General features: G+C 47.6%; 9 protein-coding genes and 1 pseudogene across 15 annotated transcripts in view; 4 read left to right on the top strand and 6 right to left on the bottom strand.

Annotated features, from left to right (window-relative positions):
* SERPINE1 (serpin family E member 1) overlaps positions 1–1,122 on the top strand; it is a 7,286-nt gene extending 6,164 nt beyond the window's left edge. Inside the window, exon 9 of the mRNA XM_080682732.1 lies at positions 1–1,122. This exon is cut by the window's left edge and continues 494 nt beyond it. The gene's annotated coding sequence lies outside the window, so the exon portion shown is untranslated.
* A 14,509-nt stretch (positions 1,123–15,631) lies between these two features.
* On the top strand, positions 15,632–22,605 carry AP1S1 (adaptor related protein complex 1 subunit sigma 1). Its single transcript, XM_080682733.1, has 5 exons — positions 15,632–15,747; positions 17,785–17,963; positions 18,628–18,736; positions 19,315–19,452; positions 20,698–22,605. Exons 1-5 carry the CDS (start codon positions 15,745–15,747, stop codon positions 20,743–20,745), a joined length of 477 nt encoding a protein of 158 aa, XP_080538859.1. The 5' UTR covers positions 15,632–15,744; the 3' UTR covers positions 20,746–22,605.
* Positions 22,585–29,961, bottom strand: VGF (VGF nerve growth factor inducible). Its single transcript, XM_080682731.1, has 3 exons — positions 29,924–29,961; positions 25,374–25,583; positions 22,585–24,886 (listed from the first exon to the last, which is right to left on the bottom strand). Exon 3 carries the CDS (start codon positions 24,864–24,866, stop codon positions 23,004–23,006), a length of 1,863 nt encoding a protein of 620 aa, XP_080538857.1. The 5' UTR covers positions 24,867–24,886; positions 25,374–25,583; positions 29,924–29,961; the 3' UTR covers positions 22,585–23,003.
* A 1,705-nt stretch (positions 29,962–31,666) lies between these two features.
* NAT16 (N-acetyltransferase 16 (putative)) lies at positions 31,667–38,169 on the bottom strand (the record flags this gene model as incomplete). Its single annotated transcript, XM_080677459.1, is given in 9 exon segments — positions 31,667–31,740; positions 32,055–32,207; positions 32,376–32,472; positions 32,898–33,037; positions 33,040–33,109; positions 34,030–34,149; positions 34,153–34,215; positions 34,218–34,374; positions 37,671–38,169. Coding segments are annotated over 8 exon segments (870 nt in total). The 5' UTR covers positions 34,371–34,374; positions 37,671–38,169.
* Positions 38,170–56,357: 18,188 nt separating this feature from the next.
* MOGAT3 (monoacylglycerol O-acyltransferase 3) lies at positions 56,358–61,631 on the bottom strand. Its single transcript, XM_080677458.1, has 13 exons — positions 61,543–61,631; positions 61,161–61,339; positions 60,835–61,039; positions 60,488–60,662; positions 60,211–60,392; positions 59,761–59,882; positions 59,081–59,204; positions 58,734–58,841; positions 58,578–58,648; positions 58,102–58,306; positions 57,654–57,828; positions 56,888–57,090; positions 56,358–56,805 (listed from the first exon to the last, which is right to left on the bottom strand). The coding sequence occupies exons 1-13, from the start codon at positions 61,622–61,624 to the stop codon at positions 56,651–56,653; spliced, it is 1,986 nt and encodes a 661-aa protein (XP_080533584.1). The 5' UTR covers positions 61,625–61,631; the 3' UTR covers positions 56,358–56,650.
* Positions 61,632–64,381: 2,750 nt separating this feature from the next.
* On the bottom strand, positions 64,382–74,042 carry PLOD3 (procollagen-lysine,2-oxoglutarate 5-dioxygenase 3). Of its 4 annotated transcripts, none has more exons than XM_080677906.1 (19): positions 73,479–74,042; positions 73,013–73,104; positions 72,705–72,841; positions 72,434–72,597; positions 72,178–72,290; positions 71,944–72,007; positions 71,376–71,473; positions 70,930–71,031; positions 70,666–70,791; positions 70,257–70,378; positions 69,867–69,971; positions 69,629–69,754; positions 69,197–69,338; positions 68,999–69,112; positions 68,742–68,810; positions 68,122–68,226; positions 65,473–65,619; positions 65,187–65,312; positions 64,382–64,830 (listed from the first exon to the last, which is right to left on the bottom strand). In XM_080677906.1, the coding sequence occupies exons 1-19, from the start codon at positions 73,597–73,599 to the stop codon at positions 64,675–64,677; spliced, it is 2,229 nt and encodes a 742-aa protein (XP_080534032.1). In that variant the 5' UTR covers positions 73,600–74,042; the 3' UTR covers positions 64,382–64,674. The 4 variants fall into 4 exon arrangements, with proteins under 4 accessions (XP_080534032.1, XP_080534034.1, XP_080534033.1 ...); XM_080677908.1 differs by having other exon boundaries at positions 64,383–64,830; positions 73,208–74,002; XM_080677907.1 differs by lacking the exon at positions 65,473–65,619 and having other exon boundaries at positions 64,383–64,830; positions 73,479–73,984.
* A 466-nt stretch (positions 74,043–74,508) lies between these two features.
* Positions 74,509–80,625, top strand: ZNHIT1 (zinc finger HIT-type containing 1). 2 transcript variants are annotated; one of them, XM_080679920.1, is made up of 5 exons: positions 74,509–74,610; positions 78,598–78,768; positions 79,218–79,297; positions 79,401–79,591; positions 79,687–80,625. In XM_080679920.1, the coding sequence occupies exons 1-5, from the start codon at positions 74,589–74,591 to the stop codon at positions 79,706–79,708; spliced, it is 486 nt and encodes a 161-aa protein (XP_080536046.1). In that variant the 5' UTR covers positions 74,509–74,588; the 3' UTR covers positions 79,709–80,625. The 2 variants fall into 2 exon arrangements, with proteins under 2 accessions (XP_080536046.1, XP_080536047.1); XM_080679921.1 differs by having other exon boundaries at positions 79,422–79,591; positions 79,687–79,942.
* Positions 80,626–83,092: 2,467 nt separating this feature from the next.
* On the bottom strand, positions 83,093–93,327 carry CLDN15 (claudin 15). 2 transcript variants are annotated; one of them, XM_080679919.1, is made up of 5 exons: positions 92,800–93,190; positions 89,855–90,019; positions 88,477–88,558; positions 88,278–88,394; positions 83,093–83,211 (listed from the first exon to the last, which is right to left on the bottom strand). In XM_080679919.1, exons 1-5 carry the CDS (start codon positions 93,014–93,016, stop codon positions 83,208–83,210), a joined length of 585 nt encoding a protein of 194 aa, XP_080536045.1. In that variant the 5' UTR covers positions 93,017–93,190; the 3' UTR covers positions 83,093–83,207. The 2 variants fall into 2 exon arrangements, with proteins under 2 accessions (XP_080536045.1, XP_080536044.1); XM_080679918.1 differs by lacking the exon at positions 83,093–83,211 and adding an exon at positions 87,672–88,192 and having other exon boundaries at positions 92,800–93,327.
* A 1,842-nt stretch (positions 93,328–95,169) lies between these two features.
* FIS1 (fission, mitochondrial 1) lies at positions 95,170–99,541 on the bottom strand. The gene is made up of 5 exons (XM_080679922.1): positions 99,329–99,541; positions 98,313–98,445; positions 96,347–96,423; positions 95,816–95,921; positions 95,170–95,482 (listed from the first exon to the last, which is right to left on the bottom strand). Exons 1-5 carry the CDS (start codon positions 99,371–99,373, stop codon positions 95,385–95,387), a joined length of 459 nt encoding a protein of 152 aa, XP_080536048.1. The 5' UTR covers positions 99,374–99,541; the 3' UTR covers positions 95,170–95,384.
* Positions 99,542–116,474: 16,933 nt separating this feature from the next.
* On the top strand, positions 116,475–121,864 carry LOC308252713 (large ribosomal subunit protein uL30-like; annotated as a pseudogene). Its single transcript has 3 exons — positions 116,475–116,554; positions 120,819–120,954; positions 121,240–121,864. The product of its transcript is annotated as a large ribosomal subunit protein uL30-like (transcript).
* Positions 121,865–139,663: the final 17,799 nt, after the last annotated feature.

The following is a 139,663-nucleotide window of genomic DNA, read 5'->3' as shown; positions in this document are numbered from 1 at the left end:
TGGAAGAAACAACTTTTCATTGCAAGATCCATCCTTCTCCAGCGCAGAGGTGCTGTGGAACGGCAGAGCAACTGCCTACCAGGTGCAAAGTCTCACTCTGGCCTGGCTGTCTCCCTCCCCAGAAACAGTGAGCATCTATTATTTCGGAGTGTAGGTGACTTGTTTACTTATAGAAGCAGGTTTCTGCTTTCTACAAACTTGATTTTGCAGGAATAGAGGAAGAAGGTGTGCCTGGCTCTTGGCTCCAATCTCCTAGTGGGGAGGGTAGGATGACAGAGGTATGCTTGAATATTTATCACTTTCTTGTGTGCTTGTTAGAGAGAAAGAGGACTATTTAAAAAAAAGCATATTATTTAAATTTGCTTAGAGTGTTCCTTTGTGATCTGTATGATTGCATCTCAGGAGTCTGGTCACTTAGCTGCCACACCCCTCTGGGCGGCAAGCGTGAGGGGCCCACACTGCCACCTTGTGGCTGCCTGAACCCCATCCCTCTTCTTTCTTTTCCTTTCCACTTGATGGATTAGGACCCTGCCAAGATTATCCAACTTTAGGGACCAAAAGGATGTGGTGGGTGAGAGAGACTAGAGTGAGGACAGAGAGCTTTTAAAATTTTCCAATGTATTTAGGAGCAGGAGTGCAAAGGGATGCACGACCTAGCAGGACATAACTTTCCCCAATTATAGGGTGACTCACAGCTGCATCGGTGACTCACTTCAGTGTGTCATTTCCGGCTGCTGTGTGTGAGCGGTGGACACGTGAGAAAGAGAGAGAGAAAATGAGAGGGAATGAAAGAGAGACCGTGAATTCAGGCTCAACTACCCTAGTTAGGTAATTTTCCTGAAAACCAGCTAGCTAAGGGGTATGGCATAAAGACCAATTTATTGAAGAATTGCACATAGATGTCAAATGAATGCATCCTAATAGAACCCGAATCATCCCAATGTGTTCTTCAGCGGAAAATCTTGGTCCTTTGTTGTTGTTTTCTTTTCTCATTATGCACTGGACAGTGATAGCCACAACTATACTCACAAGGAGACCCAAATGTAGGGTCCAATATTTTTGAAATTGTGTTGAATTATATGCTTTTTCACTTATGATATATAAAAAGCAAAAATGTTTTTTAAAACAATAAAATAAATAAATAAAAAGAATATTCCAAAAACAGTCCCCACCTTTATTTTCCACATCTCACACAGTACAAAATCAAAATTCTGTCAGTTCACAGCCATCTCGGGTGAAACGAATCTTTAGGAAACATACACACATGGGCCAGGCATGTGGACTTGCCACAGCAAGTCCACAGGACTGGCCTCAGGGGCTCAGCAAGAAGGCTCCAGGGACATACTGTGTAGGCATGATTCTCCTCCTGGGCATCATCCTCAAAAAGGAAAGAGGGTTCCCCCAAACACCTTCTACCAGTCAGACAGGCCTGCACACACCCACTGTCCCCCTGGGTTTCAATCTCTATTCACACCATTTCTTTCTACCACCAAATGCTCCTATCCCCTGCACCTACCCACTCCCCATTTATTAAAATCCAGACTAAGTCCATTTGCTCCAACCAGCATTTCCATGGATTCAGTCAACATCCTCACACTCCTCTTGGCATTTACTGATTTTTTTCCTTTTCCTGGAATTTAACAGTGCTTTTTATTCATGTACTAGAGGCCCGGTGCACAAAATTCGTGTACGGGGGCGGGGAGTGTCCCTCAGCCCAGCCTGCACCCTCTACAATCTGGTACCCCACCAGGATCGGGCATAAACGGGCAGTCGAACATCCCTCTCACAATCCAGGACTGCTGGCTCCCAACTGCTCACCTGCCTGCCTTCCTGATTGCCCCTAACCGCTTCTGCCTGCCAGCCTGATCACTCCCTAGCCACTCTCCTGCCAGCCTGATTGATGTCTAACTGCTCCCCTGCCATGCTGTTTGCCCCCAACTTCCGTCTTCTGCCAGCCTGGTCACCCCTAACTGCCCTCCCTTGCTGGCCTGATCACCCACAACTGCCCTCCCTTGCAGGCCTGGTCCCTCCCAACTGCTCTCCCCTGCTGGCCATCTTGTGGTGGCCATCTTGTGTCCACATGGGGGCAGGATCTTTGACCACATGGGGGCAGCCATCTTGTGTATTGGAGTGATGGTCAATCTGCATATTACTATTTTATTAGATAGGATAGAGGCCTGGTGCATGGGTGGGGGCCAGCTGGTTTGCCCTGAAGGGTGTCCCAGATCAGGGTGGGGGTTCCCTTGGGGCGTGGGGCGGCCTGGGTGAGGGGCCTGTGGTGGTTTGCAGGCCAGCCACACCCCCCGGCGACCCAAGCAGAGGCTGTTATCTGGGGTTTATTTATCTTCTACAATTGAAACTTTGTAGCCTTGAGCGGAGCCAAGCCTTCTGCTCACTCAGTGGCTGCAGCCATTTCTGTTGGGATTTATGTATCTTCTATAATTGACACTTTGCAGCCTTAAGCGGAGCCCTGGGCTGGCCAGAGTGTGCGGAAAGCTTGGCTTCCTCCATCGCCAGGGAAACCCAAGCCTCCCTCCTCCTCTCTCCATGGCCGCAGCCATCTTGGTAGGGTTAATTTGCATACTCTCCCCTGATTGGCTAGTGGGCGTGGCTTGTGGGGTATAGCAGAGTGATGGTTAATTTGCATATTGCTCTTTTATTAGATAGGATGCTCAGGTGTGCACACTACCCCCACCCCATTTACATATCAGGTTCCTTGAAAACCAAAGCTCTTTTGTTATATACATTCTTCATATCCTTTTTAAAATGGCATCTTAAAAAGTATTTTATTCTCTTCCTCTAGTATCTTGAAGACTCTTCCCAGAAGTTTCTTGTTTTTCTTTTTTAAAATCTTTATTGTTGAAAGTATTACATATGTCCCCTTCCCCCCCCAATAGTCCCCTCCAGCCCCCCCACCCACGCCCCACCACCCACCGCCTTCACCATTCTACTGTCTGCATCCATGGGTTATGCATATATGCATACAAGGTCTTTGATTGATTACCTCCCACCACCGGCCCTCCCCGCCTTCCCTCTGAGATTCTGCATTCTGCTCCATGCTTCCATGTCTCTGGATCCACTCCGTTCATCAGTTTATTTTGTTAATTAGATTCCACATATGAGTGAGATCACCAGAAGACATTAGTTTCTGATCATATATTAAAAAATAATTTTTAAACTAAAAAAATACCAAGAACTATCTGTCAAAATTGTGCACCATCCAGCTCCAGGCCCCTCAAGACAAGATTGATAGAACCAGCCCCTGGAATCCTAGATCATATCATAATAGGAAGTAATTATCATCTGGAAGGGTACTTGTCAAAACACTGCCTGATAGCCGAAACCGGTTTGGCTCAGTGGATAGAGCGTCGGCCTGCGGACTGAAAGGTCCCGGGTTCAATTCCGGTCAAGGGCATGTACCTTGGTTGCGGGCACATCCTCAGTGGAAGGTGTGCAGGAGGCAGCTGATCGATGTTTCTCTATCATCGATGTTTCTAGCTCTCTATCCCTCTCCCTTCCTCTCTGTGAAATATCAATAAAATATATTAAAACAAAACAAAAAAACACTGCCTGATAGTTAAGAGGTAAGGAGTTCTCCATCATTGGCAGTGTTCTAAGAAAGCCAGGATGACCACGTGGTAAGGATGCTTCAGCAGTCAGGGTATAAGAAGAGGTGACTTTTTTTAAGTGATAAGGAACACATGCTTGCCCTAGTGGTTTGGCTCAGTGGATAGAGCCTGCGGACTGAAGGGTCTCTGTTTTGATTCCGGTCAAGAGCACATGCCCAGGATACGGGCTTGATCCTCAGTAGAGGGCATGCCGGAAGCAGCTGATCAATGATTCTCTCATCATTGATGTTTCTATCTCTCCCTCTTCTTTCCTCTCTGAAATCAATAAAAATATACATTTTTTAAAAGAACTCATGCTTTTTGTAAGACATTCAAACAGTTCAACAGATTAAAAGAGGGACCTTAGTAAGCCCCAGTTTCTTGAGTGCTCTCTCAGAACTTTGGTAAGCATTTATAAGAATATTTAAAATATTTGTTACTTTCTCACAAATAAGATCATACCATATATATATATATACTAGAGGCCCGATGCACGAAATTCATACATGGGTAGGGTCCCTAGGCCTGGCTAGTGATCAGGGCCAATCTGTGGGGCGACTGGCAGGGCAATGTGGGGGGGAGGGCGGGCCCTGCTGGCACCCGCATTGGCTGGCCTGGAGCCTGTGGGCTGGGGTCAGCTCCTGTGTTGAGCATCTTCCCCCTGGTGGTTAGTGCACATCAGAGTGACTGGTCATTCCACCAGTCATTCCACTGTTCAGTTGATTTGCATGTTAGGCTTTTATTATATAGGATATATATAAAGCAAGTGTTCTGCAGCTTGCTTTATTTACCTAATGATACACCCTACACTATAATTCCTTAACTACTCCAGATCAACGTTTTGGTTGTTTCGTGGCTTTTTAAAATTGTTATTGTTGTTACCAACAATGCTGAGATGAACAGCCTTGCACATTTATCCCTATACACAAGTGTTTGTATATCCATAGAAACACTTCCTAGTGATGGGACTAGGTATCTTTTAAGAACCTCCAATCCTGTAATTCTGTGATTCTGGGTTTTACTAATTACAGGATTGGAGGTTCTTAAAAGATACCATTTATAGCATTTTCAAATGGTATAAAACAATCAACAGTGATCATTTGTACAATCCTGACTTTTTTCAAGCCTAAATAAGCCTTCACAACTTTCCTAAATAAGCCCACTGCCATAAGTAAAGATAAATTTTAGACCTTGAACTAAAAAGAACCTTCACATTATCATTCTCTCTAAAATTGTTAGACTTCCTTGGAGCAAATTTTTATCAAGATGCCAATCCAGAAAGGGTATTCACTCATTCACTCACTCCCCAATCATTCAACAGTACTAAAGGTCGTCTCACTGCCCTTTCCATTCCTGTTTTCCTCTCAAGGTTCATCAGGGGCATTCTTGGGTGCCTCATCATGATACACTAAGACAGTGATTTTCAACTGGTGTGCCACAAGAGTTTTTAAAACATGCAATATCTATTTAGTCAGGGGCACTGACCTCTTTTCCCTTAGACTGTCAAATAAAAAAATGACAGCAGCCAACACAACAATGGTCACCCGGTGTGAAAGAATCAAAATTATACCTAATGTTTTGGTCAGATCAACAAAAAAGATATTTTTTGGTGTGCCACAGAATTTTCGTAATTAGTTTACATGTGCCATGAGATGAAAAAGGTTGAAAACCACTGCACTAAAATATTCAAAGATGTGCTTATGTGACACCTCCTCCTAATGGATTCCTCCCTTCAGGTTCGATTTCTTCAAGTTTTCTCTTTGCCAAAAGCTGATAGAGTCAGAAAGGACCCAAAGCCCATTCAAGCCTGGGAGGAAGGTCTCTCTCCTTAGAAAACCAGTGGTGCCCAGCCAGTGTGGGTCAGTGCTTGAGCATGGACCTATGAACTAGGAGATTATGGTTCGATTTCCAGTCAGGGCACATGCCTGGTTTGTGGGCTTGATTCCCCAGGAGGGGGTGTGCAGGAGGCAGCCAATCAGTGGTCTCTCTCATCATTGATGTTTCTGTCTCTGTCTCCCTCTCCCTTCCTCTATGAAATCAATAAAAATTAAAAAGAAAACCAGTGGGAACCAGGACAAGACCCAGAGGAAAGGAGACCCAAATGGGTGGCTCACTAAAGCTACTCTCCGATTTAGAGAGAGATGCTGTTTTAACCTCAGTGAGTTTTTCATCTTTCCTTTCCTGTGTAACTGACAAGCTTTGTAGGACAAAGATATGGTTGTAGAAGTAGAGAAAACAGGCTAAAGAGGCCATTTGGATTACTTCTGTCTTAGACCATAGATGCAAAAACTACATGTGGCCTGATCCAGTTCTCAAGATACTTCTACACTGAGATTTGTGGCCAGAACTTCAGCTGGTACTAAAGTATTCCTCTTGCCTGGCCAACGTGGCTCAGTGGTTGAAGGTCGACCTATGAACCAGAGGTCACAGGTTCAAATCCCTGTCAGGGAACATGCCTGGGTTGTGGGCTCGATCCTCAGTGGGGGGGGGGGGGGCATGCTGGAGGCAACCGATCAATGATGCTCTCTCATCACTGATGCTTCTCTTTCTCCCTCTTCCTTCCTCTCTGAAATCAATTATGTGTGTGTGTGTGTATGTATACACACACACACACACACACACACACACACACACACACACACACATATATACATACACACTAGAGGCCCAGTGCATGAAATTCATGCACTGCGGGTGGGGTGGTCCTCAGACCGGCCTGCACCCTCTTGCAGTCCGGGAGCTCTTGGGGGATGTCCAACTGATGGCTTAGGCCTGCTCCCTGGCTTCTGGCGCACTGACCACCATGGGGTAGCTCCTGCATTGGGCATCTGCCATCTGGTGGTCAGTGCGTATCATAGCAACCAGTCATTCCACTGGTTGGTCAATTTGCATATTAGCCTTACATTATATAGGATATATATATATATATTCCTCTTCCTGCAGGAATAATTCCTTCCTCTTGTACAGATCTCTCTTTAAGCTTATAGGGGTAGCTGGGTCATGAAGCAACAGTCCAAGAATTCAGGGACACCAAGACCCAGATATATCTTTCACCTTCCTTACACCCTGAAAATATGACCAATTACAGGCACTGGGCTAGCTGTTGAGGAGTTACCCATCTGTAACAAATTTGCTTTAATTCTGCAGTATACATACAGTTCAAAAACTGTCCTTACATACTAAGAAGGCTCAGAAGAAAAGAGTTCTTCAGAAGGCCTCATGACAGCAAAGGGCATTTGCTCCAGAAAGTGTCCCATTTAACAATGCCCTCTGCTTTTCTCAGATGTTCTGAGGAAAACGGTAATGATGCAGCCTCACAATGCAAAGCATGCCCAGCCCTGCTTGGCTTTGTCTGGGTCCTCTCCTTGGCCATCCCGAGTCCCTCTTCCTGTCTCTGTTTCTTTAGAGATAAAAAAAACAAAAACAAAAAAAAACAAGATCTGCTTCCAGTATCATTACTGACGATTTCTTATAAATCTCACAGAGTGGATTTATCTGCCTGCCCAAGTATTGGCAATGAGTATGAAATTTGTAAATCCCTCAATGGCAGAAAATATTCTATCAAAGTGAAACTTGTCAAGAAGACACCATATATTTCCAAATCATTTTAAAAAGATGGTTCCTCAAGTACGTTTGTTTGTTGTACTGTTAGGGGCAGAAATAGAATATTGGGGACCAGCTACAATTATAATATTAATCATGCTCTGTTAACCGTGATGATTCTGTTCCGATTAGAGAAAGCACATTCTAACCTGGCTGAGAGTTGTATGCCCTGGGACATGGGACCTAACATAGGAATGCAGTCCATCCTCCTGTCCCAAGAACTGCCTATCATTATGGAAAGATTCACAGCCTGGTGGCTGAAACAACTTAGTGGAGGCACCTGCTCTTTACAACCCCCAGCCCCATTTCCTGTAACCTGGTCCCTGGGCGCCTGGAGGCACCTGCCTCTGTAAACCCCTCTAGCCCACATGACTTGTAACCTGTAATGATTATCCCATGCCTACTTTCCATACCTGTAATTCCTACTTTCCCACATAATCTTTGTCCTTCTACCCAATATAAGCAGCTGGTTTATGGGGAGAGGAGAGCAGATTTCTGTGGATGACCTCCTGCTCTCCCCTACTGCCAGTATCATTGGAGTAAATGCTCATATATGATTCAACCCCATCTCTGCTTAATTGGCTCAAGTAATATCAGGCAGCCCAGACCCTTTGGTTGTCCAGTTACAGTACTAATAGTAGCAAACACTTATTATCTATATTTATATAAGCCTAAGCGACCAGAACACCAGAACGACCAGAACAACCAGAACGACTGGTCGCTATGACATGCACTGACCACCAGGGGGCAGACGCTCAATGCAGGAGCTGCCCCCTCGTGGTCAGTACACTCTCACAGCCAACCTCCCATGGCTGGCCAACCTCCCCTGGCCCCTTCCCCCGTCCGGCAGGCCCCAGCCAGCAGCTGGAAGGCCCCGATCGACCCTGATCGCTGGCCAAGCCTAAGGACCTCACCCATGCACGAATTTCGTGCACTGGGCCTCTAGTATAAAGATAAGGAAACTAAGACAGGCAGAGGTTGAATAACTTGCTGCTGTTATTGTTACTTAGGCCCAAGCAATGGGACTTGTCTGTGCTCCTTGCCACTGCACCTTATTGGTATGCCTTCTTCATGGCATCAGTGAACACCGGTCTCTGTGAACACAGAGCAAAGCTCAGTTGAAGTCAGGAGCAAAGGTGCTGCCCTCATGCCAGTCATCAGCTTGTCCTGCATTTACACCTTTGCCTTACCAACCTGAACACCAGCATCCTGATGTAGCATTTGATCCCTAGCCACCAGATGCTGCTTTGACTCCAGTGGAAAGCTCTTCTTTGAAGCAAAGCAACTGTGGCTTCCACCAAAATCTTGCCAAGTTTGAACTCCATTCAATTTAATAAGTATTTATTTTAAAAGCTTAACTTTAAAAAAAAGAGAGAAAGAAAAAATAAACAAACAAATAAACGAATGAATGAATGCATAAGAAAAGGAAAAAGAAGAAAAGCTTAACTTTATACTGGATGCTGTGAAACACTTTTTAAAAAGTGTAAGTGATGTTTCTGACTATAAAGCACCTAAGGAGAACAGATACAAACAAGCTGAAACACTGTGCGAGTCACTGCAAAAATGATTGAAAGAAACAGGGTAGAAATGATCACTATAGGCCAGACTAGAGGGTAAAGGCTTGATTGAAACTTAAAGTATGAATAAAATGAATTTAGGTCTGTGGGGAAGGGAATGGCAGGGCATTCCAGAAAACAGTGTAAACAAAATCAGAAAGTAACAATAATAGCAAGGCAGGTTCAAGGAATACACCTGAGGATGAAATCCCGTCACCAGGTTGGTTTTCAGACTGCTGCCTTCTCCCTCTGATAACCCAACCAGCTCTCTTCCAGATAATCCCTCCTAGTCTAGTCAGGCAAGTCTAATTGACGTCCCTTGAATAGCCATACTTTTATGTTACCTGTCACGTCCCAGACGTATAGTCTGCAAGCCTAGGAAAAAGCAGTGACATTGACCACATGGGGAACCTAGAGATGGGTTGGTTTCAGGGAAAGGCAGGAGGAAGCAATTTTTTTGGGAAGTGAAGTCTGAGAGGACAATGGAATTTTCAAATGGATGATCCTATGCACATTTATTCAACAAGTATCAGGTTCCTTGCTGTGTGTCAGGCACTGTGACAGGCACAGTAGAAACAGCAAAAGAATATAGTTTATCATCTAGCAGAAAGAATAGATATTAAATATGTACTGTTAAATATGAAATTAGAATTTAGCACATTTTGGATGAGAAGTAAGATTTAAATATATAGGTTTGACAATGATCGTAATTGAAGTGCACTGTGTAGGGTACTATGAAGAAGCAAAAGATGAAAGAGATACTGCCCATAAACAACAACAATGAAAAAGAAAAAGAAAAAAAGACACTGTCCAATGAGGAGCTTATAATCCACCTGGAGACATGAGGCTGGTTCACATATTCAGCCAACGGACAACATAGCATGAGTGACACTAATGGCACTGTCATGTCCAGTGAGGGTGGAGTGGGAGCACTGGTGTGATTTGGGACCAACCCACTGCTATCCTAGAATTTGATCCTATGGCCCTCTGCTAGAGTCTTAACTACCTTCCACCGCCCCATCCCCACCTCATTCCCTCCTGGACCAAAGTCCTGGTGGGTGCACAGATTGGCCAAATCCAGTAGACATGCTGCGGGTGCAAAGAAAGCTGTGAAAGCCAATATCTGGACATTTTAAATGCTACACTGGAAGGTTGTTCTAGCTCCCATAAATTCATAAGGTGGAGATTTCTAATCTCTAGGAAGGGGGTTTAGAGCTTGGAGGTGAAAAAGAATGGCAAACATCTACCACAGAGAGTATTTTAATTGCCAGGACTGCTAGGAACATCATATGATAAGATCCCAATTGCTCAGTTTTTGTTTAAAAATGTATCAAAAAGCCAGAGATGACTGCAAATGACATCATCAGAGAACTATGAACTACTTAAAGAATGCACAAAAAATAAGTGCAGAGAGCATCACAAGAGAGAAACTCAGATCATAGACTTACAGAGATGAAAGGCTTCAGAGGATATCCGAGCCACTCTTCCAACCACTGCAGGAAGCACCTCTACAACCAGATGAGGGAAGGCATAGTATGGTGTCAGCACGGTTTGTAGGGTGACAACACAAACACCATCATCATATGGAGGAGAATCTCACCTCTCCCATTTTTCCATTTATACAAAAATAGATTTTAGCATATTTTGGGTGAGAAGTAAGATTTTTAAATTTTATTTATTAACTAGAGGCCCGGTGCATGAATTTGTGCACAGATGGGGTCCCTCGGCCTGGCCGGTGGGAGGTTGGCTAGCCGCAGGAGGTTGGCTGTGGGAGCGCACTGACCACCAATGGGCAGCTTCTGCATTGAGCGTCTGCCCCCTAATGGTCAGTGAGCATCATAGTGACTGGATGACCAGTCATTCAGTTGCTTAGGCTTTTATATATATAGATTAAATTTATTGGGATGACATTGGTTAATAACATTATATAGGTTTCAAGTGTACATTTCTATGCTTCATGATCTGTATAGTACAGAGAAGTAAGATTTAAATGTCTATATTTGACAACCAGGTATACAATCATATTTTAAGCCAACTGACAAGCACTGTGCAGGGTGCTGTAAAGAAACAAAGATGAATAAGTCACCATCCAACAAGGAGCTTATAATCCACTGCAGAGATGAGGCCAACTCACACATGCAACTACTTTGGTTCTCCTTTTTTCTTCTCTACTTAGATGAGTTATCAACTTCAGTTATTGGCCCATTACAGGTATCTCTCCAATTTGTCTCTCTCCATTTCATCCTTGTGCCTGGATTCCTCAAACTGCATCCCAGATGACCTTCCAGTCTTCCATATCTCTTTGCAAATTGCCCCCCACATTAATTAAGATTAATTTTCTTAAAACTGTTTTCACCAAGTTATTCTTTTTTTGTACGTTTTTATTTATTTTAGAGAAAGGAAGGGGAAGGGAGAGAGAAACATCGATCGATTGCCTCTCACACATGCCCCAACTGGGGACAGAACCTGCAATCTGGGCATATGCCTAGATCGGGAATGGAACCTGAGATCTCTAGGTGCATGGGGATGACGCTCAATCAACTGAGCCACACCAGCCAAAGCTCACCAAGTTATTCACTTGCTCAGAAAATCATAATAACTCCCAACTTCCCACTGCACACTGCATCAAACCTGAACTCATCTGCAGACACAAGCTGTATTGGACTCACTAACTCATAGGGTCTTTACATTCATTGTTCGCTAACAATGAAAATATCCAGTCCAATGTTTTCTAATTGGTTAAAAATACTTGAACTCTATGGTTCTACGTGAGCAAAATCCATATTTCTAACAATTATCTCAAGAATCTTATTGTTTCAGTAGGAATACCTCATTGAGACAAGGAATTCTAGGCAATGTCAGCTTTCCCAGTAATGCAGGAGTTTACATCTCTAGAGCTTCCAAACTTTCACAGGCTGCCTCGCTGTCTGCTTTTACATCCTTACCTAACTTCTCATTACTTCCTTATATACAACCTTCTCCTTTCCCCCATGAGAGAGGTTACATGTCTTTTTATTTGTTTGCTTTCTGCCCTTCTTACACACTTCCATTCCTTCTTTTCATTGCATAATGATTTACTCTTTCTAAATCGAATAACTTGCTTTATTTATATTATTCTTGACCTAAAAAACAACACCAAGATAGTTCAGCCAATGTCTATGCCATTGGCAAGCCTAAGGTATGAGCAGAGGAGAAAGGGAAATGAAAAAGAAAGGAAGAAAAAGTAGTAGAAGAAAGAATTTGGGAAAGAGAAGTAATGATAATTGCTGTTATTATCAAGTGTTTAGGGTATGCCAGATACTTTCTATACATCCTCAGAACAATTTGCAATCTCCTAGCCTCATGTTTAAAATGAGGAAACAGGGAGTTAAATTACCTGTGGCTAGTAAGGGTCAGAGACAAGATTGCATCCCAGGACGAATTAAGCCCATCCTCTTGCAACTAAAGAATATTATCTCCCTTTATCCGAGAGATGCAAATCAAAATGACAATGCGATACCATCTCACACCTGTCAGAATGGCTATCATCAACAAATCAACAAACGACAAGTGTTGGCGAGGATGCGGAGAAAAAGGAACCCTCGTGCACTGCTGGTGGGAATGCAGACTGGTGCAGCCACTGTGGAGAACAGTATGGAGTTTCCTCAAAAAACTGAAAATGGAACTCCCATTTGACCCAGTAATCCCACTCCTAGGAATATTTCCTAAGAAACTAGAAACACCAATCAGAAAGGATATATGCACCCCTATGTTCATAGCAGCACAATTTACAATAGCTAAGATTTGGAAACAGCCTAGGTGCCCGTCAGCAGATGACTGGATCAGAAAACTATGGTACATCTACACAATGGAATACTATGCTGCCATAAAAAAGAAGGAATTATTACCATTTGTAGGCACCTGGATGGAATTAAAGAACATTATGCTAAGTGAAATAAGCCAGTCAATGAAAGAAAAATAGCACATGATCTCACTCATTTGTGGATAATAAAAAACATTATAAACTGATGAACGAAAAGATAGATACAGAGGCAGTAAAGCATCAAACAGACTGTCAAATTACAGCGGGAAGGTTAGGGAGAGGTGGGGGAAATAAGAGATCAACCGAAAGACTTATATGCATGCATATAAGAGTAACCAATGGATGCAAAACATTGGGGGGTGAGGGCATGTATGGGAGTGGGGGGGATGCAATGGTAAGATATGTACACATATAATACCTTAATAAAATATATATATAAAGAATATTATCTCCTTAACAGAGAGTAAGAAAAGAAGCACATATAGTGGAGACAGACAAGACCTTATCAACAATTGCTTCAAGTGCTACTAAAAAATAATAGCACCATTAGTCACCAAAAATTATTTAGAGACAGCCATTAAGTTTTTAGCATGACAAAACTTAAAATTTTTCTCTTATATGCAAACCCCTTTACCACATGAATACACATACTGCATGGTCAATTAATATTTGACAAAGACAGTCTATTCAATAACGGTGTTGAAAAAATTGGACAGAAATTTACAGAAAAAAAAAAAGAAAGAAAGAGCACAGCCTGCGTGGTTCACTAGTTGAGTGTCAACCTATGAACCAGGAGGTCACGGTTTGATTCCTGGTCAGGGTATATGCCCAGGCTGTGGGCTCCATCCCCCACGGGGGATGTGCAGGAGGCAGCCGATCAATGAGTCTCTTTCATTATTGATGTTTTTAGCTCTCTCTCACTCTCCCTTCCTTTCCTAAATCAATAAAAATATATTTAAAAAACAAAACAAACCTTACACTATACACTTCTTACACTATACACAAGAATATGGATTAAAGACTTAAATGTTAGACTTGAAACCATGAAAATCCTAGAAGAAAACAGGCAATAAAATCTCAGATATTTCTCATCGCAATATTTTTTTCTGATGTATCGCCTAAGGCCATGGTCGGCAAACTGTGGCTCCTGAGCCACATGCAGCTCTTTGGCCCCTTGAGTGTGGCTCTTCCACAAAATACCACGGCCTGGGAGAGTCTATTTTGAAGAAGTGGTGTTAGAAGAAGTTTAAATTTAAAAAATTTGACTCTCAAAAAAAATTTCAATCGTTGTACTGTTGATATTTGGCTCTGTTGACTAATGAGTTTGTGGACCACTGGTAGGGCAAGGAAAACCGAAGAAAAATAAACAAACGAGACTATATCAAACTAAAATGTTTTTGCACAGCAAAGGAAACCATCAACAAAATGAAAAGACAATCCACTAAATGGGAGAACATGATCGCCAATAATATATCTGATAAGGGGTTGATATCCAAAATTTATAAATAATTTATAAAACTCAACACCAAAAAAAAAACCAAACTAACCAATTAAAAACTGGGCAAAGGATCTGAATAGACAATTCTCCAAAGAGGATATAGAGATGACCAACAGACATATGAAAAGATGCTCCCTGTCACTAATCATCAGAGAAATTAAAATTAAAACCAGAATGAGATATCACCTCATACCTGTCAGAATCAAACAATCAACAAACAAGTGTTGGTAAGGATGTGGAGAAAAGGGAACCCTTGTGCACTGTTGGTGGGAATGCAGATTGGTGCAGCCACTTTGGAAAGTAGTATGGAGTTACCTCAAACAATTAAAAATGGAACTACTTTGTGACCCAGTGATTTCACTTCTGAGAATATACAGGGTATCCCCCCCCAAATGTATACACACTTTAACAGCTAATGGCTCAATTTTGAAAATAAAATGTATTTTAATAAACACTTTATAGTTATTCAAATTGTGTGTATACATTTTTGGGACACCCTATATGAAGAAACCAGAAACATTAATTTGAAAGAATATATGCACCCCTATGTTATTTATAACAGTCAAGTGTCCATCAGTAGATGAGTAGATAAAAAAGCTGTGGTACATTTACCTAATGGAATACTATTCACCCATAAAAAAAGAAGGAAATCTTACCCTTTAAGACAATATGGATTTACCTGGAGAACATTATGTTCAGTGAAATAAGCCAGTCAGAGAAAGACAAGTACCATATAATTTCACTTTTATGTGGAATCTAATGAACAAAATAGAAACAGACTCATAAATAGATAACAGACGAACAGCTGTCAGAGAGGGATGGAGGGGGGTGCGGGGCAGGGTGAAAAAGATGAAGGGATTAAGCAAAAAAAAACAAAAACACAAACAAACAAAATCAAAAACACCAACTCATAGTCACAGACAACATATGGTTATTACCAGAGGAAAAGGGAGTGGGTGGAGGTAGAAGAGGTATAGGGGGGATAAATGCTGATGGAGAGAGACTTGACTTGGAATGGTGACTACAGAATACAGTACACAGGTGATGTATTATAAAAGTGTACACCTGAAACCTATATAATTTTATTAACCAATGTCACCCCAATAAATTCAATTTTAAAAGTTTTTTAAAAGTGTTAGATCTAGCAGGTTCTCAGTATATATCTATTTTGAGCTCTATACTTCTTTCTCATGTCTGCCCCCACCACCCTTTGTCTTCCAGTCTTCCTCATTCATCCCGCCCTACATCCAATTCCTACCCTCCTCCTTCTCAATTGCCCACACCCCTCCATTAGTACTCCCTAATTCCTCACAAACTCCAATGATCCTCCCATTCACCTCGCACCCCTTTTCCCGCCCTTTTTCCCAAGGTTACGAAGCTGGAGGACCTCATTGTCTTTCTCCCCCATCCTCCAAGCAGCCCACAGGACAGCCTTGTTACCATGACAACATAGCTGCTCAAAGCTGAAGTCAAAGGACCTGGTTGCCATGGCTTCCGCTTCTCCTCCTCCATCTCCGCCCCCGCTCCCCGCAGCGTTGGCGCCTGCGCGATACTCAACGTGAAGGGGCGGGGCCGGGCTTCAGCGGGAGGGGGAGGAAGAAGAGAAAGGATAAGAAAGGGAGTGGAGCTGGCACCTACGGCGGCCGGAGAGGGACTCGCCAAGACGGAGACTGCAGGATGGTAGGTTGTGCGAAGAGGGAGGGGAGGGGAGGGGGACCGAGGGCCGTGGGCTGTACCTGCGGGGGTCCTTGGGGTCCGCCCTCTGTGAGAGCCACTCTTTCTTCCTCCGGTCCTCAGAGGACCTCAATTTCCTGGACGGGTGGGCGAGCCGGCCTCGGGAGGAAGAACAGCTGGACATGGCTTTAGGTAGAAGGGGCGGAGAGAGGGCGCAATAGTGGGGCGAGAGAGGGCTGATTTAGGGGGCAGCGGGACTGTCCCGAGCCAGGGGGAGCGCGCGGGTCGCGATCCAAGGGGTCCCGACCACTGCCGCAGGGAAGTCGCCCGGGGAATAGGGGCGCGAGGGCTTGTGGGCGGAGGTAGGCAGCGGGGACACGGGTCACACTCCGTCCGGGTGCAGCCCCGAGAGGAGCGGCGGCCCGCGGGGTTAGAGCTGTGTGGGAGGGGATAGTTTCCGGGTCCCAGGAGAGGACGTCCTGCTTCGGTTGACCACTGGCTCGCCTAGAGGCTGAGTGCAGTGGGTAAAGCAAGTGGGCTCGAGGTCTTGCTCTGGGGGACCCGGGCCTTGGAACCCGGCTCCGCAGCTCTTTGCTCTCCGCCCCCCACCCCGCTCTCCTTCCGGAACCCAGGCCTTCCGTCTTCCTGCTCCCCCTCCTCCACCCCGTCTTAGACGTGTAGGGCTTCCTTGCGCTCCACCGTTGCCTTCCCACCACGCTAACGGCGCTTCCCCTTCCTCACACCAAAAAACCCCTTTGTGATCTTCTGCTTACTGAACAGTATTCAACTAGTACTGTTCCACACATCCAGGGATTCCAGCCCTGGTAATGTCCGTGGAGAGGAGAGCTGCAGGGAGAAGGCGAGAACTCCAAGCTGTGGACTGACCCCTTAGAACCGAGTAGCTGGGGCACACCGGGTGTGCACCCGGAGGGCTCTGCACTCCAACCCACTCTACCCAGCTTGAGCCCTGCTCCACACATTCCCTTGGAGAGCCACCTGGATGGCAGTGTTCTAACTGAAAAATGGAAAGGGAAATTGGTCACCTGATATCTGGGAAGGAGTGGGCATGTAACGGGAGGCATCATGAAAGGAAGAAGTGAGGAGCCCTGGCCCGGTGGCTCAGTGGGTTGGAGCATTGACCCGGTACACCGAAAGGTGACTCCAGGTCAGGGCACATATGAGAGGCAACCGGTCAATATTTCTCTCACATCGATATTTCTCTCTCTCTAAAAAACAAACAAAAAACAACAACAAAAAACACATATCCTAGGGTGAGGATTGAAAAGAGAGAAAGGGGAAAAAAGAGAGAGGAATATCAATGGCCAAATGCCTGAATGGCTGAGGGGAGATGAGGCTGGAATGAAGGATACCCCTGGGCATAGGACTGGCACGGGAAAGCAGTGTGTTAGGGACATCTTTAAGGGTGAATGGCTAGGATGGGGTGGAGAATTGAGGTAGCTTCTCCAGGGACAAAATACCTGATTTCAGTCAGTATGGTGGTGAATAGGAGCATGGAAGAAAGCAGACAGAGCCTTTGACATCAGTTATGGGCTGATTGTCACTGTGCTAGGTATTTTACTTACCTTTAGGAAATGGCTTGGAAACAGGAGGTCAGAGAAAAATAATAGTTATACCTGATGTGTTACAGTGTTTACCTTCTGCCAGGCACTGTTGCATATATCAACTCATTTAATCCCTCCTAATAACTTTGTAAGATAAGTACTTTTATTATCTATTTTACAGACCAGGAAACATAAAGTAATTGCCCAAAGCAACTTACTCAACTAGTAAAGCCAGGATTTGAATCCAAATGACAGACTCAGAATCTCTGACACTCCCCAGAAGGAAAGGCACCAGCTGGTGGGAATACCCAGAGTGGAGAGCAAGGGCTGATTATTTGAAGAAAATAGAAGCTGTGAGTGGAGAAGAGTTAGATGAGTTTGGGGCGGTATGTTTATGGAGGAAAGAAACTCAGAGAACCAAATCTCTGACCCTCAGCTCTGCCTCTCATTCCCCCATCCCTACCCCCTGCCTTTTCCCCAGATGCGATTCATGCTGCTGTTCAGCCGGCAGGGAAAACTGAGACTGCAAAAATGGTACCTGGCCACATCAGACAAGGAGAGAAAGAAGATGGTTCGGGAACTCATGCAGGTTGTTCTGGCTCGCAAGCCCAAAATGTGCAGTTTCCTGGAGTGGAGAGACCTCAAAGTTGTCTATAAGAGGTGACTCCCCACCTACTTTCAGACTTTCCTGGATCCTGCTTGATTGGGGCTTGGCAATGGGTTTAAATGGCTGAGTAATAAGCAGTCCCTAGGTCAGGGAGAACTAGGGCTAAGGACATCTCGAGGGCAGTGCTGAACTCCAGCTTTCTTTCCTTTCTACATTCACCTTAAAGAAATTCTTGTTCCCCACTTAGTTTTGCTCTAGTCTCACACCTACTTCACACACATACTTCGGTCCCAAGAGCCATATCTTGTCCATTACACATGTCCCTTGCTGTCTCAGTCATAAATGATAAATCCTGTGCCACTTTCCCAACACACACACACACACACACACACACACACACCACCACCACCACCACCACCATTTCTAGTTCCTTCTCTGAGGAGGTGAAATTAGTTGGCTCAGGTTTATGCTGAGTCAAATTGAGCAGGTCAGAGAGCAAGAGGAGGAAAGAGTTTGGTTGTTGCCTGTTGGTGAGAGGCACTAAGAGGCTGAGCGAGTTACTATTTGTATATCCTGGGGCCACCCCACCTTTGTCCCGAAGCCACACAGACCCTGGGCTTGGAATAAGGAGAAATGAGAGGTTTGAGCCCAGAGTGTCTGGGTCCTGGAACAGGCCAATAGCCCTTTCAGCTATCTCTCATGTGCCCCTCTCCTCAGATATGCCAGCCTCTACTTCTGCTGTGCCATCGAGGGCCAAGACAATGAGCTCATCACCCTGGAACTGATCCACCGATATGTGGAGCTCCTGGACAAATACTTCGGCAGCGTAAGTCACCCTCCCCTGTTTCCATACTCAGCAATCCCCTCTTCCCTCCGAACTCTGGGGTCCTTGGAATCTCTGCCCTGGGATACTTGGGAGAGGTGAAGTTGGAGCAGTGAGAATGGTAAATAATCTCCCTCTTTAGCCATGCCCCTTAATCAGTCTGGAAGAGTGGGTAGAGACCAGAATCTGCCTCTTAATCAATCCATCTAGAACTCAACTCAGACTTCTCACAAAAGGACAAAAGTCATATTCAGATTTTATCAGCAGTTCCTGATCTTGACGACTCCTTCCCTGCCCCACAGAATTTAGGGAAGGAGGCTAGCCCAGTGCTGGTGGGAACAATGTCACAGATTCTGGGGGACAAGGCAACAAAAGCCACAGTCAGGGACAAAGAGGCAAGAGAAGGAGAAGGAAACCTGATCCAGATACTAAGGCCTAGGGGTCAGGAGGACATAGACCTGGGGCAGGAACTAAGGTTGGAGGGTAGTCATGAAGAAGATGAGGAGACATACTGAGAAACGAGGTGGCGCATGTGGGGTGGGAATGCACTTCATTACTCTGCTTTTTCACCCTCTTCTCAGGTGTGCGAGCTGGACATCATCTTCAATTTTGAGAAGGCTTACTTCATCTTGGATGAGTTCTTGATGGGGGGTGATGTCCAGGACACCTCCAAGAAGAGTGTGCTAAAGGCTATTGAGCAGGCTGACCTGCTGCAGGAGGTAATGGGCCTGGGACAGTGAGGAGGAGGAAGAGTATCATGTAGAAGGTGCCCTCCCTCCCCTGGACACCCTGCCTGCCTGCCACATCTGCCCCCTTCCCACCACCACCAAAGGGCCCCCCTCCCTATGGTGTCTGGCCCCCTCACCTGTTTGGGGTGGGAAGTGGGGGTAGCAGACAGCCACCTGTGCCAATTCTCTCCTTCTGGAAAGACACAGGGTGTCTCACCGCAGGCAAATCTCCTTTGTCTCTTGCTTCTCTTGGCATATAAGGGTTGCTCAGAGAATTGGAGAAGAAACAAATGGTAGATAATGCTTTTCTTCCCTGGTGTCTCCCCCTCACCCCCTTTTTTTACATATACATACTCAAAATGAGCCTCTGATTTTCAGAAGCAAAAAGCTGTAGGGATTTGGGGGTTGGTGAACAGGTCACCTAGCTGTTGTTTCACCCTGCTATCTGGTGTCCCTGCCCTCACCCCATTACTGCTTGCCCCCTCTCTGCTGTGCCACTGCTGAGACTTGGTGCAGGAAGATGAGTCACCGGAATCTGCAGTGACAAACAAGCTGGCATGAGCTGGCTCTGAGGAAGGGGTGAGATAGGGGTGCAATAGGAGAAAGAGCAGAATTGAACCTGCCACATTACTGGTACAGATTTCCTCTCTCTCTCTCTCTCTCTCTCTCTCTCTCTCTCTCACACACACACACACACACACACACACACACACACACACACACACACACCCTGGCACATACACCCCTATTACTAGTGCTCTGCTCAGACCCCAATGACTCATCTCTCTGCGGTCTAACCAACCTGTTACTCCCCCACAACCCTGAACAAAAGGACCTAACCATTTGCCACCCCCACAGCCCTCAGAAAGTGTTTCCCATCCTCGAGTCACAACTTCACTCTCTTTCACCTCAGATACTAAGCTGGGCCCCCTGCTCACCAACTTGGTCCGTGGTTCTCTGCCGGGGGGGGGGGGGGGGGGTGGACTCAACCTGGACCCCCTCCTTGCCACAGTTGGCTCTGGGAGGTAGTCCTAGGGGGGCTGGGAAACTCCCCTGAAGGGTCCCCCGCTGTTCTGCCTTGAACTCACATTGGCTTCTCTCTCTCTCCCCCTTCCCCGTTTCTCTGTGTGCTTCCTCCATCCTTGTGATGCTGTTGTCTTGCCCATCCACCTCCCTCATTCCCTGTCTGCCTTTCCTGCTGTCTCTGCGTCACCCTCTTGTTTGTCTCTGCCTTAGGAAGATGAGTCGCCACGCAGTGTGTTGGAGGAGATGGGTCTGGCATAGCCCCTGCCCAGGCCACATGGAGATGTGGGGAGCTGGTGGAGAGGCAGGGCACAAGTGGCCCTTTTCTTGGTGGGACTCAGCTGTCCCTCCTTCTGCTGTCTCACCTTCTTTTGGAGTGAGCTGTAGGCTCAGGACCCTCAAACAGTCCCTTCCTCCACCCCCTACCTCCTGTTTCCCTTTTCCTACTGAAGGTTTTTGGAGCTGGAAGGCAGGAAAATATGACCAAGACCCAAGATGGGGGTGCTATTTGGCTTTCATTCCCTGCCTTTGAAGAACTATTACTCCAAATTTCCTTCCCTCCCCTTATAATTGTAAATATATAAATATGTCAGGTTAAAGGGAAAAGGTTTTCAGGGCTCTCTTCTCATCTCCCTGCCCCATATCCTACCTCCACCCCTCCCACCCCCTGCAGCCAGCCAGGGCAGTTTCTCTGCCTGGGAAGGGGGCATCTGTGTAGTGACTAGGTCATCCTTTCCCTTCATCTGCACCCTCCCTTCCTTCTTGGCTGCAGTAGGGCCTCTGCCCAGTGCTGGGGGAGGAACAACATAGTTAATTTTTTTCTAACCTTGCCACTTTGAGGGAGGGAGGGTTGGGGGAAGGGCAGGCTTCATAAGAGACTGGGCCCTATCTCTCCTTCACTCCATATTCCGGGTGAGGCAGAAACTAAGGGGTTGGTGGGGTGGGCAAGTGTCTGACTTTATTTCCTTTCCTCTGAAATAAAAGAAAAGCATTTCTGGACTTCGCCTGCCTGAGGCTCTGTGAAAGAAGATAGGGCTGCTGGAATCAGTTAGGAGGGGAAGGGAACACTGCATTTGACTCTTCCCCAGAAAAGGGTTGCCAGATTAGAGCCAGAAATAAAATAAAAAATACACAGTTCAATTTGTATGATAATAATTTTTGTTGTTGTTAATCCTCACCAGAGAATACCTTTCCATTGATTTTTAAAGAGAATGAGAGGGAGGGGAGAAAGAATCATTGATGTGTCTCACATTGATTGGTTGCCTCCCCAACTCAGGATTGAACCTGAGACCCTTTGGTGCACAACTGATGGTCCAACCAACTAGAGTAACACTGGCCAGGACAACGAATAATTTTTAAGGTTAAGTATATCCTATGCAAATGTATCCATTGCTTATCTGAAATGCAAATGTAACCGAGTGTCCTATATTTTACCTGACACCCCCTACCAAAAATGTATTTGCTGGCTCAATGCCTCTGCAACCAGCTAGCTCCCTGAGCTGTCTTCAGCCAGGGAGAAGAAACTTCCTCTAAGGTTTCACTCCTCTAAGGTTTCTTTGTGGGAGATTTCATTTGCCTGGTTTAGTTTTGTTTGGGAAGGAGACTCCCTAGTTCAAGGATATATTCTACCTCTTATGCTTAGGAAAGGGTTAAGAAGTGGCTAAAACCAAGATGTTTCTGTGGCTGCCAAACGTCCCCTGACCCCATATTTATTGTGAAGTGTGTAGGACCAGGGAATTTAGGGAGCAGTTAAGGGAGGTGTGTCAGTGAGTTGGAACAGGGTCTGTGGGGAGCCCCCAGCACTGCCTGTGTGGCCCTTCAGAGTCAAGAGAAGAGCCTCCTAAGTAGCCCAGAGCTGTGGCTCCTTATCTACTTTCCATCTCTGCCAGGCCCTGGGAACCCATGACTTTAACCACCATTTAGTGTTTCCAAATGGATGTGAGCCAATTCTACCCCCAAATACAGTTTTAAAAAGGGTTGGTGCCACTCAACCCTCCCTTTTAAGCTGGAGGAGATGGGTGTTGTGGCTGGCGTTTCCCTCACCGCCCCTTGGGAAGGACGCACAGACCCAAGGGGACGGGTGAATAACCGAGAACAAAGTCCTAATAAAATAGTCACTTTTATTTCTTAGCAAAACTATTTCCTCCGTGAGGGGTATTTACAAGAGAGAAGGGAAAGAAGGTAAATTCACAGCGATTTGGAGAGAGTGGAGCGGCTGTGGGAGGCCCAAAGGGCAGGAGACAGAAACAAATGGAACTGGGGAACTAGGTGGGGACAGCGGGAGGGAGCTCGCACAAACCATCCGCTCGCCTGCGCTGGCCCTGGGACAGCCATGAGTGAGTTTGGGGAGTTCGGGCTTTGGACCCAGGAAGAGGTATGACTGGCCCTCCGCGCAGTCCGCGGGCAAGGCGGGGCGGGGGCCGAGGGCGGGGCCGGGACGCATGCAAATACCCAGAGGGACAGGAGCGACACGGAGGGGGGTGACCACGCGCTGCGGTGGCGCTCGGGGGCGAGACCGGTCACGGGCGTTGGAGCAGCACGTGCTCGATGTAATTCTCCAGCTCCTCCTGCTCCTGCAGCCGGCGCTCCTCCGCCTCTGCCTCCGCCTGCGCGCGCCGTGCCTGGGCCTCCCCGCCGGGATAGTGGCGCGAAGGCGGCAGGGCATGGTGGTAGTGGCGGCGGCGCGAGGCAGCAGGAGGCTGCAGCGTCCGCGGCCGGATGTAGTTGGGAAAAGGGTGGTAGGGCCCCGGGGGAAATACCTCGTCCTCCTCCCGATCCCAAGGCGGGAGCACCTCGTTCCAATCCCGCAGCTGGTCTTCAGCGGGGGCGGGGGCGGGGGCGAGGGGCGGGGGCTGCGGGGAGCGGACGTGGGTGGGCACGGGGGCAGCCCGTGGGGGAGGCACAGGCTCGGGAGGGGCGTTCTTCTTCCGCTTCCGCTTCTCCTCAACCTCCTCGATGATGCTGACCACGTCATCCGCTGGCAGGTGGAGTTTGGTGGACAGCTCAATGAGGCTATCGATGGTCTGTGGGTCCATCTCTTCGTCGTCGTCGTCCTCCTCTCCGCCCTCCTCTGCCCCCTCGACGTCCTGCCGACGGTGGCCAGGCATCTCCTCCTGGGAGCGCTTGTCCTCAGCGGCGGCTTCCCCGTCCTCCTCCTCCTCCTCGGCGAACAGTAACGCGTTCTGCCGCGCCCTCTCCGCCTCCTCCGCCTCCGCCTCCGCTTCTGCCGCCTCCTCGTCCTCTTCCCCCACCCTCTCCTCACCGCCGCGTCTCTCCTGCTCCACCTCCTCCTCTTCCCTCTCGCTCTGTCGCTCCTTCTCCGGCTGCAGCCCCCGACCCCCCAGGTTGCGTTGCCGGGCCCCACCCTGTAGCAAATACTGGAGTAGCAGGTCCGAAGCCAGGTCCGCCAGCCGCTCTTCTTGCGCCGCGGCCTGCCGGGTGGCCTCCGCCTGCCGCCTCCCTGCCTCTACCTGAGCCAGCCCTTGCTGTAGAAGGCGCTCCCCCGCCTCGGAGCCGCTCAGGAGTGAGCTCTCCGGCCGGCGCGCCTTGGGGAAGGGGGTGCCCAGGCTTTGGTACGCCTTGGACAGGGGTGCCAATGCCTCGCCTAGGTGTGTTTTGGGGGAAGGCACTTTTTCCCCGAACTGGTGGGCTTCGGGAAAGGGGCGGCTCTCGGGTATATGAACCTGGAATTGCTGGGGAGCCGGGGGTGGCAGGGGCGCGCGCTCCGGGACGCGCGCCTGGAACTCTCCCCAGGAAGCGCGCCACACGCGCTCGGGCCCGGGGCTCTCCAGGTTGACTCGGGTCAGTGTGTGCGTGCGAGTTTCCGTCTCTGCTGCTGCGGTCTCCTGCTGGCGCTTGGCGCTGCTCGGACTGAAATCTCTCAGTTCCTGGAGCAGGGCAGCCAGCGCCTCAAGCTCCTCAGAGGGGTCGCTCGCCTCGGGACCATTCTCCTGAGTCTGAGGGCGAGGCGGGGCCGCGGGCGCATGAGTCTCTGGCGCTGGGAGGCTGTGGGTCTGGCTTTTTACAGTCTCGGTTAACAGAGCTTCTGCTGCTTCTTCCGCTGGCTTCAGTTGGGAGCTGCTTGGCACCGGGGGCGAGGCCGGGTGGTCAAGTGCCTGTAACAGCACTGCGGCCAGCGCCCGGGGATCCACACCCTGGAAAAGCTCTCCCTCGTCCTGCGGCTCTGAATTTCGAGCGGCTCGGACCTCTGGGGTGCGACCATCCTTCAGCCCGGGCACTGCGTTCCCAGCTACGGATTCTTTATGCTCAGAGCTGAGGGGAGGTGACTGTACCTCAACGCGTCCGGGGGGCGCTCCTCCCAGCCCCTTAATCAGTACAAGGAAGCAGAAGAGGGCGGAAACTGGCAACCTGAGCGATTTCATGACCAGGGGACTGCCGGAGACTGAAAAATAGGAGGGAAGGAAAGAAAGAAAGGATTTCTTTAAGAATTTTCTGCTCTCTGATTCTACATTCCTTTCCCCCACCTTTAATCAGGAAATCAGGGTTTCCCCTAACCTTACCCAGAAGAGGGACCTTTAGGCGCAAAGAAGGAAGATGTGCCGATCTCTGGAGTCGTGTAAATGGGAAAATGCCCACAACCCTCGCACCCACTGTGCCTCCTCGCCCCCTTCTCTGAGCCATCTCATTGCCCGCGCCCACATACTAAGCAGTGAGGATAAGGGGGAAATCTCTGCTCCCTCCCCACAGGACTCTCTGGATGGTGCGTGGGCGACTTCAGCAGCAAGAAAAAAGCGGCGACTCCCCACTTACCAGAGACCCTTACGGAGAGCTCCCCGGTGTGTTTTCAACACCCCCATCTGGGAGGGGAGAGAACCCTCCCTCACACCCATCGCTGCCAGGGTTGGAGGGGCAGACAGCGGAGTATTTACCAGCTGGTGTCACGACGCAGGAGGTGGAGAGGAGGGTCGAGGCGGGGTGGGGGCAGGGGAAGATCGGAACGCTTCCGCTTCGGCTCCGAGAGGTGGCTAAGATAGGACCGATGATCGAGGTCTGGCGTCCAGTGGGCTGGGTTCAGCTGGGTCCGGGCGGCTCGCTCGCTCCGGCTTCAGCACGCTGGACAGCGCCCGCGCCGCTGCCGCCTTATAAACGGGAGCGCGCAGTGTCACGTGGGATTGTCCCGCCCCATTGACGTCAATATTCATTCATGGGGAAGCGGGCGGGCGCCTAGAGGCGGGAGGATGCCCAACGATTGGAGGAAGCGGTGTCCTCCCGGCCTGCGACTGCGCACTGGGGTCCTCGGCTGGAGGGGCGTGCGCTAGTGGAGCACCGGGGAAAAGAATGAATGAATGAATGAATGAAATGTCGAGGCGGGCGGGGTTGGGGGCTATGAATGAATGAAGGAGGGACAAGGAGAAAAGGATGAATGAATGAATGGAAAGGTGGATGCAGAGACACTGCAACACAGGAGGGTGGGTTTTACCTAACAATTTGCAGCGGCGGGAGCCCGCATCGCGAAACGGATGGGGCACTCCCAGGTCTGACAGGGCACCAGTAAGAAATCCATGCTGGGGAGGGGGAGGATAAGGAATCCAAAGCGGGGCAGGTAGGGGCAGTCTCCCCATCCTCCGATCTCAGGGTCCATGGGGAACACGCCCAAGGACGGCATGAACCTGAGAAAGGAGATGTGCGAGCGCTGTACGCGGATCCGCGGTGCGGGGTGCCGGCCCTGGGCCGGGGCAGATGGGTGGATCTTGCGGTTTTGGTAATCCCACCGAAAAGGGTCCAAGTTGGAAGAGAAGGAAAAGATTGAGGATGTGTGTGGCTCTGTCGTGTCTGTACACTGTCGGTGCGTGTCTGAAGAAAAAGGTGTGTCTGTCCAGTTGACTCTGTAGCGTATGTTGGCGCCTCTGCTGTGCCCCCTTTCAGCCCACCACTCCCCATCCCCCTTCAGTTTCTTTCCCTCCTGCTCCTTCCCCCCCACCCCAAAGGACGTTTGGAGGGCAAGAGCAAATCAGGTGGGGAGGGGGTTGCGCAGGTGGGGGGCGGTGGCTCAACTCCAGCTCTCTCCATTGCTTGAAGGGAAGGTTGAAACACGTAGCGGGAGGTGGGGGTGGGCCTGCAACGTCAGAGAACGCCCCTTACTGCAACCCGACCCCTCGACCGTATCTCCGGCCAGAAGGGCTGGGGCTGGGGGCATGGACGGTTAGTGGTTCCGGGGGGTTGGGGGCGATGACGCACAGATTGCGCAAAGAGAATCTATCAGCAAGCCGGGTCCAGTGAAGGGAGACCAGCCGTGGGCGGGGGTGGAGGGGGGACGGAAATGGGGAGGGGGCAGGGGAGAGAGGAGGGAGCCAAGGGGAGCCGCCAGTGCAGGAATGAAGGGGAGGGAGGGGGGCTTCGGTGCAGGCAGAGAGCTGTGCGGAGGCGTGGGCAGTGAAAGGGGGAAGTTACAATGACACACACCAGACACACAAGAACTGCAGGCACAGGGGTACCATGGACACACACACAGGGCTCAGATTGTCAGAGCCAGTCCTCAACCCCCTCCTCATCTCTTCCTAGCACTAATCCTCCTCCTCCTCCTCCTCCTCCTCCTCCTCCTTCTCCTCCTCCTCCTCCTCCTCTTCCTCCTTCTCTCTCTCTCTCTCTCTCTCTCTCTCTCTCTCTCTCTCACACACACACACACAATCACTCACGTGTTTTCCCTCTATAGCCAACAGTGGCTTCTCGGTTCCATCAGTGGCTCCACTTTCCCAGAAGAAAGCCTACCAGCTCTGCGAGGAAAGAGGTGGGGAGGAGGAGAGAGAGGAAAGAGAGAAGACAGCAGGAGAGGGAAGAAGGAAGGAGAGAATCTAGAAAAGGTAGAAGGAACAGGCAAAAGGAAGAAAAAATACTGAAAGCCAAGGTGACTGCGGAGATGCCAAGGAAAGAAAGGAGAGGAGGGGGTAACAGACCCCACAGCAGTACTTCACCCCCACACAACAAATCTAGGATCTCCTGCTGCCCTTGTGGCCCCCCTCATTCTTCCTTTCCCTCCCCATCTCCCTCTTTTCCCCGCGTGGTTACTGAGAGCATTGGAATGGGGAGGGGGTCACATTACCTTCCCGAGGAGGATGAATCAGAGAGAGATGGTTCAGACATCTGGAGAGGGGGAGGGGAAGCCATCCAAGAGCCAGGCAAAGCGGGGGAGCCCTGGAGGAGACTGTGAGACTGATGGGGCTAAGCGACTAAGTGTGAAGGGAGATAGGCACCTAGAGAAACTCTGTTACTGTGGGCTCATGTATGTGGACATGCACCTATGCGTGTATGTACATGTGTGTATAGGTGTACAGAGATTAGTGAAATATATGGGAGGAAAGAAAAAGAAAGGGCGTTGCGGGGGCCAAGAGTGGTCGTGTTCCGATTTAAATATGTAGTCTTTTCCAGTGTATGTGGTTGTGTTTTTGCCTGTTTCCAGGTATCTGTGTGTGAATGGGTGTGGGTTCTGATCCCTTCTGCCAGTATAAATGTGTAGTTAAGAGTCTTGAGTCTGGGTATCTGCTGGGTCTGGAACGTGTGCCTGGGTTGGTGCATCGATAATGTGTGTGTGTGTGTGTGTGTGTGTGTGCGCGCGCGCGCACGCGTGTGTGTGAGTGTACACGTATGTCTTTTACAGTTCTCTGGGTCCGTCCATGTCCGTTGGTATATGTTAGAGGTTATGTGGACTTCTATGTGCTCTTTCTTGCCCCTTCCCCACGTTCACCTTTTCTCTAGATTTCTATGCCATAAAGCCTCAGAATCCAAGCCACTCGACTGCCGCCCTCAAGCGGGTCCTTGCCCCTGTTTGCAGAGTGTTCCTCCATTCTTCCCCAACTCCCCACGCCTCCCTTTCTCCACTCTAGCCCAGAAGAACGTCTCAGAAATTAACATCCCAAGAGTCTCAGCCATCTTGGGGTAAGGGAGGTAGCAATAAGGTGGGAGCCCCAGGCACCAATGGCAATAGGCTTGGTGATTCCGCAATCTGGTTCTTGATCCCTCTTATCTGGGTCTGTTTCTGCCTCTTTCCTTTCCAGTTCCCTACCTGGACCAGTTTATTCATGCACACTCTACCTCTCGAAGATGTACTGTGTTCTTCATACCTTGCTGCCTTTAGGGGTTTCTGGGAAAGAAGCTGGATTGGGGACAGGTTCCTGGGATCCGGGAAAGAGAGAGATGACAAGAAAGAAAGAAATGGAGAGAGAGCTGGGAAAGGCAAAGCTGAGATGGGGATCTGGAGGGGATGCCTGGTGTTTGCTCTGAGTTGTTTGTACAAATACATCTCTCTTTGTCTTTGTTTCTGAATCGCTCACTCTCCAGTAGGGTAAGAGAAGATGGGGTCCAGCAGAGTAATGATTCAAGCTAAAGATTTGGAAAACCAGGAGAGGGGAGCATTGGGTCTTTCCCCTGAGAAAGTTTGGGAGAGAAAAAGAGCAAGGGCTTGTCCCCTTCCCCTTTCCTCCTATGCCCCTCCCCCCATACCTCCAGGTTCCTCCTCCTCTTCCTTTCCCCCAACCGGTGACTCACCTCTGCAGGCTTTCATTGCGTCAGCCATGGGGGCGGGAGGGGGGGTGGCAGGGCGGGGGAACTTTATGAGAAGGGCAGGGGTCTCCACTTTGGAGGGAAAGAAGCTGCTGAGGCACCCCCCCAAAAAATGGCCCCATTAGAATGCATTATTGCCCTATCCTCTGCCACCCCAGTTGAGTAGGGTGGCGAGTCCTGGGAAGGGGACTGGGAGAGGGCTGGGGGCCACTGACAGGTCTGGGAATTATAAGTAATAGGAAGGGGTTGCTCACCCTAATTTTCAGTCCCCTGGTCCCATTCCCTCATACTCCCACCCACTCCTGAGTGGGGGAAGGGAGACCCAGGAAGCCGGGGGGGGGGGGGGGGGAGGGCAAAGCCGCAGAGATGAGTCACCAAGAAAGGGAGATAGAGAAAGAGACAGAGATGAGGAGAGACACAAAGAGAGACAACTACTGGAGAGACCGAGAAAGAAAAACACACACGCCATGAAGGAAGGTGATACCCACAAACTAAAAAGAAAAAGGAAATTGTTTGCTTCCATAATCCTGAGTCAGCCTCCTCCAACACCCACCTGTCACACACACACACACACACACACACACACACACACACACACACCACTATCATTCAGAGTTACATTGACATTCTGAGACACACCCATTTACACAAACACAATGTCACACCTAGCCTAGAAGACCCGTGCTGAAGATGTGGCAGGGTAATGGAGATTCGCGTTGAGAGCCTTCATTCTTCTTACGCGGGATGGTGGAAGGGAGTAAAAACTCTGAAGGTATGTGACTTCAAAAACCCAAGATGCGGATCAGGGACTCGGAGGCTACGCCTTACACACACGACGACACACACACAGTTCCCTGCCTCCCCATCCACAGCACATAGCAACATATCATGCATTGTCCTCATCAAAGACACTTGGGAGTACCTGATTCTGGGGTACACCAGCCACGATGTCCCGAACACATCTCACCCAGACACCCTCTTACTCGTACACACATGTACAGAAACGCAGACACACAAAGACGCCCATGGACACACTCACACGGACGGAAACCACCTTGCGCTGCCTCGCCCGCGTCCGCACACGTCCTGGCGCCCCCGTGTGTTACTTTTTGGGATTGCAGTCATCACCACCCCGAGGTCGGCTCCGCGGGAAGCGGCGGCTCCACCTTCTGCTTGGTGCCCACCCAGGAATGGAGAAACCAAGCGAAAGAGTCGAGAGCTGGGAGTTAGACGCCTGGATCGTAAGGCTGAGGGAGGCTGGTCCTGGATGCCAAGGGGAACTTGGAGGAAGAGCCCATAGAATTTGGACAGTAGCCTACAGCCAGGTGCAGGCGCCGGGTCTAGTCAGGGCCCCACGCCACTGCTCACCTTTCTGCTTCTTGGTTGGAGTGGGGGCAGGCAAGGGCTAGCTCCCTTCGGGGAAGTCATTGGCCCATTGCCACAGGGCTAAGATCCTAATACAGGGGAAGGTAATGGGTGTCATGGACCCCCCCCCCCCCCCGCCCCGAGAAGTAAAACAAACACAGGGTGGACTAAGAATCCGTTTATATTGCAACATAGCCTTGGTTGAAGCGACAGGGAGAGCAGCAGCAGGTCAGGCACAGGAGGCAGAGGAAGGCATTGGCAAAGCCGGAAGTGGGACAGTGTGAAGCGGCGGTGCTCCTCTGCCCACCGCCCACCTCCTGGCGCCCATGTCTTGGATCCCATCCCAGTGAACCCTGTGCTCACTGTCAATGTGTCCTTAGCAGTGGTTCATTGTCCCAACAAGTAGTTTCAAGCTATCACCCTCAAAGAATGAGGCTTTGGGCCTGGGACACCTGGCTTCTAGTCCCTGCGAGGAGGCTCCCAGCTACTGCGAGGGACTGGGGAGTCACTTTGATCTTCCTGGGTCTCTGTTTCCTTCCTCTGCAGTAGACGTGTGGATGCAGTGTAGAAGACAGTGCTGTGCAAATACAGCTGTTACTACTTGCATTTATTTATTTATTTTAAATATATTTTTTATTGATTTCAGAGAGGAAGGGAGAGGGAGAGAGAGATAGAAACATCAATGATGAGAGAGAATCATTCATTGGCTGCCTCCTGCACGGCCCCCACTGGGGATCGAGCCCACAACCCAGGCATGTGCCCTTGACTGGAATTGAACCCGAGACCCTTCAGTCCACAGGCCAATGCTCTATCCACTAAGCCAAACCGGCCAGGGCATTACTTGCATTTAAATAGAAGACTGTCAAAGTCCAAAAAGTGTAAAGGAACTAGAGAAAGGGAGGAGTGTCCAGAAATACCTGGAGGTGGGTTCCAGTCTCACTAGAAGGCAGCCTCACACTGGCTGAGGGATTTGCCCTCCACTACACCAAATTCTCCAGCCTGAACCCCCTGGTTCTGCCACTGGTTGCCGGCATTAGGATGGGGCCTGTGAAATACCAACATGGTGCAAAATTGGAGGAAACCCCAGTTAGAGGGTGCAAGCTCAAAAAGGTGCATCACCAAAGGGTAAACAGGGGTTCAAAGTAGGGGGAGCATTATAAATCTATTTCATTTACTGGGTCTCTTTCCATATTGCACACAGGGTGGGTGATAAAGAGATAATGGGGAAAAGGAGGTAAGTGTCTGGGAGGTCCAGGGAGGAGGAAGGTGGGGGTACAGAGAAAAGGGAGAGGACACTGATCTAGAGGCACAGGGCAGTGAGGGGAGAACGGGCAAGCTCTGAGGGCTTGAGGCAGCTGTGCTCCTGGAGAGGTACTGTCAGAAGGGAGAAGCCAGGAAAGACAGAGTTCACTCCCAGACTAGGACAGGAAAAAGCTCTGAAGCCTACGACGGAACAGGTTCTTTGCCCAGGAAGGGGAAAAGGTGGACAATAGCAGTGCAAGGGGCTCCACCAAACTGGGTGGCTCTGATCTGGCAGTGGGCAACGGAGAGGTAAGGGGAAGGAAAGAGGGACCAGCAGTGGGAAAGGATAGGGGGCATGGGAGGGGATGGAGCTTGCATATGAGGGCAGGGCTTTCTGAGGATCTGGGAAAGGGGGCGGCATCTTCTCCAGATAGTAGGGACTTCACCTGTGGCCTCCAGCAAGTACTGGTCCGTGTAACATTTGACCAGCTCGAGCCCCAAGCCGACCTGGCAGATATAAGCCAGCTGTGACCACAATTGGGGCGCCAGGAAGAGCTGGCACATGCCATTGATGCCTGTGATGCTTGCCATGTCACCACCTGCTTTTAACAGTGCCAGAGGCCCGGAGCACCTGAAGCACGGATGTGCTGAATTGGATCAAAAGGATGCCCTGTGGGGGACACAAGTGAGCACCGGGGCTGGCGGTGGGAGAACTGGCCAGCCGGTGGGGCCTCAGCCTCTCCGCATCTTCACTTCCACATTCACACCCACAGGCTCCCGCTTGGGACCCACAGGGGCACATATCGTGCGGTGCAGGGTGAAGTGGAATATGTGAAAGCCTGGGTCCCCTGGGGATAGCAAGGACTAACCAGGGGCAAAACCTGAATAGGAGAGGTGAGGTCAGTGTGAAGTGTCCAGGGAACTGGGGCTGTGGGCCCTTGAGTCTCTGAGAGAGGTGGAAGTGAGGCAGCAGATCAGCTGGTAGGATGGGGGAAGCGGAGCGGGGAAGATAAAGGCTCAGATGTTTGGGTTCCTGAAGGGAGACAGGATCGATGCATGGGAGGCAGGGTCACCAAAGTCTAGACTCCTGAGCTCTTCAGTCTCCAGAAGTAAGGACCGAGGGTTGGCAGCTGGGAGTCGGGAGCTGTTTGACTTCCCCTTGGCAAAAGGGTCTGGGTAAAGACTGTGAGTCCCAGGGCAGGGCTCCCACTCGGTAGAACCGGTAGAGAAAGGAAACGGGTGACTGGCTGAGCCTGGGGGAAGATGCCCAGCCCCTTTGTCCTTCTCACCTGCTTGATGTTTAGGCGGTATTTCTTCAGCTCCTGGGGGTCCCGCTGGTCGTCCCTGGAAGGCTGTGCCACCTTGACCCCTGAGCGCTGCCGCCTGACCAGCTGGGAGCAGAAGCGCTGCAGCAGGCAGGCCACGCCCTACCGCGCTCCCAGGGCGCCAGGCGCAGCCCCTCCACCAGCGCTGTCTTCTTCGCATCGATCAAGTGCACCGACTCCCCAGGCCGTTAGGGGGCCCCTTCCCTGCCTCTGCCACTTGGGCTCACAGGGCTCGCCTCTTCCCACACGCTGAGCGCTCCTTCATCATTACTCTGGGCGCCAGGCCAGACCTGGTACCTGTCCAGGGAGCTCTCCTCAGTACTTGGGTCTGATTCCAGACCTGGCAGTAACGCTCATTGCTGATTGGGCGGGCCGCTTCCACCTCTAGAGATGCGGAAGCTCCGGGTGCAAACGGGTCCCGGAGATTGCCACGCCCCGGTTACCCACCACGCCCCTTTCCTATTGGCTTCTCCCAGAGCCCATCTCTGAACTGGTTCTGCTCACTCATGTAACCAGGCTTCTTTGTGTGAGAAGTCAGTCTACTTAGGGCTCCTGGCCCCACTCTACCTGCTCCCATTCCCAGCCTACCCCCACCCCACTAGCTGCCCTCTTTTTGTGCTCCTGTCCCCAGAAACTCCTCAAATACCAAAGCTCTCACCAGTCCCTCCATTATTCTTTTTTTAAAAAATATATTTTATTGATTTCAGAGAAGAAGGAGAGGGAGAGAGATAGAAACATCAATGATGAGAGAATCATTGATCGGCCATCTCCTGTATGCCCCACATTGGGGATTGAGCCTGCAACCTGGGCATGTGCCCTGACCCTGGAATCGAACCGTGACCTCCTGGTTCATAGGTCAATGCTCAACCACTGAGCCAGCTGGGCTCCTCCACTATTCTTGAGTTCTATGTGTCCCCTACCCCACCCTCACTGGCTAGGGATCTGAATACCCTACTCTTTGATTGCAAAGCCTTCTCGGTATCTTCAGCAATCTGACAAGGGCTGAGGGAGAGAGGCTCGCTTCCTCTCCTTCCTAAGATTCAAACACCCAAACATGGCTTCACCCCTTTTCACCTAGGCATGGCTCGGTTCTCACCACTTCTCTGGTGTGCTTGGCCAGCACCACCGTGAGGTTGGGATCCTGGAGCCAGATGTGGTAGCAGCTGGGAAGATAGTCAAGGCCACCATAGATGGCCAGCACTTTCTCAAACTCCGGTTATGTGGCCACCACAAAGTCCAACTGCTCAGTCTCAGTCTCGGGCCCAGATCCTTGGCCCCCAGAGATTCCTTCTCCGCCTCCATCCCTAACCCAGACTTGGACTTAGTCCTGGCCTCCTGTGGCAGGTGTTCTGAGAGCAGCTTCACATCTGGCTCAGCCTCATTTTCAGGCTTAGGGACCTCTGAGGTGGCTACACTGCAGCCAGCTTCCAGCTTCATTAACCTGCAGAAAGAGAGAACCCAGCATTGGGGTCAGTCTGCTGTTTCCACATCTGGCCTCCTCTATACAAATAGTCCCCACAACCCCTTGCTACACAAACACTGCTCTCCTCCTCTCTCCACACAGACCTTCCTGGGAATAGAGGGCCTCCAGTTCCCCCCTCACACCAGCTCCAAGAAGTCTTAATCCTAGCCTGCTCTACCCAACCAGGATTTGTCTTAACACTCACAAACTCAGGGCCCTGTGAGCTCCCCAGAGACTAGCCCCTGACCTCCTCCATCCCCAGTCAGCCCTAGGACTCAAAGGAAAGAAGGAGGGTATAAATAATGGAGGGACACTCCTCAAGCGCCCTACCACCTCTCTATAAGAGCAACATGAGAAAAAAAATCCCATAATCTCCACTCCCTCTCCAGGACAGTTTCCAGGGAAAGCGGAGGATTCAACTCCCACCATTTTTTTTTATCATTGTTACTTATCATTCCAGGGCAAAGGGAGGGAGATGTAGACCCCAGACACACACACACACACACACACACACACACACACACACACACATTGATGCCCCAGTTCCCTCCACACCTGACACCCACATTCAAACATAAACCAAGGGTGTGAATACATGGAGAGCTCCATTAGAAAATTTCAAGCCATTCCTTCCAGGCTCAGCAAAACCACCTTTTCCTTCTTCCTTGAGTATATTCCCTCCTTAGGGAGACTTGGCTCCACTCCAGTATGAGGTGATCATTTTGAAAAGGGTTCTGTTGTGGCTCCAGCAAACCAAATGTCCACCAAGATCACCCATGTCCCTTCCCCATTTTCCTTCCCTCCAAAGATGGAATCCCTTCTCTTCTCTCTCCTCCCTTTTCCTCCTTTTAAAATTTGTTCCTATAATTTTTGCCCCATCTCCCACATAGGACTTTCCCTGTCCTTTCCATTCATCAAAGTCTCCTTTTTGGGTCAGTTCCCTGTGGATCTGGCACCTGTTTGGCTTCTGGCTTTTCTCTTTTCCCTGCCTAAAGACAGGGCCAAAAAGAGAGACCCTCCCCAAGTCATGAGGACTATTTCCAGATCTCCTTCCTCCAGACTGATCAAATCCCCCTCCTCTCTCTTTCCAGCCAATTATAATACTCTCCCCCTCACACAACCTGCATCTATTAACCAACATCCTAGGGGACAACTACTTTGTGGAGAGTAATAATGGCTTGGTTGGATTTAAAAAAAACAAAAACAACAACAAAAAAACAAACAACCACAAACAAGAACATTACCAAGGCTTGGGAGAGGCACTAAGGGGTGGTTTAGGGGTGATTTTAGCTTCCATACCATAAACAAAACTAATGTGAAGACAGAGCGCTTGCTACACAAAAAGATTCAAAACATGACCACCATCTCCCTCTTTCTTTTCAATCTGATGCTGATGCTTAAGGCTCTTCCAAGTAAGACAGTTCAGAGGCACAGGCTCAGAGGATCAGAGGCACAGGCTCAGAGGCTCTTAGAGGCCCAACTAGGGTCATTAGAGACCACCAAGTTCAAACCATTCCTTTCACATTGAGGAAATCGAGGCCCAAGACTGTAAGTTTTTTTCTGGCTTCCAGGCCAGTGAGGGAGGCAGGAAAAAAAAACATATAACTTTTTAATGTGTATGTGTGTGTGTATGTGTGATTCCAAACCTAGTCTGAAGAGCAAAGATAGGAATCACTGGGTCCTTGACTGGAATCAGAAGTCCCAAATGCTAAGGGCTGAGCTGACTCAGAATCAGACATGGGATTGTAGGAGGAACCCCACTGCTTTCCCTCCCACTGTCAGCAATTTCTAGGCCAACAACAAGCATCACACTCCTTGCATCAGGCTCTGGGGATGATGGTTAACTTGAGCAGGTTATACTGCATCTCCAGGCAACCTCACCAGCTGTCCATGGGTCCCTGGAAAATGCAAGCTGGTAGGTGAGGAGTAACATCAGCAATTCCCCCCCCCCCCTGCTCCTAAGGGGGCCAAAATGTGAGCAACTTGTAAACTGGAACACATCTAATAGATCTAAGACTTTAGGCTTTTCTTTCCCTCCCTTGCTTTCAAGATGAGACTATTTCCAATGGTGTCTCTACATCTCCGACTAGGTTGTTTGTAAGGGGAAGGGGTGGGGTAGTTCCCAGGGTCACAAGGAAGAAAGAAAGGCTTCCCAATTCATCACCCATCTTTTCTTTCAAGGCACTCCTCTATTCCTATTGCCCTTTTTGGAGACACAAAGATTCCAAAGTCCTTAAACCTTGAAGGAGGTGGGTGCTGGGAAAAAATAGGTTAGGGCTTCCAGGCCAAGCCAAAGCTGCCAGCCAGCTCTACAATCCTTGCTCCACTTTCTGATCACGTCCCACCCTCCAGTATGATACCCTCCAACCCACTCCTTGAACTTTAATTCCCAGAAAGTGTCTAGGCAGAGGCAGCCCTGTGCCTCCAGGGCACTGTGGGAAATGTAGTTCAGGCATCTCTTGGGGTAGCATTTCCCTTGCCATCCATATCCCCCACATCCTTGTATCTGTTCTTTCAATCTCATAAATATGAATGGTCAACCTGGGGAGAAGGAGATGATTGAAGTAATCATCCGGCAAGCTGGGAGCGCCCCCATCCCATTACCCCCCGCCCCGAAATACTGATGCCCTAGAAGTCCCAGCTTTTGGGAACTGGAAGAGGCAGGAGAGGGAGCAGAGAGCAGAGAGGCAGAGACAAAGAGAGGGCAGCTACACAAAGCGCCCAAAGATTCGAGGAGCGCAACGGGGGCAGAAAGGAGACAAAGGCAGACAGGACATTCGGTGGAGAGGATGGGAGAGGGGAGCGGGAGGAGGCATGGATACCGAATCACAGACATGACACCTCATGACTCAGGGCTCAGCTGACGCCAAAAAAGTTCTAGCACAGCACCCCCTACCCAGGAAGCCTATAAATAGAAAGCATCGTGACACACCCCCTTCTCCCGGTTGTGTGGTGGGGGGAGGGGTCAAGAAAGGAAAAAGCCAGAAAAGGGCTGGAAGAGAACAGAGACCTGGAGAAGAGGCGGGGGAGGAAGGATGAAGTGGGGCAGAGGCAGCGGATGAGGAAGGGGGTGCCTCAGAGGGCCTCAGCCGTGGAAGACGAGTCCCTCGGCCCCTTTCAGGAGTTGGGGTGGGGAAAGCAGACTGGAGAGAGATCACAAGGAAGCTATCTAACTTGGCAGGGGTCCGTCCCCCTAGGCAGCAGACTCTGGGGACAGGTGGGAACGAAATGGCGACGGGGTGGAGGAGGGCTGATGGGATAGCGCATCTGAGTACCTGAGTGCAGTGCGGTCTCGGTTATCTGGTCAGGGAGTGGGCGGGGCCTGGCCCTGGGGGCGCAGCGGCTTTCTTCCTTGGGGGACGGCGGCCTCTGCGGCCCCCATTCCGTGGAGGAGGCCAGTCCCCTCAAGTCTCGCGGCGCCCCTACCTCTCCGGAGCCGGGACCAGGATGCTGAGAAGCGGAGCGGGATGGCCGCGCAGAGAGCGAACGGTGCCGCGAAGGGGTCACTTCGGAGCCCCGAGGCTCAAATTCGGATGACGCGCGGGAACCGCAAGGGTCCAGACTCAGGGAGTTCGAATGCGAAAGTGGAGTCGGCGCCGCAGCTCAGTGCGGCTCGCGGGCGCCGGCGCCCAGTGGTTTGGGTTCGGGCGGTGCGCGTGGCTCCCGCGGCGACGCTCGGTTGGGCCCAGGCTGGCGACTCGGAGGGGCGGAGACCCCAGCGATGTGGGGGAAACCCGGCCCGGATTCGGAGCGGACTCGCGTCCCGCGGGCGCTGGCCCGAGCGGGGCGGGGCAGGGTGGGGTGCAGGGGAGCCGCTGTGGTCCTGGCGGCGGGCTCAGCTGGGTGGCCTAGCCCTGCAGATGGGATTAGACCCCTTGTCCTGGCGGGGGAACGGCCCTGAGATTGGGAAGGTGTGTTGGGTTTTGGTGGAGAGGGTGATGCTGGCTTAGTTATCGCCGCCTGCCCACAAAATCTCTGTGCTCGGTTCGGGAGTCCCTAGGGTCCTTCAGGCCGCCTCCTCCAGGGCCACCCCTGAACATAAGCTTTCTCCGACCTCCAGCGGTCAGGTAATAGCGGCTAGAAAAGGACTGCCCTGGGGACCGGGTCCGAGAAACTGGTAGAGGAAATTGGAAACCCGTGAAGATCGGGAAGCGAAGAGACTCCAAGAGACGGAAGAAAGCGAGTCTGAAAAGAGTGGCGCGAGGCCGAGATGGGTCAGACGGGCCGCCATTCCCCCGGGTCGCAGAGCGGCCTTGTCCCTCAGGTGTACAAGTGGGCTCAGCTCACAGCCTCTCGTTTCTCAGGGGCCGTCGGGCAGCAAGGCTCCCGCGGGGCAGCACGCAGAAGGGGAGACTTTCAGGTACATCCGTGCACACCAAGCGCATGCACAGACCTCTGCGCGCAGGCACGCGCTGGGATCTGAGCAAGCAGGGCTCCGCACCCCTTGCCACCTGGGGTGGGTAGAGGAAGGATGGGAGGAGAAGCACAGTGTGCACCTGGAATCCCAAGGGCAGCACTGTCCCTGACTCTAATAAGCCTGTGGCCCAGCCTCTTAACTCTGAGGGCTCCCTCCCCCACCATAAAGTGAGATACATACACGGGCAGTTCTACCCCCGTAAAGAGCCAGGAAATGGTGGATGTGAAAGCCCTTTAGTAGCTGTAAAGCTCTGTAGGGAGTATTACAGTCAGCTGAGAAAGGGACTCCCACTCTTGTCCTCTTTCCAGGACCTGCCCAGCTCCCATGCTCCCTGGTTCCCACCAAAGTTGATCCCTCACCCATCTCATTCCATTTTCATACTTTCCAAGATGAGGACTCCATAACCTGCTAAACTGAGCCCATTGGCTGAATGTGGTGAAATGGAGGATCGTGTTCCTTGAAATTCACCCACCACGTGGTTAAAGCGATAAGCCTCATCTCTTGAATTCTAGCTTCAGGTCAGCCAATAAAGTAACACACAAAAAACACAACCTTTTTTTTTTTTTTTAAATAGAACTCCCCTTCCCCATTTCTGATTTTTGAAACTGCTAACACAGTAGGCATCTCCCAAAGCTGCAGTCAAGGTGGATATGCTCAATCGTGGGAAAGCACCTCAAAAAAGTTAGAGGAATTGAAGGAAGTAGTCCTAGTGGAAGAAGGGAGATGCAATAACATCCTAATCCCTCCCCTTTTACCAGAAGCTTCAGCTTCTGCCATCAGAAACTCTTGGACTGGTCCAACATTGGTGTACTTCCAGTTCCCTCAATCAGGCTTGAAAGTTTCCCAAAGTTCCAATTCCCTAATATCCAAGTTATTCGGAGCAATATGTCACTGCTCACTGGCATGTCAAAAGCAGTATGGTTCTAAAATCACCATGTTCAGCCTCCTCCATCCTGACTGTCCTGGAGGATAGAGGGCAGTAGTGATAAATTGAAAGATGACTGATTAATCTCCTGGCTGCCCTTCCCAGCAAAAGAACAAGAGACATTCAGCATCCTTAAGTGCTCTGAGGATGCAAGGAGGAGGACCATCACCCTATGCTACATGCTTTGAAATCTGCTAAGGTCAATGCCAGTGGGGGATGGAAGAGTGATCAGCTAGTTGAAAGGCTTCTCAGGCCTGTACCCACTACTGGTTCTAATATGTGTGAGCCATAGAACCACTTAGCATATTTGCAAAGCACTGTGGCTTAATCCTCATAACACCATAGGATGGGTGGGATTGTTTATTCACTTTATAAATGAAGAATGTGGGTTCCATGACTTGGGCTAGGTCCCATAGCTGGCAAGGGACACTATCAGGTCTCAGACTCTATTTACTACTCACCCCTCAGAGGTCAAGTGTACCCTGTGAAAGCATGAAATCACTTTACAAACTATAAAGCACACAACAATGTCAGTACTAGAAATGCTGGAGATTTCCATCAGTCACTCTGAACTTTGTAAACACTGTCTTGTACCTTGGGCTCCTGAGTATTGGCTTTGGCCTTCATGCTGGGCTTGTTTACTTGGCCCTTTCATTTGGGAGAGCTTATTGTTTGTCTTCCCTCTGGACCAGGTGTATCTTACTGTCAACAGGGTGCTACTTTTGATCTGTGTCATTTCAGTTGGGTCCATTTTCTACTGCAGGGCCCTCCCCATTCTCCCTTTTCTTTCCCACTATTTCCCCACAATGGACCACCTTGGATCTTCTTCCCAGGTCTTCTGAACACTGCTGCCTCTTGGGATTCTAGAGACTAGGAATTCCTCCCCTAGATTAGTGAGTTTTGACTGTTCTTTCTGACCCCCCTGCTCCTAATGCTTAGTCCTCTTCCCTCCTCCTGATATAGTGACTGCCCCTCCTCTCTCTGGGCAATTGCCCAATCTACAATCTAACTTTCCAGGATATCTGCAGCTATGTATGGAACATCTGCACTTGGATGAGAGCAGTGAAATAAAAGACATAAAAGTGCTTTACAGGAACTGAGCTGGATATCTCTTATACTCTGTCATGCCAAGCTCCTTTTGCATGTAGGAAGGAGACCAAAGATCAAAGATTAAGTTATTGGCCCACAGTCACAGAGCCAGAGTACCTAAAAGCCTTATGCAGAATTAAAGCACTGAAGAATCATCTGGTATTACAGATGCCACACACTCACTGGTGACTCATGGTTTCCTCATCTGTAAAGAGGACATAGTACCTAACTTCCAGTAAAAATTGAATAAGATAATGTTTGTAAAATGCTTGGCATAGCATAGAAATTCAATTAATGGTAGATATTATGATCTAGCCAACTGGATAAGCAATTCTCAAATGTGGTGTATTACAGTTTGTACTATGGAATTCAGACATAACTGAAGACTCTATTGTTTATTATTCTTTCAGGACTGTCAAAATGCTAGGAACTTCATGAATCAGGGAACAGAAAGCTGGAAAACCACTGAGCTTGACCATAAACTTTTTTAGAACATGATTGACATCACAGTTATCTATATATTGAACTAAGTTATTTGGCACTTAGTTCAGGTATTGGCACATATAGATTCCTAATAAGTATGTTACAAATGAATGAATGAATTATTTCAATCTATTTCTGCATTTGGGGAGAGTGAGGCCAGACTGATTATCAAAGGTCACTCAATTGGGGCTAGCAGGGTTCAGATCAAGATGGCGGAGTAGGACGCTATACTACACTGTACTACCTCCTTCCATGACCAAGCCAAAATTACAACTAAATTATAGAACAACCAACCTGGATAACCATCTGAAGACTAGCAGAAGTCCTATAACTAAAGATATAAAGAAAAAGCCACATTGAGACTGGTAGAAAGGGTGGAGATGCAAAATAGGCTGTCCCCACACCCACATGTGGCAGTTAAGAATCCAGAGGAGCCCTAACTGGTTTGGCTCAGTGGATAGAGCGTTGGCCTGTGGACTGAAGGGTCCCAGGTTCGATTCCGGTCAAGGGCATGTACCTTGGTTGCGGGCACATCCCCAATAGGGTGTGTGCAGGAGGCAGCTGATCGATGTTTCTCTCTCATCAATGTTTCTAACTCTCTATCCTTCTCCCTTTCTCTCTGTAAAAACATCAATAAAATATATTTTTTTAGAAAAAGAATCCAGAAGAATATCTCAGCTTCAGAGGTTCTCTCTGATCAGTCCCACATTAGGTTCCTGAGCCCGGAACACCAATGCAAGAAGAGGAGCCCACATAATATCTGGCTGCAAAAATCAGTGGGAATTTCATCCATCCAGGTGAGAGAAGCCTGTTGGAAACTCAGGTGTTTCCTTAAAGAGGCTGCACACAGAATCTCATTTGCAGGCACTCACCCTGGGTTCCAGGAGAGAGACAGTATAAGCCAGGGTGGGAAATGTGTGTGCCAGAGACCTAGAAGGAGAAACTGATATCATACTATGCTAGAAGGCTATAGTAATGAAAACAGCATGGTACTGGCATAAAAACAGACACATAAATCAATGGAATAGAAAACAGAGCCCAGAAATAAAACCATGCCAATATGGTCAATTAATCTATGACAAAGGAGGCAAGGATATACAAAGGGTAAAGACAGTCTAGTCAATAAATGCTGTTGAACAAATACATGCAGAAAGAAATAAAATTAGACCACCTTCTTACACCATATACAAGAGTAAACCCAAAATGTATTAAGACTTAAATGTAAGACCCCAGCCCTAACCGGTTTGGCTCAGTGGATAGAGCGTCAGCCTGCAGACTCAAGGGTCCCAGGTTCGATTCTGGTCAAGGGCATGTACCTTGGTTGTGGGCATATACCCAGCGGGGAGTGTGCATCGATGTTTCTCTCATCAATGCTTCTAACTCTCTATCCCTCTCTCTTCCTCTCTGTAAAAAATCAATAAATATATTTTTTTAAAAATGTAATACCCCAAACCATAAAATTCCTAGAAGAAAACATAGACACTAAAATCTCTGCCATTGCTTTTAGTAATATTTTTTTCTGATATATTTTCTTGGGCAAGGGAAACAAAAATAAAAATAAACAAATGGGCCCTAACCAGTTTGGCTCAGTGGATAGAGCGTTGGCCTGTGGACTCAAGGGTCCCAGGTTCAATTCCGGTCAAGGGTATGTACCTTGGTTGCGGGCACATACCCAGTGGGGAGTGTGCAGAAGGCAGCTGATCGATGTTTCTCTTTCATCGATGTTTCTAACTCTCTATCCCTCTCCCTTCCTCTCTGTAAAAAATCAATAAAATATATTAAAAAAAAAAAAAAACAAATGGGACTTCCCAGCAAAGGAAACCATCAACAAAATGAAAAGTCAACCTACTGAAGAAGATATTCACCAATGATACATCCAATAAGGGCTTAATATTCAAAATTTATAAAGAACTCATACAACTCAATCCCAAAAACAAAACTAATAATCTATATTAATAAAAGGGTAATATGCTAATTAGACTGTGAGACCTTCCAGACATCCTTCCGGACAAAGCCATGGTGGCGGAGCCGAGGCAAAGGAGGTTAGGGGTGATCAGGTGAGGAGGGGAGGGCAGTTGGGGGCAATCAGGCAGGCGGCGGGACAGTTGGGGGTGAGCAGACTGGCATGGAGGGCAGTTGGGGGCAATCTGGCTGGCAATGGGAGGCAGTTGGGGTTGAGAAGGCTGGTGAGGGGGTTGTTAGGGTTGAGCAGGCTGGCAGGCAGGTGAGCGGTTAGGAGCCAGTGGTCCTGGATTGCGAGAGGGATGTCCGACTGCCCCCGAGGGATCCCAGATTGGAGAGGGTGTAGGCCAGGCTGAGGGACACCCCCCCCCTTGCGCCAATTTCTTGCACTGGGCCACTAATTCAATTATAAAATGGTCAGGGAATCTGGAAACCGAGATGGCGGTATAGGTAAACACCTAAACTGATGCCTCGCACAACAATTTCAAAACTACAACTAAGACAAAACGGACATCATCCAGAACCACAGGAAGGCTGGCTGAGTGGAAATCCTACAACTAGAAGGAAAGAGAAAAGCACACTGAGACTCAGAGGAGCTGCAGGAGGCAGAGGTACTGAGACACGCACGTGGAGAGGACTAGCAACTGAGTGCGTGGCTGGCTTTCTCAAGCAGGAGGGAGACAAAAGCTCCCGACTGCGCTGAACTCCATTCCGGGTGAGACTCTGGGGACCCAGACTCATACGGGGTGAAACTGGACTGTCAGGAAAGAGAAAAGCACACTGAGACTCAGAGGAACTGCGGAAGGCAGAGGTACAGAGGTGCATGCACGCGGAGAAGGCGGGCAACTGAGTATGAGGCTGGCTTTCTCAATCAGGAGGGAGACAAAAGCTCCTGACTGCACTGAACTCCAGTTCCAGGTGAGACTCTGGGGACCCAGACTCATTTGGGGAGAAACTGGGACTGTCTGACAGCGGGCGGAACTCGAGGGCAGCTTTCTCTCAGAGGTGCTTGCAGCGATTACCACAGGACACTGAGACACAGGGACCTTTAGGGCAGGGCTGACGGGAAACCAATGCTGTCTGCTCCACCCTGAGACTCCGCCCCATCCAAGCTGAGCACAGAGGCTTTTGCAAATCTTGTCTCATAAGGGTGTCTCCAGCACAGAAGTTCTCCCAGTGTAGACACAGCTGATCCTCACAGCCAATTGGCCTGTAGGTCAATTCCTTCCAGTGATACCAACAACAATCAAGGCTTAACTACAACAAGACTGTGAACACAGCCCACAAAGGGGTGCACCAAGAGTGTCCACCTCAGGTAACTGGGGAGGCTGAACCACTGGGCCCTATAGGACACCTAGCACACAAAGCCACTCTATCAACTCAGGGAAGCAACCAAAATGCGGAGACAAAGAAACAGATCACAAATGAAAGAAATGGAAGAAAGCAAAGGACTGGATATAGAGTTCAAAACCATGGTTATAAGGTTTTTCAAGAATTTCCTAGAAAAGGCCGATAAATTTAGCAAGACCCTCGAGGATATGAAAAGGACCAACTAGAAATTAAGCATACACTGACTGAAATAAAAAATATTATACAGAGCTCTAATAGCAGACTAGAGGATTGCAAGAATCAAGTCAAAGATTTGAATTACAAAGAAACAAAAAACACTCAACCAGAAAAACAAAAAGAAAAAAGAATCCAAAAAGTTGAAGATAGTGTAATGAGCCTCTGGGACAACTTCAAGCGTACCAACAACCGAATTATGGGGGGGGGGGGGGGGGAGGCAGAAGAAGAGAGAGAGCAAGATACTGAAAACCTATTTGAAGAAATAATGACCGAAAACTTCCCCCACCTGCTGAAAGAAATAGACTTACAAGTCCAGGAAGTGCAGAGAACCCCAAACAAAAGGAATCCAAAGAGGACCACACCAAGACACATCATAATTAAAATGCCAGGAGCAAAAGACAAAGAGAGAATCTTAAAAGCAGCTAGAAAAAAACAATTAATTACCTACAAGGGAGCACCCATACGACTGTCAGCTGATTTCTCAATAGGAACTATGCAGGCCAGACGGGAGTGGCAAGAAATATTCAAAGTGATGAATATCAAGAACCTACAACCAAGATTACTGTACGCAGCAAAACTATCATTCAGAATTGAAGGGCAGATAAAGAGCTTCACAGATAAGAAAAAGCTAAAGGAGTTCATCACCACCAAACCAGTATTATATGAAATGCTGAAAGGTATTCTTTAAGAAGAGGAAGAAGAAGAAAAAGGTAAAGATAAAAATTATGAACTACAAATACATATCTATCAACAAGTGAATCTAAAAATCAAGTGAATACAAAATCTGATGAACAGAATAAACTGGTGAATATAATAGAATCAGGGGCATAGAAAGGGAGTGGACTGACAATCCTCAGGGGGAAAGGGGTGAGGGGGGTGCGGGAAGAGACTGGACAAAAATCGTACACCTATGGATAAGGACAGTGGGTGAGGGGGTAAGGGCAGAGGATGGGGTGGGAACTGGGTGGAGGGGAGCTATGGGGGGGGGGGAAAAGAGGAACAATTGTAATAATCTGAACAATAAGGATTTATTAAATTAAAATAAATAAATAAATAAAATAAAATAAAATAAAATCGTCAGAGGACCTGAATAGACATTTCTCCAAAAAAGACATACAAATGGCCAGTAAACATATGAAAAGATGCTTAAGGTCACAGATGGCCAATAAACATATGCAAAGATGCTTAAGGTCACTAATCATCTGAGAAATGCAAATTAAGACCACAATGAGATATTACCTCATACCTATCATCAATAAATCAACAAACAAGAGTTGGTAAGGATGTGGAGAAAAGGGAATCCTTTTGCATTGTTGGTGGGACTGCCAATTTGTGTAGTTACTATAGAAAACAGTTTGGAGATTCCTCAAAAAGTTTAAATTGAACTACCTTATGACCTAGCAATTCCACTTCTGGATACATATCTGAAGAAATCCAAAACATGAATTCAAAAAGATATATACACCCCTATGTTTATTGCAACATTACTTACAATAGCCAAGATAAGAAAGCAAGTCGTATTTTATCAATAGATGAAATAAAGAAGATGTAGTAAGTATATTCAATGGAACCTAATAAAAGGGTAATATGCAAATTAACGGTCACTCTGTCACAAAGATGGCGGCACCCATAGAGTCCCACACCCCAGCCACAGAGGGAGGGAGGGCGTCTGGGCAGGCAGGGACACAAGGCAGGGCTGGAGGCATGCTCCAAGCCACCACCATGTGACTTGGAGCATGCCCCCACCCCTGTGGACACAAAGCAAGGGAGCCTCTGTGCGTGAGCTGCAGAGGAAACACCTTTTCTGACTGCTCATTGGCTAAGCTCCCTGAATGCCATCACTCACAGTGTTCTTGGTAACTTGGGTAATAAGAACCCAAGAAGTGCCAAAACCGGTTTGGCTCAGTGGATAGAGCGTCAGCCTGCGGACTGAAAGGTCCCAGGTTCGATTCCGGTCAAGGGCATGTACCTTGGTTGCGGGCACATCCCAGTAGGGGGTGTGCAGGAGGCAGCTGATCGATGTTGCTCTCTCATCGATGTTTCTAACTCTCTATCCCTCTCCCTTCCTCTCTGTAAAAAATCAATAAAATATATTTAAAAAAAAAAAGAACCCAAGAAGAATTCCCTAACCAGTTTGACTCAGAGGATAGAGCATCGGCCTGTGGACTGAAAGGTCCCAGGTTCGATTCCAGTCAAGGGCATATACCTTGGTTGTGGGCACATCCCCAGTAGGGGGTGTGCAGGAGGCAGCTGATCGATGTTTCTCTCTCATCAATGTTTCTAACGCTCTATCCTTCTCCCTTCGTCTCTGTAAAAAATCAATAAAATATATAAAAAAAAAAAATCCAAGAAGGTGATCTAAGGTTTTTCCACCACACTCCTGGAAGAAAAAAACATTTTTCCATGGTGAGCGGGCCTAACCCATCAGTAGGACATCCCCTGAGGGCTTCCAGTCTGTGAGAGGGGCAGGCTGAGCTGAGGGACCACCCCCCACCCCATGCACGAATTTCATGCACTGAGCCTCTAGTATTAGTCATAAAAAAGAATGATATCTTACCATCTGTTATAATATGGATGGATAGAGAGGATATTATACTAAATGAAATAAGTCAGATAGAAAAAAACAAATATATAATGTCACTGATATGTGAAATCTAAAGAACAAAATGAACAAACAAAACAGAAGCAGACTCATAGATACAAAGAACACACTGAGATTGTCAGATGGGAAGGGGATTAGGGGACTGGGTGAAAAAGGTGAAGGGAAGTCCTGGCCAGGTAGCTCAGTTGGTTAGAGCATTGTCCAGATACATCAAGGTTTTGGGTTCAATCCCTGGTGGTCAGGGCACATACAAGAATCAAACAACGAAGGCATAAATCAGTAGAACAACAAATCAATCTCTCTCTCTCTCTCTCTCTCTCTCTCTCTCTCTCTCTCTCTCCCGCCCTTCCTCTCTCTCCAAAATTAATAAATTAGAATTTTTTTTAAAGGTGAAGGGAGCCCGGCTGGTGTGGCTGAGTGGTTGAGCATTGACTTGTGAACCAGGAGGTCATGGCTCGATTCCCAATCAGAGCACAGGGCTGGGTTTCAGGCTTGGTCCCCAGTGGGGGGCGTGCAGGAGGTAGCTGATCAATTACTGTCTCTCATCACTGATGTTTCTATCTCTCTCTCCCTTTCCCTTTTTCTTTGAAATCAATAAAAATATATGTAAAAAATAAATAAAAGGTGAAGGAATTAAGAAGTACAAATTAGTCATTGCAAAATAGTCACAGGGATGTAAAGTACAGCATAAGGAATATAGTCAATAGTACTGTTATAATTATGTGTAGTACCAGGTGGGTCCTAGAATTATCAGGGGATTGCTTGAAAACTACGTAATTGTCTGACCACTGTGCTGCACACCTGAAACTAATATAAAATAATATTGAATGTCAACTCTAGGGAAAAAGTCACTTGGAGGTTGAATTGTGTTCCCCAAAAAGATATATTGAAGTCCTAACCCCTAGCACCTGTGAAAAGTGATCTTATTTCAAATAGGTTCTTTGCAGATATAAACCAGTTAAAATGAAGTCATACTGAATAAGAGTGGGCCCTAATCAAATATGACTGGTATCCTATAAGAAGAGGAAAATTTGGACACAGACACAGAGGGAGAATGTCATGTGACAACAGAGGCAGAAATTGTGGTGATACAGCTGTATGCCAAGCAAGGATTGATGGCCAACCCCAGGAGCTAGAAGAGGAAAAGAAAGATTTCTCCTAAAATGCCCTAGCAGATTTGGCTCAGTGGATAGAGCGCCGGCCTGAGGACTGAAGGGTCCTGGTTTCAATTCCAGGCAAGAGCATGTACCTTGGTTGCAGGCTCCGCCCCTCCGCCCCTCCCCCAGGCCTGGGCCTGGTCAGGGCACGTGCAAGGCAACCAATCGATGTGTTTCTCTCACATTGATATTTCTCTCTGTCTTTCCTTTTCTCTTCCACTCTTTCTCTGAAAATCAATGGAAAAATATCCTCAGAAGGGGATTAAAAAAAAAAAAAAAAGCATTCATAGGGAGCATGGCCCTGCTAACACCTCGATTTTGACCTCCAGAACTGTGAGATAATAAATTTTTGTGGTTTTAAGTCCCCAAGTGAGTGCTACTTTTTTATGGCAGCCCTAGGAAACTAATTTAGCACCCTTTCTTCCCATGCTGGATGCAATTCCACTTCCAGCTCTGTGAAGAAAACCCCCATTCACTTCCACCCCCAGCTGGGTACTTGATGCAGGGCCCAACCTGCAAACTATGTGGCTGATTCCCTGTACACTAGGTCTATTGGACTCACTTCATTTGTTCAGCACTCACTACACACCAGGCATCATGATCACCAAGGCACAGTCAAAATGCAAAAATGAACAAGACACACTTCCTGACCTTAATATTGGCATTTAATAACATGAGATAGAAGATACTGAACAAGCCATATGTTGGTGTAGCAAAACAATGGTTTGTATAATGTGATGGTTCATATAATGTGACTACTTAATGTAATTCTTGTGATGTGGTCATGGTTTGGAAAAGATTTTGTGGAAGAGATGGGTGAGATAATAGTGAAAGTAGCTAACTTTTATTGAGCACCCTGCCCAGGCACTGTGCTAAGTATTTTACACACTCATCTCATTTGAAGCTTAGAGAAGTCAAGTAAGTCTAACAAGGCCTACACCTATTAAGTTCTAAATACTGGAGTCGAGCTGTGACTTGATGGTAGGCATTCCAAGAATGGTGGGCAGCACTCCAGTTGGGAAGGAGAGTCAAGTTAAGGATGGATGGGAAACTGGGCTGGACTCTGTTTGTGGGATACCTCAAATGCTGTGCTGAGGAGTTTCACTTTCTAATAACGATGATTCAGTGACAGTGAGTAGGAAGAATGACATGATGAAAACTTTTAAGGAAGAGCATCTTGACAGCATGATAAGGCGTTAGATAGAAGATGAGAGGCAAGACCTCTGATCTCTGATGAATGGTCCCAGAGGGAATCCATGAGAGGGTTGGGAAGGAGGAAGCTAGAAATTGCTTAGAAGGAAAACAGAAGAGACCAGGAAATCTGAATGGGATTCTGGAAGGTGGGGAGAGAGGAAGGAGGCAAAGGTGATTCTAGCGTCTCCAGTGTGTAACCGGACAATGATAACCTCTGGTGGCAGCAGACAGTTCAGGATACAGAGCTCATTGGATATATAGATGAGATAAGATGACTTTTCAGAGCCAGAGAGATGAGCAGGTGGAAAGGACCCACAGGGGTGAGGCTTGGGAGGAAGGACCAGCAGGACTGGAGAGGAGCCCACCTCTGAGAAGTTATGGCTGGAGTCCCAAAGCACATTAGGGTTTGCATAGGTGGCCGGTGAATAGAGATGGCACAGGGCTCAAGTCCAACTCTAGCAGGATTCTCATTGTCTGGTCTGGAGCTTCCCAAACAGTTGCAGTGATATCTAACCTGTCCTAATTTCCTCTGGCCTGCTGGGTCGACTCCTTTATTCGTTCTGAGGGCTCCTCCCTTCCTCAGCCCTCTGAAGAGCTGGCCTTTCTCCTCTTTCTCCAAAAAGGCTTTCAAATATTTTCTCCCAGCTGCATTGTGGGTGAGTGGGCACCCACCCAGCAGAGAAATTCAGAGTAGAGAGTGGTGGGAAGCCAGTGGATGACACTTTTTCTTAACCTTAACACAAAGACCTTTGTGCAGCTGTCCCATGAGCGTGTATGCATCATATTCACTTCCCAAAATAACTCCGTGTGTGTAAAAACTCAAGCTGTGGTCCTAGCTGGTTTGGCTTAGTGGATAGAGCATTGGCCTGCGAACTAAAAGGTCCTAGGTTTGATTCAGGTCAAGGGCACATGCTGGGTTGTGGGCTCGATCCTCAGTGGGGGACTTGCAGGAGGCAGCCGATCCATAATTCTCTCTCATCATGGATGTTTCTATCTCTCTCTCCCTCTTCCTTCCTTTCTGAAATCAATTTAAAAACAAAATAAAGCCGAAACCGGTGTGGCTCAGTGGATAGATCGTCGGCCTGCGGACTGAAGGGTCCCGGGTTCGATTCTGGTCAAGGGCATGTACCTTGGTTGCGGGCACATACCCAGTGGGGGGCGTGCAGGAGGCAGCTGATCGATGTTTCTCTCTCATCGATGTTTCTAACTCTCTATCCCTCTCCCTTCCTCTCTGTAAAATATCAATAAAATATATTTAAAAAAAAAACAAAAAAAAACCAAAACAAAAACAAAACTCACCTGGCCGGCATGGCTCAGTGGTTGAGCGTCGACCTATGAACCAGGAGGTCACAGTTCTATTCCCAGTTGGGGCACATGCCTGGGTTGTGGGCTCGATCCCCAGTGTGGGGCATGCAGGAGGCAGCCAATCAATGATTCTCTCTCATCATTGATGTTTATATCTTTCTCCCTCTCCCTTCCTCTCTCTAAAATCAATAAAAATATATTTTTTTAAAAAAACCTCAAGCTCTGTCATATGATTTGTGCACTTGTCTGTGTTGTATTTCAATAAAAAGTAAAAACAACAACAACAACAACACAATTCAGAAGTAGGTAGCCTCATGTTACCAGGGGGAACTAAAGCTTGAAAAGATTAAATGACTTGGCCAAGGTCAGGGTCAGTAGCTGAGATTCAAAGCCAGGTCTGTGGGACTCAAATATGGGTACCCTTCCCCATCTGACCACTCAGTGGAACCTTCTCCCTGCTGCTCCCCTAATATGCTAAGATGGCACCTAGGTTTTTGTCAAGCTGCCCCTTGATATATGTACCTTCCAACTCTGTCCTATTTCTGTTTCCAATAAATGACCATTATCACAGAACCAGGGCAGCCCTGGGGCACATTTCTCACTTGAGAAGTAGGACCTGGAGGCAGGAACTGGAAGGGACAGGTCCCCTGCTCTTGGGGCCTGGGCTTGAGCTCATCCTGTTTTGAGACTTGATTACTACTAGGGAGCTCCAGCATTGGCCAGGGTCTGAGTCTGCCCCCCATCAGCCAGGCTCAGCCCAAAGGCCAAATTGACAGTTGTTTGAGGGATTTAGTTCCAATATGTGCTGGAAGCCAGTTCCAGCATGTCATAATTGCAAGAGTTTCATCAAAAGGTTGATGGAACTTGGGGACTCAACAAGGGCTGAGTCACATATGTTATCACCTGTTGGGAATGGCTAAAGGCATTTCCCCAAACCTGAAAGGGATGCATTAAATCAATTGTTTGCTGCCAGACAGCTCAGGGCATCTTAATCTACATGTTATTGCCTCCTACTGGCCAAACACCTGAACAGCCTTAGGCTATTCCCCAGTCTGACAATGCTTCTGTATGAAACCCTACCCTTTGAAGTGAATATATCCACCTTGCCTTAGGATAATTTGTGTTAATAGAAAGCAAGGGGTCCTGAGACAAGGAGAACTTAGCTCCTTCAGCTAGGCTCCTCTGACCCCCAATGCCTTTCAAAATTATCTTTCATCTCTGGACTCTTACTTAATCTACACACAGCCTTTCTCCAGATTGCTGAACCCTTCTTAATGCTGGAACAAGAGCACCGACAAATATGAGATTTAGTTGGAACCCATATGACAGCAGTCACTGGGAAATAGTTGATTGATATACAAAATGCCCTTCTGAGTGTTTCACTTGGTATCTTGGTCTAGCAAGCTGTATCCATTGTCTGGACATTGTGGTCTGGGGTCTGCACATATTGGTGGGAGTTGTATTACATGGACATGGCACTGAACTCTCAACTCTTCTCCATATGAAGCTCCAGCCTCTTAGACCAAGTCCCACCCAAGATGGATGCTTGATAAGGGAAGGCTAGAAAACCAGATGACTGGGAAAATGGGGACCAGAGGACCTTTGCCTTAGTGAGGCTAGGATCTGAGCATGAAAGCAGAGGTCACCTGGGGAAGCTCAGGAAAGACTGGGAGTCATAGCAGGGACTTCTGAATCCTAGGGCTTCCTCCTACTCTGGGCTGGCTTCCTGGGGAGGACAACACACTCAGAGGTGGATGGTGGTGGGAGAAGGCTGCCTGTGGCCTGTCACAGTGAACAGAATGCCAAGCTGGCATGATGAACAGGGAAATGGCACTGATCTCACCCAATAGATCCTGGACTGATATTAATCGAGGGGCAAACCTGTCATTGCCCAGTGTTGCCATTTCTATCTCTTGCCCCAAAAATCTTTCCACAATACTGAGCAGTAGCAACACATTCTACTTGCTATATTCTATCCCCAACACTCACATATTCGTGCCAAGTCTCTCTCCAAGAGACAGAAACCTGATCTTGATCTTCCTGTACATTTCTGGTTCGTATTGTGCTCTTTGCCCCAACCCAGATGTTTCCACATGGAGGATAATGTCCCCACCCAAGTCTTCCTCTCTCTCTAAGATCAGACCTGGTACCTTTCCTGAGAACCTTGCCCTACTGGCTTCTCAGGTACTGAGAGCACTTTGTCCTTTTTATCATATCTCTGGTTCTTGGGCAAACCACATTTCTTAACTAGGCTTCTTGGCTGCTCCTGTTCTTCTCCAGCCTCAGGCCAATCTGCTCCCCAACCTGATTTCATTGGTCTTGGATTTCAGACAGGGGCCTTATGGAGAATGAACTCCCCTCTTCCCTGCCCCAAACCCACACAAAGATCCCATTCCTCACCTACCATCCAGTCCAAGCCCAGCATGCTAGAAAGAGACACCCACGGCTCACATGGAAATCAGAAGAACAGAGGTCTTCTTGGTGGAAGGCCCAGAGTGATCTAATCCTCACACCTCCAGCTCTTGGTGGCCAGTTGGTGCTTTTGTCCCTCAGGGGAAGAACCCAGAGAAAAGCACACATGATGCTGACACTGAAGTTTGGGCTGAGGCACAAAGATACAATAAATAGGTCCTCCATTCCAAAAGGGTCAGATCAGACTACATGCCACATTTTTTCAAGCAAATGATTGAGAAGTAACTCTTGAGCCCCTTTCCTGGGACAAGAATCAGTTTGGTGCCCTGGCTGGTTTGGCTTAGTGGACAGAGCGTCAGCCTGTGGACTGAAGGGTCCTGGGTTTGATTCCAGTCAAGGGCTCAATCCCCAGTAGGGGGCATGCAGTGGGGGGCATTCTCTCTCATCATTGATGTTTCTATCTCTCTCTCCCTCTCCCTTCCTCTCTGAAATCAGTAATATATATATATATATATATATATATATATATATATATATAGTCAGTTTGGAGATGGAGAGGGAGGTTGGGGGGACTTTTATTTTATTTTTTAATCTTTATGATATTTTTCTTTATTTATTTTGATTGTTGATGCTATTACAGATGTTCCCACTTCCTCCCCTTTACTCCCCTCCATTCAGCTCACCTTCCCTCTAGCCATCAACACACTGTTGTCTATGTCTATGGGTTGTGTATATATGTTCTTTGGCTAATCCCTTCACCTACTTTCATCCAGTCTGCCCGCCCCCTCTCTCTGAGGGAGGACTTTTATTATTTATTTATTTTTAAAATTCTCACTCGAGGATATTTTCTCTATTGCTTTTTAGAGAGAGTGGGAGGGGAGGAGTGGGGGGAGAGAGAGAGAAAAAAAAAAAGAAAGAGAGAGAGAGGTGAGAGAGACATATTGATTAGTTGCCTCCCACACAAACCTGCATTGGAGCGGGGATCAAACCCACAACCCAGGTATGTGCCCTTGACTGGGAATTGAACCCAAGACCCTTCAGTGCTCAGACTGACATTCTAACCACTGAGCAACATCGGCCAGGGCTGGGGGAGGAGTTTTAGATGGCTGCAAGCCCTGCCCCTAGAGAGCAAGGCTCACTTCAACAAGATCAGTGACAAAAGGCTTCATGAGACACAAAGAGCTTGGTAAGTCCCAGCATTTGGGGGATGTACCCACTGGAGAAATCCAGTGGCCAGATTGTGGCTGACTGGACCTTCCATCCAGGATAGAAAGAAGAACAAGTGGCTGCATTGAGGCCAACCTGCACTCCAAGGGGATAGGGGCCAAGTAGGCTGAAGGCTAAAGCAGGTTTATTCCAGCCCTCTCCCCAACCCCCAAACTAGAAGAGTGAAGGAACTCCTACAGAGAAACCTATGTCGAGTGCATGGGCAGAAAACCATGGACAGATGATAAGCTAGAGAAAGTACAGAAGCTGCCAGAGGGGCCTTAAAGGGAAAACTGAAGAATCCATGAGAGTACCCAGGAGGGAAAGACTTTGAGGTTCTGGAGGCCCAGAGAATATATTATAACAGTGCAATCAACAACTTTTGGGCCCCCTTTCCCTTCTTCTGCCTCACACTTCAATCCCATGAAGATCAATAACAGCAACTAGTTCCTGGAAGGGGGAAGAAAGTGGTCAACCCCATCCCTTTCTACTCAACCTTCCCCAACTGCTACTTCTGGACAAGCAGGCAGCCCACTTGCAACCAGCCCTTGTTGGAGAGGGGAAAATTCCTACCCCTAAATGAAGATCCAAGTGTTGATTATGAACTAAACATTTCTATGTACTAACTTAAAGTGAATGTAGAACTTCTCACCTGAGAATGACCCAGTTGAGTCATGGTACTGCCCAGATTTTCATTCAGGGACAAGAGAAAATTCTTCCACTGAATGAATTTTATAGGAAAGTTAGGAGACAAATACAGTTGCATTCCAATTACATTCCAACAAGTTATTCTTGTTTAAATCATGGATACAGACACAAAGCCAGTCAACAAATAGGACTGACAAAAGTCAGACCACATAAGGACCCTTAGGCTGTTTAACTTGACCCTCTCATTTGGCTGATACCATGACTTTAAAAACGACAATGATGATGATTATAGCCAACTCTCATTGGCTCATGTGTTGCCAATCTCTGTTCTAAGCCCCTAAATCTTAATTCTTTAATCTTCACAATAATCTTATGCTTATTAAGCAAATGAGTAAATGGTGACCTAATGCTGGGCTTGCAGTAGGGCTTAATGATGGTAAAACAAATCCTTGCTTCATCTGCTATCCCAGCTCCAAGGAAACTTTAAGGATGAGGAAGAAGTACAGAGAAGCAAGCTATGTACTTAATTATCTTTCTACTACTGGGGATCATTCCACTCTTTATACTGTCAGGTACCCTTGACCAAGCTCAGCTTTTACTCATAGTATTCCACTATCCACACTATCTTCTCCACTCACCTAAATCCTGCTTACCCTTCAAAGCCTAACCCTCCTGCAGCCACCCTCCCAAACTCGGTCCAAATATCCTACAGCTCTTAGCTAAGCAGATGCCTTAAGTTACAGAGGAAGAAGGGACCCAGAAAAGGGAAGAGACTTATGCAAGGTCATGCAACAGGATTAACTCTCACTGAAAGGAGAATTTAGGGTCCTGATGCCCAATCTAAAACAGCAACTCTGTAGCACGTTAGAATGGGGGCTGATTATGCCTGGGCATGCTAACTCCCAGAGCAAGAGCATCAGCTCTGCAGGCATCCGATTCTATGAAGTAGTGATGGAAGAGAACTAGCTTTTGCTTTTTTAATTTTATTTATTTTTTAAATGTTTTTATTGATTTTAGAGGGGAAGGGAGAGGGAGAGAAACATCAATGATGAAAGAGAATCATTGATCAGCTGCCTCCTACATGTCTGCAACCGGAGCATGTGCCTTGACCAGGAATGGAGCTGTAACCTTCTGGTTCATAGGCTGACCACTGAGCACTCCGGCTGGGTGAGAACTAGCTTTTATTGGAGGACTAGACCCAGCCGTAGGTGGTGGTGGTGGTGGGGAGTGTGTGTTTCAGTGCATTGGGATTAGGAGCTCAGGAGCTGGGGGGCAGGGCAAGGCCAGGGCTACATGATGGTGAGGTGAGTAGAAGCTGGGACACCATAGCTTTCCTTGTGCTCCTCAAACAGTTGCTCCAGAGCCTTCACGTAGAGCGTGTGGTAGTGGTCAACTTCCTCGTCAGTGGGGTGGAGGCTCTGGGGCACCAGGATGGGGCTGCCCACTGCAGGGAGAGGGGAGACAGATGAGGTGAGAAGTGCCCACACAGCTGATGACAACTTTCTTCCCTGGAGATGAGGACTCACCCACAGTAGTGATGGGCACAGGGAAGGGCAGCAGGCCCCAGGAGTTGGCTGAGAAGAGACTGCGGCCCCAGAAGATGCAAGGAGCAAAGCCCAGGTACTTCTTGATGATGGACTGGCACAGATACTGCCAAGAGTCTGTGGCAAAAACCTTAATTCTGTAGACATCATTCTCCCCAAAGGAGTACACAGGCACCAGGGAGGCCCTGGAAAGGAAGGGCAATAGAGAAGAGGGGTGGTCAGGCCAGCAGCTCTTAAAGTACCCCAAGGATGGGAGCCCCAGAGAATAGCATAACCCTCCCCACACCTCATAATTCCACTTCCCAAGCCCTTTAAAGCAAATGACAATGGCTACAATGAAAAATCTGGAAGAAGGGACTCACATTTCCTGAGAAAAGATTGTGTATTGAACCTTCATATATTACCTAGTCTTTACAACCAAACCATTACAAGGCAGGTATTAACTCTTTCACAGGTAAAGAAACATGCCTAAGGTCTTGCCTTTGAGATAGTGTCAGAGAAGGTTTCCTGCCCTGCTATTTGTACTATGACCCTGGCTCTCTTGGAGTGGGAGGAAGCTTGCAAAGTGGACATAGTGCTTGGCACAGAGTAAACACATGAGCACCTTCCAGGTATAGGGCCCAGTGTAGATGCAGAACAACCTATAGGGTCCCAGGTGTGCAGAGATGGAGAGTGTGCACCCAAAGGTGCGCTGTGAAGTTCTGACCATTAAAAGCAGCCTTGGACTGGGCACCAGCACCCCTCTCACCCATGCCTCAGCGCCAGGCGTACAAAGCCTTTGCGATTCTGGAGAACGACATGATGCTCCCTTGAGAGTGCATACAGGGATTCATGGGCACCCCCAATCATGATGACCACGACCTGCCCACGCCGGGGCTGTGACAGAATATAGTCCAGGCTATGGCGGCTCACAGAACACATTCCTGCAGGCATGAGAAAGTGGGAGCAGTCACCACCTCCTCCTTGGCTCCCCAGCCCCTCAGCCTACCCATTCCTCCCAACCCCTCTACCCACCATGCCCATGTCACTGTGCCCTATAGTGTCTGTTCCAACAAGGACACCAAGGACACTTGCTCCAAAGCTATTCACTGATGTCCACTGTGACCCTGGCCAGTGTTCAGACCAGGTCCCTGAGCTAGGTGGGTGGAGGTCATCCCGGCCAGAGAGCACCTTCTCCCACTCACATGGAGGCTCACCAGTGGACATGAGGTAGTCTCGATAGAGTGGAAGGTGAAAGAGTCCATTCAGTGCAACTACTGAGCACCGAAGCCCAGGGAACTTCTGAGTGAAGCCAGTGCTCTCGGTGGAGAAATTACAGACGGTTCCGATGCACATGATCCCATGTGGATGAGAGCCAAACACATAGTTCCGGTCAGGGGGCAGCTCTACTGTTTTCACCAGCTTTGGGGTGTTGGGCAGGATGAGGGGAAGAAGGCATAGAAGTCAGGACACCAGGTAAAAAGTGTTGCCTCTCCTCATCCCAACTGATTTCAGAGATCAAGGATGGGTCAAGGGCACAGAGGGGCTACTCTTGAACATCACTCCACCCCCTGCCCCATTGCCTTAGCTTAGGCAGCTGGGGCTCAGGCTTCTGCACTACTAGGGGTGAATAGGTGGGGAAGGCAGGGGAAAGGAAGGAGGCAGAGAGCCTTTCTGGAGGGTAACCAGTCACCTTGATAGGATAATAATCGCTTAGGTGTTTCCAAATAGTCCAGTTCCTTATCCACTTAGACCGCCTTCCACCTTAGGGTAGAGAGATATGGGTGGAGGAAGCCCTGGGGGCACCCAGCTGCCATCTCTCAGTACGTGGCCCCCTTCCAGCACTCACCTCGGTTGGGTGTGTCCCAATCTAGGAAGAGCCATGCCAAGTAGAGAACAGAGAATGACCAGAGGGATGTGAAGAGGAGGGAGAAGACAAGAAGGAATGAAGAAACGCCTGTGTGAAAGATGAGTAAGTAAACATGAATTAGCCTTTGAAACTCAGGCATGTCATCCAGCTGTTCCTCTCCTCCACCCTCAGGGATCATACCCTCCCGCTATCTCCCAGCCCCACACTGGCCCTCTCCCCTTCTCTTTGCCCTTGGGCACCCAGATAAGTGGCGCTCCAGCATTTCTCCCCCAGTCCCTTCTCCCCCTGCGGACCCCAAGCACCCATGCCTCTTCCACTTCTCTCACCCATGAAAAGGAAAGTGAGCACGAATTGGTAGGCACCCACTACTTCCAGCCACTGCTTCTTCAGGGTCTTCATGGTGCAGGCGAGGGCGGCAGGAAGGTGGAGACTCCTATCCCAGGAGCTGCCCTGGGCCAGCAGGACTCCAGGACCCCAGGAAAAAAGGTGCCTGGGAAGGCTTTCTTGTCCGAGGGGCTGAGACTTTTGGATCTCCGGGATTGCGTGTGGGGTGGGGCGGTGTGTGTGTGTGTGGGGGGGGAGGGGTTGTGGACGGGGAGATGGTTGGATTCGGATGTGTCCAGGCTGTTCTCAGATTGATCTTTGAGCTTCCTGAGTCAGTAGGTCTGGGCTGGCTGCAGGGCGGGTCTGGGAGGAGCGAGGGGCTGTGGGAGGGAGGTGGGGCAACTACCGTGCGAGGAAACTGAGAAGACGCTGGAGAGCCGGAGGGCTGGGCCCCAGCAACTGGGGGGCCCAGAAGCTCAACTGAAACTGTCTGATCTGGAGTGGGGCCAAGCAGGGAGGAGGTGAGGGTGGGGCGCGCAGACCTCCCCTCTGGGCAAAAACACACAAACACCGCAAATCTGTTCCCGCCTTTAATGTCACCCCCTCCACAGTCATAGGGGGCCGGGAGGGATGGGAGGCGCCGGCGCGCCTAGGTGAGGACGAGGTGCCGGTCGGCCGGGACCCCGTAGCGCGCCTTGTGCTCTTCGAACAGCCGCGTGAGCCGCTCCACGTAGAGCGCGTGCAGCGCGTCCACCTGCGCCCGGCCAGGCCGGGGGCTCCGCTGCACTGGGATCGGGGCCCCCACTGTGGGCGGAATGCGGGGGAGAGAGGGGAGAGAGAGAGAGAGAGAGAGAGAGAGAGAGAGAGAGAGAGAGAGAGAGAGAGGGAGAGAGAGAGAGAGAGAGAGAGAGAGAGAGAGAGAGAGATCGCTGGAACTCCCTGTCTCTTTCCCTCCCGCCCCCTGCGATCGTCTGGAACAGAGGTCATGGCCCTAACAGTTGTCAAAGGCCAGCTTGAGGGTGAGGTCGGAGCGGCTGGTCAGGATCTTAGACCCCCAACCAGGGACCGTACCGTCTGGCCCGAGAAGCGCTCCGGGGACTGCGCTCCGAGGCGTGGGCGGGCCCGGGCTCACCTACGGTGTAGATGGGCCTGCGAAAGGGCAGGAGGCCCAGGCGGCCGTGGAACAGCGGCAGGGACACGCTCAGCAGCGGCTGCAGCGCTTCCTGAGCCATCCGCACCCACGAGCCTGGTGGGTTCGGGAACTGCTGGAAGAGTTCGTTCTCCCCAAAAGAGAAGACAGGTACCAGAGAGGCCCTGGGGGAGAGAGGCATGCCTGGTTCCCGGCCGGGCGCAGCGCTCCTCCTGCACGGAGCAGCGGCATGCTCCTGCGACCACCCCAGCTTCCTCACCCGTGTTCCAGCGCCAGCTTGACAAATCCCTTCTGATTCCGGATCCGCAAGCTCAGCGCTCCGGGCTTTGCCTCCAGCGCCTCCAGGGGCCCTCCCACAGCCAGGACGGCCACCTGGCCGCCCCCAGGCCTGGACAACAGATAGGCGGCGCTGGCCTTGGCTGAGGACACCAAACCTGGGTGAAGGCAAAGGCTGGGGAGAGGAGTGGCCCTGGAGCCTGGGTCCTCTAGAAGAGACGGGAGGGCACTGGGGAAAGTAGAGCTGGGACCAGGAGCCCCCAGGCGGGATGGCAGGTCAGAGGTGACAACAGGGATGTGGTTCCTGTGGTCGGGCGCCCCACTCCTCACCAGTAAGCATGCTGTAGTCCCGGAAGACAGGAAGGTGAAACCAACAGGGCAGCATGAGCAAGTGTGGGCAGAGGCCAGGGAAGAGGCGGGAGAAGCCGGTGGCCTCTGTGCAAAAGTTGCTGAAGGCCCCGATGACCAGGACGCCATGAGGGTGGAAGCCGAAGAGATAGTTGTGGGAGGGATCCAACTCTGCGGTTTTAACCAGCTGGGGGGCAGAGGATGCACACCCCACCCTGGTGGTGAGATTGGACATGTGGGGAAGATGATTGGAAGGGTCTATTTTGTATCTGTCCCCACCCCAGCAGGGGGCTCCTGGGGGTCCTCACCGAGATGGGGAAGTAGTCCCGGAAGTGTCTCCAGATGGTCCAGTTACGGACCCAGGCAGATCTGCGACCTCCTGTCTGTGGGGTGTCCCTATCTCCATAGAGCCAGACCAGGTAGAGGACCCCTAGTATCCAGGCCCGGCTTAGGAGTGCAAGGATCAGCACAGCCAGGCACACCTGGGCTGGAGGATGGGGAAGGGGGTCTCAGGACCTGGGCTTTTAAGTTCCAGGTCTCCCCCTGGCCCACTCCCTTCCCTGTCCCAACTAATTCCTTCTCAGTCCTTGAAGGACCCAGAAGATCCCTGCCCCACGTCCCCCCTTGTAGTGGGGCAGCAGAGCCTCAGGCGTGTGTGAGGAGGTTAGGTCCAGGGATTCAGGGACTCACACAGCCCCAAGAAGAGGAAGAGCCATTGTAGGACAGCAAACACCTGGAGACTCCGGCAGAAGCGGCTGGAAGAGGCCGGCATTCTGTAGAGGGGAGTCGCACAGGGGTCACCCTGAGCTCTTAAGCACACCCTTTTGGCCCAACCCATTGGCCCTGACCCCTGGCCCTGGTTCCACCCCATTTTCATTTCTTTTGCTGACGTGCACACTAGGCTCAGATGAGCTCAGGCAAGGAAGGGTTAACCACTACTTGAGCTCATGGAAATGAGCAGGGGGAGGGGGGGGGGGAGGAAGGTGTTTGGACTTTGTGTTTGTCAGGACCTCCCACCTCTGTGAAGAGCTAACAGAGGTCTGGGAAAGTGGGGGTTTGCCAGAGTGGTGTGTGCCAGGAATGGCAGGGCTCCCAACATGAGTGAGAACAGCCTGAAAACCTTTAGGCAGCCTAGGACTCTGTGCAGAGACGCTGCAGAGTGAAGGGCTTTGTGGGAAAAGCTAAGGACTGGGGAGCCCCTCAAGAGAGGGCCCACTGAGCAGTGGGCACCCCTCTAAGTGGGTTGGGGCCAGTCCTCACTGTTACCATGACCCTACCCAACCGTGACCAGAGGCCCTGTGGGAGCTGTCACCTTCTCCAGGTCAGGCAATGTCACTTCTTTTTTTTTTTTTTTTAATCCCAGGTGTGCTAATGCCAACATCACTATATCTGAGTCTGGTTATGATGCTTGTTCTGTCTCTTCAAACTATGCTTTTTGCTTTTTAGTATATCTTGTAATTTTTTTGTTGAAAGCCAGGCATGATATACTAGATAGAAGGAACTATATAGTAAGTAGGCCTTTAGTGGTGTGGTGGTAAGGTGTGGGGAAGGGGAAGTGTCTACAGTCCTATGACCAAGGCCTCAGTCTGTTAGTGAGCCTGTATCCCTGAACTGTGAACTCCACGCATGCTTCTCAGTCTCCTCCAGGTGCGGCAGGGCAACTAGAGGGGGCCGACTGTACATTTCCCTTTCTCCAGGTTTGATAAGGTCTGATAAAACTCCAATATGTTAGGCTCTGGTAAAGCAGCTTCTCTTGAGGTCAGGCCTTGTTAAGGACTGAATGCACTGGCATAGGGAATGTCACTCCTTTAGGAAAGTCTGACACCCATCCCATCAAGTGCCTCTGTCACATGTTTTCCTAGCATAAAATATTTTCCCTCCATTATGGTAATTTTCAGATTAAGGTCTCCTCTGACTGTAAGCAACAAGAGGCAGGTAATGTCCTCATCACTGCAGCCCTGGGACATGCTTTGTAAATGAATGGACCCACTGTAGGAGACAGCTTCCAATGCCCAGGTTGGCACACCCTTTCTTGTGCAGGCTTCCTTGTCCAGGGACCTTACCAGGAGGCATTTTCTGCTGTCCCTGCTCAGCACACTTCCACCACCAGGGTGAGAGAACTTAAAAAGTCCAGCCAGAGAAATGCTCAGTCCTTTTGGTAAGGTGATCCACCCACTCAGGTGACCTGCCCCACCCCCCAGGAAGGAAGGCTTCATGGGGAAGTTTTCCTGGGAGTCAGGGCAGGAGGCAGGAATAAAGTGGACAGCAAGTGAGGTGTAGGAGGCAGGACATTTCCTGGGACAGGTGAATAGGCCTGTTTGGTTTTTAAAAGGCTTCTTCTGCCAAAACCGGTTTGGCTCAGTGGATAGAGCGTCGGCCTATGGACTGAAAGGTCCCAGGTTCGATTCCGGTCAAGGGCACGTAACTTGGTTGCGGGCACATCCCCAGTAGGAGGTGTGCAGGAGGCAGCTGATGGATGTTTCTCTCTCATCAATGTTTCTAACTCTCTATCCCTCTTCCTTCCTCTCTGTAAAAAAATCAATAAAATATATATATATATAAAAAAGGCTTCTTCTGCAAGAGAACAATTGAAGATAAATTCAGGAAAGATAGGCTGACGCAAGGCTGGGAAAGACCAAGCTGAAGGGGCGTGGCTGGCTGGCCTCAGGGTCCCTGGGTGAAGGGGTCTTGGCAAGGGCTTGATGACCCCCTAGAGGCTGGAAGCAAGACCTGCTCTCAGGAGGTCTCTTCCAAGGCTGCTTCATATTCCTCTTCCAGGAGGCTTTCCTTGGAATGACCCACCAGGGCTTCCCCTTTCCTGATTACCACCCCCACCACCACCACCAAAAGCTTAGGTCCCAGCAGCAGCAGTAAGGCCCCTGCCTGTCTTCCCTCATAGGACACATGCCTCCAGGGAGCCTTCCTTCTCTGAGCACCGTCCCTGAAGCCCAGCTCAGGGATATGCCACCTGCCTTTCATATAAAGATGCCATCAAGTGATGAAAGATGCTATCAGCGCCCTAACAGGTGTGGCTCAGTGGATAGAGCGTCGGCCTGTAGACTCAAGGGTCCCGGGTTCGATTCCGGTCAAGGGCATGTACCTTGGTTGCGGGCACATCCCCAGTGGGGGGCGTGCAGAAGGCAGCTGATGGATGTTTCTCTCTCATCGATGTTTCTAACTCTCTCCCCCTCTCCCTTCCTCTCTGTAAAAAATCAATAAAATATATTTAAGAAAAAAAAAAAAGAAAGATGCTATCAGGGAGGAGTGCGGGGTGGTTGGTGGGGGTGGCTTTCAACAGAAACTGACAGTGAAGTCCTTTTGGTTTGGCCCTTCTATGGCACTTCCCAAGCTCAGGCAATAAAAGGCAGTGAGAACTGGGATCCAGGGAAGCTTCCAGGTTCCCACACATTCTGCTTCTGCCTTTTCCTCTTCTCTGTTCTCTTTCTTTGGAATAACTCTGGTCTCTCTCTACTCTGGGTGGCAGGAGGGGTTCAAGGTCAATAGGTAGATGAAAGATAATAAATGGACTAGAAAATTACAAATCCTCCTTTATTGGGAGTGAGGCTAAGAAACAATAAGTTATCACATGGGGAACCCCCGAAGCTCTCTCCCATGAACTCTTGGGGGCTGAGGGGAGGGACAAGGAGGCTCCAGGAGCTTCTTGAGAGGGCTGTGTGTTGGGGGTTAGGGAGTGAGGTGAGACATCCAGTCCCAGGCACACCGAACATACACTCAGTAGATGAAGAGCCAGAGAGACCCTCTCCAAGGAGTGGGGCATAAGAAGGCACAATGGCAGGAGAGGTTTGGCAGAGTGGTTGAGTGTCAGGGGTCGACAAAGGACACCATGATGTAGCGAGTGCCCCTCGTGGTAGGCAGCCCCTCATGGTAGTGGGTGAGACGGCCAGGGTGCAGAAGCCCCCAGCCCTTCCGTGGGGCTGAGATCACACAGTCATAGCGTAAGAAGCGACAGCCACCTCCCTGGGAAGGGGACAGAAGGCGAGAGTGAGTAGACATGGTGCTGGGGGCAGACAGATACAAGGACACAAGAGACAGACTAAAGATATAAGGGAGGGGGCTTTCAGGGCGTTTGGGGTGTCAGATGGGGAGACATGGGAGGAAGGAGGCAGGAGCCAGCCTGGAAGCGACCCAGGAGAGGATAGCAAAATAACTGGGAAATGTGCAGGGGGCAGGCTGTGGGCAGGGAAGGCACCTGAGGGCTGTGTGCAGGGGAGTAAGGGATTGGACACAGGGTTCCAATAGGAGTGTGTGTGTGCGCGCACACACATGCAGGGGCCCCGGTGGTGCCCTGAAGTGGGAAGACACTAGGGGCTCACCTCATAATCCAGGTCCTTGTGGTTGAGAGCAACGTTGAGAGTAAAAGTGGATGAATCATGATGTGGCCGCAGAGAAGGCTGTTCATCCGGCCGGTAGCGGACCACAAAGTTCATCACTGCCCGGGTCTGTGGGGACATGAGAAAAGAGGCGGAGGGATGACCCTCAGGTCCTGGGGCTCTTCTGAGGAAGTGATAGCTCCTGTCCAAGGAGTGGGAGTGGCTGCAGGGGTCTGGGACTGGGGTGTGGGGAGGTTGAGGGAGCAGGGGCGGCAGGAGCAGCGCCCACCTTGGTGTGGTAACCTGGGAACAGGCTCTCGGTCATGGGCCCCACGTACGTCCTCAGCAGCTGCAGCCACTGGTCTTCATAGCCCACCTGCTTCATGTGGATGTCTACAGTGGGCACATTCTCGTAGCCTCCAGCTAGTCTTGAGTCCTGTGGACAGTGGGCACTGAGCCCCTGACAGAGCAGTGCCAGCCTCCCCTCTCCTCTTGCTCCCAGGTCTTAAAGCCCATATTCCCTCGTCTGGAACAGCCTCAACCACTTCTTAGCTTGACTCACTCTTATTGTCTCTTTAAGTCTCAGCTAAGATGGCACCTCTTCTGTGAGGTCCCTTGGTCCCCCAAGTCTGAGCCAAGGGCCCCTCCTGTGGCTCCCACAGCACCTGCAGTGCTGCTGCTGATAGCACAGGTGAGAGGGCAGAATTTGGCCTACACAACTCAATAGTGCACCTCAGGGGCTGTCACTGAGGACCTGCCCAGTAAGGATTTCTTTAATGAATACATGAATGAATGAATAAATGCAGCTGTGACCCTTGTGGGCCCATCTCCTTGGGGACCACTCTCTGTTCCCACTCTCCTGGTTCTATTTTTTTTTTAATTTAATAAATCTTTATTGTTCAGATTATTACAATTGTTCTTTTTCCCCTCATAGCTCCCCTCCACCCAGTTCCCACCCCACCCTCTATTTTTACCCCCCCACACTGTCCTCATCCATAGGTGTACGATTTTTGTCCCGTCTCTTCCCGCACCCCCCTCACCCCTTTCCCCCTGAGGATTGTCAGTCCACGCCCTTTCTATGCCCCTGATTCTATTATATTCACCAGTTTATTCTGTTCATCAGATTTTGTATTCACTTGATTTTTAGATTCACTTGTTGATAGATATGTATTTCTTGTTCATTATTTTTATCTTTACCTTTTTCTTCTTCTTTCTCTTCTTAGAGAATACCTTTCAGCATTTCATATAATGCTGGTTTGGTGGTGATGAACTCCTTTAGCTTTTTCTTATCTGTGAAGCTCTTTATCTGCCCTTCAATTCTGAATGATAGCTTTGCTGGGTAGAGTAATCTTGGTTGTGGTTCTTGCTATTCATCCCTTTGAATATTTCTTGCCACTCCTGTCTGGCCTGCATAGTTTCTGTTGAGAAATCAGCTGACAGTCGTATGGGTGCTCCCTTGTAGGTAACTAACTGTTTTTCTCGCTGCTTTTAATATTCTTTGTCTTTTGCTCTTGGCATTTTAATTATGATGTGTCTTGGTGTGGTTCTCTTTGGATTCCTTTTGTTTGGGGTTCTCTGCGCTTCCTGGACTTGTAAGTCTATTTCTTTCAGCAGGTGGGGGAAGTTTTCGGTCATTATTTCTTCAAATAGGTTTTCAGTATCTTGCTCTCTCTCTTCTTCTGTCCCCCCCCCCCCCCCCCCCCCCGCCGCCCATAATTCGGTTGTTGGTACGCTTGAAGTTGTCCCAGAGGCTCCTTACACTATCTTCATATTTTTGGATTCTTTTTTCTTTTTTGCTTTTCCGGTTGAGTGTTTTTTGCTTCTTTGTAATTCAAATCTTTGACTTGATTCTTGCAATCCTCTAGTCTGCTATTAGATCTCTGTATAATATTTTTTATTTCAGTCAGTGTATGCTTAATTTCTAGTTGGTCCTTTTCATATCCTCAAGGGTCTCGCTAAATTTATCGGCCTTTTCTAGGAAATTCTTGAAAAACCTTATAACCGTGGTTTTGAACTCTATATCCAGTCCTTTGCTTTCCTCCATTTCTTTCATTTGTGATCTGTTTCTTTGTCTCCGCATTTTGGCTGCTTCCCTGAGTTGATAGAGTGGCTTTGTGTGCTAGGTGTCCTATAGGGCCCAGTGGCTTAGCCTCCCCAGTTACCTGAGGTGGACACTCTTGGTGCACCCCTTTGTGGGCTGTGTTCACAGTCTTGTTGTAGTTAAGCCTTGATTGTTGTTGGTATCACTGGGAGGAATTGACCTACAGGCCAATTGGCTGTGAGGATCAGCTGTGTCTACACTGGAAGAACTTCTGTGCTGGAGACACCCTTATGAGACAAGATTTGCAAACGCCTCTGTGCTCAGCTTGGATGGGGCGGAGTCTCAGGGCGGAGCAGACAGCATTGGTTTCCCGTCCGCCCTTCCCTAAGAGGCCTCTGGGTCTCAGTGTCCCGCGGTAGTTGTTGCAAGCACCTCTGAGAGAAAGCTGCCCTCGAGTTCCGCCCGCTGTCAGACAGTCCAGTTTCTCCCCAAATGAGTCTGGGTCCCCAGAGTCTTGCCCGAAACTGGAGTTCAGCGCAGTCGGGAGCTTTTGTCTCCCTCCCGCTTGAGAAAGCCAGCCACGCACTTAGTTGCCAGTCCTCTCTGCGCGCGTGTCTCAGTACCTCTGCCTCCTACAGCTCCTCTGAGTCTCAGTGTGCTTTTCTCTTTCCTTCTAGTTGTAGAATTTCCACTCAGCCAGCCTTCCTGTGGGTCTGGATGATGTCCGTTTTGTCTTTTAGTTGTAGTTTTGAAATTGTTGTGCCAGGCAGCAGTTTAGGTGTCTACCTATGCCACCATCTTGATTTCTCTCCTGATTCTATTTTCCCTCCATCTGACCCAACAACTCCCTCCTCCTGGAAGGGGCCCTCCCTTCTCCCCTGCCCCAGCCCCTCTCACCTCATGCCGGCCTCCTGACCACTGACCATAGTGCTCCATTTCCTCCACCAGCTCATCACACATTTGGTCTGAGAGCAGAGGGAACCAGTACACATCTGGGCATGGCTAAGGACAGGGCAGGGGAAGAACAACTTGTTCAGTCACAGGGCTGGGTGACACGGGGTGGGGGTGGGGGGGGCGGGGAAGGGGGTGGCAGCCAACGAAAGAGAGAAAAAGCAGGAGGAGAAAGGGAAGCCAGGAGATGAGAGAAGCTAGGAGAATGGGGATCTGAGTGAGGGGATGGGCCACAGCAAGGGCTTGGCCAGGAGAGGCTGGGCCAGAGGCAATGGGAGCAGCATGGAGAACACAGCACAAATGGCAGGAGAGTTCTGGAGGCCCAGATTCTGGGCCAGTGCTTTTCAAACTTCTCTACAAAAATGTCATTTTGTAGACAAGAGAGGCTCACTGAGTAATGCTGGGGTGGGGAGCTGAACGCCTATCTGATCAGCCTTTGCTTTCATCTTGCACAAGCGGAAAACCCTAAGGCACCTGAGGGAGGTCAGTTTGGAAACCACTAATCCAGACGGTGGACCCAAGGGATGATAGCCATCAGGCAGTAAGGGTTCCTGAGTGAGGCTCACCTGTTCCACGAGTCCCTCCCCTTCAAGAGCCCGGCTGTAGTTCTCGTGAATATACTGCTCCTTCCAGTCCTGGGGAAAAAGCAGGGGAGTACACCTTGATGTGTGTCCTCTTTACTTCATCTGGTCCCACCCAGGAAACCCAGCACCTGGACAGCCTCTCCCTGGGCAGTAGCAGGTCCTGCAAAGGTGTCATGCCCATGTGCACCCTCCTATAGTGAAGGGCATTCACACTCTTTGAGCCAGGGCCCCCCACTCACCAGGGGGTTGTCAAAGATCTGCCAGAGGTCGGGGTGTAGGTGGTCTGTGTCATACCGGGAAGTGGCCAGGAGGCGGCCAAATTCATGTTGATTGCTGAGATGGAGGAAGATGCCCTGGAGTGGGGAGAGGGTGTGAGAAGGAGACAGGAGGTGGCTGCCTCCCAGCACCCCAGCATTGGATCCTGCTGCCATGCTCACCTTGTCCCTCAGACTCTTACAGAAGGCCATGTCTGGGTCGGTGTCACTGCCGGAGAATACCTCCCTCTGAGGCAGCTCTGTCCTTAAGGTCTCCCCCCGGATCACATATGCCTGGGAAATGTAGGGCACATTCCACACGCCCCTGGAGGTACCGACACTAGGGTCAGCTAGGTGGGTAGCCCCCCAAATTCTGCCCAATTCAGCCTGGGAGCCCCTTCCATCAGGGACACCCCACACTCTGAGCTGAGAAGCCATCTCACTTCCTCTGTCAAGCACTCCTGGTCACAACCCACCAGTGTCCCCCTTCACAGTCAGTTTCTACCCACAGCTGCACCAGAAGATCCCTGAGACTGAGGCTTTGGGAGAGGACGGGGGCATCTGTTCAGGCCTAGGTGGGAGGAGGAGAGGGGCTGCAGCCCGGGCAGGACTCACACTCGCTTCCGCTGCACCAACTCCACGTAGTCCTCGGAGCGTGCGTAGTACTCGTCGGGACTCAGGGCTCCCCAGAAGTTTGACCACAGCTTCCCATGGCGGGACAGCATGGGTGCTATGACCTTCCTATGAACAGGTGGATGTGAGGACTGGGCAAAGGCGAGCCCCATGCCCAGGGAAGGAGCTGGGGTGCTCGGGGGACTACTTGAGGGCCCTCTGGCTGAGCCAGGCAAGCAACCTGTTTTCTTCAATGAGGATGCGCAGGACCTGCTGGTTGGTGATGACGGCATCAGCATCCAGACTGAAGTAGAATTCACACTCGGGGTCCTGCCGACACTTGTCCCTGTGACAGACCAACAGATAGAGGAGCTGAAACTAAAGCAGGTGGGGGAGGAGGGTACTGCAAAGGGGGTGAAACTCCCCCTCACTCTGGGACCTCCAGGTTGTCGAGTCTGTGAGAGAGGGGCAAGAGAGGGACAGTACATATGGTGGCCAGGAAGGCAGCACTGTGTAGGTCATGGAGAAGCTGGATGGTGGATGGAGAAGGAAGGGTGGTGCAGTGGGTGGCAGCCTCATCACCTCCCACCTCCTTTCCCCCACTGAGCCTCCCTGCCCAGGTCTCACTCACATGGCCATGTCCCTGGCCTCGCCTGGGGTCAAGGCCTCCTCTGGCCCCACCAGCTTCACAGCTGAGAAGTGGTCCTGGAGCTGGGGCCAGGAGTCGGCAATGTGGGGTTCATGGTACACCTCCTGGAGATGGGAGAAAATGGGGGAGGGTGCTGAGAGGGCAGAAAAGACGGCACCTGGGAGGCAAGGATGGGGTGGAGAGGGTCAATGGATAGAAAAAAGGGGGACATTTGTAATACTTCCAACAATAAAGACAGAGTAAAAAAATAGAAAAGATGGCACCTGAGGGATGGGATAGGAAAGGTAGTGAGTGAACAGAGTGTAGGAAGCAATCGGGGGGCAGGGGGGAGTTCTGATCAGGGCAGGTCCCTTGGAAGGGCCCACATGGAGAGACTGTCAGGGTGTCTCACGTTGTTATGCAAGAAGAGGGTGATCCTGTCGGGGGGATAGTCCAGGAGCATCAGCCTTTGCAGGAAGCGGGGCAGGAACGGGGTAGGTTGTTCCACAAACACGGCCAAAAGCACCCGGGGGGGAGGCTGGAAGATACATGACAGGGCTCAGAGGAAAGCCTGGTACTCCCACTTGGTCTGTCCTCTACAACCTGGCCAGGTTTGGGGGTTCCAGGAGCTCTGCCACCCTGCTTCAGTGTGCTCTCCTGCCCTACCCCGCCTCACCTGCCCCCCCGGGAGTGTCCTCCGGTCCTGGTCACAGAATCCACAGCCTCCCCCAGGAGTCCAGCCATTGGGGACATAGTTTCCCAGGTAATTCAGCTGGAGCTGTTGGAAGAGACAGGGAGAGAGGCTAGACAGAGGAGCCCATCACCAGAGATGAGGGAAGTCGGGTAGACAGACAGGAACAAGGAAGGGAGCAGTGGGCACTGAGAACCTCTCCTCGTATCTCTGCTGCTGGGGCTGGGAAAGACCAACTGCTCAGAAGGGCTGGAGGTACTCAGAAGCTGGGATTAGGTCTGGGGCAGGGACAGAGGTTGTGGGGCCAAGACTGGGACAAGGGTAAGGGGCTGGGGCTGGGACTAGGTATGGGGCAGGAGCTGGGGCCAGGCCTGAGGCCACGCCTGAATGGGGCAGAGGCTGGGGGCTGAGGGTATGAGCCATTGGGGCACCTTAGTGGGACCGTTCCCATGCACCACAACAGGAAGCGTGTCGTAGGCCACATTCCGTATACGCACACGATTTTGATCAAATTTTAAAACCACCTCATCTGGGGAAGAAATGCCAGGATTTAGACTTGCTTTCTCCTGAAGCTGCCATGCAGCAGGTGCTTCTAAATATGGGGGAATCCAGCTACTCTGATGCCACCCCGCGGATCTCCTTCAGTGTGACCTGGACAAGTCACAAGCCCCTCAGAGAGGCAGTTTCCTCATCTGTAACATGTAGATAACCACAGACCCCAGTCCTCCTTTGTAGCATTGTTGTGTTAATGAAATTACAGAAGTAAAGCCCCTGACCCAGGGCCTTGGCACATAGTATGTTTCATAGATGTTAGGCATGACAGCCACTGCTTTTACCACTGTTAGCACCATGCAACTTTATCTATCAGCCATTCAGACATTTGATGAAGTTAACATAAACATGAGTTGAAGACAAGCCCAATTCCAGCAGGAGCCCCTTCCTAAGTCAGGACCCCCAGCAGCCTCTCTCATCTCCCCTTCTGATTGCCTGTCTCCTCACCTAAAGCCCCGTTGAGGTTCTGAAAGATCCGGGATTTATAATCCAGATTAAGGCTGAATTTCTCCTGGATGGGATAAGATGGAGCAGTTAATTCAAGAAGGGGTGGGACATCATTTCTCACTCTTTTCTCTTTACATCTTTCCCAAAGCCTCTTCACCCCTTCTCTCCCATTCAGCTAAGTCCTGCCACCCCCATAGAGCTGCAGGTGGTCACCCCTTCTCTGTCCGTCCCTACCCTCAGTCCTGGGTCCAGATAGAGTCGAGTGTAGAACAGCTGATCATCATCATCATCCTTGTACTTCCACTGGCGGACAATTTGGTGGATGGTGGGGGCAAAGCCAATGAATCCTGTCGGGGGAGGAGAGGAGCTGACTCCAAGACTCCCCGGGTCCCATGAACCTGTCTCCACTCCCTCTCTGGGCTCCCAGCGCCTGGAACACTCCATACCCCATCACTCTGGGTCCCTTTGCCTCAGGCACTCTGCCACTCACCACCAGAGTTGAGGAAGCGCTTCCCCGTGCCCACCTCAGGGTACTGCTCTGCCAGCCCCCACTCAGGCCAGCAGAAGCTCTCTGCAGAGAACAGCAGGCGGCTGCCACTCTGGACGAACTTCTTCAGCAGTTCTGAGGGGCTGCCAGCCAAAATCACATCATAGCTGGCAAGGAAGGGGAGGATAAATAGGACAGCCACTGGGTTCCTTAGTACCCTCACCCTCTTCCTCTTGTTTGCCCCACCCCTTTCTCCCTACCCCAGCCCCTTTACCTGTCCACAAACATGATGACCATATCCTCCCGGTCCGCATATTTCTCCATTTCCTTCTTTAGCCACCTGACCTTCTGTCCTCCACCGACTGTTCTGGCCACATCACCCCCTCGCCACTTCTCTCCCAGGCCCAGAGTCTGTGGGGAGAGATCCGTCATGCCAGGCAGGCATTCAACTGGCCAGGCTCACCGTGAGACCCCAGGCATCCAGTCCTCAGCGCACTACTCCAGCTGGAATTTCACCACCACCCCGCCCCTCCCCCCCCCCCCCCCCACCTCCTAGCGCCAGGAGGGCATTCCTCTCCTCACCCGCACTGTATAGTTGAAGAACTCAGCTGACCGCAGGAAACGCCGGTATCCCTCTGTCTCGGCTGTGGCCACAGTGATCACCAGCAACTTCTCTGTTACCAGTGGGGAATGAGCACTCACCCAGCTCATTGCCCCACATGCTCCACCCATCTCAGGTCTTCTTCCCCTCCTTCAAACTCTGCTAATGTCCCTTACCTTTTGTTTCCCCATTCCCTCTTAAATCTTCCCCCAAGGAAACTTCGACCCCAGTGAGAGCAGTGACACCCAGGAATACGGGGTCCGCCAGCACGGGGTTGACCCGTAGTTCAGAGTCGGGAGTGAGCAGTTCCGTCCTAAAGAGCACGTGGCGAGGGAGACCCCCCACCCTCACCCCATCACCCTGCCCCCCCCCACACACCCCCCTCCGCCAGTCCCGGTGGACAGACACTGCAGTCCCGAGCTCGCTCGGCTCTCCCTGGGGATTCACCTGGGTTGACAGGGTTTCCACCTCGGTCGGAAGCCGAGGCCACAGGAGGCGGCGACAGTAGTAGCAGCAGCAGCAGCAGCAGGAGCATCAGGAGCGGTAGTCCGGGGCCCCAGGAGGCCATGGCGGGGAGCTGGCCGAGACCGCACACAGGCCCGCACCTGGTTCCCGCTGCGCGCCTGGATCCAAACCACGGAGCGGGGGGCTCTGGGAAGGCGACCCGGGCTGCTGTGCGGCTCACTGCGAGGAAGAGCAGGGCTGCGGCTCCGCCCTGGAAAAAAGGCGTAGCCGGAGGTTACAGAAAACTCTAGATGCCGGCGCCCCAGACAAGGAGAGGATTGTCCCTGGGCGCGGGCGCGCTGCGCGGAGCGAGCGGAGGGGCCGCTGGATCGCGAGGCGAAAGAGGGGCGGGGGCTCGGGCCCGCGGTCACAAGCTGAGGACTTCAGTCCGAGGCATCCCAACCCACTGCTCGCCAGACACTGCAGAAAACTGAAACCCGGAGAGGGGAAGTGACCCCTTGCGGTCCGACGATAGGCGGGTCTTTGCCGTTGCCCTGCCCCGGCGGCGGGGCGGAAGACTGGAGAGCGAGGCTGCTGGGACGCGCGGAGCGGGGGAGGGTGGAGGAGCGGGCGGAAGGCAGAGAGGGGGCCGAGGAGACTGAAGCCCCAGAGGAGCTAGTTGTTGAAGTGTCTGTGGAGGGTCATCAGGGACCTCTCGGGTCGCCCACTCAAGCCTGCTCATAGTCTTTGGGAGTCCCGTCAGTCATCTTTACTCCCCGGGAGAAGCTCCAGTTGCTGCCTCTGTGACAATGGCATGTAAAGAAGGACCAAAGGAAAATGGTGTTTCTCGAAAGACCACTTGCACCACATCTTTAAAATGACCCATTTCAGGGTTCCCACAAAATACAAAGCTACACTGAGGCCGGAAGTACTTTTGCCCCTATAAAATATGGCAGAAAGCGTGCTCATCTCCAAGGGAACATCACGTAATTAGTCAAGGCGTAATATTGCGCACGCGTAGAAGCACACGTCGCCGGAAGTGATGTGCCCTTAGTAAAGCGGCTGGTTTAGCACGCGTGCGTAACAGGTTCTTCTGTCAGCTGTGTTGTGGAAATGGTGGAGAAGAAAACTTCGGGTATGTGAGCCCCCGGGGGTTTGCTTCCTTCCTTCTCTCAAATCCGAACCTGGCCTAAGATTTTTCTCACCTAATTATTAGTCTCAAATCCTTTCCCCGGTCCTCGGGTCCTGGCATCGGGGCTCCCCCACATCATCCATTCACATTTTATTGATGCCTGTTCCCAGTGGGACTCTGGGGGTGGAGAAAGGAAAAAAGGTCCTTATTTTCCTAGAACTGGCTTTTTGGGAGGAGCACAGATGTGCAGACCTACCATTGCACTTTGTACGTGCTATGGCAGAGGGATGTACAGCGCCTGGGCGCATGAAGGGGTGGCACCCAACCCAACTTCTGGAAAGGAGGGGACTGTGGAGGATTGGAGTGGAAGAGAACGCTTGAAAGCCTCGTTAGATTTCGCTCCGTGCAGGTGCGTGTGGGCTCATTCCCGGCAGCAGGAACCACACTTGCAAAGGCAAGAAAGCAAGAAAATCAAGTTGCTTAGGAAGCCAAGTTCACAGTTCGGGGTTTGCAGAGGCATAGTAAAAGAGGCTGGAGGGCTAGGGAAAGGCACACTTGAAAGACATTATATACACTGCCAATGAATTTTAACTCAGAGCAGTAGAGAAACATCCAAGGCATTTAAACTAGGGAGTGACCGAAACAAATTTATCTTTTAGAAAGGCAGTTCTGGCTTCAGTGCAGAGGATGGATTGGGGGGGGTGGGACTAGAGAAGCACTGTCCAGTAGAATTTTGGGGGATGATGGGAATGCTTTTAATCAGCACTGTTCATCATGGCAGCCATTAGCTACATGTGTCTGTTGAGCACTTGAAATGTGGTTAGTACAATCGAGGAACTGAATTTAAATTTTTATTTCATCTTAATCTACATCTGACTTTATTTTTTTTTAAATATATTTTATTGATATTTTACAGAGAGGAAGGGAGAGGGATAGAGAGTCAGAAACATCGATGAGAGAGAAACATCAATCAGCTGCCTCCTGCACACCCCCCACCGGGGATGTGCCTGCAACCAAGGCACGTGCCCTTGACCGGAATCGAACCCGGGACCCTTCAGTCCACAGGCCGACGCTCTATCCACTGAGCCAAACCGGTTTCGGCTACATCTGACTTTAAATAACCACATGTGACTAGTGGTTACTTGATTGTATAGCACAGGTCTAGAGGCTGGAAGGCCAGTTAGGAAGCCATTAAGTGGTCGAGATAAAAAGAGATGAGAGTCGGAATACCTCTAGATTGACTCGTAATAAATCCAGTCATGTCACTCCTTTCTTTAAAAAAAAAAAAAGTGTTTTTTTGTTGTTGTTTGTTTTTTAGAGGTGGGGGAAGGAGGGGGAATACAGAGATAGAAACATACATGAGAAACATCATCCATCGGCTGCTTCCTGCACGCCCCTGCTGGGCATCAGCTGGCAATCCGAGCATGTGCCCTGACTGGGAATCCAACCAGCGACCTCTTGGTTCATAGTTGACACTCAACTACTGAGCCACCCCAGCCGAGCGTCACTCCTTCCTTAAAACTCCTCACTGTATTTCTATCACCCTCACCATAGAATCCTCAAATCCAAATTTTTATGGATACTTAAAAGAAAGATTCTTAATGGTCTGCATGACTTCATACCTTCCCTCCCTCCCACACACACTTTTATACCAGCCATACAGAACTTTTAATTTATTGAAGGCACCACAGTCTCCCATCCAGGCCTTCTCTCATGCTGGTTCCAAGGCCTGAGACACCCTCCCTTCTCTCCCAACCAAGTTAAATTCTCTTCATCAATCAGGCCTCAACCTGGGTATACTTTCCTCTGGAAAATTTTCCTGACTACTCCAAGGCCAGGCTAAGTGTTTCTGTCATGCGCTCTGTAGCATTTTGTACTTCCCTATACTAGCATATACTATACTTTACTACTCTTGTTTTATCATTTGTATTCCCCACTAGACTATAGGCCCTGGTTGTATTCCAAGAGCCTAGGGCACAACCTGGCACTTGGAAGGGAGGCAGAATAGTGCAGTGATCAAGAGCATATTTTCTGATGCTGGGCAGTTTGGCATTTGAATTCTGACCCAGCCACTTACCAGCTATGCAAAGTTCAGTAAGCTGGGGATAATAATGATACCTTTTCCATAGGATTGTTGTAAGGGTTAAAGGATTCCATTTATATAGAGCTTAATATAGTGCATGGCTCATTGTTCATGCCCAGTGTTAGTCACTGGCACTGATGCTATTATTATAGTTATAGACCCTCAATAAATATTTGTTTAATGAATAAAGAGATATTTCGTGGTGAACAGCTGATATGGTAATGAAGAGAGAGCTTTAAAATAATCCTAGATTTTTGGTTTGGATGTCTATGTAGATGGTTTCATTCACTTAAAGTCTACAGGAGGAGAAGCAGACTTGGGGGGGAAGATTTTTGAATTTGAGTTGCATTATCAATGGAGTCAGCAGGTAATCTGCAGCCATTTGAATAGTCAGTTTTGGAGCTCAAGAGAATGTTTTGGATTGAGAAAATCACTTTTGGAGTCATTTGCTTGTGGGTGAGAGAGCCTTGTGTTTGGATTAAAAATCTCAGGAAGAGTTTATAAACTGAGAAAGATAACAGGGACAGAAACAGAAGCATAGCCAGATATGGAAGGAAAACCTGGAGTCATGTTAAAGAAGCCTCTGAAGGGACTCTTTCAGTGCAAGGGAGATGGAAAACACAGTCTCAGAGTGTAGAGAACTCAGGTAAAATGCATCCTGGACTTGGCCCGAGGAGGTCACCAGTGTCCTGAGTATGAGTGGTTTTCATAAAAATCCAGCCAGTTGCTGGGGTTGAGGGCTGGATGGGAGATGAAGAAATGGAGCATCACATGGACCACTGTCAAAGAGGAGTAGCTGTGAAGTTGGGTAGACATGAGAGAGTTTAGTAGGTTTTTCCATGAAGGGAAAGTACCAGTTGAGGAGGAGAGGTTGAACATACAAGAGGGAGGGGAGGACTCAGCTGCAGGTGAAGAACTGGGTTTAGCAGTGAGACTTGGTGGGGGGTGCCCAAGCAATTATGACTGAGGGTGGGCTAAAAGATGAGTGTCCCTGTGTGTCAGTGGCCCATTTCCTTTGAGGTAGGAAATGAAATTGCATGAAGGCCAGGTGCATTAAGGTACCAACGGAGCCTGGAAGCCCTGAATTTACAGTGTTCTCGTCAGCACGGTTGTGTGATTTCTGCCAGCATTTCTTTGATTGTATCCTCTGGGATTGGGAGGAAAGGTTGCGGCCAAAGACATAGAAAACAAGCATGAGTGACTGAAATGGCAGACTTAACTAGCTGGGAAGGAAGCAAACCAGAGGGGCTTGCAAGACCCCCAGTGGAGCCTGAAATTGCGGACAGTATTGAATCCTATACATATGTTTTTTCCTATACGTATATATATTTTACAGCTTCTCTTTGGCATATACTTGACATCACTACTCTTGTAGTGTTTTGGGGCCATTATTAAGTAAAATAAGGGTTACTTAAACACAAGCATTTTGATACCACAACAATTGATCTGATAACTGACATGGCTACTTAGTGGTTAACGGGCAGGTAGTGTATACAGCCTGGATACTTGGAAAAGAGATGATTCACAGAAAGGAGTGGTTGGCATGAGATTTCATCATAGGCTCCTGTTTTTGGTGGCCCTGGATGCTGTAACTCTTATGTGGTACTAGAGCTAGAACAGTGTGCAATTTAAGACTTATGAATTGTTTATTTCAAGTTAACATTTTCAGATCACAGTTGACCTCAGGTAACTAAAACTGCAGAAAATGAAATCTCAGATAAGGGGGCACTACTGTATTGGTAGATGATATAGGGGCCAAGGACTCAGTGACTAGGATGAGATCAGAGAACTGTGACTCCACACCCCATGGATATCATCCACACACTGCCCAGAGCCTGGGTTACCTCAGCTTCTCTCTTCTCTGTGTGCCTCACCCCCCATAACTCTTCTGGTTTTGCCCCATGTAGTTCGCTCCCAGGACCCTGGACAGCGGCGGGTACTGGACAGGGCTGCCCGGCAGCGCCGTATCAACAGGCAGCTTGAGGCCTTGGAGAATGACAACTTCCAGGATGACCCCCACGCAGGACTCCCCCAGCTTGGCAAGAGACTGCCTCAGTTTGATGATGATGCAGACACTGGTGAGGCGGGTGGGACTGGGGACACATGGCTAAAGGAAGGGGAAAGAGTCTGCCTAGATTAGGGTTGTGGAAGGACATTGGGCTGGGGGGCAGATGACCCAGGAGCTCCTCTGGCTCTGCCAGGAACTGGCTCCTGTGACTTTGACCAAGTCACTCTCCCCATTCTGTGCCTTAGTTTCCTCTTGTGTATGTAGAATAAAGACAATGGAGTAGGTGAGCTCTGAACTCCCTTCCAATATAAAGTCTTAGATTTAGGGAGTGTAGAGATGAAGAACGGCTGGGATTGGAGAAGTTGGGGGAAGGGAAAAAGATGGTAGACAGAGCCCTACTGAGAGCCCAGGTGGGTATGTGAGTAGGGAATGGACATGAGGACACTAGGAATAATGGGGCAGGGAAAGATGGTGCATTTCTTGGAACGTGCCAAGTAACTCATTTCTCTTGACCTCTAGGAAAGAAAAAGAAGAAAACTCGAGGTGATCATTTTAAACTTCGCTTCCGGAAAAACTTTCAGGCCTTACTAGAGGAGCAGGTGAGAGAGGAGCTGGTGGGGAGGAACCCACAGAGAAGGGCTGAGCCCATAGAGATTCCTGTCCCTGGCGGGTGTTTGCTATGAGGGTGGAGGAGTTGTGTAGTCTGCCCCCTTATATCTGCAGAACCTGAGTGTGGCCGAAGGCCCCAACTACCTGACAGCTTGTGCGGGACCCCCATCCCGGCCCCAGCGCCCCTTCTGTGCTGTATGCGGCTTCCCCTCTCCATACACCTGTGTCAGCTGTGGCGCCCGGTACTGCACTGTGCGCTGTCTGGGCACCCATCAGGAAACCAGGTTAGCTTAGAATGTGCTCCAGGTCCACACCCTTTTCCTCCTACACCCCACAGCCTCCCAGACCCTCTCCTCATCCTGGGCTTCTCTGCCTGTAGATGCCTGAAATGGACGGTGTGAGCCTGGGTGTCCCTGGAGAGGAAGGCCCTCTATGCATCAACCTGTCCTCAGAAAGGACATCACGGAAATGAAAGGTGCTCCTCTGGACCAAGAGAGGAACTATTCACTCACCCAACAAACCTTGTGTCTTATCCTCCAGAGAAGACCAGTCTTACTCCCAGGGATGTGGCAGGGAAGTGGGCCACCCCCCAGGGTACTATCATAATAAAAGGTCTTATGTGAGGAGGCACCTGCCTTTTGGTCACATAGTATTTCGGGGGTGAGGGTGATCGGTCATCCGTTTCTCCTACTCACTACTCTGTCTTTTTTTTCCTACCTGTCAATCACTGCTCCTACTCTCTGCCCCTCTAGGTCCCTGACCATGAAAGATTTTGTCCCATTCTTCATGTCTCTGCATTTCTTGGCTGCTTCTTTATGTCACATTTTTGGTTATTGATTTAGTTAATTTGTTTTTGCTTTTTGTTTTTCTAGTTCTTCTGAATGATTTTTGAATACAGCAAGGCCCCAGGAATGGCCAGTCTGAGGAAACAGTTGTCCTGAGGAAGCTCTTATTATCAGGGGCTGTGGTATGTGAACTTATTAGCAGAGCAAACCCAGAAGTTTCTGGGAGGCATGGAGGAATTCATGGTGTAGAGGCTCCTGTTCTTGGGGTCCCTGCATGTTATAACTCTTGGGTGGTACTAGAGCTTCTTCCACCCACACCTCTTCTAAGTGTGTTCTTTTTTTTTTTTTTTTTTTAAGGAAATAATAATCCTTTTATATTTTTAAAATCATTTTTATTGAGAATATTACAGATGTCCCTCCCTTTTTCCCCATTACCCCCCTCAACTGGTTCCTGTTCTGCCCCAGGCCTCCTACCACCCTATTGTCTGTGTTCATGGGTAATGCATATCTATAATAATAAAAGCATAATATGCTAATTAGACCAGACAGCCGAATGGCCTTCCGGGTGCTGAGGTTAGGGGTGATCAGGCAGGCAGGCAGGCGAGAAGTTAGGGGCGATCAGACAGGCAGGCAGGCGAGTGGTTAGGGGCAATCAGGCAGGCAGGCAAGCAGTTAGGGGCCATCAGGCAGGCAGGCAGAGTGGTTAGGAGCCAGCGGTCCCAGATTGTGAGAGAGATGTCCGACTGTTGGTTTAGGCCCGATCCCGCAAGGATCCCTTGTGGGATCGGGCCTAAACTGGCAATTGGACATCCCCCGAGGGGTCCCGGATTGCGAGAGGGTGTAGGCTGGGCTGAGGGACACCACCCCCTCCTGTTCACGAATTTCATGCACCGGGCCTGTAGTATGCATATAAGATCTTTGGTTAATCTCTTCCCACCCCCACTTCTCTTCCCTCTGAGAATCATCACTCTGCTCCATGTTTCCATGCCTCTGATTCTATTTTATTCATCAGTTTATTTTGTTCATTAGATTTCTTGTTTGTTTATTTTGATTTTTAGATTTAAATGTTGATAAATATGTATTTATTGCCATTTTATTATTCATATTTTTTACCTTTTTTTCTTCTTCTTCCTCTTCTTAAAGAATAGGCTTTAACAATTCGTGTATTACTGATTTGGTGGTGATGAACTCCTTTAGCTTTTTCTTATCTGTGAAGCTCTTTATCTGACCTTCAATTCTAAATGATAGCTTTGCTGGGTAGAGTAATCTTGGTTGTAGGTCCTTGCTATTCATTACTTTGAATATTTCTTGCCACTTCCTTTTGGCCTGCAACGTTTCTGTTGAGAAATCAGTTAATAGTCATATGGGCACTCCCTTGTAAGTAACTAACTGCTTTTCTCTTGCTGCTTTAAGATTTTCTCTTTGTCTTTAACTCTTGGCATTTTAATTATGATGTGTCTTGGTGTGGGCCTCTTTAGAGTCCTCTTGTTTGGGATTCTCTGCGTTTCCTGGACTTGTAAGTCTATTTCTTTCACCAGGTAGGGGAAGTTTTCTGTCATTAATTTCTTTAAATAGGTTTTCAATACCTTGCTCTTCCATAATGCGAATGTTGGTATGCTTGAAGTTGTTGCAGAGGCTCTTTACACTATCTTCATATTTTGTGATTCTTTTTGCTCTTCTGATTGGGTGTTTTTTGCTTCCTCGTATTCCAAATCCTTGATTTGATTCTCAGAATCCTCTATTTTATGTTGAATCCCCTGTAAATGATTCTTTTTTCTTTTTAAAATATATTTTATTGATTTTTTACAGAGAGGAAGGGAGAGGAACAGAGAGCTAGAAACATCTATCAGCTGCCTCCTGTACACCCCCCACTGGAGATGTGCCCCCAACCAAGGTACATGCCCTTGACCGGAATCGAACACGGGACTCTTGAGTCCGCAGGCCGATGCTCTATCTACTGAGCCACACCAGTGAGGACTGTAAATGATTCTTTATTTCAGTTAGTGTATGCTTAGTTTCTGACTGGTCTTTTTTTTATTTTATCCTCACCTGAGGGTATTTTTTCCATTGATTTTTTTTTTTTTTTTTTTTTAGAGAGAGTGGCAGGGAGAGGGAGAGACAGAGAGAAACACTGATGTGAGAGAGACACATTGATTGATTGCCTCCCGCACGCCCCCAACTAGGGCTGGGAACCTGCAACTGAGGTACATGCCCTTGACCGGAATTGAACCTGGGACCCTTCAGTCCGCAGGCTGACACTCTATCCACTGAGCCAAACCAGCTCGGGTCTTTTTTAATGTCTTTGACATTCTCACTAAGATCCTTGAAAGTCCCACTAAGTTCCTTGAAACTCTCTTTAAGTCCCTTGAAGCTCCATTAAGATCCTTGAGTAATCTTATAACCATTGTCATGAACTCTGTATCCAATAGCTTGCTTGCTTCCATTTCTTTCATTTGTAACATGTGTCTTTGTCTCTGCATTTTGGCTGCTTCCCTTTGTTTGTTTCAGTATATTAGGTAGAGCTGTTATGTTTCTTGGAATTGGTAGAGTGGCCTTGTGTAATAGGTGGCTCAGCCTTCCCAGTCATCGGAGCTGGGCATTCTAGGTGTGCCCCTGTGTGGGCTGTGTGTACAGTCTTATTGTAGTTGAGCTTTGATTGGCATCACTGGGAGAACCAGCCATCTACAATGGAAGAGCTGCTATCTAGAAGTGGCTCTAGTTGCCCAGACTCTGTTGGAACATAACCAAGCAGGTGCTTAAAAAGTATTTGTTGAACATATGACCTCAATAAAATATTAATGATATCCAGCAAAGTCAGAGTTAAGCACCTTTTTAGTCTCTTCTCCCCATTTCGGAGGACTTTCTTGGGGCTGGCTCAGATGTTCCTGGTGTCTTCCTGAGGAACTACTTGCCCTTTCTCTGGAGACTTGCAGTTGGGCAAGAGGTGTTGGTGACAGCTTTGTGTTGAATGGTGGTGAAAACAGGGTTTATAGTCATTCAGTCCTAAATGTGGTGTTTTTACGTCATTGATGGCTGTAAATTTTTTTACTATTCTTCCATTGAAGGTGGGGTCTTTATCCCCTTCCTCTGGGATCTGGGTAGGCTTATGACTGCTTCACCTAGGAGAGAGTGGCAGAAGTGAAACCATATGACGTGCAAGGCTAGGTGTAAAAGCAGTGTACCTTCTGCCATGTTCCTAGGACACTTTTTTTTGTTTTTTTAATTAAATTTATTGAGGTGACATTGGTTAATAGGATCATGTAGGTCTAGGACATTTGCTTTTGGAACCCTCAGTCACCATGTAAGAAATCCAACTGTTCTGAAGCCACCATGCTCTGAGGAAGCCCAGGCTACATGGAGAGGCACGTGCAGGTGCTCCTGGTGACAGGTCCAGTTGACAGGCCTTCAAGCCATCCCAGCCCAGGCTTCCATCATAGGAGTGAAGATGCTTCCTGATGACTTCAGCCAAGGCACCACGGCAGCCTCAGCCATTTGAGTCTTCCTAGCTTTGTCCTCAACATCATGGAACAAGCACTAGGCATCTCTGATGGACCCTGTCTAAATTCCTGACCTCAGAATCCGTGTGTGTAACAAGTTTATGCCATTGAGTCTTGGGATGGTTTGTTATGCAATACAATCGTAATTGGGACATCACGAATCCAGCTTGCTGACTGCTAACTCCTGGCTTAGGTTTATTGTCTCTCCCAGGAAGAGAAACTTTCCTGGGTCCTAATCTTTTTTTTTCCGCTCCACCAAGAAGTACACTCAAGAAAGAAACCAGAAGAAAAGACGATTTCCTTGCAGTGAATCACCACCTGTGCTTTGCTGTGTTCCACCTGCCTTGGAATTCCTGTCAGATTTCCACTGAGTCAGCACAATCTCTTTGGTTTATTTCTTAAGTTCGCTGACCTTATTTCATATTTTGTTGTTCTAAAAACAATCACATAGGTTCTGCTTGGTGTGAGATTTGTCTGCTCACTGACACATTCAGCCTAACCCAACTGACCTTGATAGGACAGAGCCAGACCCCAAGGCCCTCCCTTGCTCTGACATGGATTGTTTCTACAAGTCATCCACTGACATTCTTGAGGAAGGGTCTCCAGACCCCCATTTAAAACCATAGCTCCTCAAGAAAAGCTTTGACCAACTTTTGCCAGCATCCTGTCTATTAGTGGAAACTTGTTCCCCACCTTAGGAGGCACCCAGACCTTTGGGAAATCTACACTATGCCAAAAGCTTCTGGTGGCTAAAGCCAGGGTTTGATGGAGCCCCACAGTCCCTGCCTGGGCACACAGGAGCAGAAGAGGTTAATGCTATGATCTGGAAGGCTAGAGGCTTGGGGGGCTCATAGCTAAAGACCTCAGTGAGTACTGACTCTGATTGATGTGAATAAGTTTGGAGAGCCAGGATTTCTGGGAAGCAGGCCAGGTGTGTCTTCAGTCTTGGACAAATCTTGGTCCTACTACTTACTGATTGTGTAGCTTGGGTAGGTCACTTTACCTTTCTGACTGCATAGCCACCTCCCAGATATTGTGAGGATTAAGTGAGGCAGTGCACCTAGCCCAGCGTCTGGCATCTAGAAAGTACTCAGAAAATGATAGCTATTGACCTTATTGCCCAAGACCTAAAGCAGTTTGTTGTGGAGCATTTTCATAGCCAGTTCCTTAAAAAACTGAAGATTCTTTGGAGTAACCCTGACATCTTGCCCATTATATGGTAACTAGCTGTTTACATTTCTCTTTGCTCCTATCTTGTGTGTTTTTTTTTAGGGCAGGGGTCATGTCTTAATGCTCTAACTTCTAGGAAAGAACATGTCGATAGCCCTTTATAGCCGTGTGACTATGACTGATTGACAAAGAAATTAAAACCTAACCTGGTGCCGAAACCGGTTTGGCTCAGTGGATAGAGCGTCAGCCTGCGGACTGAAAGGTCCCAGGTTCGATTCCGGTCAAGGGCACGTACCTTGGTTGCGGGCACATCCCCAGTGGGGGGTGTGCAGGAGGCAGCTGATCGATGTTTCTCTCTCATCGATGTTTCTAACTCTCTATCCCTCTCCCTTCTTCTCTGTAAAATATCAATAAAATATATTAAAAAATAAAATAAAATAAAACCTAACCTGGTGATCATGTTAAGGCACTTATTAAATGCTCAAATGTGAGACCTAGCTAAGGCTAGTTTTCCTGTAACGGGGAGGAGAGAAGAGGCAGGATGGAGTGTGGGAAAGGAGGTAGAAGCTGTGGGGGATGGTAGAGGGAGAATTTGGGTTGGAGGTGCTTGGTGGCAGCATCGGGAGTTGCAATTGGCTTCTGTCCTTCACTGTGGGTATACAGGCATCCCTGTGGATTTTCATGGCCTTTCAGAATGGTAAGAACCTTTTAAAGATGTGTGTCTCATCCAGAGAGGGAAACTACAATCGGTTTGCTAACAAAAGCAAGTCAGGTGAACTGGTACTTGCCATGGTAGATTGTTACAGTAAAGGCCCCTACAAAACACACTTCCCGGTGTCTGCACTCTGCAGTCCCTTATGGGCTTTGGACTTAGCCAGGGGCCTGTCCAAAAGCAGAGTGAAGTGGGTAAGATATACAGTTTTTTGTGGACTCAAAAAACACCAGTGTTTCTGGGTGAAGCCCAGTGGGAAGCTTTGATGCAAATGTGTGTCCAAGGCTAGTGGAACAGTCCAGCTTGCATAATTGTACAGGGGGATAAGAAGTGGGGATAAAAAAGATGGGCTAGGGCCAGGCAGTGTGTCCAGGTCTTAATTGTCCTTTTTCATTTTTCTGAGCCATCAGGGAACTTCCAGGGCAGGACAATAAATGATGTTCCAGGCCCGGCTGGTGTGGTTCAGTGGTTGAGCATCGACCCATGCACCAGAAGGTCACTGGTTTGATTCCTGGTCAGGTTGTGAGTGAGATTCCCTGCAGGAGGCAGCCAATCAATGATCCTCTCTCATCGATGTTTCTATCTCACTCTCCCTTTCTCTCTCTAAAATCAATAAAAACATTAAAAAAAAAACACCCACCTCAATTAGGGAAACCCTATGACCAGTCTGGGCAAGTGAGAATGAGGGCCTGACCAGGACCAGGCAGTGAAGGGAGAGAAGTAGGTGGATGTAAAGACACTGGAGGGAAAACTGATGGGATTTGGCAGCTGAGGGGAGGGGAAGTGAAGGGAGAAGCCAGAGATGATTGAGGTTGTCAATCTGTGACTGAGAAGTTGACGATAATAGGAATGAAAGGAACTGTGGCTTTGGGAGAAAGGAATGAATTTGCCCTGCCTGTGAAACGGGGTGCATGAACTTCTGAAGCTCCGGAGAGCTGTTAGAATGTAGATGTTAGCATCTCTACATCCTAGGAGAGAGCACAGGTGCGTAGATGGGATGAAAAGGAACGAGAAAAGGCTGAGATCAGGCCACCTCCCCAGTGACTGGTCACTATAGTCAGTGCTACAAGGGAAGGCACCAGGTTAAGGCCCTATCATCTTTCACTAGATGCTCAGCTTCTTTCTCAATGCCTCATTTTCCAGTCTTAAGTGGGTAACAAGGCTGTTCAGTACCCTGTGCCAAGCCTGCCCATGACCCAGTGCTGTCTGAACTGGACACCATGGAGTCATACACATGCCACTGATATGCAAGACTGTGAACAGATGTTCAGAGCCTTTTCTGGAAGTTATTGAACGTTCCCAGAAAGATGTACCTGCACCAGACCCTTGATTTGACACAATTTCAAAGGGCTGGTCAGTTTCTGATAACCACTCTCAGGCCCGGGTAAAGAAACTGCTCTAGACCATCTGTATCCTGTACAGCTGTGAAGAAAGGTTGAAAGTAAACGAGTGACTTGTTATCTCAGGCTGACCAGTTTCCTAGAGCTGGGTCTCCCGATCTGCTCCCTGATGACTCTGTTCAGTAATTTTAAGAATGCCACACTCTTGCCCTGGCTGGTGTGGCAAGGGGTTAGCATCGGCCTACGGACTGAAGGGTCTCTGGGTTCGATTCCTGTCAAGGGCCTGCATCTGAGTTGCAGACTTGATCCCCAACCCCAGTCAGTGTGCATGCGGGAGACAACCAATTGATGTGTCTCTCTCACATCGATGTTTCTCTTGCACTCTCTTGAAAAAGAAAAAAAATCAAAGGAAAAAATATCTTCGGCCGAAACCGGTTTGGCTCAGTGGATAGAGCGTCGGCCTGCGGACTGAAGGGTCCCGGGTTCGATTCCGGTCAAGGGCATGTACCGTGGTTGCGGGCACATCCCCAGTAGGAGGTGTGCAGGAGGCAGCTGATAGATGTTTCTCTCTCATCGATGTTTCTAACTCTCTATCTCTCTCCCTTCCTCTCTGTAAAAAATCAATAAAATATATTAAAAAAATATATATATCTTCGAGTGTGGATTAACCAAAAAAATAAAAGAGTGCCACACTTTTGAAATCACTTGCAACCATGCCTTCGTTTTGCTGGATTAGATAGTCCAAAGGTGATGGAGAGGGGGACAGGTGACAGTCTGGTGTCTGAGAACTGAGATGACTCTGGGTGCTGCCCCAGTCAACTCTTGATTGGCCAGTTGCTTCATGACACCCTCAGCCCCTGAACAGTTCACAATACAAATTTATTTAAGCATGTATTTATACAGAATGCAAGCACTCTGGGGCATCCCCATCGGCCTAATCTCTCAGACCCCCCACTCGGAGGATAGAGAGGGGTCAGGTGCAGTCTCAGGAGTCCGAAGTGAGTCCTCAGGAGGCAGCTTCTTGGCCAGAGGAGGGAAGCGTAGCCAGGGCAGAGCTCCGATTAGAGAGAGGAGCCTGAGCTAGGTGTGGCTTCCAGGCCCAAGGTGGAGTCCTGGGAGTGGCTTGGCCCTGGGGCATGGCTTGCCTCTGAGGTGGTAATACCAAGCAGGGGCCTGCTCCTGCTGTCCGGGGCTCCAGGAACCCCTTTCCACTGTGGACAGTGGGAAGGGAATAGGATCCACAGGCCAGGCCTCCTACACATAAGCGTTTTTCCCGTATTTGCCGAAGCTGATGTCGTCTTCATACGAGGCTGCTGCGGGTCGCACATGGGCAGCGGGGCCAGCGGACTGCACTGTGGAGGCCTTGTAGGGCAGCCGGGTGCTGGCAAGGGAGGGGCCAGGTCAGAAGGAGGTGCAACCCTCGCTGTTCTCCCCTACTCCCACCCGAGCAGCTCACCCTCCCTTACCTGGTGGTGCGGTCCTCTTCGGGAGCACAGCAGCAGTTGGAGCAGAGGCAAACACCGCCCAGGATGGTCAGCAGGGAGGCGCTCCAGCCCAGGTAGAGCGCGGGGCCCAGCTCATACCTGGGGACAAAACAACGCAGGGCAGTGCTAGCTCAGGGACATGCCCAAGTTCCACCCCTGAGGGTGGGGCTCCCACACTCACTTGGTTCCTGGATACAAGGGGTCAAAGAAGTCCCGGGTGATGTTGGAGGCATACCAGGTGATGGCCACCATCCCGCAGCAACCTAGGGCAGGGAGAGAACTGCACTGGAGCCCTAGGCCCCTAGGGAACTTAGGGGGAGGGCCAGGCAGGAGCAGCCTAGAGAGTAGGCTGTGGGGTTATCAAGTCCAAGAGCAAATTTCATTCCCTCCCTTTCTTCCCTCTCCCCAGCTCATGACCATTCTAGGGCTGATTGTGAACTTCTCCATCTAGCCAGAACCCAAGACCCAAACCATACTCTGCTCCTCAGCCAGCCCTTGTCCCCTCCTCATCCCTGGCCAGCTTTGTTCATCCCTGCCCTCTAGCATCTTGATCATTTAGTGTCCTCACTTGGCACTGTGCCCTATCCTTCCTAGAAAGCCCAGCTGCTGTAAGCAATCTTATCCAGTTAGCCCTGTCTGTCCTGACACTTGTGTCCTTTGGCCTCCCAAAGCCCTCAGCCTGTGATGTGCCTTTGCCACTCAGTGAAAGCCTGAAGCCAGTGAGATCCCTGGATTACAGGACCAGCCTTGCCACTCGCTAGGGGCTTGTCTTCCAGTAAGTCCCCTGACCTTTCTAAGCTCATTTCCACATCTGGAGGACAGACGAGATTCCTCCTTACCTCACAGGCTTATGAAGTGATGTGTGTAGGTATGCTTTACAAACTGAAAAGGGATAGCCAGTCATGCAGTATTGTTTCTGTGCCATGTGTGTGTCTGTACACACACATACCCTGACTCTGATCTTCCCAGCCAGGCTGAAAGCTTGGGAGGGCAGACCCTCACTTTCCCCTTTGGAATCTCTCCCACACCACACCTGGGGGCGGGGGGGCTGACCTCAGCCTTTTCCCCTTTCCTTTTCATCCCATCTGCTCACCTGTGCTCTCTCCTAGGATGTAGAGATGCTCACATCTACATTCTAACAGTCAGCTCTCCGGAGCTTCAGAAGTACATGCACCCCCTTTGTTTCACAGGCTGGGCAAATTCATTCCTTTCTCCCAAAGCCACAGTTCCTTTCATTCCTATTATTGTCAACTTCTCAGTCACAGATTGACAACCTCAATCATCTCTGGCTTCTCTCTTCACTTCCCTTCCCCTCAGTTAGCTGTGGGGGCTCAAGAAACATTGCTAATGGACTGATTTGTAGCCAAGGGATTTGGTGAGTGCAGGTGAAGCTGAGGTGAGCAAGGAGAGAGGGAAGAGCTTAGCCTGGGAGGGCAGGTATCAATGCAAAGGGGAAGGAGTGGGAGCTGGAGAAGACAGACCCCTGGGGTCTGTTGCCAAGGGCTACTCCCAAGCCCCCACCACAGCACAGGGCCCACCCATCACCTTCCCTCAATTACCAGCCAGTATGTATAGGGCCCCGGCAGTGGCCGCCAGCTTGGCTTTCCTGGAGAGCACCAAGCTCCCAATATTTGTGCAGCGCAGTCCCATCATGCCCAAGAAGAGGCCCAGGAAGCCCAGGAGGATGGCGGTGATCATGAGTGCCCGGCAGGCCTGGATGTATCCTGGGAAGGTGGGTTACAGCATGGGTCCCTGAGCTAGCTGCTTGCCCCTCCATCTCCTCTCCCCTCAGTGACAGCCAGCCCCTTACAGCCCATGCTCAGGCCTCAGTCTCTAGAAGTCCTCAAATCCTCTTCTTCCCCTTTGGGTCCATCCAGCCCTGAGGGGTCACACAGTCCTCCTTCCCAGGAGCTCACCTCAGTCCCAAGGAGTCTCAGCCGCTCCTGCCCTGCCACCTGCCCCAGTGCACTTCCCCCGAACCTGCACCTATACCTCCGTATAGGGCTTCTCCTCGGCACTACTGACTTGGCTGGATAATGCTTTGTTCTGGGGTCCTGCACATTATAGGATGTTCAGCAGCATCCTTGGCGTCCACCACTAGATGTCAGTAGTCTCCTCAAGGGGGACAATGAAATTTGTAGACTGTCAAATGACCCCTGGGGGGCAAAATCGCCTAGTTGAGAACCACTGTTCTGCTACATCACCACCAATCTCTGCTGTGCATAGTAGAAACCACACCTGGATAACCCCAGCCCCTTCCCCACACCTGCCTCTCTCCAGGTCCCACCTAGTACCTAGCACTGTGCCAGACATCCTGACCTGAGCTTCTTCCTTGAGTGATCAGTAGGGGGCAGCAGTGGCCTATAGGTCGCTGGGTCCAGGACAGTTTCTAATCTGGGAGGTGGGATTCCTGGGCCCAGGACCAATCCAAGTCAGTTTTGCACATGTGCTTTCAGTGCCTCAGTTTCCCCTTTCTCAAAGCTGAAGGAAATGGCTGGCTTCCTTCCTGGCTCCCCTTCCCCCTCCCCTGACTTTGATAGTTGCCAAGCACCCAAGGACCTTGCACTCCTTTCCCAGGTGGGGCAGTGCCATCAGTGCTGAAGGGGAAAGGCTGGGTCCCTGCCAAGAGGATGTTTAGTGGCGTGGAGCTGGGGGGTAGGGAGGAGGGACAAAGTTCTCTGGGAGCATTTTCTTACTCCCAGCATTCCCTCTGGAGTTCCCGCCCTCTTCACCTACCCCATATCCTATTCCCTCCCACCCATCCATCTACCCACCTCCACCTGGTAGACCAGCTCTGGTAGACAAAGGGTAGATTATTAAAGGGCCCGTGAGAGCATGGGCTGGAAGGCTGGAGGCTAGGGGTGCACAGCTTGGGGGTGACTAAATGACAGGACCCCCCTCAGGACTAGAACCAGCCTTGGAAGTCAGCCAGCTCTGAACTCAAACACAAGTCAGGATTCCAACCTGTGTGACTCGGGGTGCGTTAATGCTTATCCCTGCAGTTTCCCCAGTTCTCTAAAAATAGGTTACTAACACCCCAATAGCAGAACTATTGTAAACAGCCCTAAAATGGTGCATGTGAAGTACCCAGCACCACACCCGGAACCAAGATGCCCCTCAGCACTGGGCAGCTGCACTCTGCCCTTCCCCCAAGCCCGCTCTTGCCTCTTCATCTTTCATGCGTACTCATGCTCTCCCTCAGGTCAAGAGCAGCAGTTCAAGGGCAGGCAGGCTCACAGCAAAGGCCCTTCCTCACGGTGTGGTTGGGAGGTATGTGAGGTGGGATGACCAGGGCTGCTGAGCTGGCTGCCTCCCGTGTCCCTTCTGGCCACTCAGCATTCTGGGCTTCGAGCCCAGCTCATACAAGCTTTCATAGTTGTTGGGGTTTTTTTTTTGGGGGGGGGATGGCGGGGGGAAGCACTTGCCTTGTTAAGTCCTAGAGAAAGTGATGAAAGGATGAAGCCTCTGCAACTGCTCTGGGAGATTCTGGGAATATTGGGGACACAAGAGACCCACCTGGACCCCCTAACTGCTCAGAGCATCTTTGACATTCCTGGGGGATTTCGTGTAGCCCTGCTCTAGCCCAGTGTTGGCCTCTGTTCCTTCCCCTACCTCCAGCACCTGCAGAAGGGGACCTACAAGAGTGAGAAGGCTCCGGGAGAACCCAGTGAGGCTGCGGGAGTGGCACCGCAGAGGGTTCCTGGTCATCCCCTCTTGGTTTTTGGTATGGGGCCAACTGAAGGGAGACTCCCCTAGGGAATAATGGGGGGCTACTCATAGGATAAGCAGGAAGCTGCTACAGCTACCAGGGAGAATCTTTCTCAGCCAAAAGAGCTGTAGGCTCCCGCTCACCAAGAACTGAAAAATACGCCCCCAGGAGACCCGAAAACACTTGCACACCCTCTCACCTGCTGACATTAGACACTCAAGACTCTCTAAAACAGTCCTTTAGGGTTCGCCACGGCATTGGTGTCTCAGTGGAAGCCTGATGAGGCTACTGAGATTGTCTCAACTCCCAAGAATCCAAGATGGGGCCTTCTCTTCACCCCCAAACTCCAACACTACAATGCTAAAATTGTTTGAGTGCATATAGATGCTAACATCATGTTAACATTTTTTACCTTTTATTTCATAAAGTCCCCACGACTATTATGATCCTCATTTTACAGATGGGTCAGATAAAGCTCATTTTACCACCTGTGCAAGGCACAGAGCTACGACACAGCTGGCACTGGCCTGGCAGTCTAATCCTGGTGCCTGCACTTGTAACCACTGAGACAGAGTGGCATATGAGGGCAGGGGGCCACGTGTGACCGGGTCACCGCTGCAGTTCTAGACAGGAGGCTACCCCCAGCACTCCCTTCTGCAGGAGCCGTTCTCTGAGCTTGGTCAGGCCTCTCTCATCTGTATGGCACCCAAGTCCAGACCCAGGCAGCACCCAAAGTCCCGGAGCTCTCTCCAACCTCCCACCCTCCCTCTGCTCCCTTCACCCTCCACCTTGTACCGGAGAGGGCCAGCATGGACGGGAACTCCCAGCAGTTGTGGACTCCCAAGGAGTCGGTTGCGCAGCTGTACCAGAGGTTCTCGAAGATGGTGTTGGTAGTGATGACATTCCCATGCACAGTGGACACTCTCCAGTAGCTGTTTGGCAAAGTCACACCCAGCATCAGCAGCCCCACAGCTGCCATGAAGAAGCCAAAGGTCTCCACAGCCACTGACATGGTGGGACGCAGGCCCTGAGGGGCACCTGCGGCCCCAGAGGGAGAAGGGCTGAGCCCCAGGGGACTTTGAGGGGCGTTGGCTAGGGAGAGGTGTTAGGGCAGGGTGGGAAGAGAGAGTGGGGAAGGGCGGAAGACCAGCGGCAGCCTCGGCCTCAGGTCTGTCTCCAGGTGTCTGCCTTCCTTCTCTTTCTGGGTTTCTGCTTCCCTGCAGGTCAGCAGTTAGAGGAATGAGCCAAGAGCCCGTGGCAGATGTTGATGAGATGTAAGGAATAAACGAAACGGGCCAAAAGTCCACTGCCTCTGGCTGCCCTGGGTTCCCCGCCCCACAGGGTGTGGGGGGGGACTTACCGGGGAGTGACTAACGGATGCAGCCAAGGAGGGGCCCCCTTGGGAGGCATTGGGAGCCAAGGGGAAGCGTGTCTCTGACTCAGCTTTCATCAGGAGCCAGAGAATGGAATAAGAGGGACAAGAAGAGACAGAGGCAGAATATGACCATGGACAAGCACGGCAGCCTTCAACAGGGAAGAAACAGGGAGCAGAGGCACTACCTCTTGGTGTTGGTGAGAACAATTCAGGAAACTGAAAGACCTAAGGGTTGGGGCATTGAGTCTTCCAGGAAGATTGTTGAAGAAGGGAACGGGGTCTGTGGGGGAAACCAGACACAGAATAAAGCTGGAGCCCCATGAGTTCATTTCTGCTTCTGTGAACTAAAGCTCCTCCTCCTCATCTCATAGGTTGTAATAAGAATTGTGACCAGCCCTAGCCAGTTTGGCTCAGTGGATAGAGCGTCGCCCTGCAGACTGAAAGGTCTCAGGTTTGATTCTGGTCAAGGGCATGTACCTTGGTTTGTGGGCACATCCCCAGTAGGGGATGTGCAGGAGGCAGCTGATCAATGTTTCCCTGTCATCGATATTTCTAGCTCTCTATCACTCTCCCTTCCTCTCTGTAAAAAATCAATAAAATATATTAAAAAAAAAAAAAAAGAATTGTGACCAGATCAAAGCTCCCCACACGTATGAATTACTCGATACTTGACTGTCCTGGGTTTCGGTGCTGCAGACCCAGGGTGAAGCCATCAGGGGTTGCTTTCCCCCATTTGGTGGGTTGGTCTTTGATCCTCAGCAACAAGCTTGATCTTGCTGCCAAGGGTCCCAGAGGGGGGATGAATCTCAGGCTTAGGCGATCCCATGGTTAATCTAAGCAGCTCATTGTTATCAGAACTGTCACCAGCTCTGTTAATTATGATGGATTAGAAACCTCTGGGTTCCCACCCCAAGCTGAGCACCTGTCCTGGTGTAGCCGGTCTCATTTCCTGCTTCAAGGCCACAGCAGGACAGCCCTGGTTCTCTTCTGGCAAGTGTGCTGGGGCTTAGTCTCCAAGGGGCTGATCCTACACCCAGGCAATCACACAGCACATCGCTGAACCAAAGTGTAAACTCCCATTCCCCTCCTTCCCGTGTCAGGCTCCTCTGTGCTCCCCACAGGAGCCTCCTACCCAATCGATCCCCCAGCTGGGTTGGCTTGGCTGTGGAATGAGAGGTATGCAGTGAAGCAAGACAGGCCCAAGCTGAGCCTGGCACAAGGTGGGTGTGGGGCAAAGCAGGCTGGGTGGGGACTGGGTCTCCACCTTCCACTCGGAGGCTACAACTGGGGTGTCCTGGGTTCCTAACCTCTTTTAAAACTCCTGCCAACTCCATGCCAAATGCCTGTTTCCTCCCCACCACCTCCCTCCCTGCCCCCAACATCACCCCCTCTCCTAAGGAGGCTAGGGTAGGAGGAAGGGGAGGAAGCAGGAAGACAAAGGGAGGGGAAGGGCGGAGGTTTTGGAGGAAACTGAGTGGGGGGGCCCCCTGGTGTGGAAAACTCCACGTGCTAAAAGGCAGCTGAGTGGGTCAGAGGAGACAGGAGACATAAATCCAAACCTGTCCCACCTCCTGTCACTTTCTCTCAGGATCCTGGGGCCGTGCGGAGGCCACGTGGCTTTTGGTGGGGTTGAGGGAGGAAGGGCGTGGGATCTGGGCAGCTCTGCAAACAAAGGAGAACCCCATACCAGCATGGAGGTAATAGAAGAACACAGAGCAGGAAAGGAGCATGTGTTACCCCGACTTCTGGGCCCAATGAAACCTGCCCCTTCCTCAACACAGACACAGAGGTTCGCAAGTCAAAGCCCAATTTTATTTACACTCATCCTAAAGCACACGATCTGGGGCTAGAGGACAGATCTCAGGGGAGAGGAGGTTGAGGCCATAGAGGACAGTGACAGGGTGCAGGAGAAGAAAGGGACACAGCGAGAATGGATGGGCCCCTCTCTGAGTGTTCTCCATGGGCTCCCACGTATTCCTGGGCAGAGGCAGAGGTGCAGTCTCATTCAGGATTTGGACTTGGATACAGCAAATCCGATGAGTCCAGCCAGTCCCGCCACACCCAGGGCCATGCCTCCAACAATGGCCATGCCCACCAGTCCATCTGGGGAGAAGAAAAGGGAAATTTTCAGGAGTTGAGCCCCAGCCCACTAGTACCCTGGCTACTGTCTTCTTCCTGCCCACTGCTCAACAGTTGTGCCTCTCCACCTGGATGCATGGGGTGAGAGACTCCAAAGGTTGGACAAAGAAGGCTTCTGAGGTTTTAAGGAGGAATTGCTGGGAGGAAGAGTCATTTAAAGAGAGATCAGAGGGCCCAGGCATGGGGTGGGGAGAGAGAAAGACGACTACACTAATAGTTAAGAAGGACCTAGGGATGATGGGGGCCAGGGAGATAGGAGAGTGGGGAGTGGAGAAAGACAGAGGGGAAGGCGTTCACCTTTCTTCATGGCCTTGTCAATGAGCCGTTCCAGTTCTTTGGCCTGGTTGTTCTGGGGTTCTGTCTGCAGCAGCCCTCGCACATACTTTAGGGCCTTTTCATATTCCTACACTCAGAACACACACACACCCCTCAGTATTTCAGCATTCCTGCCCATCAGAGGGGCCTTCCCTTCACTTGCCCTGGGGGCTCCTCCCTCTACCTCCACCCGCTTCCCTCACAACAGCCCCACCCAATGGAGTAGAGTCCACAAACAACCCCAACTGTGTGGGGATGATAAGCTAGGGGAGATAACAATCCAAGGCCCGGGGCTGCACCCCAATCCTTACTTCACCTTTACCCCACACCCTCTGGCACCCTGATCCTCTGTCTCTCACCTTCCCTCAGCATCCTGACCTGCTGTCACCTGGCACCTCTGTACACGATACGACCCCCTGCCTACTGTCCTTTTTAGGTTCTACCTTGGAGAAAAAGGAGGGTGCTATGGCCCATCCAAGTAGGATGGAATGGGAAGGGAGCTCTCTGCCTTACCTTGAGCCGGTAGTTCCCCACAGCCAGGTAGAAGACATAATCCCGCTGCTCCTCTTTGCTCCCTTTGAGCAATAGCTCTGGGGAGGAGGAAGGAGGAAAGGATGAAAACCACTTCTCTCTTTTCCTAGTACTTGTGTCTGAGACCCTTTCTACTCTCTGAATTCCTATATAATCCTGGGAAAAATCCCCCTCTGTTTCAGCTCAAGTCACATTTGGTTTCTAGTCAAACCTATGGACAGCATGAACCCAGGCTGCCCAAACACCCTAGTGATCAACACTCTGGTACCAAAAATATAGTCAATCCTGGTTCATCCAAGTAAACTGAAAGGAAATCAAGGCACTGGAAAAGCCAAGAGGCATCTCTACTCAGTTTTGACATCTGTTGTGTTTCAACTACAGTTTCTAATTGCCCAAACAAGTGTTAAAAATAAGTTTGTACTCCCCAACCCCTTTTTAAAAATCAGCTGAAAACTCACCTTCAATTAGCCTTTTCTGAAGACCACCACCTGACTCTTAATTCAGTGACTTCCCAGAGGCTTATGTGTTCCATTGTACTCTTAAGCACTAGAATTTGTTGCTAAATAGTTTTGTGGGTGTTGATAAATCTTCCCAAGTGTCTGTACTATCTCCTCAACTAGACTGGCAACCCTTAGAGACCACTTCTTCTACAGCTGTGTTCTGTTGTAGAGGAAACCTTAAAATAATCTGAATTGGCAAATCAGACAAATGTAAGGTGAGATTATTTGCACTAATAATTTTAATAATTTACAATAGGCATTCTTTGCTAGTACACGGATTGTTTTCTTATTTACAACTAGAGGCCTGGTGCATGAAATTCGTGCATGGGGGCGGGGAGGGGGGTGTCCCTCAGCCCAGCCTGCACCCTCTCCAATCTGGGACCCCTTGGGGGATGTCCAAATGCCAGGATCAGGCCTAAACCAGCAGTCGAACATCCCCCTCACAATCCAGGACTACTGGCTCCTAACCACTCACCTGTCTGCCTGCCTGATCGCCCCTAACTGCCTCTGCCTGCCTGCCTGATCGCCCCTAACTGCCTCTGCCTGCCTGCCTGATCGCCCCTAACTGCCTCTGCCTGCCTGCCTGATCGCCCCTAACTGCCTCTGTCTGCCTGCCTGATAGCCCCTAACCACCTCTGCCTGCCAGCCTGGTGGCCCCTAACTGCCCTCCCCTGCCAGCCTGGTCACCCCCAGCTGCCCTCCCCTGCAGGCCTGGTTGCCCCCAGCTGCCCTTCCCTGCAGGCCCTGGTCACCCACAACTGCCCTCCCCTGCCGGACATCTTGTGGTAACCATCTTGTGGCGGCCATCTGTGACAATGTCGTGCGACACCACCTAGGCTTTTATTATATAGGATTAATTGACCAAGACAGAGGGGGTTCAAAGAAATGTAAAGGTCAAATATTGTGGCCTCTGACAAATGGTGACCCATTCCAAAACAATGGGAAATAGGAGTCCAATCAAAAAAGCATCATTTGCTCACAGGTTTTTGGGACTGTCTTCTGCACCTCTTCCATGCCACCCTCACAAAAGGTTTCAACAACAGCTGCTGAATAAGTGACATGATGGGGAGCAAAGAGCACAGGACTGAGACACAGGAGACAGGAGACTCTAGTCCTAATTAAGCCATTAATAGCTGTAGGATTTCAGACAAATCACTTTCTTTATGGTTAGACTAGCAGATCACCAAAGTCCTGTGGAAACTGTCATGGTCTGTTTGGCAAAACAATGAGGTGGTAATTAGCCCAAAGTACACTGGAAGCCAGGCTAATGTGTATAGTCCTGTTAGTGAGTTTACGGTAAAATAACTGTTAAGTGTCTGTAATAACAGGTCCCATGTTGAAAAAGAATCCCACCACTTGAGATGGAGGGAGGGAATGACCAATGGCAGGAGAGAAGGGCAGATCCTGATTGCAGTTGGGAAGGGGAGTAGGGTAGCCGGGCACCTCACCCTCCAGCAGTGCAATGCCTTTACGGATGTCATCGTTGTACTTGCTTCGCACCAAGCACCAGGCATACTCAAACTGCGTGCTCTTGGACACCGAGCCTGCTGCCTTCTCAGACTGAAATTTCTTTTCAAACTTCTGCCATAGGAGAGGAGAGGAGTCATTTAGAAATGAAGAGGGCAAACCACTTCTCTATCAGGACCTTGTGTCCATTTCCCAGTTACACTCCATCTTTCCCAGTCTCTGCCATATTTCCCTCACGGGTCTTCATACCTGGCTCCACAAGTTCTATCTCCATCTCTGGGACCCCAGGCTTTCAGTTTCTTGTGGGCGGCATGTCTCTGGACAGTCTCTCCCCCCCCCCCCCCCTCCGCCCATCTCTGTTCCCTCCCCCTACTGGTACTGAGTGGAGATGCCACCTGGTGGTGGTTCCAGGCACCGCTCCCGGAGCAACTGACCCCGAGTGGCTAAACAGTAAACATGCTGTTCAACAACAGTCAGAACTGCTCAACTGCCCACACAATCCCTGTCGGAGACTGCTTCCCCTATCCCATCCCACCTTGCCGAGTCCGGACTTTTTCTTATCTGCAAAGCGGGAACAAGATGCTGCCTACCTCTCATAACTCAAAGATTGAGATATCGCCTGCGATGTACTTAGCACCGTGCCGGATACAATGAGTAATATATACTTTATGTGGGTCGCCACTGAGGGAGCACTCTAAAACAGGTTAGGACTCTGACCTAACTGTTGCACGCACCCAGAACCCATCAAGTCTTTCCAAGCCAGACTCCAGGCCTTGAGTCTGAGGCGTGGTGACGTAGGAAACTACAACTCCCATTAGTCTCTGGGGCAAAGTGGAACATCTCGGCAGGAGACGGACGCTGCAAAGGCTGCCGGGAGTAGTAGTTCAGCGTGACTAGGGAAAGCTGATGATGAGAAAAGGGTTTGGCCCCTATCCGATTCTTCTCAGGACCCGCCCGCCCGAACCTTTCCTCTCCCTCCCTCTGGGCCAGGCCTCACCAGCAGGTCGTCCACAGACACCAGCTCGTTTAGCACGGCCTCCATGGCCGCCGGCCCCGCAATCCTCACACCTCAGACGTTACTGTGCCACCAACTCCATGGCCCACTGGCAGGAGGGGAGAACCACTTCCGGCGTTCAGCGGAAAAGGGCCCCCTCCCCTACGCAGAGCCAATCGCTGCACGTAGCAACGCTAAGCCCGCCCCACGCCGACTGAGTGGAGCCCCGCCCCTTCCTCCCCGCACAGTGGGCGTGCCGATGGCGTCAGTAATTCTTTCCCTCAGAGGGGTCCCACAGTCAATCTCACACCCAGCGGGCTGCTTACAATGCCACTCATGGCCTTCCTGGGTGCCCTGCATATGCCTTCCTCCAAATAGCACAAAGAGGAAGGTGAGAACCGAGCATGGATCATATAATTTTAGGGACCAGTCTAACCCTACCCGTCTCACCCTCCACCCTAAGATGAGCTATAAGACCCTCCCAGAAACCTGGGACCCTGGAAGCTGTGTGACTTTTCAGTGCCTGGAAGAAAAATAGAATTACCAGCCCTAGCTGGTTTGGATCAGTGGATAGAGTGTCGGCCTGAGGACTGAACGGTCCCGGGTTCGATTCCAGTCAAGGGCACATGCCTGGGTTGTGGGCTCAATCCCAGTAGGGGGCGTGCAGGAGGCAGCCAATCAACGGTTCTCTCTCATGGTTGATGTTTCTAGCTCTCCCTCTCCCTTCCTCTCTGAAATCAATAAAAAATATATATAAAAGAATTACCAGGATCTCTACTACTCTTACAATACAAAAGGGCATAAACTGGATCTGTTATCCATACACCCAGAGACTAAGAAAAGCTGTTGCCATTACTTGCAGAAAGGGTCCAATCTTTTAAATATTACTTATATAATATTCCCCCGAGGGGAAAGGACTGCTGTGTGGGGTGAAGGGCAATGAGGAGCTTGGCAGTAAGGAGCAAAAAAGCAAAGAAAGATGAAATGCTGCTGGCTGCTCCAGCATCTATTCTATGCAGAGATGGGACTGGGTAGGTAATGACTTTCAATATTCGTTTTACCTTTTTAAAGAGAAAACCACAGGCCCAAAATAGTATCACTCAGTGTAAAAGCCATATCAAACCTAGATTTAATACCCAATTTAATTGCAATTTCAACCTCTCCCAGAAATGTAATCTTAATCAAGTCTGGAATTTTCTGGTCAAGCACAAATAAGGTAAATCTATCATGTCTCCCCCCCCCCCCCACCCCTACCCAAGAATTAAAAGGCAATCTGCATGATAAAAACCCTTGCCATTCCCCTCTCCCTAAAAGAAGTCCTTGTCTAAAAAACATAATTTTCTTCTCTTGCTAATAGCTCCATTTCATACAACCCCTTAGAAGCATCCTTGTTGCTACATGAGATGCTGCCCCAGTGAATCATTTAATAAAGTCAATTAGATCTTCAAATTTACTCAGTTGAGCCAGGCTGGTGTGGCTCAGTGGTTGATCATTGGCCTATGAACCAGGAGGTCACAGTTCGATCCCAGGTCAGAGCACATGCTTGGGTTGTGGGCTCAATCCCCAGTAGGTGCGTACCAGAGACAGCCGATTGATGTTTCTATTTCTCTATCCCTCTTCCTCCCCCCTCTCTCTAAAATCAATGAAAACATATTTTTAAAAATTTACTTGATTTAATTTTTTAAACAACTTTGACCCACAGTGCTCATTAGAATGTAAGTTCTATGAAGGAAGGAACTAAATCTTGTTTATCCTTGCATCTCCAGCTCCTAGGCAATTAGACAGGCATGAGTAGAATAGAAACAGGTACAGAAAGTTGACGGGTAGAATGGGCAAGACTGGGATGGGACCTTTTCCCCCAGGGTGACCTTCCCTCCCCTAGCATGTCTGGTCAGACTCCCCGGATCTTTCCTCTTCTGGCATGTCACTAGTCATGTGGTAGACCCTCTCCTCCCCCAAGAGGAAAAACAAGGGGGTGGGAGAATAGCATCATATGACTCACTTGAGCATTAAGCCCTGAGATAACATCTAGGCCTCAGCTATGTTTCAGCTCCAGGCCCCCCCCAAAAAACTCCAGCAAGGCCAGGCAGGTGATGCCAAGGCTGGCATCAGGACCAGCTGTGATGACTAATGACCCCCTCCCATGGCACTACTAACCAGTGGAGACCATGATGGGAGAGGATACATCTAGAAAGCTGATAAAATTCTGTTCAGATCCTCCCCTGAGATGTCCCCTAAAATCCCTGTCTTGGGGAAATGGATAAATCCCCTTCAGACAAAGGACTCAGAGTGTTCTACTTTCCCATCTCCCTTTGCTTCCCCTCCCCTGCCCTTGAGTGCGCCCGCCTTTCCCCCTCCCCTTCCACAAGGAGCATTATCCTTGCTTTCTTTCTCCTAAGTTCCCAGCGTTCTTCTTTTGCCTCTGTAACTTGTTCCTTGAGCCCACGAAGCCCAGGTGGCTCTTTTTCTACCTCTGTGACTTTCTAAATAAACTTTTACTTGTACTCGAGTCTTGGCTCCGAATTCTTTCTTACCGGAACTCAAGCACCAAGGTTGCTGAACCCAGGTCCAATTGTCAGTAACATTCTGGTGCGGTTTCCCCACTAACACTAGCACAAGATCAATGTTCAATAAATATTTGTTAAATAAACATGAAATAAAGCCAACACTAGTACAACCATACCCTGCTTAATGATGGAGATACATTCTGAGAAATGCATTGTTAGGCGATTTTCTTGTTTGAACATCAGAGTGCACTTACACAAATCTAGATGGTATAGTCTAATACACACCTAGGTTATATGGTATAGCCCAGTGGTTCCCAACCTCTTTTTGACCATGCCCCACCTAAGCACCTCTAAAATTCTGATGCCCCCTGTGACATATAATTCTTATTATTCAAAAAGTGAACTCCTGTTCACTTGAAGGAAGCCTAAAAGGCCATTAACTTGGTCTAAATAAGCTTCAAAAGAACATGGCAGCCATGAAAGAGAAAATAAAAGAATGAAAGGACAGTTGAAGTACTGAGGAAGAAATCACTAAGAAATTGTTAAAAATAGTAATAATATGAAGTGATATGAAAAAATAGCAAAGTTTCAAAACATATAATAGAGAATTGAAATGCATGTCACAATATATATTTATATACTGCACATGAGGCTCTTAGAACCATAAGAAATGCAAAAAATTCACTGTTAATAACTCATTTTTGAATTGCCCACCTTAAAAATCAAATTGCCCCCGCTGTGGGGTGTGTGTCCCATGTTGGGAGCCAGGCCAGCGGGGGGAAGGGGGGCAGTGAGGGGCGACCAAACGACCGAATAGCAGGCTGCGTGGGGCGACCAGGCAGGCGGGGGGTGGGGGGGGGCAGTTGGCGGTGACCAGGCCAGCAGGGGAGGGGGGGCAGTTGGGGGTGATCAGGCCAGCAGGCTGGCAGGGGGGGACAGTTAGGGGCGATCTGGCAGGCAGGCAGGTGAGCAGTTAGGAGCCAGCGGTCCCGGATTGTGAGAGGAATGTTCGACTGCCAGTTTAGGCCCAATCCTTGGTATTGGGCCTAAATCGGCAGTCGGACATCCCCTGAGGGGTCCCAGATTGAGAGGGTGTAGGCTGGGCTGAGGAGGCCCTCCCCTCCACCCCCGCTGTGCATGAATTTCTAGTCCCTGTAATAAAAGACAGATTAGCAGTATAAAAACAAACAAAAATTTAATAACATGTATACCTCCAGTATACTTGGGAGAGACCCAAAACAGTTGAGTAATTCACCAAAATGGTTGAAGCCACCACCTTAAATACCATCCATCTTCAGCTGAAAAGATGTTGAGGGTGGGAAGAGTGAGTTATAGGAGGTTATCAGGAAAAACACAGTAAAAAAAGAGTAAGGTTGTTATGCAGATTTAAGTCTTTGCCTTTAGTATGGGTAAGAGTTTCTATAGATAACTCCTGGTATAGCAAGGCAGACACCCTTACAAGTGTAGATTTCCCTTACAATGTAGTAAATGTTTTTTTACAAAGGGTAACTTCTACTAGATTTTCAGAGTTTCTCCCATGTCAGCTGTTTGTTAAAATTAACTGGCCTAAAATAATCCTCATGCCAAATAGACATATTTTGGGGACACAAATTCTATTCCCCTGCAGTACATGCTACAAATCTGTATGGCATGTTACTGTACTGAATACTGTAGGCAACTGTAACACAATGGTATTTGTGCAATGTGTTATACTATGACATTATGACATCACTAGGCGATAGAAAATTTTCAGCTTCATTATAATCTAATGGGACCGCCTTCATATATGCGTTGCAGCACATGATTGTAAAGAGGGCAGTGCAAATGCAGAGATTATCATACAAATCACCTTTCATGTTTGCAAATCCCCTTAAATTTATTTTATTGTCATAATAGACTTGTGAGGTATATATGTGTGCTATTCTTTATTTGGCTTGGGCACTTGAAATTATTTTGATATGAGCTCAGTAAACTTTGACAAAAACTTCAGTTTGGAGAACAGGCTCTTTTATGACTGCTAGCATAAAATTTTTCAAGAAGAAAAATTCACGTTCATTCAAAGTTGCATTGAGCACCTAGTTCTGGCTGGGCTTTGGGGTAAGCAGAGGGGATAAAAAGATGTACATAGCCGAAACCGGTTTGGCTCAGTGGATAGAGCGTCGGCCTGCGGACTGCAGGGTCCCAGGTTCGATTCCGGTCAAGGGCATGTACCTGGGTTGCGAGCACATCCCCAGTGGGGGGCGTGCAGGAGGCAGCTGATCGATGTCTCTCTCTCATCGATGTTTCTAACTTTCTATCCCTCTCTCTTCCTCTCTGTAAAAAATCAATAAAATATATTAAAAAAAAAAAAGATGTACATAATATGAAGCAGACTAGGACCAAAGACAGAGTAAGTACTGGCAATGCAGGGAATATAGTAAGACCAAAGGATATTATTTTTATTAGAATGTTACTTCTGTGGAGTGGCCTACTGCACCTTAATCATCTTTGTATCTGCTGCAGCTCTTGGCACAGGCCTAGTGCATGGCAAAAGCGCCATCAGAGTTTTTTGAATATATGTATGTGAGGAAAAAAGAATGCCTTAGTTGGCTCATTTCTGTGCCAATGAAGAGGTCCTAAGTTTGAGCTTGTCTTTTGGGGTCTAGTTAGCATAGCTTGCCACCTTGGATTATAGGGATAGGATATAGTGACTGTTAATTTTACATCCAAATTATGTTTGTCTATCTTCTTCAACCAGAATCCAAATGCAAACCACTGTCATTTCTGCCTAGATTACTTCAACAGTCACCTTACTGGTCCCATGCATCCATTCTTGCCCCATTACCATCAATTTACCACCTAGTAGTTAGAGGGATTGTACTAGTATAAAAACATAGTTCTCAATTCACCTGAAACCTTTTAGTGGCTGATCTGTCATTAGAACAAAGGCCAAAATCTTGTAACACAGCCTACAAGGTCTTCTATAGTCTGGTCCATGCTTAACTCTCTGCCTCATTTCTTCATTATTACAGTTAAAAAACAGCCCAGCCAGCGTGGCTCCATGTTTGAGCATCGACCTATGAATGATTTGATTCCGGTCAGGGCAAATGCCTGGGTTGTGGCCTCTATTCCCAGCGTGGGGCATGTATGAGGCAGTCAATCAATGATTCTCTCTCTTCATTGATGTTTCTATCTCTATGTCCCTCTCCCTTCCTCTCTGAAATTAATAAAAATATATTTTAAACAAACAAAAAAAATTCAAATGAGTAAATTTGAAGATCTAATTGACTTTATTATTTAATTCATGAATTGGGTAGCATCCCATCTAACAACTCCAACTGGTGTTGTATAAAATGAAAGGCTTTTTTTATAGGAAGAAGGGTAGACAAGGGAGCTATTAACAAAAGTAAAGATTATTTTAAGACTAGGACATCTTTTGGGGATGGAGGAAGGAAATGGCAAGGATTTTTATCATGTAGGTTGCTTCTTCTTTCTATGGAGGATGGAGGGAGTACAAGTAACATATTACCTTAATGGTGCTTGATCAGAAATTCTAGACTGATTAAGATTACATTTTTAATTGATTAAGGTATTACATGTGTCCATATCCCCCAGTGCCCCCCCACTCCACTCCCATACATGCCCTCACCCTGCTGCTGTCTCTGTCCATTGGTTATGCTTATATGCATGCATACAAGTCTTTTGAGTGATCTCTCCCCCTAACCCCCACCCTCCCCTACCTTCCCTCTGAGGTTTGAGCATCTCTGATCGATGCTTCTGTCTCTGAATCTGTTTTTGTTCATCAGTTTATGTTGTTCATTATAATCCGCAAATGAGTGAGATCATGTGATATTTATCTTTCTCTGACTGACTTATTTCACTTAGCATAATAGTCTCCAGGTCGATCCATGCAGTTGCAAATGGTAGGAGTTCCTTCTTTTTTACAGCACCATAGGATTCCATTGTGTAATGTACCACAGTTTTCTAATCCACTCATCTGCTGATGGTCATTTAGGCTGTTTCCAAATCTCAGCTATGGTGAATAGTGCTGCTATGAACATAGGGGTGCATATATCCTTTCTGATTGGTGTTTCCAGTTTCTTGGGAAATATACCTAGAAGTGGGATCACTGGGTCAAATGGGAGTTCCATTTTTAGTTTTTTGAGGAAATGCCATATGGTTCTCCACAGTAAGATTACATTTTTTAGAAAAATATATTTTTATTGATTTCAGAGAGGAAGGGAGGAGAGAGAGAAACATCAATGATGAGAGAATTACTGATCAGCTGCCCCCTCCACCACTCCCACGGGGGATCAAGCCTGCAACGTGGCATCGAACCTGGCACCCTTCAGTCTGCAGGTCAACTCTCCATCCACTGAGCCAAACCAGCCAGGGCAAGATTACATTTTTTGAGAGGTTGAAACTACAATTACGTGAGGTATTAAGTCTAAGTTTGACCCAGCCAGTGTGGCTCAGTGGTTCAGCATCAATATATGAACCAGGAGGTCCTGGTTCGATTCCCAGTCAGGGCACATGCCTGGGTTGTGGGCTGGATCCCCAGTAGGGGGCATGCAAGAGGCAGCTGATCAATGATTCTCTCTCATCATTGATGTTTCTCTCTCTCTCTCTCTCTTCCTCTCTGAAGTAAAAAAATATATTTTTAAAAAATCTAAGTTTGTTATCATTGGCCTTAGCACAAGTGACACCATTTTGGGCCTGTGGTTTTCTCTTTAACACTATCTCTCCCTGTCTGTACTCCAATCCCACAGGCCTCTTTCAGTTCTGAAAACCCCTACTGGCCGCAGGCCCTCTGGACAGACAGTTCCCCTATCTGGAACATCTATCCCCTCCCCCTTTTCTTATTCGGCTCATTCATTCACTCATGATTTAATTCACTCAGCAAATACTTATTGAGCACCTACTATGTGCCAGGCACTGGCACTAAATAAAATGAATTTCCTGTTCTCAAGGAGCTTGCTTTTTTTTAAAAAAAATATATTTTATTGATATTTTACAGAGAGGAAAGGAGAGGAATAGAGAGTTAGAAACATCGATGAGAGAGAAACATCGATCAGCTGCCTCCTGCACACCTCCCACTGGGGATGTGCCCGCAACCAAGGTACATGCCCTTGACCGGAATCGAACCTGGGACCCTTCAGTCCGCAGGCCGATGCTCTATCCACTGAGCCAAACCGGTTTCGGCAAGGAGCTTGCTTTTTAATGGGGGAAACAAAAAATAACTGAACAAGTAAATAACTAAATACAATAATGTCAGAAGTTGAAAGTGCTATGAAAACAAAGCAGGGTAAAGGAATTGTGAGAGAAGAGGAGCGCCTGAAGAAGCCCCCTCTGGAGAGCTGACACCTGGGCAGAGCACTGAAGTGAATGAATGAGCCATGCAGGTAAATGAGGAAGAACATTCCAGGCAGACAAAGCAGCAAGTGAAACAGGTTGAGGAGGGAACCTACAAAGGCTGTTTGAGTCCAGCCAAGAAGCCAATGTGACTGGAGAGGGGTGGGCAGGCAAAGGAAGGAGTGACAGAAAATGAGGGCAGACAGGTAGCCAGGGGAAGATCAGATAGGGTCTTGTAGACTTTGGTAAGGAATCTGGATCTAATTTTACATGTGATAGACAAGCATGGAAGGGTTTTGAGCAACGGAGTGAAATGATCCATTGTGAAAGGATCCCTCTGGCTGCTGCTAGAGAAAAGGCTGTAGGGACAAGAGTGAACACAGAAAACCATTTAGGAGACTGCTGTGGTGGCCCAGGCAAGAGACAGTGGTGACCTGGTCTACAGCAGTAGTAGTGGAGGTGAGGAGATTTAGGCTATGTGGTCAGAAGTACAGTTGGCAGGATTTGCTGGCGGATTGGATGTGTGAGAGGACAGTAAGACAACAGATAGGTTTTGCCCTCATCCACCTGAGTTCTCAGCTCTCAGACTCTTCCTTAGGGAAGACCTTCTCTGTCATCTAGACTAGGTGAGGTCTCCTGTAGAGAGGGAGAAAGTTACCTGTCCCATATTTTCAGAATATAAAACTGGAACCAGCATGTTCCTGTCTTTGTTAGCAGTGGTTTTTGTGAGCCACATGAGAATTGGCTTGGGTACAGTAATAAAATCTGCCAGGAGTCAGAGTCTCTATTCTATTTTTTCCTACATAAAGGAATGCTCTCTGAGAACATGTGGCCAAGAATCACACCAGGAAGATGCTATTATTAGCTCCATTTGACCCATAAGAAAACTGAGGCTCAAAAAGGTGAAGTAAGCTGCCCAAGGTCACAGAGCTAGAGGTGGAAGAGCTGGGATTTAAATCCAGATCCTGCTTCAGTTAAGAGACAGAGCTGTGTGCTCAGAGTAGAGAAGGAGTCATTTAAAGGATAAATTGGAGAAAAGAGCAGGAAAAGTTCATTCTAGTTCTTCATTTTTTTAAAATTTAGGCATAAAGTTGTAATTTTTTTGTTGGTTTACAACAGAGGACTTTCCTTAAGCAGCAGGTGAACTAGGAAGGAACAACTCAGGCTTATTCAAAACCAAAACAGGCAAAGGAATCCTGAAAAGCTGTTTTTTAAAGCTATATAGAAGTAAAATTTTAAATGAAAGCTCCCACAACCACCACAAGTGCTGCTGAAATTGTTGTAAAACTGGTCTCTGCCTCTTGGCTAGCAGGTAGTATTTTTTTAAAAATATATATTTTTATTGATTTCAGAGAGGAAGGAGGAAGGAGAGAGAGATACATCAACGATGAAAGGGAGAGTCATTGATTGGCTGCCTCCTGCACACCCCACACTGAGGATCGAACACCACAACCCAGGCATGTGCCCTGACCGGGAATGGAACCATGATGTCTTAGTTCATAGGTCAATGCTCAGCCACTGAGCAACGCTGGCCGGGCAAGCCAGTATTTTTAATTTACACTATTTGTCAGCTTGTAATTAAACACTTGTGTGATGATCTGATTAATGCCGCTCTCCTGTACTAGACTGGAAGCTACATAAGGGCAGGATCTGTGTCTATTATGCCCGTAGAGCCCAGTTCAGTGCCTAACACCAGTAGATACTCACTTTGTAATTGTTGCATAAATGGATGGTGCTGTTATCATGATTAACTTTTTGGAAAGCAATGACAATATATGTGATTTGATGTGTATGCTATTTTGTTGTATTGCTCCTTCAGATTACCACTTCTTCTGATCGATGGCACACGCACTTTCTGAGCAGCACTTTCTGATGACACAAGATATAATAAGACCTATAAGATGTAATATTATCTGACTAGACTTTGTTGTTGGAAAATATTCAACAAAAGAAAAAAAAGGAGCCCCGGCAGTGTTGTTCAATGGTTAGAGCTTCGGCCCACACACCAAACGGTCTCAGGTTGGATTCCCAGTTAAGGGCACCCACCTGGGTTGCAGGTTCGACATCCGGCCAGGTTGGGGAGCCTGGTGTGCAGGAGGCAATCAATCGATGTTTCCCTCCCACATAAATATTTCTCTCTCTTTCTCTCCCGCTCCATCCCTCCCACTCTCTCTGAAAAGCAATGGAAAAAATATCCTGGGGTGATGATTAATCAAAAAAAGAAAAAGAAAGGCATATTCATTTCTGCATTCTCCGTGAAGGTAAGCAACTAGTCATATGGATTCTATGCATGTGGATGATCATTCAAAACAAAACAAAAGAAAGCATGTACTTCTCAAATTTGATCATGTAAGGACAGAAAGGAAACTGATGTTTTTGTTGGGGGACTAAAGCCTAGAACTGGTACTTGTACTCCCTTAACTACAGCAGAAGTTGGAGTCTGTTCTGGACTTCTTCCCCACAGCATCTTGGTGGTGGTTAGCTCAGGAGAAGTGCTCAGCAAATACCCACTGGATAGTATTTCACTCTCTGTGTTCTTCCGATCTTCAGTGATCAGTCTCCTCTACTTTCCACTTTCATCTGCTAACCAATCAGTTAGGAAGTCTTATCAAGGGCAAATTGATTTATTCATCCAACAAACATTTGTTCAGGGCCTACTGGGTGCCAGGTACTCTTCTAAGTGCTGGTTAAGAGAAATAAACTAAACAGACATAGTCCTTCTCATGGAAGTTATATCTTAGGAGAAGAGACACAGGCTGCTAAGGAATAGTCATATGTCAGGCCACCCCACTCCATTCTGTCTCCAACAGCCTTCAGATATTTTCTTGGTCCAACCCAGCCTGAAAGCCAGCTGTATTTTAAAGTGCAAATCTTGAGTTCATATTTCCTGATTAAAATACCGTCTAGGGCCTGCTTAAATTTCTTATGCACACGAAGCCCTTCAGGATCGCCCCTGCTTACCTCTCCACCTTCATCTCCAGGCACCCACACGCCCTGTACACGGAGACGTTTTCATGCCTCTTTTCTTCCACCCGAATGTTCTCCAATCGGGGATCTCCATCCTCCAAACACCTGTCTACATGGCAGGCAACTGCCAGGCTCAGGGCCGTGACCCCTCCCGGGCAGCTTTCTCCCACCGGGCCCCGCGCCTCCAGCTCCTAGGAGGCACAGCATTATCTCCCAGTCCTACCATCCTTTCGTGGACTGGGACTGTGCCTCGTTCATCAATCTGCCAAAGGGCAGGCACCCAAGAATCGTTTGTGGGGTTAATGAAAGAGCCACGGCAGGTTCTAAAACGGACATTAAGAACCTCCGAGACGTTTACACTTCCGGGTGGCAGCTCAGCCTCCGAGGAAGGGCGTTGCTAGGAGAAAGGCTCGGTAGTCCGGAGGACCCGCAGAGAAGCGTGGGGAGAGCATGGTGTCAGCGTCTGCGCGGTAGACATCCTCCGCGGGGCGGGCGCGGGGGCTCCGCTGGCCAATTAACGGGCACGGCTCCGCGGGAGGGGCGGGGAGTGAAGCTACTGGGTGGTGGAGGGGGCGGTACCGAGGCTTGGAAGTCCTGAACCTAAGCTCTGGTCCCGCTGTTCCCCATTCTGCCCCGGTGGCCCAGTGGCGACCGAAGTCCTCCAAGCTAACCCTTGCCCCAGAGACGTTCTCTGTAAACTAAAATTTACCTGTTGCCCCCTTTAGAATCTATCTCGTCCAAAAGTGTGTGATGAGTGCACGCAAACAACCTGCACATGAGTCGCCTGGGACCTTGTTAAAAATGCAGAGTCTGATTCAGTAGGTAGGGTGAGCCTGCATTTATAACAAGCTCCCAGGGGATGCCAATGCTAAGAATTCTCCGACACACCTTGAGGAACAAAGGTATGAAACTGGTTCTCAAAATGCACTCACCTGGGAATTGATAGAAATGCAAATGTTGGGCCCTACTTCACACCTACTGATCTGTAAGTCTGAGGAGTGGGGCCCAGCAGTGGGTGATTTTAGGAGCCCTGTAGGTGATTCTGATGCATGCTAGAGTGTGAAAACCTCTGGACAGGGTGAAGGCCAAATTGAACCTCATCCTTTCACAGATTTGTGGCTCATTTGGCTAAGATCTAGTTTCTTCAGCTGAAAAATCAGATAAAAATATTAATGCCTTCCTAGTGAGTCTATTATGAGGAGGAAATGTGAGCTATACATGAAAAGTACTTGGCACACACAATAAGCATTCTATAAAAATTAGCTATAGCCCAGCCCTTCTGGCTCAGTGGTTGAGCATGGATCTATGAACCATCAGGTCACAGTTGGATTCCCAGTCAGGGCACATGTCCAGGTTGCAGGCTTGATTCCCAGTGGGGTTGGGGGAGGGAGCATGCAGGAGGCAGCCAATCAATTATTCTCTCTCATCATTGATGTTTTTATCTCTCTCTCTCTCTCCCTCTCCTTTCCTCTCTGAAATCAATAAAAGTATATATTTTTTAAAATTAGCTATAATCATTACCATTACTGCATGTTTATCCCAGCATTATTCATAATAGCCAAGACATGGAAACAATGTAAATGTCCACTGATAGATGAATGAATAAAGAAGAGATATACACACACACAACTGAATATTATTCAGCCATAAAAAGGAAATCCTGCCATTGGTAACAACATGGATGGACCTGAGGACACTATGCTAAGTGGAATAAGTCAGACAGAGAAAGATAAATAGTTTATTATCTCACTAGGTGTACCAGTTAATAATGTGGATTTTTTCAATAGATGGAGTTACATATATGTTGATATATATGTGATTTGATGTGTATGCTATTTTGTTGTATTGCTCCTTCAGATTACCACTTCTTCTGATCGATGGCACACGCACTTTCTGAGCAGCACTTCAAAACGTACAAAGAAGTGGAAAATTGGGTCTCTGAATGGTCTGCCTCAAAACAAGAAAAGTTCTATTGGGACGGTATCCAAAAATTACCTGAAAGTTGGGTAAATGTGTAGCTAGCGATGGACATTACTTTGAATAAAGCACTTTTGATGTTTCTCTTGAAATTATCGTGTTTTCTTTTATTACAAAATCTGCATTATTATGGTTAATAATGTGGATTAGCTTATTAACCGGTTAATAATGCAGATTAATTATTAACCAGTTAATAGTTTGAATTAACTATTAACTTATTAATGATGCAGATTAACTATTAACTGATTAATGATGTGGATTAGCTATTAACCAGTTAGAAATGCAGATTAATTATTAACCAGTTAATAATATGAATTAACTATTAACCAGTTAATAATGCAGATTAACTCTTAACCAGTTAATAATGTGGATTTTGTGATCCAAAGAAAACAGGATAATTTCAAGAGAAACATCAAAAGTGCTTTATTCAAAGTAATGTCCATCACTAGCTACACATTTCCCCCAATTTTCAGGTAATTTGTGGATACCGTCCCAATAGAACTTTTCTTGTTTTGAGGCAAACCATTCAGAGACCCAATTTTCTACTTCTTTGTACGTTTTGAAGTGCTGCTCAGAAAGTGCATGTGCCATCAATCAGAACAAGTGGTAATCTGAAGTAGCAATATAAAAAATAGCATACATATCAAATTGCATATATATCAACATATGTGTAACTCCATCTATTGAAAAAAAATCTGCATTATTAACCAGTACACCTAGTATATGTGGAATCTGAAAAAGCCAAACTCATAGAAACAGAGAGTAGAATGGTAGTTACCAGGGAAGGGTAGGGGAAATGGGGTTATAAGATGAATAAATTCCAGTTATAAGATGAATTTCCAGTTATAAGATGAATAAATTCTGGAGATCTAATGCATAGCATGGTGACTATAGTTAGAATAATGTATTATATACTTGTAGGTGCTAAGAGTAAATCTGAAATGGTCTCATCACATTAAAAAAAGTAATTATGTGAGGTGATGTATCAGTAACCTTATTGTGGTAGTTATTTCACATGTATACATGTATTAAATCAGCATGTACTACAGACTAAACCAGGGGTCCTCAAACTACAGCCCGCGGGCCACATGCGGCCCACCGAGGACATTTATCTGGCCCGCCGGGTGCCGCTGCCTGTCCTGCTTAGCAGCCGACTCATCCCGGGCCCACAGTGCACATAGGAATTTGTTCATAGTTGTTTTTTTTAAACTATAGTCCGGCCCTCCAATGGTCTGAGGGACAGTGAACTGGCCCCCTGTTTAAAAAGTTTGAGGACCCCTGCACTAAACTTTATAGATCACTTAAACTATCCTATCTAATAAAGATGGAATATGTAAATTGACTGTAACTCCATGACAAAGATGACGGTGCCCACAGCCAATAAGGAGGGAATATGCAAATTGATGCGACAAGGCGAGAGGCGGAAGGCGGCTCTGGCCGGAGCAAAGGCAGAAAGGAGGCTCTGGGCCGGAGTGAAGGCAGTGTCAGCAGCCAGGGGAAGGAATGCCTATTCTTGCATGAATCTTCGTGCATCGGGCCTCTAGTTAGCTATAAATGGCTTTAAGCGGATTATCTATAGACAGTTAATTTTAAGCAAATTGGCCTAGAATTACTTTGAATGGGTTGCATTTAATATGTAATTATATTTCATGTTTAATTACTTAAATAGTTGGTAGATTAAAAAATATTGATTTATTGACAATTAATTATGTAAACTGATAAAAAATCACAAAACACCAATGCTTTAAGAGCCCATTGGTAATAGCTGATAACTTCATAGGGTTGGGGGTAATGAGTAAGGATCAGGAAGCTTGTGGGGTTCAGGAGAATGTTTTTGAATTCAGTAAAAAAACATTGTGGTAGACCAACAAAACAAGTCTAAGGCCAGATTGGATTCCAGTATTTGACCTTTGCTTTTTGTGAATTGGCTTTATTCATGCTCATTATAACTAGTTTACTGTAAGGTGACACTTATTCTCAGTATGTTTAGCCATTATGATAGCAATTTAATATAAAAATTTAAGTAGTTATATATATATTTAATATATTTTATTGATTTTAGAGAGAAAGAGAGAGGGAGAAAAAGATAGAAACATCAATGATGAGAGAGAATCATTGACCAGCTGCCTCCTGCATGCCCCCTACTGGGGATCGAGCCCACACTCAGGCATGTGCCCTGACTGGGAATCCAACTGTGACTTCCTGTTTCAGAGGTTTAATGCTCAACCACTGAGTTACGCCTGGCTGGGCTATATCCTATATAATAAAAGGCTAATATGCAAATGAACCAAATGGTGGAACAACTGGTTGTTATGATGTGCACTGACCACCAGGGGGCAGAGGCTCAACACAGGAGCTGCCACCTGGTGGTCAATGTGCTCCCACAGGGGGAGAACAGCTCACACCTGGTGAGGGCAGCGGCGGTGGCAGGAGCCTCTCCTGCCTCCACAGCAGCACTAAGGATGTCCCACTGATGGCTTAGGCGTGCTCCCTGAGGGGTCCCGGACCATGAGAGGGCATTGGCCAGACTGAGGGACCCCCCCCCCCCCAGTGCACGAAGTTCGTGCACCAGGCCTCTAGTATTTTAAATAAGAAGCCTATTTGGTGGTGGCTGGATTAGACAGTGGCAAATGGGCAGAAGAAACCCTTGGTATAGAGGCCAAACATGTTCTTTCCTAATTCTCTGAAATATGAGGAAAACCACTTTTTAAGACATCTGAGTATGTGATTTTATGCAATTCATTTATAGCACTATCATAATTCGATAAACAACTTCTGCAACTGACGCTTTTTTTGAAGTCTGCCTCGTTATTCATTATGTATTTTCTTGGTGTGATTTTTGGCCACATGTTCTTAGAGAGCATTCTTTTATGTAGGAAAAAATAGATGAGAACAGAATAGAGACTCTGACTCCTGGCAGATTTTATTACTGTACCCAAGCCAATTCTCATGTGGCTCACAAAAACCACTGCTAACAAAGACAGGAACATGCTGGTTCCAGTTTTATATTCTGAAAATATGGGACAGGTAACTTTCTCCCTCTCTACAGGAGACCTCACCTAGTCTAGATGACAGAGAAGGTCTTCCCTAAGGAAGAGTCTGAGAGCTGAGAACTCAGGTGGATGAGGGCAAAACCTATCTGTTGTCTTACTGTCCTCTCACACATCCAATCCGCCAGCAAATCCTGCCAACTGTACTTCTGACCACATAGCCTAAATCTCCTCACCTCCACTACTACTGCTGTAGACCAGGTCACCACTGTCTCTTGCCTGGGCCACCACAGCAGTCTCCTAAATGGTTTTCTGTGTTCACTCTTGTCCCTACAGCCTTTTCTCTAGCAGCAGCCAGAGGGATCCTTTCACAATGGATCATTTCACTCTGTTGCTCAAAACCCTTCTATGCTTGTCTATTACACGTAAAATTAAATCCAGATTTCATGCATGCAAGGGATAGAAATGATGTTCTCAATGATGTTCCCCTTCCCACCATGTCTAATAAAATAAAGCATTGTGTTGGTGGCCATATAATTTATTATCCAAATAGGGACATTTTTTGAAAGTGAAACAGTGGTGATATCAATAGTTATACATATAAGCACAACAGGAGTAAACTGGGACTTCCCTGGCAAACCAAATATCTGGTCATCTTAGTCATACAAGTTGGAAAGGGTTCTTTTCATCATCACCCCTATTCTAATCCCTACATCACAATTTCACCCAGATGTTACTGTTTGCTTCCCTATTTAGATTTAGTTTTAGCTGACACTGAGCCTCAGGTCTTTACTTGATTTCTAGAGCAGTGGTTTTCAAAACTTTAGATGCACCAGAATCACATGAAGAGCTTATTAGAACATAGAGAGCTGGAACATACCCCCAGAATTCCTGAATCAATAGGTCTGGGGCAGGGACCAAGAATCTGTCTTTCTAAACAAGTTCCAAATGATGCTGATGCATCTGGGACCACTCTTAGGTTTTCACGATTCTAGGGCATCTTCATGGGACTCAGGGTTGTTCCACATTCTTTTTAAAATATATGTATATTTTTATTGACTTCAGAGAGGAAGAGAGAGGGAGAGAGATAGAAACATCAATGATGAGAGAGAATCATTGATCAGCTGCCTTCTGCATGGGGACCAAGCCTGCAAACTGGGCATGTGCCCTGACCAGGAATCAAACCCAGGACCCTTCAGTCCACAGGCTCTATCGACTGAGCCAAACTGGCTAGGGCCCACATTCTTATTGAACTCTACCAATATATCCTATATAATAAAAGCCTAATATGCAAATTGTTCGACTGGGAGTTGGCCTGCTCGCTATGATGTGCGCTGACCACCAGGGGGGCGGTGTGGAGCATGGTGGGCATCGGCAATGCAGTGCTGGCAGTGGGTGGCAGTGGAACTGCCAATGGGTCCCAATGAGAGTGGAACTGTGGTGGGATGGTGGAGCAGGTGAGCGGGCAGCGCCAGGCCAAGGTGGGTGTGAGCAGGGGCTTGATTGTCCCACCAATTGCCCTGCAGATGGTGACCAGCAGCCAACAGGCCCTGATCACCCAATTGGGGCCAGCCCTGGGCTGGGATGGGGAACTGGGGGTGACAGGAACAGAAGTGCTGGGAGAATGCAGGGTGTCTGCCGAACTTGTTCTCCCCAGGGACAACACCAGGACTCCAGGGCTCGCAAGCTGGGGAAGCCCTTCTCCCCCTCCCCGGCCTCCCTCCCCCCCCCAGTTGCAGCCACCAGGACCACAGAGGCCACGCTAGGCAGCCCAGAGGCCCCACGCTGAGCCCTGGCCTGCAGTGTCTGGCCTCATTCACCACATCTCCACATGGGAACTCGGGCGCTGTGACTCAGGCAGAGGGGACGTGTAGGGGTCCAGAGCCCAGAGGTCAGCTGGGACCTGCCCTTCCATGCCAGACACTCATGCTTCATCGGCCAGGCCTAGGGACCACACCCGTGCACAAATTTCATGCACCGGGCCTCTATTACTAATAAAATTTGAAGAAGATTGTTACTCCAGAATGCCAATTTAAAGCAGGTAATTATGATAATTGCTGAACTTTTATGTCCCCTGCAAATAAGTCCTTTCTATTTGTTTTTAATCCTCACCAAGGAGGATATTTTTCCCATTGATTTTTAGAGTCAGTGGAAAGGAGGGAGGAGAGAGAGAGAGAAATAAGAAAGAGAAACATCAATGTGGCAGAGACACATTGATTGGGTGCCTCCCACACTCGCCCTGACCAGGGGCAGGGATTGGACCTGCAACCCAGGTACATGCCCTTGACCAGGAATCAAAACCAAGACCCTCTGGTGTGCTGGCCAACACTCTAACCAATGAGCAATGCCAGCCAGCAAGTCCTTCCTATTTTTGCAGAATGTTGGCATGGAGATAATTCACACTATGTGAAATACCTTGTTAAAACACCCTGTCCACATATTCTCAACAGTACTCTTCATGGTCATCCTAAGGCTTTATTTACTTGGTCTACTTCCAAGCTCAGTGCTGGGAAGCACCTCTTTCTATATAGCAGTTTGCCAGGATTATCTGAACAACAGGGAGTGCCACAGGTTGAGGCACACTAAGGGACTGGAAACATTTAAAATATTTATCATTAAATATTTTAATCACTAAACCCCTATCTCTGTTTTCTTGAACTTGACCAGCAACATGCCACTGTGTAGAGAGCGCCTGGGAAGGCACATGGGCATTTCTTTAAATTGTCAGCTGAATCCAGAGCGGCCGGCAAAGCCACGCCCTGGAAACACATTCTGCCAAAAGGCAGAAGTGTTATCAGCTTGACCTTCATTTCAGCCCAGGTGCCAGGGGGTGGGTTTTATTATGTAAATCCAGCCAGGCACCAGGAACGAATAGGAAAACTTCCTGGTATTTGGGGTATAAAATAAACACTCTGCATCAGCTCTGGGTCACTGTCTCTCCATCAGAAGAGGGCAGCGGTGCTCCCTGTCCCAGCTTTTCCCTTCTATTTCTGTGTCTTGTCTCTTTCTTTTATTTCTCAATCCCCAGCCCCTCTACTCGAAGAATCGGATCATTCTCTTTCCGTGCTGGACACAGAAAAGAGAGACCCGGCCATAACACTGGGCTTACAGGGCTATAAAGAAACTACAAGGAACTGCATCTCTCAAAAGACTGGGAACAGCGATCTGGACACAGGGCACTTCTTTTCAAAGAAATCAAGTCAATTTTCAGAAGACCTATCTGATTAGCATGAAATTTATCTTAAAATAATACTTTCATAAAAGTAGTTGAAAAATAATATTTTCAGTGAACTTTTGAATCACTCTCCACATACCAAAGAGATGTAACTTCCTGTTATATTACATCAGATATTTCTTCTCTAATCCCAATCCCAGCCTCACTCCTGTGTAAAACTCACTTTCCTACCATGTTTCTCTTTTACTCTCTCATAATACTTATGACATTGGATGTGTCGGGGTTTTTCCCCACACCAAGCAATTCTCTGTGACACCAGTTGGGTGTCCTAAAATACAATTCAATTCTGACCATAACTGAAGTTAGCACAAACCCCAAAGGTTAAGGGCTCAGTCCTACAAGACTGCCCCTACTCAGATGCCAATTGCAAGTAATATAGGCCCCCAGGTTATCCACAACTTCTGTTTGACTCGGCTACAATTTAAATGTTCCCACACTCTTCCCACTCCTCCACCCTTCCTTTGATTATTTGCTAGAACAGCTTACAGAACTCAGGGAATCACTTACTTATGTTTCCAAGTTTATTATAATAATAAAGGGCATGATAAAGTATACAGATGAACAGCCAGATGAAGAGATTCATAGAGAGAGGTCTAGAAGGGTCCTGAGCTCAGGAGATTCTATCCCCTGTGGAGTTGAGGTGTGTCACTTTCCTGGTGTGACTGTGTTCATTGCCCCAAAAGCTCTCTGAATACCATACTATTGGGATTTTATAGAGTCTTCATCCCACAGGTATGATTAACCATTAACTCCATTCCCAGCCCCTCTCCAGTCTCTGGAGAATGGGGGGTAGGGCTAAAAATTCTAAACTTCTAGTCACAGCTTGGTCTTTCTGGTGACCAGTTCCTAACCAGAGTTGCAGTAGAATAAGTGATGCTCCCAATGCTCTTATTACTAGGGAAATTACAAGGTTTTCAGGAGCTCTATGTCAGGAAATGGGAGCAGAGACCAATATGTAAATCTTATATCTACATACCTACATATCTATATATCTACATATCTATATATCTATATATCTACATATATCTATATCTATATCTATGTCTATGTCTATATATCTCTATATACATATATAATTTCACACTCTTCTAAGCAGTACTAGCATGATATTAAAAATAACTCAGATTATTTTATTATTCTAGATTATTATTCCAACTTCTCATTTACATTGCTTTATTTTCCTGGTTACTAAATTTTAATTTCACACACTAATCCAGATTAATTAGTGTGTGAGGAGAGTATTTTTGAACCAGAGCAAAATTAGTATTATGCCTTTATGGTAGGTCTTGCGCTAAAAGTGGTAGATTTCTTTTCTTTTTTTTTTTTAAAGAAAGGGTTGAGGAAAGAGCGAACATGGGGGGAATATATAAAATAATGTCACTTTAACCAAGTTGCAACAATTTTTAACATTATGAAGACTGAAGCATGAGAAAAGCCTAATTCTTATTCTAGTTAGCCTGGGACTTAACTCTTTTTAACTTTCCAGTCCTATATATATGCCTGGACATATACCAAACCTCCAGATAATCCTCAGATTACCCTCTGAAGGACTAATGTATCCAGACCATCTGACATCAAACTGACATCACTACCAGATGTGACCAGGCCTCTAGGCACCAGTCTTTTGGACCACCTGACATCCATAACCCTGACTACCTGTCATCTGAATGATAACCATCCTGAATCAATCCTCAGGCTAAGAATGCAAGAGTGATCATTCTTAAGAATGCACTTTTTACTATAAGAACTTTGAACTTTTCTCTCTTCTTTGGAACACTTCTAGACTCTTTTTGAATTCATTCAACAGGGTATAGTTTTATCACTTTCAAGTATATTATATTGGCCTAAGTTAGTATCCTATATAATCCTATATAATAAAGAGCTAATATGCTAATTAGACCAGATGGCAGAACGACCTTCTGGAATGACCAGTGGGTGGGGGGTGGGGCTGTGAGGCAGCAGCCAAGGTGGCCAGGGCTGCGAAGGCCTACTCTTGCATGAATTTTGTGCATCAGGCCTCTAGTTAATTAATAAAAGCCCTCAAGGGTCATTCTGTAATAGGAATGTTCTCTATTAAAGTATTGACTATTTGCAGATAAATCAATATGAAAAAGATGCTTGGAAATTGTCAGTTTACTTAAGTAATTTAATTGCTCCTTTGAAATTTGTAGTATAGTGAGAATACACCATCAACTTCTGATGACCTGGCATGATAGGAAGGAGGTCAAGTAGGTCACATATACTTTAAGATAGTGATTAAAACAAAACATAATGTGAAGTATATTTTAATGTAAATCTATTAACTTAATATTACATACATTTACACATTCATTGTTCTATAGACATTATTTAAAGTATAAAAACCTTTATAAAACACAAGTACAATAATTTAAAAACCAAACTATATTTTAAAAATCTATAAATTGCTTGACAAAAAAATAGCTATGCTCCTAGTGGTTAAAATAATTTGTTATCCTCTTTTCCAGCTGGAAGGTGGAGGGTACAGAAGAGAAGGAGGAGGTTCCTGCGGTGCCAGAAACCCTCAAGAAAAAGCGAAGGAATTTTGCAGAGCTGAAGATCAAGTGTCCGAGAAAAAAGTTTGCCCAAAAGATGCTTCGAAAGGCAAAGAGGGCCCTAGCTGGTTTGGCTCAGTGGATAGAGCGTCAGCCTGCAGACAGAAGGGTCCTGGGTTCGATTCTGGTCAAGGGCACATGCCTTGGTTGCAGGTTCCCCAAGGGCCCCCCTCCCCACCTCCTGCCACTTCCCGGGGCCTGGTCAGGGCTAGTGCAGGAGGCAACCAGTCGAGGTGTTTCTCTCACATCGATATTTCTCTGTCTTTCCCTCTCTCATCTACTCTCTCTAAAAATCAATGGAGAAATACTCACGAGTGAGGATTAAAAAAAAAAGGGGGCAAGGAGGAAGCTTATCTATGAAAAAGCTAAGCTCTATCACAAGGAGTATGGGCAGATGTACAGAACTGAGATTCAAATAGCCAGGATGGCAAGAAAAGCTGGCAGCTTCTACAGACCTTCGGAACCAAACTGGCATTTGCCGTCAGGCTCAGAGGTATCATGGTGTGAGCCCAAAAGTCCGAAAGCTGCTGCAGCTTCTTCACCGGCACCAGATCTTCACTGTCACCATTGTTAAGCTCAGCAAGGCTTCAATTAACATGCTGAGCATTGTGGGACCATATATTGCATGGGGGTACCCAAACCTGAAGTCAGTACATGAATTGATCTGTAAGTGTGGATATGGCAAAATCAACAAAAAACGAATTGCCCTGACAGATAACACATTGATTGCTCGATCTCTTGGTAAATATGGCATCACCTGCATGGAGGATCTGATTTCATGAGATCCCTACTGTTGGAAGCAACACTTCAAAGTACTGTTCAAAGAAGTAACAACTTCCTGTGACCCTTCAAGTTATCTTCTCCACAAGGAGCAATGAAGAAAAAGACCACCCATTTTGCAGAAGGTGGAGATGCCGGTAACAGGGAAGACCAGATCCACAGGCTTATTAGGAGAATGAACTAAGGACTCTACCATGGTGATTTTTTGTAATCTGGTCAGTTAATAAACAGTGAGTGCTTTAAAACGGGGGAAAAAAAAATCTATTTTTAACTGAGCTCTGTTTTTTTTTTAGTAAAGCGAGGTTCGGCACTGAACACACCATCCTCTTTTCTCCCTAATAGTCCAGCAGACCTTTGGGGTGATTGACCTGGGGGTAGGGGTGACAGTGTTCATGGATGGGCTTGAAAGAGTTCATGAGCTCCAGAAAACTGAATGCAGAATAAAATGTATACACACATGTGCATATATATAGGGTGTCCCAAAAAAATGTAGAGACACTGAACAGCTGATAGCTCAATGGATGTTTCTTTCTTTTCAGATGTAAGCCATTGGAATTAATCATTATTCAAAGGGTGACATTTTTTGGGATACCCTGTATTTTGGGGAGAAGATGGGGTCCATAGCTTTCATCAATTCCTTAAAGTAATAAATATAGGAAAGCAAGGACTTTTGTAAGTCATGATGGGGAGGTATCCACAGACATTGAGGGAGCATGAGGGTCAAGTCAGAAGAAACTGTTTTGAATGAGATGGGAGGCCTAGTGGCAGTACACTAATATCAACACAGCATGTTCATGGTTGTGTTAGATAGGACAAGGGTCTCAAGGTCTGGACCATGCTTACTAAATGCTATTCTTACTAAATGTTAAAATGTAGCACAGACCAGCTGTAAATAGGACAAGTTTGATAGGAACCCAACCTGATAAGCGTAGCCAACTGCAAAGAAGAAATCAACAGAGCTATAGATAGAATCCCCTATCTCCTTTACTTGTTGCAAATAAATAAAACTACCTTGGGACAACCACATCTCGTTTTTTGATAGAGCGCCCCAAGCAGCCAACTCCTTGAGTTTGGTAACAATTGTGATTTATAAACCTGGTCATGCCCATGGACTGCATGTCTTCATTATGAAGGAGTATTTGAGATGGGTAATAGTTGGGTAACTAGGCTTAAGGTCAGAATTCAATGTAATAATCACTTTTTAGGGTGAATTAGGACGATGCTAGTGTGATGAAAGCAGCGTTTGTTTTATATTAAACTCTTAGAATTTTATAGCAGGAAGGAATTTTAATTTTATAGTAGGAAGACCTTTAATTCAGCTTCAAGTGAAAAAAAACAAACAAAAACCAACAGGAATAAAGAGGTGAAGTAATTTTCTCAAAGTTCCTAGATCTCTTGGTTCTCAGTCTATAGCACTTTTGTCTCTCTTGATATGCGGTAGATTAACTCTTGAAAAAAAGTAATTCTGATACAAAATCATCTGATTCTGGTAAAAAGTCAGGTAGCTCAGTCATTCATGAAGAATGTCTGCGTGAACTAGATTACTGATTTGTTCCAGTCTAAAAAAATTCCCTCCCACACTCGGAGGTATTCAGATGCTAGATGTTCCAGAAGTCCAGCTGTGACTAAGAGCTGAATAGAAGCTGCTTCTTCTGAAAAATGAGGTCATATCAAGCTGGGCTAGCCTACGCACTAGCTAAGGCATTGAACCTTCCTAAATGTCAAAATTGTTAAGGTATTTTTAAAATGTTAAGACGTGTATTGATTTAACAGCTGATATAGGATGAAAGCACGGAAAAACCTGAAGAAATTTGTAGTTTAGATACATTTTTCGTGTTTGGGAAGTTTTTGTTCAATGTTGTGTCTGAGTTTTGCATGTGTTATGGGGTGAATTGTGCCCTCATCCCCAATTCATATGTTGAGATCCTAACCTCCAGTTTCTCAGAATGACTATATTTGGAGATAAGGTCTTTAAAGAAGTTAAAATGAGGTCATAAGGATGGGCCTTAATCCAATATAACTGGTGTTCTTATAAGTAGAGGAAATAAGGACACAGACACACACATAGGGAAGACCATGTGATGACACAGGGAGAAGACAGCTATCTACATGCTAAAGAGAGAGGCCTCAGAAGAAAATGACCGTACTGACACCTTGATCTTGGACTTCTAACCTCTGGAATGTGAGGAAATAAATTCTGTTGTTTATGCCACCTGGCCTGTGGAACTTTGTTATGGAGCCCTGACTAATATAATAGGCAGAAGTCATTTTGCAGTAGAAACACTTCTTTTTATAATTCTACAGAAACATTCTTTATGGCCTTCATTTTTTGAGTACATGCGCTGACTGGGGATCGAACCCTCAACCAAGGTATATGCCCTAACCAGGAACTGAACCTGCAACCTTTTGGTGTACAGGATGATGCTCCAACCAGGTTCTGGGAGATTATACCTAGAAAGGTCTGGAAAAGGAGATTACTCTGACATTCCAGAGTAATGTTATTATAGATGCAAAAAGACAATAGACAGGCTCAGTTAAGGTAAAGATTGACTTTTGTCAAGGAAGATATGGCCAAGGATATGACTAATTGCCATTACTTGCTTTTAGTCAAGAAGTTTTAATTTTAGGCCATCCTATGTGGTTACTTTATGTCTTGAGTTTGTAAGGCCCACCATGCAGGCCTCCCCTGAGCTTGTCAGATTGTTGTGGTCCCTTTTTCATCAGCAACTATGAGTTCTTTTTTTTTTTTTAGATTCCACATATAGGTGAGATCATACAGTGTGTCTTTTTTTGTCTGACTTATTTCACTTAGCATAGTTTCCTCAAAGTCCATAGTTCCCTCAAAGTCCACCAATGTCACAAATAGTAGGAATTCCTCCGTTTTGTGGCTGAATAATATTCCATTGTATGTAGTATATATAGACCACATTTTCTTTATCCATTCATTCTTTGATGTACACTTAGGTTGTTTCCATTTGTTGGCTATTGCCAAAAATGCTGCAATACACATGGGAGTACAGATATATTTTTGAGTTAGTGTTTTTGTTTCCGTCAAATAAATACCCAGAAGTGGGATTACTGAATCATGGTAGTTCTATTTTTAGTATTTTTTTAAAAAAATATATTTTATTGATTTTTTACAGATAGGAAGGGAGAGGCATAGAGAGTTAGAAACATCGATGAGAGAGAAACATTGATCAGCTGCCTCCTGCACACCCACTACTGGGGATGTGCCCGCAACCAAGGTACATGCCCTTGACTGGAATCGAACCTGGGACCCTTGAGTCTGCAGGCCGACACTCTATCCACTGAGCCAAACTGGTCAGGGCCTATTTTCAGTATTTTGAAGACCCTCCATACTGTTTGATATAGTGGCTACACCAATTTAGAATCCCACCACCAATGCACAACGATTGTCTTTCCTCCACATCCTCCCCAACACTTATCTTTTGGATGATAGCCATTCTAATAGATGTAAAGTAATAAGTATCTCATTGTGGTTTGATTGGATTTCACCAATGATTAGTGATATTGAGTACCTTTTCATGTACCTGTTGGCCATTTGTATATTTTAATTATAGTACTTTTTTGTGTGTTTTTTTTTTTTTTGCTATTGAGTTGTATGGGTTCTTTATACATTTTCTTTTTTTAAAAGATATTTTAAAATATAATTTTTACTGATTTCAGAGAAGAAGAGAGAGGAGGAGATAGAAACACCAATACTAATGAGAGAGAATCACTGACCGGCTGCCTCCTGCACACTCTCTACTGGTGATTGAGCCCACAACCCAAGCATATGCCCTAACCGGGAATTGAACTGTGACCTCCTCGTTCATAGGTCGATGCTCAAACACTGAGCAATGCTGGCTAGGCTCTTTATGTATTTTCAATATTAACTCCTTATCAGATATATGATTTGCAAATATTTTCTCTCATTTTATAGGTTACCTTTTCATTTTATGTATGGTGTCCTTTGCAGTACAGAAGATTTTTGGTTTGACTAGTCCTACTTGTTTGTGCTTTTGTTGCCTTTGTTTTTAGTGTGTAAACAAATTCTTTAAAAAAAATTGATTTGAGAGAGAGAGAAAGAGAGAGAGAGAGAAACATGGATGTGAGAGAGAAACATCCATCAGCTGCCTCCTATATGTGCCCTGACCAAGGATTGAACCTGAAACCTAGGTATGTGTCCTGCCAGAATGGAATCCATGACCTTTCTGCCTATGGGACAACACTCCAATCAATGGAGTCACATGGCCAGAGGTAAATGAACTCTTAAAATTGCTTTTGCCTTGAAGGTATTTACCTATTCAGCAGGAAACTGTTATGAAACTGAGTTGCAGTTTTGCTCACTTGCCTCAAGGCTTGAGAGAGACAGAAGTGACACCAAGGGAATACCTAAGCGAGAGGTCAGAAAAAGCCAAATCCCCACCATGCACCACCCAAAACACACACAGAAGGTTTGGGTTGACCAGATGTAAACCTTGGTGCAAGAGAAAAGATTCCTGTGAGGCAGTAAAACAAACCCTGGCTTTCTGAGGAATGGTAGACTAAATTTGCTTTTCAGAGGAGGTACAAAAAAACTCAAATTTAAATGAAGTGGTTCTGGTATTGATAGTGGCCCAGATATGTGGCAAAAGCAAATGTCCCATTGGAAATATGTGAGAGATCCAATTTCTCTGCACTCTGCCAGTACTTGCTTTTATCACCATTTTCCATTTTAGCCATCCTAAGAGATGTTTAGTGTTATCTCTTTAATTTGCATTTCCCTAGACTAATAATGTTGAACATTTTATATCCTATATATAAAATGGCTGTTGATATATTTTGCCCATATTCTAATTGTTTTTTTGGCGTTTTGTTTGTTTTTTACTACTGACTTTTTTATATATTCTAGATACAGGTATGTGGTTTATAAATATTTTGCCCCAATCTATAGCTAGTCTTTTTAAGAAAAAATACATAATTTTTTATTCATTTCAGAGAGGAAGGGAGAGGGAGAGAGAGAGAAACATCCATGATGAGAGAAAATCATCAATCAGCTGCGTCCTGCACGCCCCCAGTTGGGTTTCATTGAACCTGCAATCCAGGCATGTGCCCTGACTGGGAATCAACTGTGACCTCCTGGTCACAGGATGGGTCAATGCTCAACCACTAAGCAACACCAGCTGAGCTATAGCTAGTCTTGCTATCCTCTTAACAAGGTCTTTTTCAGAGCAAAAGTTTTAATTTTGATAAAGTTAAATTTATCATTTTTTTCTTTTATGAATCATCCTTTTGATGTCACATCTAAGAACTTTTTGCCTAGACCAGAGTTCTCAACCTTGGCACTACTGACCTTTTGGATGGATAATTCTTTGCTTTGGGGGGCTGTCCTGTGTATTATAGGATGTTTATTATCATCCCTAACCTTGTATCCACTAGATGCCAGTAGCACACCCTCTCCCAATCATGAAAATAAAAAATGTCTCCAGACATTTACAGATATCCTCTGTGGGGCAAAATCTCCTTTGGTTGAGAACCACTAGCCTAGCCCTAGGTCTTGAAGATTTTCTCCTAAAAAGTTTAAATTTTACACAAAGGCTATGAATTAATTTTTGTATAAGGTGCGAGGTTTAAGTTGAGGTTTTTTCCCCCGCTCTCCCTGCATGGATGTCAAATTGCTTCACAATTTGGTGAAGAGACTATCTTTCTTCTATCAAATTGCTTTTATCCTCTTGTCAAAAATCAGTTGGGTATATTTATTTGTATAGGTCTATTTTTTGGTTCTCTGTTCTGTTCTATTGAACTATATAGTGCTTGTCAGCCTTTTGGACAAGATCAGGTGTTAACTATGTGTCTCCCTCTGCCTATACCACATTCTTTTTTTAAAAATATTTATTGTGGAAAGTATTACATAAATCCCCTTCACCTGCCCCCCCCCCCCCATTGACCCCTTCTAGCTTGCCCCCGCTCCCCCTCCCCCTGGGCCTTTACCACCCTAATGTCGGTGTCCATGGGTTATGCATATATGCATACAAATTCTTTGGTTGATCTCTTCCCACCCACCCCCGCCTTCCCTGTGAGATTCAACAGTCTGTTCCATGCTTCTATGTCTTTGGATCTATTTTGTTCAACAGTTTATTTTGTCCATTATGATGTCCACATTCTTGATTACTATAGAGTTATACCTCCCACTTAATCTTTTTCAAATTTTTTTTGGCTATTCTAGTTCATTTGCCTTTCCATCCTATATAATAAAAGCCTAATATGCTAAGTGTCCAACCACTTGTTTGACCGTTTGACCAGTTGCTATGACATGCACTGACCACCAGGGGGCAGATGCTCCAACCAGTAGGTTAGCTTGCTGCTGGGGCCGATTGATTGTGACTGGGTGAGATGGGCTGGACATGCCCGGGAGCCCTCCCATGGTCCCTCCCCAGCCCAATTGTGTACTGCTGGGGTCCCTCGGCCTGGTCTGTGCCCTCTCGCAATCCGAGACCCCTCAGGGGATGTCCGAGAGCCAGTTTCCGCCCTGTCCCCACAGGCCAGGCCAAGGGACCACACCGGTGCACGAATCGGTGCACCAGGCCTCTAGTATATGTGTATTATAGAATAAGCTTGCCAATATCAACAAAATACCTTGCTAAGATTTTGATAGAAATTACATCAAATCTATAGATTTAGGAAAAGGTGACATCTTTACTGCATTAAGTCTTTCAGTACATGAGTATGATGTATCTCTCCATTTATTTACATCTTTTTTTATTGGCATTTTATAGTTTTCAGTACACAAATCCTGTTGGATTTATACTTTATACCTAAATATTTAATGTTTTGAATGCTTGTAAATGTAATGTTTTAAATTTCAGTTTCCAAATGTTCATTGTTAGTATGTTGAAATATAATTTTTATATGTTGATCTTGTATCATGAGAACTTGTTGAACTCATTTATTAGTTTTAGTTTTTTTATTTAATTGTTGATTTTTTAGGGTCTTTTTGTAGACAATCATGTCATCTGAAAATAGGAATTTTTTTGTTTCTTCCAATCTGTTTGTTTTCTATTTCCTTTTCTTTCCTGTTGCACTGATTAGGACTTCCAATACTATATTGAATTGAGTGGTGAGAGCAGAAATCTGTGCCTTGTGCTCAGTCATAAGAGGAAAGCACTCTGCCTTTCACCAGTAAGTAAAATGCTAGCTGTAGAAATTTTGTAGATGCTCTTTACTGGGTTGAAAAAGTTCCCTTGTATGCCAAGTTTGCTGAGAATTTTTATCATGAATGTGTGTTGAATTCTGGCAAATGCTTTTCTATGTCGATGATAAGATCATGTGGATTTTCTTCTTTAGCCTGTTAATATAGTGGATTACATTGTTTGATTTTCTTAATATAGAAGAACCCTTAAATTTTTGGAATTAACCCTACTTGGTTAGAGTGCAAAATTGTTTTTATGTAGCTGGATCAATTTGCTACTATTTTGCTAAGGATTTTGCATCTGTGTTTATGAGGAATATTGGTCTCAAGTCTTTGTCAAGTCAAGTCTTTGGTGTCGTGGTAATACTGGCCTCAAAATATATGGTAGGAAGTGCTCCTTCTTCTATTTTCTGAAGATTGTGTATAATTGGTATTAATATTTCTTTAAATATGAGTAGAATTCTCCAGTGAAACCAACTTGGTCTAGAGATTTTTTTTAAGAATGGACATAGCAGGTCTGTTTCACTCATTTCTCACTTATCTCTGTATCCACGGCGATGACCCTTGGTCAAACTCTGAGAACTAAACTTTTGGAATATTCACATAGCAATGGGTAAGATGTTATTTTCTATGCCCAAAGCAGTGGGTCAAGATAAACCAGGTTGTCAGCATGTTTAAAGTAAACAAAGATTCATGATGTGCACCTGGTGCCTGGTTTGGGGCCAGGCTTGGTCACCAGCTGGTATGTAGCCAGCTCTCTTTAAAAACTTTGGACTCCAAGACTCAAGTAGGATTTCCTGGAAAGGACATCTCACATATGTCACTGCAGTTTGCATGTGGAGAAGATGTGTCTGTGCTCTCCCTGAAGAGAGATAAGAAAATGTACATTTGACCCTTCCTACCTTTGCCCATGAATATCCTTTTCCTGCTCTTCCTGCATTGTATGCTTGATGTAATAAATCTTGAGTATAACTTTATGTGAAATCTTATGAGTCCTTCCAGTGAATCACCAAATTACTTGAAACAGGACATTTTTAATTTTTATTTTTTATATTGATTTGAGACAGAGAGAGAGAGAGAGAGAGAGAGAGAAACATCAATTTGTTTTTCCACTTATTTATGCTTTCATTGGTTGATTCTTGTATGTGCCCTGACCAGGGATCAAACCTACAACCTTGGCGTTTCAGGACAACTCTCTAACCAACTGAGCTACCTGGCCAGGAAGTTGTTGTTTTTTAAACTATAAATTTAAGCCCTGGCTGGCTGGCTTAGTTGGTTGGCGCATCATATCATGCACCAAAAGGTGGTAGGTTCAATTCCTGGTCAGTGTACATACAAGAATCAACCAATGAAAAGAAGGAAAGAAAGAAAAAAGAATCAACCAATGACATGGACAAGAGTGTGGTGATTGCAGGGGTGGAGGGGAATGGGTGGAGGTGGAAGAGGGCATGGAGAGGATAAAAGGTGATGGAACAAATGAAATCTAAAAGAAATCAACTAATGAAGGCATAAATAAGTGGAACAACAAATCTCCCTCTCTCTCTCTCTCTCTCTCTCTCTCTCTCTCTCTCTCTCTCTTTCTCTCTCTGTCTTGTTGTTGTCAAATCTTCTCAGGCTCTTGTTGGATGTGACAGTTTCTCAGATTGTCCTTGCTTTTGATGACCCTGACAGTTTTAAGAAGTCAGGTATTTTGTAGAATTTCTCTCAATTGGTATTTGTCTGATGTTTTCCTCATAATTAGACTGGAGTTACGGGTTTTGGGGACAAAGACCACAGAGGTAAAGTGCCATTGTCATCAAATCATATCAAGCGTACATACTATCAACATGACTTATGGTTATTGATGTTGACCTTGATCACCTGGCTGAGGCAGTGTTTTTCAGGCTTCTCCATTGTAAAGTCCCTCTTCTCCCTCAACCCCGCCCCCTCCCCCCCCCCCGCCCGATTCTACAGTCTTTGGAAGTTACTATGCACAGTCAATATATCTTTTTTAACACATCAGAGCTTGCTTTCCTTTGACAAATTTTGATATATTAGAGGCATTATTACTGGGTTCATATTTTTGCAAACATTTCATTTTAACACTCATTATGCCAACACAAAGCATCTACACAGTAAAGAAAAGATGAACAAAAGACATGATTGAGAGACTAGTTCTCATAATACTTTCATGCACTCAAAACTAATGTCCTAATAAGATCTAAATACCTAAATAGTCATTTTTAGGAAAAACGTAGAATCAGATACAGCCACAATATCAAGGGAAATACTCTGTTTCAAGAAAATTTCTCAGAAAAAAATAGAATCATTTCAGTTTTCTTTGAAAAGCGTATTTTAAAAAGAGACTTGGCTCTTACACATATTTCCTCATGACACTCATAAATTCCAAAAGGGAAGCACAACTGTTAATGTTGTATTTGTCTCTCGTAATAGACAGGGCTATTTTCAGATTAGACAGAATTGCGGAATGGTTTGTGCTTTGCATAGACTTTACAACACAAAGATGCCTGTAAAATACTCATCTTGAACACACATATATCAGTGCAATAGGACTTGAAGCATAATGTTAACCTTCTATATGACTACTAGAGGCCCAGTGCACTAAATTCGTGCACTTGGGGGGGAGTTCCTCAGCCGGGCCTATGCCCTCTTGCAGTCCAGGAGCCCTGCAGAGGGAGACCCCGCTCACCTGCTGCAGCGCTGCCGGCCCAGTAGCCTGGGCCTCCCTCTGCAGGGCGGTGGATCGCCCCAAAGAGGTAGGCCCCACCCACCTGCTTGGGACTCCATGATGGATCATCCCACAGAGGGAGGTCCCACTACCTGCCACAGAACCACTGGCTGGGTAGCCTGGGCCTCCCTCTTTGGGGCATCACGGGGCTCAAACCTCAACATAATAAAAGCCATTTATGACAAACCTACAGCCAACATCATACTCAATGGGCAAAAACTAAAACCATTTCCCCTAAGAACAGGAACAAGATAGGGATATCCCTTTCACCACTCTTATTCAACACAATACTGGAAGTCCTAGCCACAGCAATCAGACAAGAAGAAGAAATAAAAGGCATCCAAATTGGAAAAGAAGAAGTAAAATTGTCATTATTCGCAGATGACATGATATTGTACATAGAAAACCCTAAAGACTCCATAAAAAAACTACTGGACTTAATAAATGAATTTGGCAATGTAGCAGGATACAAAATTAACACCCAGAAGTCTATGGCTTTTTTATATACCAATAATGAACTCACAGAAAGAGAAACTAAAAAAAACCCCATTTACCATTGCAACAAAAAAATTAAAATACCTAGGAATAAATTTAACCAAGGAGGTAAAGGACCTGTACTCAGAAAATTACAGGATGCTGCAAAAAGAGATAGAGGAAGACATAAGCAAATGGAAGAATATACCCCATGTTCATGGATTGGTAGAATCAACATCATTAAAATGTCCATACTACCCAAAGAAATCTATAAATTCAATGTAATCCCCATTAAAATACCAATGGCATACTTCAAAGACCTAGAACAAACTCTTTAAAAATTCATCTGAAATAAAAAAAGACCCCAAATAGCTGCAGCAATCTTGAGAAAAAAGGACAAAGTTGGAGGGATCACAATACCAGATATCAAGCTACACTACAAAGCCACTGTTCTCAAAACTACCTGGTACTGGCACAAGAATAGACATATAGATCAGTGGAACAGAACAGAGAACCCAGAAATCGACACAAGCCATTATGCTCAATTAATATTTGACCAAGGAGGCAAGAGCATACAATGGAGTCAAGACACTCTCTTCAATAAATGGTGTTGGGAAAATTGGACAGATACATGCCAAAAAAAAAAAAAAAAAAAGAAAGAAAGAAACTAGACCACCAACTTACACCATACACAAAAATAAACTCAAAATAGATAAAAGCCTTAAACGTAAGATGGGAAACCATAAAAATCTTAGAAGACAGCTATTAATTTATACTAGAGGCCTGGTGCATGAAATTCGTGCACTTGGGAGGGGGGTCCCTCAGCCCGGCCTGCACCCTCTCGCAGTCCTGGATCCCATAGGGGATGTCCGACTGACGACTTAGGCCCACTCCCTACAGCTGGGCATCCTTAGCGCTGCCATGGAGGCAGGAGATGCTCCTGCCACCGCTGCTGTGCTTACCAGATGTAAGCCTGGCTTCTGGCTGAGCAGTGCTCCCCCTGTGGGAGCACACTGACCACCAGGGGGCAGGTTCTGTGTTGAGAGTCTGCCCCCTGGTGGTCAGTACACATCATAGCAACCAGTCGTTCCTCCATTCGGTCGATTTGCATATTAGCCTTTTATTACATAAGATATTCTCCCAAAGGCACTCTTATTCTTCAATCTCCCCAAATATTTCATTTGGAGTCAAAGAAATCTTCTTGTCCTTTAAGAAAGAATGGTTGATATTTAAATTTTCTGAATTCTACCTACATTTTCATATTGTGAGACTGAGGCCCAGAGCAGAAACTGACCCCAAGCAAAAACTTTGACAGTCATCGACTTGTAAGTGGATGCAATAAGAAGGTCCCTGTAGAGTGCTGACCAGGTCCCTGAGTTTTAGAGGTCTGTGAATATGGAGACATCCTAGAGAACCATTAGGGACCTCCCCCACGAGTGTCATGAATAGCTTTCAATAGCTTTGCAATTCTTCCTACACTTTTTAGAAGTGAGAAAACCCAAAAATGATAAGTGTGACAAAATCTTAGAATTCAAAATTTATTCTGTATTACAGTAGTCATATTGGAGAGAACATCTTTGTTATGAGTACAGGCAACTTTCCTTGGGGCTCCCATCCTAATATTCATCTTGGAGAGAATCCCTGTTTGTGGGAGGCATCTGTTAAGCAACAGCACCACATGCCATCAGCTAATTCACATGTAATAGACACTCCTCAAACGCAAAAAATGTGAATGCTTTCACGAAAGTAAAGCTCATTGAATGTCAGAGAATTCACACTGGAGAAAAACCGTATGCACATAATGGAAGTAAAAATACTTTTAGACAGTGCTCAGAGCTAATAAGACATCTGGGATTTCATGGCAGAGAGGAGCCCTGGGAGCATAATGGATAAGGAAGAACCTTCAATCAGAGTTCCATCCTTAGACAATGTCAGCCAATTCACTCTGGACTTAAAGCAGTTGTATGTGATGAATATGGAATACTGTCTAGGGGAGGCGTGGAATGCATTGAACATCAGATCACTCGTCCTAGAGAGAAGTCTGTGAGCATAATCAATGTGGAAAATCATTTGGGGACAACATAGCCCTTTCTCAACTTTGGAGAATTCACAGGAAACACACACTCATAAAGACTGTGGGAGGGTGTTTAGTCAGTAATCAGGCTAATTCATTCTGGAGAAAAAGCTTGATTATGGAGAATGAGGAAAAGCCTTTAGTTCTTTCCTTTACTGATTTTCAGAGAAACTTTAGTGATATATGGGGAAACTTGGGGGAAATTCAGGGTTTATTAAGTATCACATGAAAGCATTAATTGCAGTAAGTAGAGATTTAAACTTTTTGCTTCCTCCACCCCAACCAAAGCTTTCATTCCTTTCTCTGATGATCTCATAGGATTTTGACTTTAATGTCTTATCAACTGACTGCTTTTCTCTCCTCCCACCCTAACTCTTTATGTCAGACTTAGGATTTTAAAGTTTCCAAAAGAGAGAGAGAGAGAGAGAGAGAGAGAGAGAAAGAGAGGAAGAAGGAGGAGGAGGAGGAGGAGGAGGAAGAGGAGGAGGAGGAGGAGGAGGAGGAGGAGGAGGAGGAGGAGGAGGAGGAGGAAGAGGAGGAGAAACAAAGAATAAAGAATGTGGGGAGTACCCACACACAGGATAGTTACCATTCAGGGCACCTTATTCCTAAGAGGATCTAAAATGTCATTAAGGGTGGTTGGAGAGTAACTAAAAGGCCTAGTTTTCCACCAGTTTAGTTCCAGATGTTGTAACTATTTGGAGCTCATAAAATCCTGCTGTGGACACTAGCCTCCTTCTCCAGAAGTTATCCAATCCACCCACCATTTGCCCGCATCAGCTTACTGCTCCTTCTGTGTGCTTTCCATGGCTCTCTGGCCCATGCTTAGGCTCTGCATCTCAGGCATTAACACCATCTGCACACCCGCCCTCTTCCCACTGAACTCGGTCTTCCTGAAATTCAACATTGAGCCCCATTTTAGAAGAAGCATGCTTATGCATCTAGAACTTTCTGAATCCATGTTTTTCCCTTGTCTGTGTTCTGTAGACCCCGGGAATTGGGACTAAGTGCTGAAATTGCTCTGTAGGCTGTGAGAAATCTTGACTTTATTTCCTGCCATATATGTAAGATTTCCAATGTCTAACCTTGGGTTAATTTTCCATTTGGAGCTGTATCAAGAGCCATAAGGTTCTAAGGATTTGAAGATGGAGAGATTCAGGGGAGTGCTATATTGGTTAAAAATGCTTCAGGCTTTAAATAGCAGAAATCTGTGTAGAAAATAAAGACATTTAACTAATATATCAATAATACTGGAATTAGGTGTTTCCAGGATAGTGTTAACGTAAAAAAAAACAACAACCCATTGAAACCTGTAAAGAATTTTTGGGAGTTTATTTGAGCCGAACTGTCCACATATACCTATACCGGGAAGCAGAACCTCAACGAATTGAGATACTGCTCCAGAGAATGGTGGGTTACATTTGTATTTATACATTGCCATCAAAGGAGGGACATAGGTGGGTTACATGAAATTCATTGGTGATAGATTAAGGAGGTGGGATAAAGCAAAGCTGGGAAAACCCCTGGGATTGGATAAAAGTGAAATGATGGACACATACTTAGGTGGGTGCAGGAACAATTAACATGATAATGAAGGAATTTGTGGTATCTGTCCTGGTGCCCACCACATTTGGTTGTGCCCCAGGGGCTCCAGAAAAAGGGAAGTTACAAGTTACCCAGACATTTCAAGGGTATGTTGTTATAGATGCAAAAAGACAGATAGGCTCAGTTAGGGTAAAGGTTGACCTTGTCAGTGAAGATACTGGCCTAGGATGTAACTGCCCACCATAACTGCGTTTAGTTAAAGTTTAATTTCAGACCATCCTTTGTGGTTACTTTAGGTCTCTGAGTTTGCAAGACTGCCATGCAGGCCTCCCCTGAGCTTGTCAGGTCAGCATGTGGCTCCTTTCATCCACACAAGGTGTAGTGGCTCAACAATACCATCAAGGACCCAGGTTCTTTTTTTCTGTCTGCTAGGCCAACCTCGGTGTGTTTATTTTTTTCCTTGTTCTTGTTGCCTCATGGTCTCAAGATGGCTGCTGTAGCTCTACGTGTCAAACATCCATATTCAAAGCAGAAAGAAGGGACAGGCCCCATTCACTATTTCTCTTTGAATAAAAAAGCAAAATTCTTCCCAGAACATCCCCCAGCCATTTCCTAATATGTTCAGGCAGAACTAAGTCACATGCCCATTTTTAAGCCAATTGACAGCAAAAGAAATAACCAGCTTATGACACACATGGGCCTGATGAGCCATGGGGTGCAAGGGTGCATCTGGGGCTGGCTTCTCTCTACTTTTACAGAGTCCAGCTCTGCTTTGGTCATTCCTTTTCCTCTTGCCCAAAGCAGGCTCATTGTTCCTTCTGCAATAAGTGCATTTTCACTGTGTCATAGCTTTTTTTCCCCTTCAATCTCCAAGGTTTTTCTTCAATTTAGTTCTGGCTAGCACATTGCTCCATCCAGGCCCTACTTGCCCTCAACATCTTGTCACACACTGCTTATACTGTCTTATTTATTTATTTTTTTGGTTCAAATTTCCCAAAAGGAGAATCTGACTGGTCTAACTAGGTTTCTTTATATTTTTGAGCCAGGTGACTTCAAAAGTCCTTGGCCAGTCTATCATGGATCCTGGTCCAGTGACCTTGTATGTATGTGCAGGGAGGGGAAAGAGGCAGGGTCATGTGATATAACACAGCCACCTGGCAGTGAGGACTGAATGTGGCAGTTCCCCACAAAAGGGGTTGTGAGGTAGGACAGGTACAGTGGAGTGGAGCAACAACATAAGTTTAGGGTACTCTACCAAGAGAGAGACCACATGGGAGAAGACTAAAGAGGGCATGAAACACAAGAGTGAAAAAGCCATTTGGACATTTCAGTTCCATTTCAGTAGATGTACATGTAGAAAAGTGGAGGAATCTGGCTGGCAGACAGAACCTGACCTATGGCCACAGTCCAACCATCATAGTCAAATGCAGCCATCTGGTCACTCCAGTTGAGACCCACGCAGTTATGGGGGAGCAGAAATAAACTGTTCCCGCTTTGTCCTGCCTTAAAGGATTGACAGCATAATCAGGTTCTTGAATCTGCCATGACTCAAGAATCTCCCCGAATTCCCATAGCAGAAATTCCAGTGACTCCTGGAGAAAACTGGATATCTCTCAGGAATGTGGCTTTAATAGGGATTGGAAGTGGTCAGTACCTACTGGATTCTATCTCTTATGAGCCATTTTGTGGCTTTGACACGCTGAAGAAGGGATTGTGGAAGCAGGACTATTTCAATATGGCCAAATAACAGAGGCAGAAAGTGGATTGGCTATTCCAGAAAATGGGATTTAAAGTTCTGCAGTGGGAAAAGTAGAACTTTCAAGAGCATAGGTAAAGGGCAGACCGGGATTTGAATCCTTGTTCTTCTACGTATTAGCTGTATGAAAGTCAAGTTATTTAACTCCCCTAAGTCTTATGTTCTTTATCTGTAACATGAGGATAGAAACATACTATTTCATAGGATGAGATACTATAGGCCCTGACCAGGTAGCTCAGTTGGTTAGAGCATCATCCCCATACATCAAGGTTGCGGGTTCGATCCCCGGTGAGGGCACATACAAGAATCAACCAACGAATGCATCAATAAGTGAAACAACAAATCATTGTGTTTCTCTCTCTCTCTCTCCAAACCAATAAATAAAATTTAAAAGATAAATAAATGATATACTGCATGTGAAGCACTTGGCACAGCTGATATTAAAGGTGTGTTAGTCACTGCAATTGTGTCTTATACACTCAGTGAGTGGGGTCAGAGCCCCAGCAAGAACAGTCTGCTTGTCCCTGAACGTCAGAAGAGGCTGCCCTGGCTGTTCTGGACAGGGAAGTCTCCTGGTGTCCTCTGTGGTGGGGAGCAGGGGGTAGATCTGGCTTCTTGAGCAATTTCCTAAAAGCCTTTGGAACTGCCTTGGCCAATTCTCTAGGAGTGCAGAGCTTACAGTCACCTGTCCCTCCAGTCCCTTCCTCCTTCAATAGCCTTCACTTCATTATCCATTTCAATCTCCTATGCCTGTTTCCATAATTTTTTTTTCAGGTTTTATTTTTTTTATTATTATTTTTAAAATAAATCTTTATTCAGATTATTACAATTGTTTCTCCTTTTCCCCCCATAGCTCCCCTCCACCCGGTTCCCACCCCACCTTCTGCCCTTACCTCCCCCCCGCACTGTCCTCATCCATAGGTGTATGATTTTTGTCCAGTCTCTTCCTGAACCCCCTATTCCCCTTTCCCCCTGAGAATTATCATTCCACTCCCTTTCTATGCCCCTGATTCTATTATATTCACCAGATTATTCTGTTCCTCAGGTTTTTAATTCACTTGATTTTTAGGTTTACTTGTTGATAGATATGTATTTGTTGTTCATAATTTTTCTCTTTACTTTTTTCTTCTTCCTCTTCTTTAAGAATACCTTTCAGCATTTCATATAATACTGGTTTGGTGGTGATGAACTCCTTTAGCTTTTTCTTGTCTGTGAAGCTCTTTATCTGCCCTTCAATTCTGAATGATAGCTTTGCTGGGTAGAGTAATCTTGGTTGTAGGTTCTTGCTATTCATCACATTGAAAATTTCTTGCCACTCCCATCTGGCCTGCATAGTTTCTGTTGAGAAATCAGCTGACAGTCGTATGGGTGCTCCCTTGTAGGTAATTAACTGTTTTTCTCTTGCTGCTTTTAATATTCTCTCTTTGTCTTTTGCTCTTGGCATTTTAATTATGATGTGTCTTGGTGTGGTCCTCTTTGGATTCCTTTTGTTTGGGGTTCTGTGCGCTTCCTGGACTTGTAAGTCTATTTCTTTCACCAGGTCAGGGAAGTTTTCGGTCATTATTTCTTCCAATAGGTTTTCAGTATCTTGCTCTCTCTCTTCTTCTGGCACCCCCATAATTCTGATGTTGGTACACTTAAAGTTGTCCCAGAGTCTTCTTACACTATCTTCAACTTTTTGGATTTTTTTTTCTTTTTGCTTTTTCAGTTGAGTGTTTTTTGCTTCTTTGTATTTCAATTCTTTGACTTGATTCTTGTGTTCCTCTAGTCTGTTTTTGGGTCTCTGTATAATATTTTTTATTTCAGTCAGTGTATGTTTAATTTCTAGTTGGTCCTTTTTCATATCTTCGAGGGTCTCGTTATATTTATCGGCCTTTTCTAGGATATTCTTGAAAAGCCTTATAACCGTGGTTTTGAATTCTATATCCAGTCGTTTGTTTTCCTCCATTTCTTTCGTTTGTGATCTGTTTCTTTGACGCCACATTTTCACTGCTTCCCTGAGTTGGAAGGGTAGATTTGTGTGCTAGGTTTCCTATATGGCCCAGTGGGTCGGCCTCCCCAGTTAACCTGAGGTGGACACTCTTGGTGCACCCCTTTGTGGACTGTGTGTACAGCCTTGTTGTAGTTAAGTCTTGATTGTTGTTGGTATCACTGGGAGGAATTGACCTCCAGGCCAGTTGGCTGTAAGGATCAGCTGTGTCTATGCTGGGAGAAGTTCAGTGCTGGAGGC

Source organism: Plecotus auritus, assembly GCF_963455305.1.
Source record: "Plecotus auritus genome assembly, chromosome: 7".
NCBI classification, from domain to species: Eukaryota; Metazoa; Chordata; class Mammalia; order Chiroptera; family Vespertilionidae; genus Plecotus; species Plecotus auritus.
This window is presented reverse-complemented; position numbering and strand designations above follow the sequence as displayed.

What these genes read in the sequence shown, in the direction of transcription:
- MOGAT3 (XM_080677458.1), bottom strand. Translation starts at nt 61,624, where the DNA reads ATGCCGGCCTCTTCCAGCCGCTTCTGCCGGAGTCTCCAGGTGTTTGCT. An exon ending in CGCCTGGCGCTGAGGCATGG is followed by an intron (nt 57,091 to 57,653) that starts GTGAGAGGGGTG and finishes CTTCCTTTCCAG; the next exon opens with GGCCTCCCTGGTGCCTGTGT. An exon ending in TGTGCCCATCACTACTGTGG is followed by an intron (nt 56,806 to 56,887) that starts GTGAGTCCTCAT and finishes CTCTCCCTGCAG; the next exon opens with TGGGCAGCCCCATCCTGGTG.
- VGF (XM_080682731.1), bottom strand. Translation starts at nt 24,866, where the DNA reads ATGAAATCGCTCAGGTTGCCAGTTTCCGCCCTCTTCTGCTTCCTTGTA.
- PLOD3 (XM_080677909.1), bottom strand. Translation starts at nt 73,599, where the DNA reads ATGGCCTCCTGGGGCCCCGGACTACCGCTCCTGATGCTCCTGCTGCTG. An exon ending in GTCATCATGTTTGTGGACAG is followed by an intron (nt 72,598 to 72,704) that starts GTAAAGGGGCTG and finishes CTTCCTTGCCAG; the next exon opens with CTATGATGTGATTTTGGCTG. An exon ending in CCCTCTTCTTGCATAACAAC is followed by an intron (nt 70,379 to 70,665) that starts GTGAGACACCCT and finishes TCCCATCTCCAG; the next exon opens with GAGGTGTACCATGAACCCCA.
- ZNHIT1 (XM_080679920.1), top strand. Translation starts at nt 74,589, where the DNA reads ATGGTGGAGAAGAAAACTTCGG. An exon ending in GGTGGAGAAGAAAACTTCGG is followed by an intron (nt 74,611 to 78,597) that starts GTATGTGAGCCC and finishes TGCCCCATGTAG; the next exon opens with TTCGCTCCCAGGACCCTGGA. An exon ending in GGCACCCATCAGGAAACCAG is followed by an intron (nt 79,592 to 79,686) that starts GTTAGCTTAGAA and finishes CTCTGCCTGTAG; the next exon opens with ATGCCTGAAATGGACGGTGT.
- AP1S1 (XM_080682733.1), top strand. An exon ending in CTCAAAGTTGTCTATAAGAG is followed by an intron (nt 17,964 to 18,627) that starts GTGACTCCCCAC and finishes CCCTCTCCTCAG; the next exon opens with ATATGCCAGCCTCTACTTCT. An exon ending in AGGCTGACCTGCTGCAGGAG is followed by an intron (nt 19,453 to 20,697) that starts GTAATGGGCCTG and finishes TCTCTGCCTTAG; the next exon opens with GAAGATGAGTCGCCACGCAG.
- CLDN15 (XM_080679918.1), bottom strand. Translation starts at nt 93,016, where the DNA reads ATGTCAGTGGCTGTGGAGACCTTTGGCTTCTTCATGGCAGCTGTGGGG. An exon ending in GGCCCTATACATACTGGCTG is followed by an intron (nt 88,559 to 89,854) that starts GTAATTGAGGGA and finishes TCCCTGCCCTAG; the next exon opens with GTTGCTGCGGGATGGTGGCC. An exon ending in GAAGAGGACCGCACCACCAG is followed by an intron (nt 88,193 to 88,277) that starts GTAAGGGAGGGT and finishes CTCCCTTGCCAG; the next exon opens with CACCCGGCTGCCCTACAAGG.
- FIS1 (XM_080679922.1), bottom strand. Translation starts at nt 99,373, where the DNA reads ATGGAGGCCGTGCTAAACGAGCTGGTGTCTGTGGACGACCTGCTG. An exon ending in TGTCTGTGGACGACCTGCTG is followed by an intron (nt 98,446 to 99,328) that starts GTGAGGCCTGGC and finishes CTCCTATGGCAG; the next exon opens with AAGTTTGAAAAGAAATTTCA. An exon ending in TGGGGAACTACCGGCTCAAG is followed by an intron (nt 95,922 to 96,346) that starts GTAAGGCAGAGA and finishes TTCTGAGTGTAG; the next exon opens with GAATATGAAAAGGCCCTAAA.